The 120956-nt window shown below is 43.5% G+C and overlaps 9 protein-coding genes across 11 annotated transcripts; 4 read left to right on the forward strand and 5 right to left on the reverse strand.

Annotated features, from left to right (window-relative positions):
- The first annotated feature begins 11018 nt into the window (after positions 1 to 11018).
- On the forward strand, positions 11019 to 23476 carry VIL1 (villin 1). Its single transcript, XM_053471051.1, has 20 exons — positions 11019 to 11144; positions 12998 to 13108; positions 13367 to 13441; positions 14569 to 14765; positions 15132 to 15240; positions 15732 to 15842; positions 15994 to 16196; positions 16445 to 16523; positions 16865 to 16963; positions 17563 to 17716; positions 18179 to 18279; positions 18710 to 18847; positions 19197 to 19355; positions 19574 to 19753; positions 20719 to 20864; positions 21047 to 21191; positions 21426 to 21614; positions 21731 to 21799; positions 22054 to 22194; positions 22454 to 23476. The coding sequence occupies exons 2-20, from the start codon at positions 13034 to 13036 to the stop codon at positions 22565 to 22567; spliced, it is 2484 nt and encodes an 827-aa protein (XP_053327026.1). The 5' UTR covers positions 11019 to 11144; positions 12998 to 13033; the 3' UTR covers positions 22568 to 23476.
- Positions 23477 to 26068: 2592 nt separating this feature from the next.
- Positions 26069 to 38066, reverse strand: USP37 (ubiquitin specific peptidase 37). Of its 3 annotated transcripts, XM_053471128.1 has the most exons (24): positions 37952 to 38066; positions 36166 to 36370; positions 35802 to 35967; positions 35491 to 35588; positions 35210 to 35385; positions 34689 to 34766; positions 34042 to 34136; positions 33667 to 33748; positions 32849 to 33010; positions 32440 to 32571; positions 32057 to 32180; positions 31674 to 31876; positions 31442 to 31559; positions 29843 to 29922; positions 29578 to 29742; positions 29088 to 29156; positions 28758 to 28887; positions 28236 to 28485; positions 27871 to 28034; positions 27464 to 27524; positions 27244 to 27359; positions 26823 to 26892; positions 26516 to 26654; positions 26069 to 26422 (listed from the first exon to the last, which is right to left on the reverse strand). In XM_053471128.1, exons 2-24 carry the CDS (start codon positions 36319 to 36321, stop codon positions 26341 to 26343), a joined length of 2916 nt encoding a protein of 971 aa, XP_053327103.1. In that variant the 5' UTR covers positions 36322 to 36370; positions 37952 to 38066; the 3' UTR covers positions 26069 to 26340. The 3 variants fall into 3 exon arrangements, with proteins under 3 accessions (XP_053327103.1, XP_053327104.1, XP_053327105.1); XM_053471129.1 differs by lacking the exon at positions 34689 to 34766; XM_053471130.1 differs by lacking the exons at positions 35491 to 35588; positions 36166 to 36370; positions 37952 to 38066 and having other exon boundaries at positions 35802 to 35897.
- A 208-nt stretch (positions 38067 to 38274) lies between these two features.
- CNOT9 (CCR4-NOT transcription complex subunit 9) lies at positions 38275 to 43798 on the forward strand. The gene is made up of 8 exons (XM_053471181.1): positions 38275 to 38420; positions 39843 to 40022; positions 40679 to 40794; positions 41498 to 41607; positions 42199 to 42308; positions 42696 to 42794; positions 43000 to 43091; positions 43235 to 43798. Exons 1-8 carry the CDS (start codon positions 38397 to 38399, stop codon positions 43401 to 43403), a joined length of 900 nt encoding a protein of 299 aa, XP_053327156.1. The 5' UTR covers positions 38275 to 38396; the 3' UTR covers positions 43404 to 43798.
- A 4839-nt stretch (positions 43799 to 48637) lies between these two features.
- On the forward strand, positions 48638 to 61276 carry PLCD4 (phospholipase C delta 4). Its single transcript, XM_053471353.1, has 16 exons — positions 48638 to 48742; positions 53180 to 53235; positions 53772 to 53930; positions 55361 to 55589; positions 56012 to 56141; positions 56509 to 56740; positions 56992 to 57193; positions 57401 to 57545; positions 58346 to 58498; positions 58718 to 58852; positions 59050 to 59206; positions 59341 to 59457; positions 59717 to 59895; positions 60134 to 60269; positions 60376 to 60525; positions 60754 to 61276. The coding sequence occupies exons 2-16, from the start codon at positions 53214 to 53216 to the stop codon at positions 60861 to 60863; spliced, it is 2256 nt and encodes a 751-aa protein (XP_053327328.1). The 5' UTR covers positions 48638 to 48742; positions 53180 to 53213; the 3' UTR covers positions 60864 to 61276.
- An 811-nt stretch (positions 61277 to 62087) lies between these two features.
- ZNF142 (zinc finger protein 142) lies at positions 62088 to 70253 on the reverse strand. Its single transcript, XM_053472141.1, has 7 exons — positions 69672 to 70253; positions 69209 to 69376; positions 68004 to 68816; positions 67286 to 67463; positions 63393 to 66579; positions 63026 to 63131; positions 62088 to 62659 (listed from the first exon to the last, which is right to left on the reverse strand). Exons 1-7 carry the CDS (start codon positions 69865 to 69867, stop codon positions 62184 to 62186), a joined length of 5124 nt encoding a protein of 1707 aa, XP_053328116.1. The 5' UTR covers positions 69868 to 70253; the 3' UTR covers positions 62088 to 62183.
- A 1127-nt stretch (positions 70254 to 71380) lies between these two features.
- Positions 71381 to 77672, forward strand: LOC128501586 (mitochondrial chaperone BCS1). Its single transcript, XM_053471127.1, has 8 exons — positions 71381 to 71471; positions 72179 to 72550; positions 73186 to 73325; positions 74364 to 74558; positions 75843 to 75906; positions 76218 to 76387; positions 76645 to 76762; positions 77036 to 77672. Exons 2-8 carry the CDS (start codon positions 72231 to 72233, stop codon positions 77286 to 77288), a joined length of 1260 nt encoding a protein of 419 aa, XP_053327102.1. The 5' UTR covers positions 71381 to 71471; positions 72179 to 72230; the 3' UTR covers positions 77289 to 77672.
- LOC128501585 (sterol 26-hydroxylase, mitochondrial-like) lies at positions 77583 to 84001 on the reverse strand. The gene is made up of 9 exons (XM_053471126.1): positions 83646 to 84001; positions 81901 to 82091; positions 81417 to 81616; positions 80490 to 80687; positions 80201 to 80364; positions 79635 to 79801; positions 78946 to 79027; positions 78550 to 78750; positions 77583 to 78429 (listed from the first exon to the last, which is right to left on the reverse strand). The coding sequence occupies exons 1-9, from the start codon at positions 83868 to 83870 to the stop codon at positions 78313 to 78315; spliced, it is 1545 nt and encodes a 514-aa protein (XP_053327101.1). The 5' UTR covers positions 83871 to 84001; the 3' UTR covers positions 77583 to 78312.
- Positions 84002 to 85013: 1012 nt separating this feature from the next.
- On the reverse strand, positions 85014 to 91312 carry LOC128501584 (sterol 26-hydroxylase, mitochondrial-like). The gene is made up of 9 exons (XM_053471125.1): positions 90980 to 91312; positions 88683 to 88873; positions 88233 to 88432; positions 87785 to 87982; positions 87533 to 87696; positions 87229 to 87395; positions 86714 to 86795; positions 85971 to 86171; positions 85014 to 85528 (listed from the first exon to the last, which is right to left on the reverse strand). Exons 1-9 carry the CDS (start codon positions 91280 to 91282, stop codon positions 85391 to 85393), a joined length of 1644 nt encoding a protein of 547 aa, XP_053327100.1. The 5' UTR covers positions 91283 to 91312; the 3' UTR covers positions 85014 to 85390.
- A 2893-nt stretch (positions 91313 to 94205) lies between these two features.
- LOC128501616 (sterol 26-hydroxylase, mitochondrial-like) lies at positions 94206 to 100828 on the reverse strand. Its single transcript, XM_053471166.1, has 9 exons — positions 100536 to 100828; positions 98367 to 98557; positions 97688 to 97887; positions 97372 to 97569; positions 96707 to 96870; positions 96146 to 96312; positions 95207 to 95288; positions 94597 to 94797; positions 94206 to 94380 (listed from the first exon to the last, which is right to left on the reverse strand). Exons 1-9 carry the CDS (start codon positions 100773 to 100775, stop codon positions 94252 to 94254), a joined length of 1572 nt encoding a protein of 523 aa, XP_053327141.1. The 5' UTR covers positions 100776 to 100828; the 3' UTR covers positions 94206 to 94251.
- Between the last annotated feature and the right edge of the window lie 20128 nt (positions 100829 to 120956).

Raw genomic sequence — 120956 nt, forward strand, 5'->3', positions numbered from 1 at the left:
GGAACAACAATTTCTCCCCGTCTAGCGATGCAAAAGCTCTCAACGTCTGTTTTTACTTCCTTTTTCGTTAAATCCCAGAACATTTGAGTCTTTCGTTTTATTTATTTTTTTATATATATATTTTTTTCCTGCCTTACGTATCACCAGAAATGTGACTTTTTTTTTTTTTTTTTTTTTTTTTTTAAGAATATAGCGGCCTCCATGGAGAAAATCCTGGAGGTATAACAGAGAAAGTATTACGACACTTAAGTCTCCCGCTCGTAACACAAAAGTCTGTGTTATAGCGGGGCTTCGTATCCAAGCAGCAGGCTGGCTGCGATTACCACTTTTTAAAAGAAAAAATACTTTTTTTTATTTTAAAAAGATTTTCAGACTTGGAATTTGATCGGCAGAGACTAGAAAGTGCGTGGAAGGCGAGAATGAGCGCGGTAACCCAAAGATCCGTCACGGCGAGGGTGCTAACGGAGTCCGCTTGGGTCGGTGGAGCGGAGAGAGGAACGCTGGAGAGCTAAAGGGTCACTTGGTGTATTTAAGCCCTTGCGCAGGCAGTATATAGATGACACTAAATCTCATTTGGTATCCGGTATTCACCGCTTTGGGGGGGTCTCCGGGGCGAGGTGGCAGGGTCGTGGCGCGGGTATCCGGGGACGGGGGGATTAAAAGGCTGACCCTGCATCTTTTATGCTTTTATTTTTGGCGCGGCACGCCGTGGTGGGTTTCATTCTGCCGGCGGGACCCCCGAGTACAGACCCCCGAGTAATGAGGCATACGGTTAACACCTTTTCCGTATCGATCCGGAACGTTTTAGGGGAAGAGGTTCATCTCCTGGATTAAGACTTGAGTTATTTCCTTATTTATTATCAAACGCGTCCCTCTCTGACCTCTGACCTAAAGCCCCTATAGGTACCTGCTATGGGGGGATATAGGGTCAGCAAGGGAGCGTCGCATCTGTGCCTTTGTCGTCCCCCTCGTTGCTGCATCGCATAGATCCGCGCATACGAACTTGCCTTAAATGATTAACCTTTTAAGTGCTGGCGGGGAGAGCGACACATCGTAAAGATCGCATTGCGCTCTGAGGAACCCGATTCTTGGCGAAGCCGTAATCTTCAGCAGCATTCGGGTTCCGGTCTGGTGATCGATAACCCGACCGGCGCCCTCTTTTCTTTATTCCGCGGTTTAGGCCTCGGCTTTGTTCTTCTGTTTTTTGGGGTTTTTTTTAATAAATAGTTCACCCCCCCCCGAAGTTTGCTGTGATTTGGGTTTGTGGTTAATACCCCCGGTCTCTATGGACGGTTAAGGTTCTTTGTTTTTGGGTCCAGATGCGGAGAAATCAGCCCCAGGGAGTAAAACATGGACCAAATAAAATGTGGATTTTTCGGTGATCCTGTCTGACGTCCTTGCATCATAACGTTGAAATTTATTCGTTTTAACCCAATTCTTCGCTGATCTCCAGGCCTCCCCAACAGTCAAGGCTTTGCAGATCTCCTCTTTCCAGCCGGGGTTTATTGGCTTGCGTCTCGGCCGCTGTCACTTTGTAGGACTACGACTCTCAGCACTCTCATTCCGCGCACGCTGGCTTTCCCGGTCACTGCCCCTTCCCGCCGCACCAACGTATCGCCAAGGCAAAGATCGTATCCCCCTCTTTATTTTTATATAGAAACACAGTTCTAGAAATGTATATCTGTACATAATATATGGAATTTTTACGGAGATTTGAAAAGGTTCACAGCGAGGGGTTAATTCTCGCCGCATTCTTTTGCAAATAATCTCTATAAAAAAAGGTAAATTTATAGGTTTTTTTTAATTCTTGTAGATTTTTTTCTGTTTTATTTTTCTCGTTACATTTTGACATTTAATGGGAGAAATTCCGGGTTTTTAGGAAGTAAATTTGGGGAATCTCTTGCTAACAATTTGCTGAACTCGGAGGCATCGTAGATTCTTCTAACCTTTATTGCTAGTATTTGAGGGGTTTTTTTGTTTGAATGTTGGGCGCCAAACTGATATATTTTGTTTTCTTAGATGACAGCAGCTTGTTTTGTTTTTATTTTTTTTGGTCGGGCAATTAATTTAAATTGAAATTATTCTAATCTCTGGCATTGGGATATTATTAGAATCTCCTTAAACCCGCTAATGATTTCTGTCGATCCGGAAGAGATTTTTGGGTATTTGATATGCAAACTCGCTCGTATCTGCTTCCCCCCCCCCCCCCGGAGAGGGCGCTGTACCCCCCCCCCGGGAGAGGGCGCTGTACCCCCCCCCCGGGAGAGGGCGCTGTACCCCCCCCCCCGGGAGAGGGCGCTGTACCCCCCCCCCGGGAGAGGGCGCTGTACCCCCCCCCGGGAGAGGGCACTGTACCCCCCCGGCAGAGGGCGCTGTTTGTGTTGTTGTTACTGCTTGTGTGTAACACGGTGAGGATGCCAGCAGAGGGCGCCGTCACACCATCACACAGTTGTATTGAATTTAATCGCCATTTCTGGGAGAATCAAGTGTTTTGCGTTATTTGTCGCCAATCCGTAACGATAAAAATACAGCAGAAAATAGAACGTTTCATCCTCTGTGCTACGGAAACGTCTCTACGCAGCTAGATATCGTTTCTATCTCTTTAGAGACCCTGAGGGACCTTTTTAAAGCCAATGACGCAGGATGTCCCCGACTGCTCGTTAAGACGAGTGTAACAGAAAACTGCTTCCCCCCTGGCTTCTGAAAAGAAATGCTGTAAAGTTCCCCCCGGGTGCACGCAGAAAAGTGGATGTTTTTAGCACATGGGCCGCACCTGGGTTTTTCATTAATGTTTGATAATTTGGGGGTATATTTTGGTAAATCTGTATCCAGGGCATGTAGACGTATGCAGAGTCAATGTGCTCCCCTCTATAGGGGTCACGGGGTACATGGTTGGGTGCAGAATGCCCCTGGACCACCTAATGGAGTAGATCACATAAAGGCTGCTGGAAGTACTACACCCAAAATGTCTATTTTTTGCACCATTTTTATTAGTCCACTTATAATGTGTATATACTTTTTTTTTTTTTTTTTTTTTTTTTTTTTTAGACTCATCCTTGTATTGCAAACCTCCTAGAATTTAAAAGGAGTTTATGCAAATTAATTTCTAAACACATTTCTTGCTGTTTGCACACCCCCCCCCCATAACGTTCATACCTGCCAAGATTTGGGTATCAGAAAGGGACTTGTAGAAATACAACAGGATACTTGGCAGGTATGTTAGAAAAAAACCCTTTAGATTTGTAAGGAATAAACTATATGCACCGGACTCGGCGTCCAAAAGGTGCAAGAACAGAATTACGACTCCTTCCTTCCTTCAGACCCCCAGCCTGCGATGGAAGCCCCCGTTAGTCTATCCACCTTTAGCTTTATCTACACGGAAACACTTCTGTCTTGGAATAAGGGCTGCCAATAATCCTAAAGTTATTATTTTTTACTATATATATTATATTTTTATTGTATATCTGTTTCAGAGAGAGAGGAAAAAAATGAGAATTAATACATTTAACTTCTTTGGGGTATAAAAAAAAAAAAAAGGATTTTAAGTGCCTTCTTTTTTGTGTGATTTTAAAAAACCTGTAAAATAATCTTAAATTACAATGAAAAAAAAAAACTAAAGAAAAATTTACAATTCTTGTGTCTTGTGTTTTATTGGAACGATAAATTTCATTTTACTTTGGGAATAAATGGGTTTTCAGCAGGACCCCCTATGTTCTGACATAGATGAGATCGGAGCTTTTAGGGCAGTAGAACCCTGCGATCCCCTCATACCCAGCAAACACCCTGAGCTCCTAGAAAAGAGGGGAGGAGGGGGAGGGGCATGGGATTTGGGGTCCCCTTGTGGGACTGTACCTTCCACTGAAGGACACTTGTTATGTATGGTAAATCCCTGATCCTGAATTACTATGTATTATGAAGTTTTAGCTGCTGTTTTGGGCATCGAAGACCCCGGCACACAGACCTCGGTGACCTCGATATGAACGGCAGACTAAGGACGACGTTTCTGCGGGGTCTTCACGTTCAGACATTGGACTTCCTTCCTATGGAGGGTAACAGTAACTACAATGTATCCTCACTCATTAACTACAATGTATCCTCACTCATATACTTTACGCTCGGACTCTGATCTTATTGTCCCGGATCGTGGATTATCTGCAGACCTGGAGCCGCCGGTGCTGTCAGTCATGTGATATTTTGGGTGACTTTCCCGGCTCAAGCACCGCACTGAGCTGATGCTTTATGGCAATGCTAATGAAGTCCGTTCCTCCATAGACCTTCATTAGTCAGAGAGTCTGACTGGGGGATTAAGACTGAGTCATTCTATTGCTTACCACAGGCAGTATGATAAGGAGTCGGGGTGTTTAGTAGATTGGGGAACAGATAACAGAACGAGAATCATACAAACGGCTGGTATACAGCTGCCTGAAAACTTTATATTACGGGGGGAAAACTATAACTGTGATAAAAAAAAGAAAACTGGCAAAATATTTTTACACTAGGAGCGAATATACCGTAATTGGTGAAGTTCTCACATCATCACCGTCCTGGTTTTCATCATCTTATTGTCCAAAAGATGGGAAAATGAATATTTCTGTCCTTTCATTCCTTCTGTTTCCTTCTCGTTAAGAAACAATGTCCTTTGTGCGGAATTTGTGCTAATGAGGAGACTTCTGTGTCCTGTCCGCATCCAGCTCATTAGTGCGTTTAAAGCACAAGGTGCTCGTCGATGCAGAATAAACGCTCCAGCAGATCCTGGCGCTCGCAGGGGCGTATTCGCTCGGTGCTGTCGTCGCATTCGGACTCCAGGGATAGACGCAGCTCCATCTTTCCTGTTAAACTTTCCTACTCGTTTTCCGTACACAAAACCCAGGACTCAAAGGGCGATGATGTCATCAGCAGCAGGTAAACGCTTTTAAAATCTGCGCGATAGAAAAATATAATTAATTCTTTTTATTAAATACAGATTTATACGCCGGGTTTCAGGGCCGTCTTGGGGCTGAATTCTGTGATCACCTTGAAGGAGTTTGAGACCCCGCTGTAGGTAGGGGGCAAATACAGACTATGGAGGGCACAACTTTTTGTATTTCAGTATTCATTTATTCACTGGCTGATTTTTAATGGAATTTCTTCATAGGCGTACAGAAGCCCTTTATCACTCCCATCACTCCTGTGTTCCAATGGCCCTTTATCACTCCCATCACTCCTGTGTTCCAACGGCCCTTTATCACTCCCATCACTCCTGTGTCCCAATGGCCCTTTATCACTCCCATCACTCCTGTGCTCCAATGGCCCTTTATCACTCCCATCACTCCTGTGTCCCAATGGCCCTTTATCACTCCCATCACTCCTGGGTCCCAATGGCCCTTTATCACTCCCATCACTCCTGTGTTCCAATGGCCCTTTATCACTCCCATCACTCCTGTGTTCCAATGGCCCTTTATCACTCCCATCACTCCTGTGTCCCAATGGCCCTTTATCACTCCCATCACTCCTGTGTTCCAATGGTCCTTTATCACTCCCATCACTCCTGTGTTCCAATAGCCCTTTATCACTCCCATCACTCCTGGGTCCCAATGGCCGGGTCTGATTATTGGATATAAAAAAATAAATAAAGGCTGCTGTGTTGTTTGCAAATTTCTAGTCCATAGGTTGCCGGGTATTTGCATTGTGAGATAAAAGACTCATAAATTGTCAGGGTAATAGGATGCGTTCGGGTTAATATTTGGCCAGATCTGTATCGTTCCATCTCACGTTTATTACCTGGAAAGTTAGGGCTGGGAAAGGGGTTACCGATTCCAACGCGAAGAACCTCCGAGGTCTCAAAGCAGGAAACGTAGAAAAAATACTAAACTTTCTTATATGGCAAATTCCAGAAACAATTTAATGAATCCATTGTAGAACAACGCAGATGGGTAATAATTCCTGCTGGTCTTTCTAAGATGCCCCCCAGGAATCCAATGTGATGCTAATCTGTAGTACTACATGAAAGTGCAGAGTATTTCACACTATAGCAATGTGAAGTGCAATGGGCTCCTCGGGGGTGGGGCTTAATATATTTTAATTAAAGGAACAGGTCCGTGAGCATAGTACTTAGTATGTTGTGTGCATTTTAGACATTAGACAGCACATTTAAGGTAGAAGAGAAACAGAGGACTGATTAAGCTTTGGGTCCTTACAACGGGCAGACTAAATGGGGCAATTAGGGGCAGATTCTGTGTTTCTAAATATCTGAAGCACAATATTTTTAAGCTTGATACCATATTCAAGGTGAAATCTGTATCCTCGGTACAGAAAATCCCGATGCCTGTGACGAACAAACAATACATATTCACCTAAGGGACTGCACAGAACGACCATAGAAGGAATACAGAAAGGATCCAGTCATTGTGAAATCAGTCGTAGAGATATTAAGAATGTGAAGAAAGCACCAAATTACCCAAATTCACCAAATCAGAGAAGCCCAGGGGACGGCTGCTCTATTGCTAACCATCACCTGCCCTTCATACCCCTCTGCCCAACGTGTGCTCTCCTTTAATGGTTTATCCGTCGCACCCACGCACTTAAGAGATTTCTTAATCAATAACACGGAACATTATTAACTCTCGAGTTCATGACAGCTCAGATCCGTACTCGGGTTATCGCGGCGAAGGGAGGTCAAGACTGCCTCTTGGTGGTTGATGATTAACCCTTTGCGTGCCAGAGTGATGGGCAGTGCGCTGCAAATAAATCATTTTCTCACCCTCCTAGCATTTAAAGAGCAGATTTTATGTTTTTTAACCTCCCCGGAGCCGGATGGAATTTATTTATTACGAATGATTCGGTTAAATTTTTCCACCCCAAATGTTCATTTATAAAAAAAAAATAAAAAAAAACCAAGTCCTCACCCCCGAGGTTCGGTTTAAAGAATACGTTGTATATCACATGATCGCCTGGGTTCATTCACACTCCGGTCAAATTGTCTTTTTTTTTTTTTAACCCTTGCATCCAAAGATGACTTAAACAGAGCGCCATTCCCTCCCGTTAACCCCTGATTTGCCTCATCAACAAGGGTGTTGCATATAAAAGTGTCATAAAAGGAGTCGGATGAGCAACAGTAACTCGGATTTAGGTATTAAGAAGGAATTTGCACCTAAAAAGGTTTGGCTCTGGTTTAGTGATCATTTTTAATTCATTCCTCTGCAGACTATGCATACCCTCCAAGTGTCCTGTTTTAAGTGGGGCAGTCCTGATTTTTGGGCACTGTCCAGCCGAACGACCCCACTTTCAAGTATCATCAGCTGGGTGGGGTCGATGATCTGCCCTGACGACCCCACTCAGCGTAGACCTCAGTTCCGGCAGAGAATGGTGATATGACATCACAACAATGACGACACGGACCAGTGCAAAATCTTTGTAAATCAGTGTATGAGGAGAGGCCGTAATGTGGGCATCCCACTGGACTGCAGTGACAGTAGTGATAGTATCGATAGTAGTGATAGTAGCGGTAGTAGCCATGGTAGTAATAGTAGTGATAGTAGTGATAGCAGTGATAGTAGTGGTAGTAGTGATAGCATTGATAGGAGTGATGGTAGTGGTAGTAGTGATGGTTGTGATAGCAGTGATGGTAGTGATAGTAGTGAAAGCAGTAATGTTAGTGGTAGTAGCGATAGTAGTGGTAGTAGCCATGGCAGTGATAGTAGTGATGGCAGTGATAGTAGTGGTAGTAATAGTAGTGATGGTAGTGATGGCAGTGATAGTTGTGGTAGTAGTCATGGCAGTGATAGTAGTGATGGCAGTGATAGTAGTGGTAGTAGTGATGGCAGTGATAGTAATAGTAGTGATGGTAGTGATGGCAGTGATAGTAGTGGTAGTAGCGATGGTAGTAATAGTAGTGATAGTTGTGGTAGTAGTGGTAGTAGTGATGGCAGTGATAGTAATAGTAGTGATGGTAGTGATGGCAGTGATAGTAGTGGTAGTAGTGATAGTCACTGTCAGGGCTGTCCTGTGTTGTAACTCTGCGGGAATGTCAGATACGGGATGTTTATTAAGATAAAGAATGCAGAAAAAGCGATCGCACCCAGATTATTGTACAACGAACGCGGCTCAAAGGTGCTCTCTCGCCCTCGTGGATAATCACTTCTACGCACGCCTGTCACTGGGAACTCTCAGGGTTTTTGCCCCAATCTCAAGGTGAAGGGGCAGATTCTCAGGGTCATGCAGTCTGACGCCTTCCTATTCCCCCTCCTGCTGGGATCAAATATAAGACTCCCAGTTGGTGCTTTTGCTACCAGTATGTTATGGTTGATATCCCTGCTTGAATGCAGGTGCCTCAATTAAGTGCTTCTTGACGACTGGTATTAGAGCCACTTGGGTAACACATTTGGCGAGTCGCTGCCTGGTATCATCACGATGGGCTATTAAAGGGTTAATACATCAAGAATCTCCAAGTCCGCTCACTAAAGGCTCATAGATCCATTTGCATTTGTGTGTAAAGAGTTAATTGGAGCTGAGGGGCGCCGCTGGGCGTCGGATCAGGCAGGGTGACTCAAACACTCTTATCAGCCGTCACTTTATGATGAGTTGAGTTCCCCGATACTTCCCTTTATTTCACTTTCATTTATATCGGGGGTCGCTCCAGGTTTTTTGGGGCCCCAAGAGAAACAAAGATTTAGGGGGCCCCACCATAAATACAAGACTCGAGGAAACGGATTCCTGGACTGGTCCCGCGATGCTGCGCAGGACCGCCTGACCTTCTGAGTCCGCACGCCCCGCTCGCCTCCCTTTATACCGGAATATTTATAGCCGGCGATCCCCACCCCTCCCGAGCTCTGCGCATGCAGGGAACAAACGATGAACTCTGACCTAAGCAGTCCAGAATAACACAGAACCTGCCGGCAGATCGACCCCATTCGGCCCCCGTCTAGTCGCCCGTTTCTCCTGCTGTAAAGACTCAAACCTTAATCAGTCGTTGGTCTCGTCTTAGATTCAGGAGCCGTCTGTCTATCCCATGCATGTTTAATAGCCTCACTGTATTACCCTCTACCACTTCTGCTGGGAGGCTGTTCCACTTATCTACCCTCTCACTAAAATAAAACCTCCTTACACTCAATCCCGTGGGAATGTCACCCCAATTATCGAGGTGTAAATGTGTTTGTTTCCTATCGTTTTGCAAGTAAATGTTGGGTTGTGCATGCGCGGAGCGGTGTTGTCGTCCTCCGCCTCTGATTGTGTTTGATGCAGAAAAAGGTATTAAGGGGTTAACAGAAAATGCCCCCCATAGGATGCTGCGGGCTGTTTGGAAAGGGTTACCAGGCGTCTCAGATGGTTCGTTGTCTCCCAAGGGGCCAAAGGTACACAGAATATTCCGGGAGTGAAAGGGTTACCTGGCTAATTCCTATCCTTATCGGCCCCTGGAGGCCGACACAAAGTTCTTCCGTGGTTGTAAATAATATGGGCGCTATAAACCCCGGCGGCCATCGCTTTTCTGTTTTAAAGCCAGTTCTGCATTTTTCTCCTGATAATTTGAAAAACACTGTATTTTAATCCCAGCATGCACCGGGCCGGCCCGTCCTGATTGGAGGAACGCTCCACGTAACAATAAATAAATGAAATAGATTCATCGTTATGTTCAGGGTCGGCCCGGCAACGATGAGGCAGTTCTGGCACTTTAAGGCCAGCGGCCGCACCCTGCATTTCTATACTCATCTGCTGGAGTGTGAGGGTGTGAGTGCGTAAGTGTATGTGCGTGCGTGCGTGTGTGAATGTGTGAGTGTGTGCGCCTGTGTGTGAATGCGTGTGTGAATGCGTATGTGCGAATGTGTGTGAGTACGTGAGTGTGTGTGAGTGCGTGAATGTGTGAGTGTATGTATGAGTGTGTGAATGCGTGTGTGTGTGCGAATGTGTGTGAGTGCGTGAGTATGTGAGTGTGAGTATGAGTGAGTGTGTGTGAGTGCGTGGTGCTGTCGGCCAGTCCGCGTCGTTGGAAGGCGGAGTGGAATCATCCGACATTAATAATGTTATAAAATATTTCACAAATGATTGCGTTCCGTAAGAAGTTTTCCTCTAGATTGTCAGCCTGCGAGCCGAGTTCCCCTCACTGGTTCTGGTTTTGAACTAGACTGGAAAATGTTGGGGCCATATAAATGTAAGATAATAATATAATAATAATCGCTACTACCACTACTATCACTGTATCACTATAATAATAATAATAATAATAATAGTAATAATAAAAATAGTAATAATAATAATTATAATCAATAATAAAAGTAATAATAATTATAATAATTAATAAAGATGATCATTTGTTTTTTAAACCTTTAAAAACTTATTGTCTTCACTTTGTGAAAAGTTTTAAATATGATTACGGAATCAGTATAGAGAATAGCTCTGTGACGGGGGGGGGGGGGGTCGCATCTGTTCACCGAATTCCTCTTTTCCCAGCCCAGCATGATGAGAGTTGTAGTTTTGCCATTTTATTTTAATCTCTTGACTAAGCAGCCGGTTATCGCTGTTTATTTGCATGCGGAGGACACGGAGGTTCTGCTTTCTGCAGCATGAAATATTATGCTATCTAATGACTTTAAAGCCAACATTATTAACCTCTACTGCTTCTGCTGGGAGGCTGTTCCATTTATCTACTACCATCGCAATAAACTTCCTTCCATTCCATCTAAGCCTCTAGTTTTGGATGACTTTATCTGGTTGATTGACCAAGGATTCTGGTGCAGATCTTGAAACGTGGTCACCATAGAAACTCACGGAATGGACCAATTAGCAGGACCCATCTGTTGGTTACTATGGCGATAAGACCGCTTTTCAGATGTTGCACCAGAATCACTTTTTATGGACCCCCCCCCCCATTGGACCTCCAACCAAAGACAGCGCTGCGGCTGAACGGGAAAGGCGCTGACGTCGTACTTTAAATAAATAGCAATTTATAAAGTGCGTTCAATCATCTTGGGAGGCTCCGGGGAGAGGTCTGTACCTGCCTCCTCTCACCAGCTGAGACGTATGCCCTTATATGGGAAACACAGATGACGGGCCGAGCTGCCGGGGGTTTGGGACAAAGGTCGGTACTCGCAGGCAGGAGACAGTCTGCAGGTATCGGAGCTCCGTGCAGGTCTGCTCTGCTCTCCCGACGGCCGGCCACACCTGACACGCAGGTAAGACCCCCCCTCACCTGTGCGGGGGGCACCTGGGAAACGAAGCCCCTTTTATTCCCTAATATAGGGCGACAAACAGCCAAATCTTTATTACTATAATTGCCCTAAATATACTTTTCCCCGTAACGGAGCCGCCTGGTCGCCCAACCCCAATAGTGACTCTTTTTTTTGTCCATTTTTATACGCGCTTCACCCCAAACCAGTAACCCCACCAACGACCATTAAATCCCACCCAGCGTCTGGTTATTTTAGACGTTTTGGGGTCCCACCGCCCTGCTCTGAATGTCACCTATTATTTTTATATTGGGGGGGGCTATGTATGAAGACACCGATGGCAGAATCAGTGCAATCGCCGTAGCAACCAACATAATGTGGCTTTCGCTCTTTATTTTGGTATCTGCCCTTTGTACTGCTCTGCGGAATATGTGGGCGTTATTAACTATATTCGGAAATAAATGACAGCATGGATAGAAGTTCTTTATATTTCTAGATTGTAAGCTCCTTTGAGCCGGGCCCTCCTCACCTCCTGTCGAATTGTTATGTTATATACTACTTGTGATGTGATGCTTACCCTTTGTACAGCGCTACGGCATATGATGGCGCTATATGAAACAATAAATAATAATTAATAATAATAATAATAGCAGTCGCTTGCAGAATGTGTCGCGGAAGCCGCCGTTCCCTTTGGGGAGGAACCCGGATTTATTTAAACTGCCGCTGGGCGTCGGGGTCGATGATTATTTTTATCGTTTTTTTTTATTCTGTTTTATGGGTTTTATAGACAGAATGTGTGGCAGATTTTAGTAAATTACCAAGATAACCACAAGCCGAGCGCCGCCGCCGGGGTCATCGTACAAAGATATGAAGAGATCCGACTCGCGAGTTACTTTGTATCTTTGTAACGGACGCTGAGGATTGCTAGCAGAGGAGGGACGGCAAAAGGAAACAATTGCCCCCCCCCCCGGGCTGTTCTGATTTAAACATTTTTTGGACCACGATCTGAATTTATTTCTCTATTTTACTTGCAGTTCCACATTTAGCCACTAGGGTAATATGTACACAACTGGATCCTTTCTGTGGTCCTTCTATGAGTTTAGTATAATTCTCCTTGTGTCGTGTGTTTTCCTGGTGTATTACTGAGCCTCACGGCTGGACTTGCCCCCCCCCAGGTTGACCGGTGCCACCCCTTGCCCTGATTGTTATATTGGTTAGGGGGTACGAGGTCCGCGAGGCCCGATCTCTGGCGCTGGGTACAGAACGGATCATTTAGGGAAACGCAGAGCTTGTTGGATGGGATCATTCAGCCCGACCCATAAACGCAGCAGATCAGAACATATTTGGGCTATAATACAAACCCGCCAGAAGGGGGCAGCAGAGAATAGAGATCTCAGAATAGGAGCACAGAAAGGATCCAGACTTAGTGTAAATGCTTATTCCTCATTTCTGTTGAACTTTATCTAGAACCAACGACCGAGGCTCCCGTGACCCGGAATGCTGAGACGCTAGCAAACCCGGGGACGATTATTAGTTAACAGAAAAATAATCGATACCAAAACATTACTTTATCAGCCAATGATTTACTTTATGTCATTTATTAAGTAGAATGCGGTATCTGCGTCAATACGGATAACCGCCGCGCAGGAAGGGCTGAGCCGGCCCCGTATACTGTATAATGTATAATATGCCTATAGGGTCAGCTTTATGCCCCCGCGCAGGAGAAGCTCCTGGGACGGGTTCGTTATGATGCGGAGTGATGATGAAGGATGATTCTCATTCATATAGATTATGGTTGCGCATGTGACGGACACAAGCTTCTGATTGGAGGATAATAACCACATTTTCTCTTTGCACAGGTTTCTAAGTGACGTTTATCCACCTGATATTCCAAGATGCCGGAACTCACGGAAAAAGTCACGAAGTCTCTCAATAAAACCACTCCGGGGCTTCAAATATGGAGGATCGAGGTACGCAAATCTCACTATATCTCCAACAAAGAATAGTATGCAAAGTCTACTGAGAGGGTGCTAGATAAGGGGAACGGCCTCCCAGCAGAAGTGGTAGAGGGTAATACAGTGAGGGGTCCCGCTGTGGGTAGAAGTCCTAAGCATGTAACTAATGGGAGAGATTTAATAATCACGGGGAGTCTAATGGAAACGTAATTCATGCGCAGACAGGTCCGGCTGACTTTTAACGTCCGATGTTTCCGTTTCATTCTCTTGCAGAATATGGAAATGGTTCCCGTGCCGGAAAAAACCTTTGGAAACTTTTACGACGGAGATTGTTATATCCTCCTAATGGTGCGTTTATCATTATCTATGAATGTTTATGTATATATTTACACCGCCGATCAAAAGGGTTTCTAACCATCAATTATACACAGGAGTGATGGGAGTGATAAAAGCCTCTGTAGATCTGGATCTTCGAGAAATCACACAACAGGGGCTAATAAATACTAAATAAAATCATAAAAACTAAAATTTTGCTTTTTAACCCCTATTTAATCTGTATTTTATCATCTACTCATCACAGAGAGAATGTCCCTCGGTCACAATTGCCCCCCCCCCCGGTAGAAGGACATTAACCTATTATCTAAATTCTAAGACTCTGCGGACTTTTCACTCTTGGATTTGAAGATTTTTTATGTTGTCGGTAAAATTGGATGTTTCCCCCCTGATTAGAGAAGATAAATAGGGGGTTTTGGGATGTAAGATTTGAAAAGTCTTTCTACGTCTCCATCACTAAGATGTCGTGGAATCGCTCGTGGAAACCCATGGAGGTTTGCGGTGATCGAATAATTACTCGGGTTGCTATGGTAACAAAGCCACTTTTCAAATAGGTAATAGAATCACGTTTGATACACTCGCTCCGTCGTATGGCAGGTTGAAAGAAAAAAAGATGGCGATCTCCAGAAAATGTTATTATGTAACAGCCCCGGCTACTTATACACGGAATACCCCGCGGGGGCAAAGATCTCCGGGGAGAGAGCGTGTGAGCGGCTCCTGTGGGACCGCTGCCTTTACTGAGATAATTATCGGCATTTATCTTCCTTTCACTGCTTCGTCTTTCGGTGGCGTTCTAGAAACACTTAGTTCTTTTTATTATTATATATATATATATACACTGTGTATATATATATATATTATTCTATACATTATGTTGCTTTTAATATCACAAATAAATGCAAATGTTTAAAAACATTCATTTATCCGTAACTTTTTATTAAAGTGTTTTATACATAAGGCTTTGAAATGTATCCAATGATTAACTGAGAAAAGTAAACATGAATCCAAAGAGGAGCCAAATAACGGAGCCGAAGACACTTTTTGAGGCTTAAAGTAATAATTTTTGCCCAATTTGTGCTGTTTGTCGCTAATACTAGTTATTTTTCCTTTTTTTCCCCCTTTTTTCCTTTTGTTTATTTCAGACACACAAGACCGGGAAGAATTTCACTTATGATATCCATTTCTGGGTTGGGAGAAATTCCTCGACGGACGAACAAGGAGCGGCTGCCATTTATACCATCCAGATGGACGACCACCTCGGAGGGGTGGCTGTGCAGCATCGGGAAGCCCAGGGTTATGAGAGTGACGTCTTTAAGGGTTACTTCAAACAGGGGGTTGTGTAGGTATCGCTCCATGGGGTATTCAGGAGGGGAATAAACGGATTCTCAGGGTTTTTACCCCAATCTCGGGGTGAAGGGGCAGTTTCTCAGGGTCACACAATCTGGAGCCAACTCCTTCATATTCTCCCTTTTCTCCCTTCTATATCACTGCTTGAATCACTGCTTGAACACAGGTGACTTTATTCAGAACATCTCCACCTCCTGACCGGTCACGGTTTCCAGCGAGTTACTGCAATAGAATCTGCGTGACAGGCTATTAATGGGTTAATATTTAAAGTATCCAGGACGGCTAGTTTAGAAAATCCCCGGGTATGGAATAATTATTACGTTTTTGTCTTCATTCTATTCATCTTTTTTCCCGTTAGTTATAAAAACGGGGGAGCAGCCTCCGGGATGAAGCAAGTGGAGACCAATACATATAATGTCAAGCGTCTCCTACACGTCAAAGGGAAGAAGAATGTTCTGGCAGGAGAGGTGAGTCCTTCCTACCCCAAAGATAAAGATGACAGCGCTCCTTGTGCCGTCATAGAGTCTTATATTATATAACACTGTAGTCTATGCGTGAGAAAAAACATCACTTTCAATATTATAATTTATTTTCACCTTTCTTCGTCTTTCTTCATCTTCCTTCTTCTCCCTTTGCCTTCCTTCTTCTCCCTTCTTCTTCCGTCTTCTTCCTTCTTCTGTCTTCTTCCTTCGCCTTCCTTCTTCTCCCTTCTTCTTCCTTCGCCTTCCTTCTTCTCCCTTCTTCTTCTGTCTTCTTCCTTCGCCTTTCTTCTTCCATCTTCTCCCTTCGCCTTCCTTCTTCTCCCTTCTTCTTCTTTTAGAAATATGCTTGTTAAAGAATTCTATATATTTTTAAAAGATATTTATAATCACAAATTTATTGACATTTAAAAAGTATTTGCCTCCATTTTCTGGAAAGGGCCCTTTTAATTAGTGATTTAATTCACGTATAATCGCAGGTACCCATGGAATGGAACAGTTTCAACCGAGGTGATGTTTTCCTGGTGGACCTCGGGAAAGCAATAATCCAGTGGAACGGACCCGATAGCAACAGGACGGAAAGACTGAGGGTACGTTCCGGATTTATCTCAAATTTATGGAATGATTTAAAAAGTGATATTATTTTTATTTGAATCTGGAAATTAAAATAAAATAGTAATAAATAAAATAAATAAATTTTTCTCATTGTTAACTAATGGTTACTGCTTGGATTTGCCCTAGGGTATGAACTTGGCCAAGGATATCCGTGACCGTGAGCGTGGCGGGAGGGCCCAAGTTTTGGTGGTGGAAGGGGACAATGAGGAGGCTTCCCCTCAGCTCATGGAGGTCCTTACCCAGACCTTGGGACAGAGAAAGGAACTGAAACCGGCCATTTCCGACGACGTGGTGGACACCGCTGCGAAAACGTCCATCAAACTGTATCAGTGAGTAGATGAAAAGCTGACATTCCCCTGGATTTGCCCCGTTGATACGTTGTGTTACTGGACGACGAGCTTGAGTCTCACAATTGCACAAATACGCAGATAATGGAGACCCCAAATACTGTCCGGCTGGTGGGAATCATGGGATTTATAGGATTAGCCGGGGCTGGCTGAGTTTCTTGCCACGATGGGGTTTTACCCAAAAATACTAATTTACCCTAATTCCACCCAATCTTCTTCCGTGTCTGCAGGGTATCAGACTCAAGCGGCAACATAATGGTGCAAGAAGTGGCCACCCAGCCTTTGACCCAGGATTTGCTGAGCAACACTGTAAGTCGTCCACGGCTTCAACCCAAGCTAAAGGCACTCGGGATCTCGCTCCATGTTAGAGGGTCTCGGTCTCTCCGAAGGCGCTTTTAGGGAATATATTCGGCGTTAGTCTCCATGCCACATTTTGGACTTTTGTAGGAAACGCTTCATTTGCAACAAAATCGCAGTCACAGAAGAGGGACGCCCCACATTTATAGGATCTGTCCAAGCAAGACTAGCGTCTTAAAGCAGATCCATGGGGCAAAAGGTTTATTTAGTGGGACCCCCTGGGATAATCTGATAACGGTTACCAGTTGGGTTTCTTGATTTGATTTGACTTTTATTGCCATCTGTATGAACAGGATTGCTACATCCTAGACCAAGGAGGCAGTAAGATCTTTGTGTGGAAAGGAAAGAACGCTTCAAAAGAGGAGAGACAACAAGCCATGTCTCGGGCGTTGGTGAGTAACGTCTCGAGCCAGGGGTCTGGGCCAAGTGGTTCCAAAACACGTTCCGTAGGACTAACTCCTAACAAATCGTCTATGTTGGCCAGATCAGCTCCGCATGCATTGGCTCTCCTAGTGCGAGGTTCACCGATAGGCTCTAGAAAGAAGAAAAAAAGGATCTACTACTGGGGGAAACCCTGTAAGAAACACCTCCTGGGGCAATAAGCAGAATTCTATGAATTCTGAAAAGAACATTATGTTTCAGTTACTGACGTTGCTCTGTGTTTCTAGATTCATTTAAAAACAGGGCGACCGCGTTACAAATCGCATCAGCAAAAATCATCGGAATGCCTAAAAACCTAGGAAACCTAGGAAACGCAAATTAATTTTATCTGAAATGGGGTATCAGATTATTAAGTATTTTTGTACCAAGGAATGATATGAAACCACCCAATAAATTCATGGTTAAGAAAATCCTGCTTGCTTGAGACCAGTTTAGTAACCGTGGTTACAGTTTAACATTGTCCAGCGTAAGGGTCCGCATCTGCAGAGCGCAAGGAGCCATGAAGTGCTTTTTTTGATTGATTGTTACGTTTTTCTTGTTTTATCCACAGAATTTTATCAAAGCCAAAAACTATCCTCCCTCCACCAATGTAGAGGTGCAAAACGACGGGTCGGAGTCCGCGGTGTTTAAACAGCTCTTTAAAAAGTGGACTACAAAGGACCAGACCGTGGGGATGGGCAAGACGAGTACCGTAGGGAAAGTGGGTGAGTCCTCAACCCCCCCCCCCAAAATAGCTACGTTCTCCAGGATGAAACATTAAACAAACTGTTTAATGCTTAGCGATTGAGTGAAGAAAACCAGATAACGTCCCTTGTGATGCTTAATTTTGACGGCACAGATATGAAGAACCCCCCCCCCATGGCCAGCTGCCTATGGTGCATTTATGGGAGGGCCGGCCCTGGGCAATGATTGAAAGGAAACTTTTTAACAAGCTGTTCTACTTGCTCTACTGAATACGACATGGTTTTCTATGGCTGGCCCAGAAAAGCACATATAGCCCTTAACCAACGCAATTATATTGTACAGCGCTACGGAATATGATGGCGCTATATATATATAATACAATATATAATAATAAACACAATAATAATTATGGCTACTGGTTGTAGTCCTTTATTATATATAATATATTAATATCATCATATCGTCTTTTTTTCTTTTATCAGCCAAAGTGGAACAAGTGAAATTTGACGCCACCACCTTGCACGCCAACCCTCAGTTAGCCGCTCAGCAGAAGATGGTGGATGATGGAAGCGGAGAGGCAGAGGTGATGATATTCACTGATTTATCTCTCTCTTAAATTTGGGGTAAAGCTCTACATGTATCACTGGTTTCCATGGTGACGCTTCCACCTTTTGAATGTTGCCCTAAAATTATTAGTTTATTAAAATATTGCCCCAGAATTATTATTGTTATTAAAGTAGCCAATATATAGGTCATGGGGGTGCAGTGAACATCGTACAAGCATAACGAGTATGTGTATTTATATAGATTGTTTGGGGTAAAGCGCTATATGTATCACTGGTTTCCATGGTGATGCTTCCACATTTAGTGTTGCCCCTAGAATTATTATTTTTATTATTTTATATCTATTCCGAGCTCAGAAATGTAGGCGTTATGGGAATGGTTTACAAGGCAGCAAACTTTTCAGGGTGTTGATATTTGTATTTTTTCTCCTTTTTTCATTTATTTTTTAGGTCTGGAGAATAGAGAACGTGGAATTGGCTCCAGTAGAGAAGAAATGGATCGGCCATTTCTACGGCGGCGACTGTTACCTGATTCTTTACAAATATCTCATCAACAACAAGAAACACTACATGCTCTACATTTGGCAGGTAAGGACCGCCGAGGGTTATAAACATACCTAAAAGTAAACGTTTTGGGGCAATTTGTTCTTTTCTGACGTCACTATGCAAAACACATTATGACATCATCTTATATAAAGGGTGCGGCCCAATCATATCTGGAGATACTTAGGATCAGGTCTCTTCTCATAGACATACGTGGGTTTTTATCCCAGTCTCGGGGCAAATGGGCATTTTCTCAGGGCTACACAGTCTGGTGCTTGTCCCTGCTTGAATACAGGTGACTTCATTCACAATGTCTTACCATGTAAATAGAGAAGACGGCCGAGTATATACCGGTATATGACCTGCCGTTAATCAATGTCTCCCTTCTGGACAGGGTCGCCATGCGAGTCAGGACGAGATCGCGGCGTCCGCCTATCAGGCGGTGATTCTGGATCAGCAGTACGGCGGGGAACCGGTCCAGGTCCGCGTAGCAATGGGCAAGGAACCGGCCCACCTCATGGCGATCTTCAAGGGCAATATGGTGGTGTACGAGGTGAGGCTCTTCCAGCCATATAAATGTCATGAGTGCGGAGCTTAAAAACACAAAAATAAAAAAAAAAGTAATATTTAACCTTTTTATGGGAAGTCCCTCATCCCTCCTGCCAGGTGCCCATCCCCCATTGGTTGATAAAGTTAGATGATGGTGGAAAGCTATAATGGATACAATTTTAAGAGAATTAGAATTTCTTATTCAGTGTTTTTACTCTTCAGGGTGGTACATCCCGCGCGGACAGCACAGAGCCGGCCCCTGAGGTCCGCTTGTTCCAGGTGCATGGAAGTAACGAGTACAACACTAAAGCCTTCGAGGTACCGGTCAAAGCCTCTTCCCTCAATTCCAATGATGTTTTTGTGCTGAAGACGAAAGGGACCTGCTACTTGTGGTGTGGAAAGGTAAGAATTTTAGATTATGATCTCTTGTTCTCTTGTTTCTACTCATGAATCACGGCAGCTACACTGGACAACAGGACAGTGCTTGAAAATCAGGACTGTCCTGGGAAAACTGGGGCACTTGGGAAGTATGTTATCCCATTCTTGGTTTACTTAGGCCGCGTCATTCATTTGGAAATAAACAAAGGATTTATCTGGGATACAATGTTACGATCCTGAATCAAGCCCAGCCGTTAGTTTTACTGACAAAAGGTGCCAGCGTTGATCTCATTGGAGGGCTACTTAGCTCCGCCCACATCACGTTTTCTTGGTTCTTGGTAATTTAAATACATTCACGAATTTGAATTTAATGTCATTTGGGTAAATGGATTAAATAACCATAATATTTGATGACACAAAATACTATAGGTGTCTATTAGATTTTAGCTGGGTTGATTTAACCCCTTCCGCTGATGAGAGAGCCGATTGCATCACAGCAGTTATCTCACTTTGCTGGTTTAGTATCTGCCAGGGGTCCGCATTTTTTTTGTTATGTTGAGAACAGATTCAAATGAAAACGTTTACAATTTTAAAAACATTTTATTCATCAGAAAACAGCACATTGATAATGGAGGAAAAAAAACAAAATTTGGGGGACAAAAGGAGTCGTCGGTTGTGTAAATAACTCAAGACTCTTTTGAGCTCATGCACTGCTCCAGCTCCAGCCTATTATGGCACGCCCATGCCTTATGATGTAATGTGGGTGTGGCTCTAACAAGCCTTATATGGAAAACCTGCTTATATAACTCCAGCCTATTATGATGCACTGAGCTTTATGAGTTGAAGTGGGCGTGGCTTTAAATAAAAAAAAACAGCATGCCTGTGCTGGTTTAACCCATTGTTGCCCGGGTTAACAACCGATAATTAATGGGACAATATTCTACGTATATGAAATTATTATCGTCACCGTTCTCCCTCCCCCCACACAGGGATGCAGCGGTGATGAACGTCTCATGGCGAAGAACGTGGCCGATATCATCTCCAAGGGTGAGAAGGTTGTAGTTGCTGAAGGACAGGAACCGGCCGAGTTCTGGCTGGCCCTCGGGGGAAAGAGTCAGTACGCCAGTAGCAAGAGGTAAAACGCGTGTCCAGACCACCACATGTGTGTTTCTTTTCCAATGTTCTGTTGCTGACCACTGATGCCCCAAGAAAGGTCTCATGGTGCCTGCTAAAAATGAGACCTAAATTGCTTATAAAATGTCATATTTTACTACAACCTGTAACCGTGGCGATAATACTCATTGATTGTTTTGTCAGACTGCAAGAAGAAACCAGCGACATCACCCCTCGTCTCTTTGAATGCTCTAATCAGACTGGGACCTTTAGGGCCACCGAGATCGCAGACTTCACCCAAGACGACCTGGAAGACGATGACGTGTTCTTACTAGACGCTTGGGACCAGGTAAACAGGAAAGAACTCTATAAGGCCAGGGACAAGATCACTATGGATATTGGTGAACTAAAATTCCCATAATCCTCAGCTTTATGTGAACTCGAAACACATCCCCACATTATGATTGACCTCAATATTAATATGATGAGAGATACAGACATGTTATCATTGGGACGTAGGTGGGGAGGAGGGGACTCATTGCTTTATAGTGATTGGTTGACATCTCTAAATTAATTTTTATAGGTATTCCTATGGATTGGAAAACATGCTAACGAGACCGAAAAGACAGAAGCAGCCTTTACAGCTCAGGAGTATCTGAAGACCCATCCTGGCGGCCGTGACATTAACACTCCGATCGTTATAGTGAAGCAAGGATACGAGCCCCCCACCTTCACAGGGTGGTTCCTGGCCTGGGATCCCTTTAAGTGGGAGGTAAATAATCAATATCCACGTTTCCGGCGACAGCCTGTCCTACCGCTTCTTTACTCATCCTTCGTGACCATACTTAGATTCTATCGCGTTCTATAAACACAATGTTACCGTTTCAGAACAGGAAATCTTACGAAGACATGAAGGCTGAGTTGGGGGATGATAATGTTATCGAGCAGATCACATTGGTAAGTAGTTTGTACAAATCACGTTTTCCCCAGATAAAGATTTAAAAGCCCTGCGCCCCATTAACGATGTTCCTAATATTGCATTTTACCTTTAGGCGTTAAATTAAGCGGGTAGATGATCGCTGTCAGAGCGAGAATCCTACGCTCAAAATATCTTGTGAAAATCTTTACTATACAACAATTCTCTGCCGCAAGCTTCCATGTGACTTCAGAGGTTCAGGCATTTACGAGACGTTTTACTGCATTCCCTTTAGGAAATTAACGGCACAGAACTGGGATCCTTCACGGCTCAAACGAAGTTTACGGCCCCCGGGATGAAGGTTTATCCCGCAGAAGCCCTGTTGAACAAAACAACAGAGGACCTTCCGGCTGATGTGGATCCCAGCAGAAAAGAGGTAAAAGAAGCAAAATAGTTGGTATAATTTACCAAACATGGCCAAATTATTCTGGTTACATTAAGCTTCCAGCATTCTTTTTAGATACACAGTTGCAATTTAAACAATTATTGATCAGATTATACTAGATAGGCTCAAATGATCCCCTTTATTTTACCAATAACGTTCATATTGGGCAGAATATTAGTGCCAAAAAACAGCAGATTAGTATACCGTATCATGCAGTAGTAATATTGCTCTTTAATCCTTTCCCCCCTAGGATTACCTGTCCAGCCAGGAATTTCAGTCCATATTTCAGATGTCCCCCGGAGAATTCCAGGCTTTGCCAGAATGGAAGAAGCAGAATCTCAAAAAAGCAAAAGGACTCTTCTGATTTATTAGTCTTTTTTTGTGCTCCTTTGTTTATAATGGTTCCTATGCAACCCATTTCCCAGCAGAAACCCACCAGAGTAGGCTAAAGAGTGCAAAAATAAGCAAATTAACTCTCCACAACTCACTGTGCCGTGTCAAGGGCCACATCAGACCCTTTTAGGTCCTGTTACTATTCCAAGGGGTGCGAGTATGGAAGACAATGGGGTTTAGGCACTAAAGGTGAAAGGAGTTATGGTTTTAACTCCCTCACTTCACCATTCATTATAAAGAAGCTTCATAAGGTATAGTGAAGTCAAAGAGCTGCAACGCTGCTCTGCCTTTAGTGAATAAAGCCCATTGTCGTATGTCCCTTCTGAAAAGAGTTGATTTGGCCCTCGATAATGTATAGGCAAGAACAAAAATGGATTTACCCTTCCGCGGCGTCTTCCCTGCATTAAAAGGCGTATTATTTCCCGCGGCTCCATGTCTTAAAGGCACAGCTTCCATAGTGCAAATGGGCCTAGGCCAGGAAAGGTCACTGGAATAAACCTGAATGATCCATGGCAGACAGGAGTGGGCCCTCTAGCTGCTCTTGATTGCAACTCTCATAACACACAGGCAGCAGTGAGTGATAGAACGCGGGAAACTGCCTAGGAAAGCCGAGGAACATCTTTAGACACCAGATAGAAGCACAACCTTCAAACTGTAAAATAAAAAGTATCACAACATCAGTATAAGTCTTTAGGTTTGTTTTTTTTTTGTTTTTTTTTTTTAGAATTTGACCAATCAAGTGTCAAAACGTGATACAAGAAATGTAAAAATTTCTAATATTGCAAAGTAGAGCGGAAAAGATGAATGTGAATTATCAACATTTTGTGAACTTTGCCAAACGGCAGGAACCACCTTTTCAATAAACAGAACAAAACAAAAATTGTTGGTGGGGTGACGTAGGGGATTTAAACAGCCTGGAGAATGGATTTGATTGGCGGTCTGACATTGAACCATTCCGTATTAAAGATCGTGTTATGTTGCAGAATCCACATTTCCCATCAAAATAAAAATAAAGCTCTGCTATTGGAGAAATAATTCTATATGACCGAGCCAGAACCCAATACTCGTAATATTAAACTCAGTCCCTTATGGATTCAAGCAACAAGTGCAAACTGTCAGGACTTATCAGATTTTACTACTTCCAGCTATATCTATATTTTAATGCTGATTCTAAAACATTAATAAATCGCCTGGATTTATTTTATAAAGTACATGGCAAAGATTTTTTTTTTTTACCCCCCCACCCCATATTCCACCTCCATCATTGCGCATTAGCAGAGCGTCTGTCAAGCTTCTTCATCGAATATCCTTTTTGAGGTTTACATACATTTGCACCAGAGCGCCATGTGGTTATTTAGAAATATATCTTTGTAGTAAAGCTGGCACACAGTAAACAATTGAGACCCGACTATGATGGTAGATTTTATTACAGGATGTAGATTACTGTCCAAAAGTTTGGGGCCACTAAGAAACTTCCTTGTTTTTGAAAGAAAATCAAATTTCATCCATGAGAAAAACATAAAATGGATCAGAAATCCAGCACAGACGGGGTTAATGTTGTAAATGACTATTGTAGCTGGAAATGGCTGATTTTTAATGGAATCTCTTCATAGGCTTACAGAGGCTCTTTATCACTCCCATCACTCCTGGGTTCCAACGGCACCTTGTGGTCGCTGATCCAAGTTTAAGTGTAAAGGGCTAATCGATCCTTAGAAAAGCCTTCTAATGATTTCCTTGTTTTCCATGAATAAGCTAAGTGACCCCAAATGTGCTACATAAACTACACCATTCTGTACCGCATTGCTGGAACAAATTCACTTCCTTCTGTCAACGAATAGGTTAACTTGTCAGTACTAAAGTGTACCTAGACTTCTCTGCGTAGGCCTAGTGTTAGTTTTTACTACGCGTCCAGTTTGGAATGGCTTTTTTTGATAGCTTCTAGTCAATGAAACTTGTGCTATACTTTTCTACACAAAAACTCTTTAACTGCAGGGTTGGTCTATAAAACGTAGGCTGTTTCCTGAAGTTCAGGCACCCCAGCCATCATCATGAAGACTTCAGCCCTAAAGCCTCCTCTGAAAATGAGAAGAAGAAAAAAAGGCAAAGTCTGCTGAGCACAGCCTCCAATCTCCCATGAGAATGATGAAGTTATTTGGAGAATTGTAGTTTCACTGTTCTTAAATATTTTAGGGAAAATATATGTATCCTGACTTAATACCAACCTACCCAGCGATAAAATCAGTTTGAAAAAATAAATTGCATACAAACTAATATGAAAGAGGGAATCAGACCAGATACAGAAAGATTTGTCATTGTAAATCAGCTAAATAACTAAATCATAGTTATCAGTAAACTCTGTACTATTTATTCAATGAAAAGTCAGACTTCTAGTTCAGTGCAAGTACTGAGTACTGTGCATTACCCCCACAATAGGCTCCTTACAAACAAAATAGGAACACAATAGGAAATATCCAGGGTTTCTAGAGATGCCTCAATCTAGCTTATTTTTGAGTTTTGTGTTATTTGTTAATAATGTAAAAAAAAAAAAAAAATCTAGTCTGAGCAGCAAGAAATAAAACCATATCATTATATATAACACAGGAGGACTCCAAGACCATTGGTTATCCATTTGAGAACCTGACAAGATACTTCAGCTTGTCGCTAAAACAAAATAAACATTTATTCAACCTCTTTATAGATCTTGTATTACAGAAAATGGACAACATAAAACAGCTTAAAATAGTTAAATAGAATATGTACATCTGAAACAAATAAACGCCTTGTTACCTCTTGTAGAAATCGCATTTCAAATCACAGCAAGACGTCCCTCGTCCCCAGGCAGAACTTCTCGGTCATTCACCCACTATCAGCTAACTCAAAATAAACCACTCTATGCTCATGTACAAATAAAAATACACAAATAAGATGAGACCCACAAAAAAAGACAAATACCCAAATTCCAGAGAGAGAAATACAAATATACAACATAAAATGAAACGAGTACAGGCGTTTAAAAACATTGTTAGGTCGACTCGGGTAGTGATTGTCTAAACACGTCAGGCTTCCATGTGGCTGGCATGTAAAAGTAGGCTATAAAAATCTCTATGGTAGCTGCCAGCAGAGAGACCGCTCTGTTATTGCCTTTATTCAGCACGTGGGGGGAGATTTGTGGTCGTTACAGCAACAGCCCCCTTAAAAAGTAAAAAAAAACAAAAGCAGGTAAATGCATTTTCCAAAAACAAAAAGCAGAAGGCCGTTGATCATTAGACTGCAGCTTTATCGATTCATTTGACAGCACCAATACCAAAAAAAAAAAAAACAACCCACAAACATATATACAAGAGTTCAATACAAACAAAAAGCAGTCTTCAGCTGCAATGCTGTAGTGGCAAAGCTGCCTATAGGTGGCAAGTGTTCAATGCCCTGGTAATTTTTTATTGCTGTAAAAAAGGGGCATATTAAAATGCCCAAGTCCAAGAAGAGCACTCAGCTTTAATTAAATGTCCAAATGAAGATGCAACCTCAGCTGAACACGTCACAAGGAACCGTTGAAAATACATTGCATTGGTAAACGCAAAAGGTTAAGAAAGTGAAGTGTTATCAACTTTCAGGAGAGGCCGGCACTCTGTGCCATTAGTTCCAGCCACGACTCAGAAGTCAGATGGAAATAGATCACACTCTGCTGCCGAAAAGGCAACAATCAACGACCCACGCAAATAAAAGGGATTCAAGTGCATGTGCTTGTCACAGAGCCGGCCGGGAAGGTCTGTCGCCGGATGAAAGCTGTGATCGCTTCTCCTCTTCTACAAGGTCATCGAATATATCTCTGTTGAAAAAAGAAAGATTTTCGGTAAAGAGCAGACAGACATTGGAACCGTATGGTTCATGATATAAGAAATATTGGAGAGTAAAAACATACTTGTGCATATAAAAGAAAATGTAGCCACTTCTGTCTCTGTCATTCTGCACAGTAGTTTCGAGTGTTCTGGATACAGTGAGGTCGTTGTACGTAAACCAAGCTTGTTTCTTGATATCGTAGACATCGCTGATGTAATGGCCTAAACACAAAACGTGAACCAGAATAATTATTCTTCCGCTGAGAATTCTCTCTGTAAGATTGAGGCTTCAAGATCAGATAGAAGAGCCACTAGAAACATCTATTTTTAATACCTTGGAATTTGTTGCACTAACTAAAAAGTTGAGAATGGAAACCGTGAAATACCCACCAGACGAAGAGGAGCTCCCAATGTGGCTGACCACACTGATAAGGCGGTATGAATGGGGAAGCTCTCCAGCCTGAAAAAAATATAAACAGCTGTGGGATTGCCAGAAAAAAACATGAAATGGAAAGAGATGCCTGGAATAATACATTTTAATTATATAACACCAACACTTTGCTATTCTGCAAAATGAATTATACAGATAATGTTATGAAACAAAGGTTTTTGGTTGTTATACCTTAGAAACTAATATCTAAAAACATGTAAACGTCAATTCACATAAATGTACACTAATGGTGTACAAAAAAAATCTGGTTTTAAAAACACCCTTATTACTAAAGCAATCTACTAAATGGACTATTCCATTTGTTGATACACGATACATTGCACCAGGGCACTTTATACATAACTTCCTGTAACTACCCACCTCTGCATTTTTCTTGAGTTCCTCTGCTTCTGCCTCGGTGTACTCCATATCGAGAACATCTTCATTTCCAGAATCCTCATCAGACACCATGCCATCAAGAATGGAGCTGTTGAACTCTACAACCAGATTTTGCTTATATTAAAATAAGTGAAATACAAAACAAATATAAATACAAAACAGAACCACTTCTGTAAGTGTTGGATAAAAAGTTAATGCTCACCTTGTAGGCTTAGTTCAGTAGCTCTTTTCAGTTCATCATCTTCCTTTAATTCCCAGGCTTCCTATATATAGTTTTTATTATTAGAATATGTGACGCATTGAAAAAAATATATATTTTACAGAAACTGGTGTTGTGCTATAATATGTGTTGCCAGACTGGTCCAACATATCACACAAGAATAGCCGCATGAGGTTTCTGGACCCCAGATGCTTTTCTTGGAATTTAGAGAACGAAGAAGAGACTTCTAAGGTCCTGAACGCTTATGGGACTATGTAGGCCCAATAAAATTGCATTACCTTGCACTAAAGACTCTGAAAATAAACACAAACTTAAGCTGTGTAATGTAGATGTCATAAAAGACAATTAGCAGAACACAAGGATAAAACTAAGGTTGGTAATATTCTTACTTGCTCCTGAAGAGACTGAGCCAGTGCCTGCTGCAGTTCCTGTTCCTCTCGCTCCCTCTCCAGATCATACTGAAGCCAGTCAATGTCATTTTGGGGGCCTTCTGGGGTTTTATTCTCCTTATTCTCATCAAAGTCCTTAGACATTTCACTGAATTGAACTACACCTGGTAGCAAAAGCATATACAAGGAGTTTAGGGAGGGAAAGATCCCAAAATGTGTGGTTATGTATAATGGGCAATTCTGTTAAGTGGTGAAGTCTCCATAGCAATACACAAAGTAAAGGTGTGAATCCTAAATACAGGAAGACTTAACCTTTCCATGTACTTTCCAGGAACTCCCAAAAATTAAAAGTGTATTATGAATACCTGAGTCTTTTACAGCCTTTGTTTTGTCTTCCACAAGTGGCTCAGGGTTATCAGTTTCTTGGACATCATCATCTCCCCCAAAACCAGTATCTGGGCTGCTTGTGATCTTCCCATCATCCGCAGGACTCTCACACAGAGAGGTTTCTTTTTTGCTCAATTCCAAGACAGCAGCCACCAATTCCTCATCGTTCAGACCATCGAAGCATGTCTCAAGAAGCTCTGAACTCCTACTGCTGTCCACTGAAGTTTTCTAGAATCAAGAAAATATATGTAAAAGGATTTAAAGAAACTTGAGACTTGTCACTTCAAACAAAAGCAGGGATACACTATACATTATTATTATTATTTTTTACAGGCTGTAAATAAATATTGCTCCATTCACATCAACTGAATTACCAACTAAACAGTGCCCATTAGTCAAGCCATGATTTGAATTATTCAGGCTAAAAATAAGTAATATTTTATTACCGTTCCTGTGAAAACAGTTAAACAAGGTTATGGTATTTTGGAACGAGGGTATACCTTGTCCTGGCTTTCCGACAGAAGGTCACAAACCCTTTGGCTTTGAGAAACGCATCGCTTGACTTGCTCATCCTCACTTTCCGAATCCAGGCAAATGGTTAGGCCATTAGTAGTTTTAAATGTTTGCTTCCTATGCACAAGGAAAAAAAAAATATTAAAATCATAATAGTTTACATTAGGTTACAGAGCAAACAAAAGTTCTGGCTGTTCTCTCATATCTCTCTCTGAATATTTTAACTCCTTTACTTAAAATATTCAATATTTCATGGTTCCAAGAAACCAAATAGAACATCAGCTAAAAGGGACAAGAATATGTTCCTAGGCTCTTACCTGAGAGGGGTTGAGGTGCTCACTGCACCAGAATTTACCATTTGTGAAGTCTTTAATGGTCTGGAGTTCCTTGAAAAGACCAAGTAAGAGTCAATCGCAGGATGGAGTGAAAATTGCAACAAAGCAAAATATCCATCTGAACACACACGAAGAACAGATGTATTAAAGTACTATTTTTACTGACCATCTGCCTAGTCCCTTATTACAATATTACCAACTGAACACAGTGGAACAGAAGGTACATGGTGCTCTGTGGGTAATCCTTTATGCTTACAGGCATTTATGGTACACACGTACCCTTGTTTAAAGATGCCTGCACAAGTTACAAAGACTTCAAATGCATAAAAAGCCAATCAGGAACATGGGCTATTCAATAATGAATTTATTAAAATTCCAACAACTATTGCACGCTTTGTAAAAATGTTACTATTTTCTGATCACAAGAAATGTGATTTTTTTTGGAAACCAGAAGCTTGTGAAGTGTACGTACATCGCAGCTTGCACGTTCCAACCTAGTGATAAAGGAGGGTGCGTGCTCTCTGTGCAGTGTGATGACAATGTCAGATATCTTGGGATGATAACTTGCTGGCCAACTTTGTTATTCAGAGACAGAACTACATTGAAGCTGTATCGTTTCAGATGAAGGATAAGAATTCTAATGAGAGGGAGAGAAGTTTAAAGACAACGTCATTAACTGAAATTACATATAAGAATATTTACAAAACCCCTCCCTAACCTATATGCAAGACACATACCTGGGTAGCCTGCTAAATTTGTGTGTCACTGTTGCGGATTTTCCATTACACTTTTCACAAGAATATTCAAGATCCTCCATCTTGAGGGAGAGAGAAAAGAAATGGTGAAGTAGCTAATTATGAATGTAAAGTAAATACCGTATTTGCTCGATTATAAGACGAGGTTTTTTTCAGAGCAAATGCTCTGAAAAATACCCCTCGTCTTATAATCGGGGTCGTCTTCTAATCAGACCTCAAATAGAGGTCTGATTAGGAGACTAAGATCCAGATCCCCCGCACCGCTGCAGGGGACCTGGATCCTCCTGTCGTCGCCCCCCCCCACACACACTTACCGGTGCTTCCGGAGGTGAAGTTGGCAGCGGGGGTTTGTATGCGTCCGTCGCAAATACCTTCCCCGACTGTCAGAGACCAGAGTTCCAGAGTTCCTGATCTCTGACAGCCGGGGAAGGTATTTGCGACGGACGCATACAAACCCCCGCTGTCAACTCCACCTCCTTCCGGCTGCCGCGGAATGAGACGTCAACCCGCTGCCCCGGCAATACAGCAGGAAATTGGAAGCACCGGTAAGTAAGTAAGTGTGTGTGTGTGTGTGTGTGTGTGTGTGTGTGTGTGTGTGTGTGTGTGTGTGTGTGTGTGTAGGGCATTTCTGGAATGCCTTACACCCCTATATGCCACTCTGGCACTTAGGGGGTTAAAAGGCATATTATGGGGCAGAGTGGCATATAGGGAGGTATAAGGCATTTCAGGAGGCAGAGTGGCGTTAAGGGGGCATTTAATAGTGCACTCTGCCTCCTGAAATTCCTTATACCTCTCTATATGCCACTCTGCCCCATAATATGCCTTTTAACCCCCTAAATGCCAGAGTGGCATATAGGGGTATAAGGCATTTCTGGAGGCAGAGTGCTCTATATAATGCCTTTTAACTCCCTTAATGCCACTCTGCCTCCTGGAATGCCTTATACCTCCCTATATGCCACTCTGCCCCATAATATGCATTTTAACCCCCTAAATGCCAGAATGGGATATAGGGGTATAAGGCATTTCTGGAGGCAGAGTGGCACATAGGGGGTCAAAAGGCATACCATGGGGCACAGTGGCATATAGAGGGTTAAAAGGCATATCATGGGCCACAGTGCCATATTGGTGTGGCAAGCCTGGGGGCAGATGTGCGTAACTGGGGGACAGGTTGGAAAATACAAGAAATAAAAACAAAAAAAAATATTTTTCTCAATCATAGCTTTTATTAAAAAAAATAGTTTACATGAATTAACATTTACTGGTAAAACTTTTTTCCTTTAGGGTCGTCTTATATTCAGGCTTTTTCTTTTTTTCCTAAGTTAATATTCAGATTTTGGGGGGTCGTCTTATAATCAGGGTCGTCTTATAATCGAGCAAATACGGTAATAACTCCATTTGTATGCAGCAAGCAAATACAAATATTCAAAAAGGCAGACAGGGAATATGTTCAGCTCTTGACCATAACTTATATTAAAATTTTGCTTTTGTAAATACAATTTTAAAGTATGTCTTTTGGCCCAACAAGAGTTTTAGGAGTAACTAAAGAAAGTCACAAGGTAAAAAATATGTTTGATTACTTACTCTGAAAAAGAGGTCTAAGGAATCCTGAATGGATCTGCAAGGCAACAATTTCTTTCTTCGTGGAAGATCAATGGAAAGGTCATTAAACTGCTCACATTTAGTTACCGTTTCGCCGCACCTTTGTGGGGGGGAGTGAGAACACCAAAAAGATCAGAGGAAAAGAAGTTGATCTACGGTAAACTGGATAAGTTACCAGTTACCAAACAAAAATATTCCATGCATTTATTCTTACATTGTGCATGTGATTGAATGCTGCACCTCAAACTCAAAATTGCAGACCACTGGGCAGGTGTATATACGGGTAGCAGCGATATCATCACTTGGCTTTCCACCTGAAATATCTTCTGATGATGGTTCAGTCTTCCATGTTTTATTTAGCTTCCCCATGTCTTCCTTCAGCTGGTCAAGGCATTGGCTCAAGAACTCATGGGCATCCTGAAAATAATTGTATTTAGTGTGAAATCTCAAAACCAACGGACTACACAGGAGGAATGACGATTAACTTTTGCTGGACAATAATAAAAACTACTTTATGAGCAATAAGGGACTTTGGTTATTGCATTATTTACTACAACAATTACACACTGGAGTTGTAGAAATTGGTAAAAGACGTACATTCTGCACATAACCGGAAAATCTCTCTGCCGTGGCTGAAATGGCATTCTTGACTTTTTTAAGCAATTCTTTCTTCATCTCTGGGCTGCAAACGTCCTTCTTGGCGAGCAAGAGAGCAAACCGTCTGAATAAATAAAGAAAAAATAAATCTCAAGGCAAAGTTTAGGGGAACCCCAAATAAAATTATATAACTACAAAGTAATCTCACTTCCATGTCCAGTTAAACTAAGGATTTAAATAAAGTGGTTTTATTTATAAAAATGTCAAACCATACTGAGAAATCATGCGGTGAGAATTACCTATTTGAGGTGTAACTTGGGCAGCAGACACTTTGTCTAAAATAGACTGCTTTTTTCACAAAAAAGAAGGATGGTTCACTCTACCTTATTAATGCATTTAATGGGATTTTCTTGTAGGGAATTCCTTGCCGTAGTAAATCATTGGCAAATGGTTGAAGGGAAAACAGGGACTGCAGTATCGCATTCATATAGCAGGTATTACCTAGATTGGAAAATCTGAAAATACAACCAGAGATTTACAGTGTGACAAAGTGGAGCAGTATGAAAGAAAAAAAAAAAAAGGCAGAGACATTTAAATCACAAATTCAATATTCAATCACAATAAGCTCCTATAGAGTTCTAGCAGCTTATTCCTTTATATCCCATAAAGAAGTTTAAATCTTTACACGCCCTTTGAAAAAAAACCATAAGGGCTTATCGGATAGGGTTTATAAATATTTCTTGCCAAGAACTAGTGCACTAAGGAAAATGATGGCACCTAAAGTATACTTACCCCTGAAGCTGCTGCGGTTGTGGCTGTGTTGAGAGAACTCTTGGCTTGTTCCATCCAGTGTAGTCCTGACTAGGCCTCAGTTTTTTTACAGACAGAGGGCTGGGTTGAGATGGGAGGATTAAACTTCTCTTGGCAGATGGTGGTTGAGTCGACACAGACGACCTGGTTGAAATTAGAATGGAAAGCAGAATTCCTACAGATTAGCTTTCTTGCATTGGTAAGTAATAGCAGAAGTTACAAACTCATCAAAAAAAAAGTTTACCTGTTGTACTGACCACTGAGTGTCATTGACCCTACAGAAGCGAGAGGGACTGATATTTTCCATGCATAGCAACAAAAAGTAGAGCTTGCACACCCAAGTGAAAACACATCTGAGGCCTGCAGAGTTGAAATGGTACTTCTGCCAGGCAAAGCAATTGCTTTGCCGGAAAGAGTGACGATAAATGTATGTCTTTGACGATTATTTGCGATAGCTCCAGTTTAATCCTTCCCATGGGACTAAAGTATTACGTATTGATTTATATGGTGCAACCATATTCTGTGCAACTTCAATATAAAAATATATATATAAAAGATACCTAAATCATTATTTCTATATTATCTTAATTTGAAATACAGATAGTATAATACTGTCCCAAGCTAGTTGGCCCACACATTTTAGTTCAGTGTATATTTTCAGAATGCGCCTGTCTATGCAGTAGAGTCTACTGTTGTGCCCTCTAGACAAGGTTTTAATATTTATGCACATATTACCCGATATATATATATATTTGCTCTGTTATATTAACACAAAAACTCAAAAAGAAATGCAATACTACCTGTCTGTGTTCATATTCCCTGCAGACTCCTTTGGTGTTAACCTGCTACTATAAAAGGAAGAGGACTGCAATGGCATTGGTCCTAAAAAGTAAATGAATAGCACAAAATAAATATGCAGCACAATTTAACAAAATCAACTAAAAGATAACTTCAATATCTAAACATAGCACTATTCCTCAATGCATAAAGCATGTTGAGAAATTCGTACATTATGTCATCCTGTGGAGTTTATACAATCTTGGACAGAAAGAAGTAAATTACAAGTTAAAGGACTTTGATATTATTTAAAACACAGCAGAATGCTAATTTACTCAACACACAAGTGGAACCGCACATTTAGCATATCTGCAATACAATATTAAAGTTGACCTGACCTTGCCTGGCTTCCTCAGTCTGCTTCAGATTCAACTGCTTCTCACGGCTGCTATTCAAAAATTTGCGCGCTGGGTCTGTCAATGCTTTATTAGTACTAGAGAGATTGAAACAAAAAATTAAGAAAAAAAAAATCCAAATTGTGCCTAGAAAAAAAACCTCTTAGAATAGAAGCCACTCACACATCATTTTAAGGCAAAATGCGCAGTATGAGCAGAGCACTTCTGAATAATGAACAAAAATGTTACAGCTACCTGTCTATCTATCCAGATAGAGAAGTGCCCTGCACTCTGTGTTCTAAAAGAAGCATTGTCACATTGAATAGAAACTAAGACTACTACGGCATGCTCTTTAATAAATGCTTTGTTTGCATCACATCAGTATAGGCAGATCAATGAAATGACACCGATACATGTTTATATGTCTGTGGACACCTGCAACTCATGCAATATGACAAGCGGGAAGTTGAGAATGTTATTAAGGATGATTAATGTCTGAAACACGATGTGGCGAAATCAATTACCCCCCCCCCCACCAGACAATTATGCACGCTGTATGGTTTCATCATGAACCATTAAGCTGAGCAAACCAAAGCCAAAACTCCAAGCAACCCTTGACCCAACTGATGAAGATTTTGAGCAAAACCTACGTAGATGAATCATTCTCTTTAGGGTAATCTTCGCCTATTTCGGGGCTTGGAGTCGGCATTCGTTTCCGTTTTTCACTCCTGTGAGTGAAAAACATAATTCAAGTTGACCGAAGTCAGTCCCAAGTCTCTCACAGACACTATTGTGAGGAAAGATGTCAACCTGAACAGAGTAGCAGTAACACTACGCCAAGAATGGGGGGGGGGGGTTGTTTGCGTGATGTAGAAGATTTTTTAAAATGGGGCACAATAAAAAATAAATAAGTCTCTGCATCTGTTTTGCTTTATAAAGTGTAATTAAAAAAGAAGCACCCATGATTTGCAAACCCTGTGTTTAAGCGGGCCTGACGGTTCCCCTTTTTTTTTTTTTTTTTTTTTGCACTTATCGTGTTGCACTGAAACCCCCCGTAGCAAGTGACTTAAGGGTTTAATGGTTATTTAATTGTGCTCAATGAACCTCATTGAGCAGATTTCTATATACTTTTTCAAACAGAAAATGCCTTATAATGTCTATTTCTCAATACCTCTTTTCCAGAAGACCAGCTCTTTGGGGAGTAGACATTACAGAGGAAGCGCTAATTCGACTTGGAGTGATGCTGCCTGGGGAGGTTTTAAGCGGCGTCCTTACGACACCTGTTGGTGTCTTTTTCACAGGCGTTTCATCTTTATTATTATCAAAGTTTACTCTCTTAGGAGGCGTCTAAGGAAAAAAATAAATAAATTAAATCTCAATAGTAGTAATGAGTAATTCTGAAACAGGAAAAAAAAAAAAAAAAAACACCAAAACATTAATCTTTGCACAAACCTGGCTTTTGATGTTTGACAGAGGCTTGTTAACCTCCTTGTGGGCGCTTCTATTCCCCAAAATGCCACCAAAGCTTCCAGACCCTTGTCCAGGTTTCACTGCAGGTAAAATATGATGGGCAAGGAACGGTTACTTTGTTTTTAGTTTTAGGGTGGGCCAAAAGACATTTTCCAGGCCAAAAGTACAAAATATATTCCAATCACATGTATCATACATGTACAGGTTATTTTCCCCAATATGAACTGTGGCATCTTTTGATGCAGCAAAAATATTAAAGTTTACAGGTAATTCAGCAAAAATATCCTTTTTACCTGATTGAGTCTTATCAACAGTATCAAGGAAACGCTTTAATTCCTCTGCATCTTTGCATGGGACTTTATCTATAGTAAGAGAGCTGGCATCTTTCAAGGTTAGCATCAGGCGACTCTGCTTCATCCCAACAGGCCGCAGAACAACATTTTTGATGTTGTGATTTAGCTAAAATAGGAAGGATTTTGTATAAAATTACAATTCAGGCAAACCAATTTTCCGGCAACACGAGACAACTTTCAGAACACCAAGGCACAATAAATATTAGGTTACAAAAAAAAAGAATCTAAATATACCGATTTCTATAACAGATCTTTAAAAACAAATATCATCAAAACTGAGAAAAACGATATTATACTTTCTCACCTGAAATTTTGCCGGTGCGCCTCCTGCATTAAAGTTTACAACCAAACTTAATTTATTGTCTTTCTCTACGACTTCACAGCTGCCCTCTTTCCACTTCGATGTTCCCATATTGAGACAGTGTATCCGGATCGGACCGCGCAGGCAGAGCGAAACCATTGTTATATTACAATTACCAAAAAAAAAAAAAAAAGATTCAATGCTGTTCCTGAAATGAAAAGAATAGAAAACATTAACACATTCTTTCTGTTGGTTAAAAAAAATGCTTTAATAAATTGTATTTACATTGGGAACAACTTTAGTGTTCCAAGTTAAATACAAAGAAAAAAGTTACATAATCCGGCCCTACAAAACATACTTCATTTGTACGCAAAAAAAGTTATATAAATTGGCAAATTAGCCTCCCCTATTTTTTCCCCCCCAACGCAATGTGGGAATGTGTCACACTTAAAACAAAAGCCACAGAGCTGTATCCACAATGACAGAGTTACCCTCTGATAAAAGTATTAAATCTGAAATGAATACTATAATCTACAAACCGAACTCAAAAACGTTTCTGCAATTTTAGCCTCAGGGTACAGAGCAGTAAAACAAAAATCATTAAAAAAATAAATACAGCGTGATTGGCTGCCAGGCTTTTGCTAAGGTGGCTCCAGACAGATCATAAAGGGTGCTGTTTATGCCAAAAATGACTGCCCAGAAGCCTCGAAACACCCAGAGTAACGGGGCAGCCGGGCGCAGTCTGTAAATATCGGGTATCCTGAGAAGGATGAGTTTTTAAATCAAAACTCATTTAACCAGAGAGGCCATCAGGAGCAGCCCAAGGAATACCCTGAGAACTTTCTAAAGCGACTGACTGAGGAGCTTGAAATATTAACCCTTTGACAGCCCATTGTCATAATTTTATGTAACAACTCGCCAAATGTGTTACCCGAATGGATCTAATACCGGTCCCCATGGAAACCGTGACTTTAAAGATACGCTTAATTGAGTTACCTGCAAACAAGCAGGGATATCAACCATAACATACTGGGGGCAAAAGCACCAATTTATATATGATCATAGTGGGGGGGGGTAGGAAGGGGTCAGTTCCAGACTGTGTGTGACCCGGAGAATCTGCCCCTTCACCCTGAGATTGGGGAAAAGCCTTGAGACTCCAGGGCAAACAGTAAAGGTCCAAGGTAAAGAAATAGCGCCATTTAGTTAACATCTGCGTTAAAAAAAAGAAATACTAACAAAAATGATATTAGATCGCAAATAGAAAGCAAGGAACCACATCCAACTTTTGATGTCATTTTACACCAGAAAGAAAACAAGTCTACAGATTTTATTTTTATCATTCTATTTCTCATAGTTTAGTGTCCACTCCCCTCCCCCACTGAGACAGGAGGCCAACATATTGTGATTATATTATGTTTACACACAAAAAATACTTTTATTTATTTTGTTGTGATAGACGGACTTAGCAGTCCCCAGCTTACAGCACGATTAATGCTAGTTACAAATAAGAGCTGCTGTATAAATGATGTAATGTTTTAGATAGCGCCATCATATTCTGCAGCGCTGTACAATAAACAGAAACGCAACAAGTTGCTCTTCACGTACCATAAGTAAGAAAGACCCTGGTCACAGGAGCTTACAATCTAGAAGTATATAAAGTACCGACATTACAAACGGGGCGCTAGGCAGCTATCCATTGGAAAAGACGGCGGATGTCCCATAGAGCTTACATTGTAAGCTGAGTGTGAGTGGATGTCCCCCTCGCTTCTCCCGGGGTCAGAAGACTCACCTTCTCGGGGCGCCTCTCGCCCGTTCCCCGCTCACACAGTTCCCAAGTCCTGGCTCCTGTCACAGCTGAGAAAAATTGGCGGGAAAATCCCAATCTTCCTCACACTAGAAAGAGCGCCACAGCCTGAAGGGAGCATAGGCAGAAAGACGTCAGTGCGCCGCGCATGCCGATGACGTCACGATCTGTGCCTTCGCGATCTCTCAGCGATTTTTTTACTAATTTTAGTGCAGATATTTTATTTTAGAAAGACTTCAAATAATAATAATGTGGATAAATAATCAAAATGATATCTCTATTGAGAGTGCCCACGGGTCAAGGGTCACAGGTCGCGATGACGTGATTGTAGGGCGGTGCTACGGTTGTTGTGGTGACTGAGAGAAGGGGGGTCAGAGGTCGCCCGCGCGGGAGCAGGAAGCGGTACAGAGCCTGGGTTCGGGCTCCGAACATGCACAGCCTGGCCACAGCGGCGGTGAGGAGAGGGGCAGGCCCGGGAGGGAGTTGGGGTGGGAACGATAGGCTATGCACGGTGGTTCGAGTGACGAGGAGGCCAGGCAGGGAGGCCTAGGAAAGAAGCCGGCTTGGGCCTACCCTGGGGGAGAGGGCCTGATCTCTGCCGTGTATACTGTAACCCGGTCTTCTCATACCAACTGCGGCTGGAGGCCTAGTATAGCCTGTTGGGGGAAGGTCCACAATTTTAACCGATGGTTTTACAATTTTGTAACGGTTAATCGCACTCAGCCTATACTTATATCTGAGGCACAGAGTGGCTCTCAGGGGGTTAAAAGGGTACTTTTATTTGCCCCAGAGCATTCTGTTATGACGCTAGTGGGGTGCAAAGAAAGTAGTGTGGAGGTGGCATCAATGATGGAGAATGGGGTGATACGGTATTATTGCTAAGAGCGGAAACATCTGGCAACGATACCGGGAGCGCCTCATACATGAGAACCGCTTGATACGTGTAATTAACTACACGGCACATTAACTCGCCCCGTTAGGCTTAATGTACTCCGCGTTACCAGGAACAGGTTTTTTATACTTATTAATTTATTAATATAACGAAAATTTATTTTTATTTATGGTACGTTTGTAGCTCGCTTTGTTACGGCGGTGGAACTGTTGCTTTGGAACATGTTTTGTGTAAAAACTTTAGCATTCGAAACTTAGCCGAGACGGAGACCGCTGTGTTTTCTGTCTGCCCCCGAACTTCAGAAGATTTAGAAGCCTCTCGGTTACGTAGTTGCCTGTTGGCTAATTGGGTGATTAATAAGAAGGGACGTAATAGAGTTTTTTTTAATGTTGTTGTTTGGATAAAGAAACAATGTAGCAGAAGGAAGTGTTACTTTACTGAGAGGGTGGTAGACAAGTGGAACAGCCTCCCAGCAGAAGTCATAGAGGCTAAAACAGTAAGGGGATTTAAACACGCGTGGGATATGGCTCCTGAATCCAAGAACGGGGGCCGAATGGGGCCAATCTGCAGGCAGGTTCTATGTTTCTATTTAACATATTAGGCTTTAACATCAGAATTCTGGTTGTGAGTAATTTGGAATAATAATTAGGCGGATTTATCTTTTGTTTTCAGACTTACAGCTGTATTCCGTACAGGGAAAAGCTAAGCTTATCCCCAATGCTTAAAGAAGTTATCCTGACGCATTTAATATTTATTTATAATATGACTATTAACTTCTGCACATGTTTGTGGAACTTAAGTTTTAACAAGGTGCCCGAAATCCCAAAAAATAAATCTTTCCATGAATTTTAGTGCCGCGTTTCCTAACTTCCGGGGTACTCCGGGCAGAAAGATCAGACGGCTTTTCCCTTAATTTTTAACGTTGCGTTTGGGGTGTTTGCTTGAATCTCTGCCGGGTTTCAGTCATTCCTCTCGTCTCTTTAGCCTGTGCCGACCGCACTAGCCCAGGTGGACAGAGAGAAGATTTACCAATGGATCAATGAGCTGTCGAGTCCCGATACCCGTGAGAATGCCTTACTGGAGCTCAGCAAGAAGCGGGAGTCCGTCCCAGACCTCGCACCCATGCTGTGGCACTCGTTCGGCACCATTGCTGCACTTTTACAGGTATGTTCAGATTTCTGCAAACGGCCGTATTATGCCTGATTGCTGTATTGTCCCGATTATAGGTCACACACACACAAAAAAAATTAAATAAGGGGTGCAACCTATAATCGGGTTTAGGTATTCAGGATCCAGACTGAGCCTGATAAAAGGGAGCACTTCCAGTAGCAAGGACCATTAGTAATGCGGTCCCCTGGCAACACGCGCCAATAAAATTAGTTCCGCTCATTCAGTGCTTCCCGCTCCCGTTTGCCGCATCTGCGCAGCTGACAAGGAGCCTCCAAACTTAAATAAAAGCAAAACACACACAATCCGTGTTTTTGGAAAGGCAAGTTCTAATCACAAAAGGCTTGTTTTTCTATGTGCTCCCAAAACTTGAAGCCCCTCTAAGGTCTCCATGTTAATTCATAACGATTCCTTGAAGGTTGCATCGTGAAGCCTAAAAAAAACTATATAGAATTTCCTCCTGCTGCATGCTTTCTGTTTGTTCTGTTAAAATATTATAGCGTTTCCTCCATTGTGAAATTAATATACTCACTGCAGTAAATATTGCGTGTTTTTTATAGAATTGACAGTATTTGGCTTTTCTTGGACATTTAATGTGAAAATTCTGCCATCGGATTGAATCCAATTGTACGTTTTGTGTTTCTTTGTCATAGGAAATTGTAAATATATATCCATCAATAAACCCACCCACGCTGACAGCTCATCAGTCTAACAGAGTCTGCAATGCCCTTGCACTACTGCAGTGTGTCGCCTCACACCCTGAAACCAGGTATGGTATTGTCTCATAAGACGGGGAGAAAAGGCATGATTAAAACCATTTTGCTTCCAAAGAATGGACTGTTTTTAATCCATATTTCAAACCACAAGTTTTGGTCACAGTACTTGATCCACGTAGATAATGGATTAAATAAAAATTTGCCACAAGTTTGCAAGTTCCCCATGTTTAGAGAAAGCATCTTTACATACACTTTATATGTCCCTGCTGAGTTCTGTGACCCAATCCAACGTCGGTGATTAGCAATGCGTCACTTCTGTAGCGTGTGGACTATCTTGTCCCTTGGCTCTATATATAGCTTATAAGCGGCGCAGGGCTATATTACGGTGCACCTGCTTTCTGGATGACCTTCAAAGTTCAGATATTTCTATATCGCTTTTTTGACGTAGTGAAACCCACCATAAATATGTGCAAAAGCTGCTTTTCCAAAGACCAATTCACCTCAAAAATGCAAACGAAAAAACAGCTCCTTCTATGCTGTCAGCTGCATCACGTGTATCTCCCGTAGCTGAAATGTTGAATTTTTGTCTGTCGCTAAACTTAAGTCTTTACGTGGATTCTTTTGTATAATACTTTAATTCGCATAATTTAATCGCCCAAAATCTTTTTGTCTGATGTGGTTGGCAGAGAAAGCGTTAATAATGTTCTGCCACAGTTGACCTGTTTCCCTCCGACTGATTTCGGCTGTCTGTTTCAGGTCTGCGTTTCTCGCAGCCCACATCCCTCTGTTCCTCTACCCTTTCCTGCACACCGTAAGTAAGACTCGCCCGTTTGAATATCTGCGACTTACCAGCCTTGGAGTCATTGGTAAGAAATGAGCGATGGCAACTACAAAGTTAATGAGCTGCTGTGCGATATCTCGTGTGGTATTAACGGATTAGCTTTAATGTTCTGTACAAAACTATTAGTCTGGTGTTTTGTTTAAAGGGATCCTTTGTATTTTCTTCAAAAAACGACTTTGTTTCCCAGCTTTTATTTATTTTTTATACAATTTGTGCCAGACACTGATTTCTGGAAGCTTACGGACGCTTCTCCGGTCTAGGTATATGGATAATATAGCTGAACGGCACAAAGACACGAAAGGATTTGCTTACTATGGCCATTACCAGGCTGTGGATTATCCGTATAATCTCATAGACCAAATAGAATTTTAACCGTTCTCTCTCTGGAAGATTTTTAGAGCTTGTTGCGTGCCAATTTGTAAATCTCTTCTGTATAACTTGTAAAATGTATTTTCTTTCTTAGTCGTGGTTCTTAAATCTGTGAGATGCGCATATAGATATATTTTCTCTTGTAACAATAATAATTTTGTCTGATGGAACATCCTCAAGTGCACTAGGATTTCACCAAAGATGGTATTTTATGATTTTTTCATTTCTGTTTTGTTATCTGTACCAGGAGCACTTGTGAAGACAGATGAACAAGAAGTTATAAACTTCCTCCTGACCACAGAGATAATCCCACTGTGCCTGCGTATTATGGAGTCTGGAAGCGAGCTCTCCAAAACGGTACAGTTTCCCCATTTGCTCTTAATTGTTACTTTCCACTAATTAGCCGATTCTACTTTTATTTCTTCCTATCTCCACCACTTTGCAGTTTCCTGTCTCCTTCCTGGCTAGTGTAGAATTTCTTAATATCAAATTGTACCACGGCTTATCAGGATGGCGTCTGATTACACCGTACCGTTTGCCAGGCCCCCTAAAGCATGTCTTGTTTTTTTGTTTTTTTCCTCCTAATTTCTGTAAACCCGTCATTTGCATATTTGTCGATGATGGTAATTAAAATGTTTTCTTTTTCTAAATGAAACTGGACAAGCTATTTTATTAGTCAAATTCTTCTGTTGCTTTATCCCTTTATTGCTTTTTAACCAACCCCTTTACGTTTTTTCTTTTAAGGTTGCAACGTTTATCCTTCAGAAGATTCTGCTGGACGATACAGGCCTCGCTTACATCTGCCAGACATATGAGAGATTTTCTCATGTTGCTATGATTTTGGTAAGGCTGTTTCCATAATGTTGGCGCACTTTTATTTTGTGTAAGATACACAAGCTTTATCCCTTGTATTACTTTTATGAAGGATAACGTAGTGTTTTTGCCATTCACGCTTTGCGCCCTCTGACTTTTCTGAGTTCAGTTGGAATCTGTCTGAATGTATTTTGTGTGTTCGTGTCGCCCTCAATAAGCCTCTGTTTACTTTTAGGGTAAAATGGTGCTGCAGCTTTCAAAAGAGCCATCGGCCAGGCTGCTGAAACACGTCGTCCGTTGCTATCTTCGCCTGTCTGACAACCCAAGGTAAATTCCAAAGTAATTTCGATGTAAATATCTCTGTTTGTGTATATTGCTCGGAATATATTTGTGATATTCCAGTTTCATGATGTTTTTGCCTCATCTACAACTGGCTCAGGGCTTAACATATATATATTTACCTGTTGCAGAGCACGAGAGGCATTGAGACAGTGCCTTCCTGACCAATTAAAAGACACCACTTTTGCCCAAGTACTGAAGGATGACACCACAACCAAACGCTGGCTGGCACAGTTGGTTAAGAACCTGCAAGAAGGTCAAGTAACTGACCCCAGAGGAATACCTCTCCCTCCTCAATAATCACTCCCATCAAGCGAGGAGGAATGTGGTGCGGCCGTTACACATACGCAGAGCAAGTCCAATGATAAAAGTGAAGATTATGGAAGATTTTTTAAGACATGGGTTGTAATCTTGCCTGCTTCTTGGCTGCGGTGTGCCTGCATGACATCGAAAAGTAACATAACTGTAATCCTGAAGAAGGATAAAGGCTTCTACACCAGCAAAAATACAGGACTACAGCTGCATTACATGGACTGTAAGATTATAGTTTTCTTGTTGACCAAGACATGACTGCTTCAGTGTTTTGTATTTCCTTTTGAGAAAAAAAACTTGAGGGAGAAGGTGGGGTTGATCTCTGTCCTGTGAGTATCTTCTGACTTCCAAAGTTTACAATAAAATAAACCGTAATGCAGTCAGCAGGTCTCCCCTGGAACTGTTTTGTAGCTGAAATTCAGTGCGTCTCCCGCCGCCTGCTTTTCCTCCGCGTTCTCTCTCATGCTTGCAACTGTCTGAATATTTGGGAATAAAAATATTTTATATTTTTTGGAATATGATACAGGTTAAAAGTACATTAAATTTTTTTAGACTGCACGTTCTGAAAGCGACCATTCATTCAGTGCCAGTGCGGTCTTAAACCAAACAAAAGGGGTTTAATAAATGCAGCTGTTTCCAAGGCATTGTGCAGTTATATGTTTTTATTTTTTTTGTTCAGTCTAAATTATCCATCACGTATAGACTGGTCATATACAGAGGTGGCCCTTCTGTGCTGATGTGAGGAGACCCTTAAGAGACCAGAGTTTCGAACACTCTACATTAATATTGTGTGGGATCTTGCTGATTTAACTATGCATTATTCAGGGTACACGTGGCTCTCCCAAAGCAGTGAAAGTAGGTTTAGTGAATACACTCCAACATTACAACTTTTTGATGTCCCTTTTATTAATTGGAAATGGGCAATTTGGATGACGGCCGTGTCATAACAGAGCTGTTTTCTGTAAATGGATTTCATATTGGCTTCCAATAATTCACTCAACGTTTACTATCTGCATACAGAATTATTCTCAGAGCACAGATCAATCTGTAAATCAGGAGGGATTTTTGTATTTTGGATATTAAACATTTGAATGCTGCCTATAAATATACGTTTTAGTGTCTGTGATACAAACAAAAGAAAATGTTCAGTGACGGCAGGGATTGTTTGCTCGCGAATTCATACCCGGAATGACCTAATGTAGGTTGATTTAAAGGGCGCAGCACCCAAGTAGTACAGCATGGTGCCCGCTGGCAAAATAACAGCCCCCGTGGCCTTAATTGGAACCGGTGCCACACGTCTCTGCATTCGGCTTTCATGGTGGGTAACTATATTAATAATTACTCACCTGGGTCTGGATACACCTTTAAGTATATTTTATGATAAGCTGGTATAAATGTATAGACCTCTAAACTGCAACTGATGCCTAAAGCCTAAAGAAATATGTTTGCAAGAATAAGCAGGCTTTTTATTTAATACAATATTTAAAGCAGTTCCTACTAAAATATCGCTGAATGACTGGCACGGAATAACACGCGGACGGGGATCGTCGGGAACATCTTTAGAATTCTATTTTATTGTCCCGATAAAACCAGATGTCTCTTTAGAATGTGTTCCGCTGTGTGTAGATTTGCAGGCTGAGCATAATGAGAGTTTGGCTGGACTCCAAGATGTTATATCTGAGTGTTTGACACAGCCGTGCCCTCGCTCCTTCCAAATGCTTTTTACCTCGAATAGCCTTTAAGACGGACGTCACTACGGCAGGAGGGAGACGTTACCACCGCGTGCCTTTACTGCGTCTGTTCGGAAGACCTTCATTCTATCAAAGTATAAGAAAAAAAAGATTCAGGTCTTTAATAGTTAACTCTTAAGTCTTTAATAAGGTTTTTCAAACATGTTTTAGGCTATTGATGTCTCCCTTTCAACTCTGTTTTTTTCCCACTCTGTAAAGTAATTGATTATGGATGGTTTTCAAGAAAAAAATGTGACTGAATTGATCGGCTCACAAAGTGGTTACAAAGTATCCCAACAGAAGACATTCTGATACATCGTTGACATACCTACTACCCTCACCACCAAGTTTAAAGGGGCCGTTCCACCGACTCTGCCGAATTTAATACCTTTTTAAGCTAAATGCAGCATTAGATGCATCACTCCCAGTGCTGCTGAATTTCCAAAACATTCCCAAAAATAAATTAGAAGGCATTAATAGAGGTTTCTTTTAATAATAAAAATAGGTTTCCTATAATACTGATAGTGTTCTTACACCCACAATCTAATGTTTTAATCAATTTTGTTAGAGCTTGTATACTTCATTATTTAAATGGAATAATGGCACTTTTGACATTTTACACTTCTGTGGAACTGCCTCCCAGCAGAGGCGGTAGAGGTTAATACAGAGGGAGTGTAAACATGCATGGGATAGACAGACGGCTCCCGAATCTAAGACGAGACCAACGACTGATTAAGATTTGAGTCTTTATGGCAGGAGAAGCATTTTAGATGGGGCCGATCTGACTGCAGATTCTATCCTAAGTGCGACAAGGTTTAGGAATTTCCTGCTCCAAATACAACTCCAAGAATAGTTAATTTTGGTCGTATTTGGAATATTGCAAGGTCTTGACATAATTTGCCAAACTATATTTCGTCCCACGAGGACAGATTTCTCTTCTCCCGCTTTTATTATCGTCCTACCCGGACCTTTTTTTTTTCTTATGTATCGATTCCAGACAATTAACTTTCTGTCCTCGTGTTTCACTTTGTGTTCCTATCGGGTTCCATATTGTGAGAAGTCCCGCTATATCTCAGCCTAACGTAACAGCCCCCCTCTCCGATTACCCAGCCCCCCTCTCCGATTACCGCCTATTTCTTATACATGAGAATGCGGCGCCCCAACAGTGAGATCGGAAGCCGGCGGCTGGCCTAAAGCCACAGGAGTCCGCAGAGGACAGAAGCTCCTTGACCTCGATATCCGTCCGATGTCCATCAGGCTCTGTGACTTCCATGTTCCCCACCGGCTCGTACAAGCGCCCCCCGCCGGATCGGCTTTCCGAGCCTCGTTAATATTTTAAAGAAACAACGTTCATGATGGACGTCTGAGCTTCTGTTTCCAAAGAGAGAGAATGTTGTGATCGGCGTCCTGTACAGACGACACGCAGACCGCTCCATTGTCACCGCTTTCCACGTGACGCTCGTCTGCATCCGTGAACACCGCCAAGTCTCAACGCCGCGCCGGCAGAGAGAGCGCCAACGTTGCGGCCAAAATAGTGAAAAGAGTCTAAAAACAATGAAAAAGAGCAATTTTAGGTAGAGACTTTAGACTTAGGGTTTGGAAATAACGCTTTCGGGGTGATCTGCGAAGATGAGACAGATAAAAAAAAAAGCAGGAACAAAAAAAATTAGGATTGCGGCAACAAAATCGAGAGAACATTTTTCTGGAATTGGACACTCGAGAGATTATGTGATAAAAAGCGGAGCGTCCTATGTGTAAAGATTGGTATTTTGGACCAAAAAAAAATATTGTGTTCAGAACAAACGTAACAAAAAAAAAAAGGTAATTCCATTCATACAAATATTTGCTGACAGAGTAGTAGGGGGGAAAGATTAACTAAATACAGCGATGAATGGGCTGCTCATCTGGTACCCGTGGCAAATGTGTGGGGCCACCAGCTGCGTGTGCCCCGCTGCACCCCGAGTGAGTATAAAAACATAACTTCCACTTACGTCACATGGCGGCCGGCGGCCTTAGAGTGCCAAAACCGCCTCGCATCCCCAGTCCGGCCCCTGGTTTATTACATTAAATATATCAATAAATTATTATTTATTTTTTTTATTATTAAAAAAGTGATATTTCCCTTTTACCAAAACCCAGGGGCGACCCGGTCGTAAAAAAAATGGAAATCAGCTTCTCGTGACCCAATCCCTCTCACGATGTTAAAAGCCGCTTTTCACGGAATAAACCTCCGCACGGAACTTATCACTCCGTTTATTCCATTAATAGCGGTTTTGGTTCATTCCCTCCCGGCATCAACTAATCTGCAAAAACCAACCTTTTAATTTAATGAAATAAAAATGCATTCTTCTGATCCGAAATCCAGCAAGAAAATGACCTGAAAAATCATTAACCCTTTCTAAGGAATTGTTTAGTTTCATGAGATTTCATGTTCTGAGCCTGATTTATACAATCGCTCCAGTATCCACCGCCTTCTATCTCTCTATCCATTATCTATCTATCTATTATCTATCCGTCTATCTCTCTATCTATCTATCTATCTATCCGTCTATCTATCTATCTCTATCTATCTATCCATTATCTATCTATCTATCTATCTATCTATCTATCTATCTATCTATCTATCTATCTATCTATCTATCTATCTATCTGTCTATCTATCTATCTATCTATCTATCTATCTACTATATCTATCTATCTATCTCTATCTATCTATCTATCTATCTATCTATCTATCTATCTATCTATCTATCTATCTATCTATCTCTATCTATCCGTCTATCTCTCTATCTATCTATTATCTCTCTATCTATCTATCATCTATCTATCTATCTATCTATCTATCTATCTATCTATCTATCTATCTATCTATCTATCTATCTATCTATCTATCTATCTATCTATCTATCATCACTCTCTCTTATCATATTCTCCTATATCACAGCTGGAATCCCTGCTTGAATACAGGTGACTTCATTCTGAATATCTGCTGACAGATCACGGTTTTCATAAGGACCGCTTTGACCATTTTCACTGCCACCATCAGAGAGCCAATAGGATTTGTGTGATGGTCTATGAAATGGTTAATATGTGAGGATTTGGAAAGCCCCTAGGTGGGACACCGTGGGTGAGTGACAGCCAGGACTCCATTGGAGTGGGGGAGTGACACTCAGGACTCCGTGGGAGTGGGGGAGTGATACTCAGGACTCTGTAGGAGTGGGGGAATGACACTCAGGACTCTGTAGGAGTGGGGGAGTGATACTCAGGACTCTTTAGGAGTGACACTCAGGACTCCGTGGGAGTGCGGGAGTGACACTCAGGACTCCGTGGGAGTGGGGGAGTGACACTCAGGGCTCCGTGGGAGTGGGGAGTGACACTCAGGGCTCCGTGGGAGTGGGGAGTGGGTCTTTAAGAGCGGAGGGAGATGAGTCCAGGAATGGGCAGGGCTGGATAATAATAGTCCGGGAGCTCGTCCTGAGCTCAGTCACACGGCGCACACAGCAAGGAGCACAGGCTGCGGAGCAGGGGCCACAGGGGAGCCCAGGGACCCCCGAAACACAGAGACACCTGTCTGCAGGAGGGATGCTTCACACCCAGGTACAGTACCCCAGGGATGCTGCGTGTAAAGGTGTGTATACTGCGTGTAGCGTGTGTGCTGCTGCGTGTAGCGTGTGTGCTGCTATGTATATGTATATGTATATATATGTCGTGTTCTGTGGATGCCCCTAGGTGTATGTTCCGCCTATACATTTCCTACACTTTCCCCCCAAATAATATCCTTCCCTGGGAACTCTCTGGGTTTTTGCCCCAATCTTAGGGTCTCGGGGGGAAGGGGCAGATTCTCGGGGGGTCGGACTCCTTCCTATTCTACCCGCCGTGATCATGCGTGGGAATCCCAGTTGGTGCTTTTGCTCCCAGTGTGTTGCAGTTGATAGACCTGCTTGAATGCAGGTGACTTAATTAAGGGTATCTGTAAAAAAATGACACGTCAAAGTTTCCATGACGACCGGTATTAGAGTAACACATTTGGAGAGGGTCTGCTAGTTTAGACTGATACCCCCCGTAACCCCCCCCCTGGTCCCTGCTTGCCCCGTCTCTTGTATTTGGCATCTGGGGCTTTTTTCCCGAATTCCTCGATTCATTTATTTGAGATTTGGGGAAGAGCCCCGGCGGTCTCTGAGTCATGTGACTTTCTGGGTCAGTAAGAGATCAGAGGGAGACCCCAATCTTGGAGGAAAAAGTCTCTAAGCTTTTAAAGGCTTTGTCAGAATAGTCTGTGTGTGCGTGTGTTTGTGCGTGTGTTTGTATGTGTGTGTGCGTGCGTGTTTGTGTGTGTGTTTGTGAGTGTTTGTGTGTGTGTGTGCGTGCGTGTTTGCGTGTGTGTTTGTGTGTGTTTGTGTGTGTGTGTGCGTGCGTGTTTGTGTGTGTGTATGTGTGCGTGCGTGTGTTTGCGTGTGCCTGGGGTAGACATACGGCTCCTGAATCTAAGACGAGACCAACGACTGGTGAAGGTGTGAGCGTTGTATGTTGTGTGTTGTATGTTGTGTGTTTTGTGTTGTATGTTGTGTGTTGTATGTTGTGTGGTGTGTGTTGTGTTTTGTATGTTGTGTGGTGTGTGTTGTATGTTGTATGTTGCGTGTTTTGTGTTATATGTTGCATGTTATATGTTGTGTGTTGTATGCTGTGTGTTTTGTGTTATATGTTGTATGTTGTATGTTATATGTTGTGTGTTGCATGCGTGGGGTATTTACGCACTGGGAGTGTCAGTATGAATCGTGGGTTTCTGCTGCTCATTTAATGCCCAACATCCCGTTTTATTATCGGTAAATAACGCTGATATTGCGCCGGTCGTCTCTCTTGTTAATGCATTAGGGCATGGGGGGGAGGGGGGGTCTTTGCAAAGTGCCATGGCTGCGCACGCCTGTGGCTCTCGAAGGGTTAACGGATTCCGTGCATGGCGTGTAAGGCCGGGCACGCAGGGAATCTCATTGCAGGACGCGGTGTAATCACTCCTATCACTCTTCACCGTCACGGTGATTGTAAGTCATCAGATGATGTCATCGTGGCGGGGCGTGGCCGGCCGGATAGACGCTCTATGCGGAGAATCAGCGGTTTTGGCCCTAAAAGCGTTAACCCTTTATTCTCTTATGGTGATTTGCGTGTTACATTTATACATTACAGCACCCCATACATTACTGCTAATTATTTATTCGTCTATATAGCGCCGTCATATTCCGCAGCGCTGTACAAGGAGGAGGCGCGATGTAACAAGTCAATTAAATATCTGGATTTACAGAAATTAACGGCGAGGGGGGCCTTGCTCAAAGGAGCTTACAATCTACAATGCGTGTAATTACGGCGGATAATGTATGATGCGGATGGCTGGGGACTTAAATGAGCCGAAATATTAACCCTTTAACAGCCCACCGTGAAGATTCTATGTAGTGACTCATCAAATGGCTCTAAAACCGGGATTTAATTGAGTTACCTGCATTCAAGCAGGAATAACGGATAACCTCTGTGAGTTTATACCCCCCACGTCCTGCAGGGAGCAGCACTTTACACGCGCTGGTCAGCAACGTGGGAAATGTGACCACTTTCGGGGCAAATCCCTGCGATATCCGATAGAAAGAACGGATTTAGGGGATTCTCAGGATTTAGGGGCAAATGGGCAGATTTTATTACCTCACATTGTAACAGCGCTACGGAATCTGCTGGCGCTATATAAATAAAGGTAATGCGAATCCCTGCTTGGATACAGGTGGAGGGTACCGCTGATAAGTTCATACTTGGGAACATTGTGCCTCCGCTCTCCCCATCACGTGGTGGCCGCGTCAGATCACCTTGATGGGGGGGGGCTATTGGTTAAAAGGTCCAGTTTATCCAATAAAGGGGCCCCTGAGGAACAGAACACAGTAAACGGGGCAACAATAACGTCTGGGATTGAATAAAAGCACCCAGCTTCCTGTTACGCAGAGCTTACAATCTAAATCGAAATGAAGAGGTGCCGAAACCTCCAGCGAAAACAATATCGGGTTACTCTCGATTACTGGCGGAAAGGAAAGTTACACTGGGGGGGGATGCAATATTTATAGGGGCCGGGGTTTAACACTTTGGTGTCCAAAAGGACTAGCGAACTAGGGAAATAGTAAGACTCGCGGATCCTCCCCGTCTGCGAACGCCGCGGTGTTACGGCCACCTGCTGTACGATGACACCGCGGGGTGGAATATCATCCCTCCGCGTAAATCCTTTAACCCTTTCATCGGACGTTCCTGCCAAACGCACCAGTGCTGCTCTACAGAAAATGTTGTGGATACCTAGAACGGTATTCCAGCAGAGCTGGTAGCGTAGCCTAAGCAGGCCAGCTGCCACAAACCCATGCAGCTGTAGAGCGGATGGACGTCTCAGCGGCAGATTAATATCCTGCAGCGTTATTTAATTCTGGCTGTTTTATCCGCAGCGAGTTTATCAGCCAGCGATTGGACGATTCTGCAAATCACAGAACGCAGCATGCTTCATAAATGTTGGTTTCTGCCGGCAGGTCGGCCCCATCCGGCCCCCGTCTAGTCGCCCATTTCTCCCGCTGTAAAGACTCAAACCTTAATCAGTCGTTGGTCTCGTCTTAGATTCAGGAGCCGTATGTCTATCCCATGCATGTTTAATACCCTCACTGTATTACCCTCTACCACCTCTGCTGGGAGGCTGTTCCACTTATCTTTGAAATGCTTGATGCATACACTGCGGAATAAGGTAGGATGCGAGCTCCGAATATACTCGCTGCTACTCTGCCCGGCGCGCTGCGTTGCGGCTGGCCCTGTTCTGTGGCCCCGGGACTGGATGTATCCTAATTAAGTGACACAAAAGCGGAGGTGATGCAGAAAGCTCATGAAAGGGCTTGGTTACCTAAGTGGGCGAAATGTGATCCAGGAGGAATCCTCGGGGTTGGGAGGGAGCCAGATCCGTCTATCAGCCGCGGGTCAGACCCAGGCGAAGGGCTTCCAGAAAGTAAAGGCTTGGAGACAGAACCCGAGAGCCGACCCGATCGACCCGACCCGGGCCGGGGGTTCCGCAGGAGACTCCCCCACTTTTGTGTTTAACCCTCATTCTGGCACCGAGATGATTATTAAAGGTAATTATTACAGTCAAGTAGGTTCCATTGTACAGCGCTGTGTAATATGACGGCGATATATCCAACAATAAATAATAATGATGTCACTGGACTGCTGGACGTGAGCCTCACCGGAGAGCCGAGTTATCATTCAGGGACCAAATCTACACAAATCTGCAATAATCATTAGAAAACAACCATAACGATCCGTCCGGTTTATTTTATAATGATAAAGAATTAGATAAATATCCTAAAATGTTTAAAAAGCACTCATTATACGGGCATTTTTCTGTCTGTCTGCTGAATGTGAGTCCCCCCCCCCCCCCGTATTGCTGTTTGATGATGTCAGAACCGGAGAGGAAAAGGATGATCAGGAATATTGCGTAATATTTAAGTTTAAAAATATTTAAAAACATTGTAGCAAAAAATAAACAAACAATCAGGCGTTCCGGATACATTTGTTGCAGGCAGAATAGTTTTGTATAAACAAAGAATAATCACCATGGCAACCATTGGAATGTTCCTGCTGATTGCTCCACTTCTAGCATTATTTTATCTATTATTATTATCATTATTATTGATCACTAATTTATATAGCGCCATCATATTCCGCAGCGCTGTACAATCTCTCTCTTCAATATCCGCTTTCTTCCTGATTCTTGATTTATAGACTCTGTGATAGATTCAGGAGCCGTATGTCTATCCCATGCATGTTTAATCCCCTCACTGTATTACCCTCTACCACCTCTGCTGGGAGGCTGTTCCACTTATCTACCACCCTCTCAGTAAAGTAAAACCTTACATTACCGTAACATGTTGGAATAAAGGAGAACATGGAGAATGGGTCTGGGAAGGTATTGTTGAACAATGGGCTGTTAACCCAAATGTTGCTGAACTTGTTGTATTGAAGTTATTTTTCCCGCAGATGCTGGGAGACCTGAGATCGTAAGCTTCCTGTCATGGCGTCTCCGTGCAGCGCCCGTAAGTATCTGCTGCAATGGGGCGACCTAAAAACGGAGTATCGGATCTATTTACTAAAGTAACAAACCAGACTATAGTTGAAGTCGTCTTGACCCAAGTCAACTCGCAGCGAGGGCCGGACTGGCAATGACGAGGTGGCCCTGGCACTTTAAGGCACGATGCCCACAGCTACTTATATTATATTTTATATTTTATATATTATATATTTATGCTCACGAGTCCAGGTGGCCAGTCTGGGCCTAGAAGTCATTTATGATACATGTTGACCTGGAAGCGGCCATTTTGTGCCGTCATGTGACATATGTGTGCCCCCCCCCAATGCGCAAACCTCTCCTTGCTGTTTGCTTTATGGCAGAGATCCCTCCGTGTTTTCCCTTTAGGTTTTTTTGGCGGGACTGTATGATTTACCGTAATGATTTGGATATTTAACCTGATGGCCTCGTGTTCTCACCCTCCCGCCCCGGAGAGCGAACCCCCGGCAGCAGTGTTAGTTGCGCCCCCCCCCCCCACTGACGTGTCTCAGTTTGCCCTGGCAGGACTGCAGCTGGACGAGAAGTTGCAGCAGATGCAGACCGGGTCGCTCATGCGCAAAGTGAAATCCCGCAGCTGGAAGAAGCAGAGATATTTCAAACTGCAGGAGGACTGCATGACCATCTGGTACAAGTCCAAGAAGACGGGGAACACCAAGTCCACATGTGAGCGTCTGCTGCGTGTCACGAAGCACCTCGTTCCTGCCAGCTACACACCCCAAAAGCCAGTTTTGTGTCAATAAATAACATTTATGGCAATTATTTCTAACCTTTCAGGTTTTTAAATTAGACGTGTACCTGCTAGAGTTAGACCCCTGACGTACAAAACCCGAAAGCAGGCACTCGAAAACTCCAGCTGCTCTAAGCATGATGGGAGTTGAAGTCCCCAGCATCTGAAATGCCAGGGGGGGGGCACCTGTCTGTTATCCTCCAGCCCCCGATATTCATCACTGAGTCAGGGGCATGTTTGAAGCTTATCGATTCTTTTAATGTTCTTTTTGAACGCTTTCCATGCAGTAGTCACTTAGTCATTATTATCGCCCTCATCCTGGGCATTAGCCAAAAAACTTTTTTTGGGGGGGTTGTATAAAGGAGATCCCTGCGGCCCTGCGGTATCAGAGGGGAAAAGCCGAGATCAGCAAAGAACAAGAGAAAAACCACCATGAAATGAAGTCGAGTATCAGGCCAGAGCCAGATAAGATTTCCCGTAAAGCGCGAGCTGCTGCCCGCCGGACCTCTCTGCTCGCGTCAGAATTATTGTGGGCAGTAAGGTCACACAAGGTCAGCACTTAATGCAGGGAGTCTGTTGTGGGGGTCGGGCCGCTGAGACGAAATGCAGACATCTGTATGATTTATTGCTGAGCGATCGGCATCGTTATTAAGCCGGCGTTTATAGTCAGAACATGCGCAGAATTACGGTAAATCAGATCTTTACTTCCAAACGCAAACACTTTTAAGGGTCTGTTTCCGACAATTATTTCAATAAATCAAGTCTGTTTATCTGAGTGTGGAACTCGTGTCCTGCACTTTCATTACTTTCTACTTCTCCTTTGCTTTCCTGTTTCTCATTCTTTCCTTTCTCCTTTGTCTCCCTTTTTTCTTCTTTTCCTTCCCTTCTCTTCTTTTCTCTCCTCTCCTTTCTTTCCTATCCTTTCCCACATTCCTTTCTTCATTATGTTTCTTGCCTTTCATTTCCTATCGTTTCCTTATTCTTTTAATTTCAATTCATTTCATTCCCTCGTCTTCCTCGATTCCCTTTCTCATTCATATCCTTTTCTTTTCTCCTTTCTTCATTTTCCTTTACATTCCTGCCCTCTCCTTTCCATTCCTTTCCTTTGATTCCATTTTTTTCTGTCTCCCCTTGTTTTTTCCTCTCCTATTATCTCCTTTTTTCCCTCTTTTTCTCCATCATCTTCTTTTCTTCCCTCTCTTTTCCTCCATCATTTCCTTCCCTTTCCACAGAGCTCATTCTTACGCCTCTCATTCCTTCTCCTCCTCTCCTTGTCTCAGGCCTTCTGTGTTATACTCTCCCTTCTCACCACGATTCCCCTTCATTCTCTGCCCCATCCCAGTTAAATGCGTCTTTCTCTTGCCAGTTTCCATTAGCGACATTGAGACCGTGCGGGAGGGACACCAGTCTGAAATCTTGCAGAGCCTCGCAGATGAGTTCCCGTCTGAACTCTGCTTCACCATCGTCTTCCACGGCCGGAGAGGAAACCTGGACTTGATAGCAAACACCCCGGAGGAGGCGCAGTGCTGGATCCAGGGCCTGGAAAAGCTGATAGATACTGTTACGAAGATGGACCAAAAGGAGATATTGGATCAGTATCCTTTCAATCGTTCTCTAGGAAAGGATCTCATCTATAATAAAAGCGAAGGGGTTGCAGGTAGATGACTGATCCCTTGGCAAGTGTGAGTTTCTTGTCTTGTGTATCTGTTGTCAGCAGCACACACACTCACACTCATACACACACACATTCATGCGCACACACACTCACATGCACACGCATTCACACAGGTCCTGGTCCTCTTAAAAGAGCTCTTTTGATTAACTAGTTTCCATTGTGTTCATCTGCAAACTAAAGAAAAAGAAAGTACAGGTACAATGTATCTTGTCGTCGAAGTAGTTGAAGTATGTGAGTTCTGGGGAAGTAAAGGAAGGTCACTGGAAAGGTCGCCGTGGCTTCAGCAGGACCTCTTTCTCCGGTTAAAGACGCCGTTAGGTTTTTCCTTAAGGCGATGCTCAGATGGATCTGTGACTGGTTCCAGAAGGCCGACAAAAACAAGGACGGACGGATGAATTTTAAGGAAGTCCAAGACCTGCTGAAGATGATGAACGTGGATATGAACGAGCACCATGCTTACCGGCTCTTTCTGGTACGGCCCGCGGTAACGTTGACACATTGTAGCTAGAAATGAAAACCAGTCCATTCCAAAGAGGTTTAGATGTTTCCTGGAATGGAACGTCTGCCTTTGGTTAGAATCTAACCTTTGTTTAGTTGTTTCAACTTCAGCTGGTGGTGAATTCAACAACTTAACTGCCCTTCCTGCCTCATCTGGTATGATGAAGACTGGAATATCGTTCCCTGCCAGACATATACAGCCGATATTTTTATAACATCAGATTATTTGAATTATGTAGTATTACGGCGTCAAAAACTTTACAGATGAAGAAGAGGATCATAGATATTTCTGACCCCAATTAGGGCATAAAGTCCTCCTGGTTTCTTCCCATCTCTTGCAGATGGCGGATAAATCGGAGTCGGGGACCCTGGAAAGAGAAGAGTTTGTGCTGTTTTACAAAGCTTTGACCCAACGTGATGAAGTCTTGAAGATCTTCCAGGACTTCTCCAAAGATGGCAAGAAACTCACCCTCTTGGAGTTTGTGGATTTTCTCCGCCAGGAACAGCTGGAAGGAGAAAACGTGGAGGAATTTGCGATGGACCTCATTGCTCGATACGAGCCCTCGGAAACCGGTGAGACATTGTGCTGGCACTAACTTGGATGGAGATCTCAGGGCTAAAAAAGTTATTTTGTATTAATAATGTTTAAAAAAATATTGTATAAAAGCACAATACTTTATGATTGGTTGAGGTGTAGCTCCGGTCCATTCGTTGATGAGTTTCCATCACAATCAACCACCATGAGCAGAACCCGGGGGGAACGGATTCATCTTTAAATATGAAATCTCGATTCATTCGATTGTAAACTTTGTATCCATCTTTAGCGCAGAAACTCCACGCCTTGAGTATCGATGGGTTCCTAAACTACTTGTGCTCTTCCGAGGGATCTGTCTTCGACGTGGCGCATGAACAGATTTTCCACGACATGACGCAGCCCCTCTGTCACTACTTCATCTCGTCTTCTCACAATACGTACTTAATGGAGGATCAGCTGCGGGGTCAGAGCAGTGTGGAGGGGTACATCAGGTGAGACGTTCAAGGGTTCAATGTATCATCGTTATAAGTTCTGATCTTCTTTAAAGGGCCAGTGACTCGATTCTATGCTCTGGAGCATTTAGACGCCCAAATAATGGGACAATTAAAGGGACGGTAATGTCCCTTTAATATCACCCTAACTGCTGTATGTTACCTCTTCAGCTAAACCACCAGGGGCTAATATCTTTATCCCCCCAGGGCACTTAAGCGAGGTTGCCGGTGCGTGGAGGTCGACACCTGGGACGGACCGAATGGGGAGCCCATTGTGTATCACGGGCACACGTTTACCTCCAAGATCCTGTTCAAAGATGTGATTTCAGCCATCAATAAGTACGCTTTCAGGGTGTGTAACTCAACCATGAAGGGGTTCATTAAAATCTGCGTCTGCTGTTAATGCAATCACTTGTATGAGGCACGGAGGGTAAGTCCCAGGGTACCCATAGGCGCTCGAAGCACTACGGCCTGGGTTTGTACCCCTGATCTCAGCAATGTACCCTCTTAGCAAGCAATTATGTTTTGCGTCAAACTTATTGGGACCGAAAGTTATCGCTAACTACTAGACAAAACTTGAGGATAGATAGCCATTTTCCTGACCGCAGAGCTTTCTCTACAGCTCAATTAGCAAAAGGGAAATCTTAGAGCAACAAAGTAACAGTAATTGGTTTTTGTTGGGAATTTAATATTATATAATATTTATTATTATAGAATTCATATGATCAAATTATTTGTACCACTGGGGGAGGTTCGAGGTTAGGTAGAGAGTTCCGCGGGTGGAACAATAATATTCCTCTGTCATGAAAAATATATGAGCGCCTGGACAAGGACATTAAAAGCAGCCTGGAAGGACAATGAACGGGTTTATGCTGCGTATTTAGATTTATACGGCGATTTATACCCCTGCTGTAAAGACTCAAACCTTAATCAGTCGTTGGTCTCGTCTTAGATTCAGGAGCCGTATGGATATCCCTTATGGGATTACAACTCCCATTACGCGCAGGCTGTGGGTGTTCAACAACAGCCACAGGACACAACTGAGAATAAGAGCTCCAGGGTTCTATCCTTTAATCGTTGAACGAATGGCTTGATTATCCCCGGCTCGTTTAATCATCCAGCCCGATGTCTTTGATCTGTCTTCTACTGTAGGCGTCAGAGTACCCGGTGATCCTGTCCCTGGAGAACCATTGCTCGGTGGAGCAGCAGGACGTCATGGCTCAGCACCTGAAAAGCATTTTGGGGGAGACCTTGGTCACCAAGACCTTAGATGGAAAGGTGCCCACGCAGTTACCCTCTGTAGAGGTAGGTAGGTGTTATGGGGCAAATTTATTAATATCACAAAATTGAGTTTTGAAGATATAAATTACTCTCCTTCCCAGAGGTGATAGCAGCCGACCTTTTCGTGGCCAAAATATTAATGAGTCAGATAAGCCGAGAGTTATGAAGAAGTCCAAGCAGACGCCATTTCATTGACCTTTTTCCCCGGTTTACTTTCTCTGGAATTCTTTGTGTTCTCTCCAGGAACTCCGGCGAAGGATACTTTTAAAAGGCAAGAAGATTGGGGGGTTGGAAGATCAAACGGACGAGTCCCAGGAAGACGTGAACATGGGGGACATGTCCGAGGAGGAGGACAGCGCCGAGATGGAAAGGTCAAAGGCAGGTGCCCAACGGACTTGTAAATGTCTTAAACTTCTTGAAAAACACCCGCACGATCTCGAGTAACCAAGAACATCCCGGAATCTTACGGGTTACATTGTAATCACTGCGATTTAACGGCGCCCTGAAGCTGGAGAGATCTTTTCATAGAACCGTCAAGTTTGTGAGCGTTTTTATTTTCCCCCCTTTTTCTTTAGAAGGGCAAAGATCGCCTCTCCCAGGAACTGTCTGACTGCATCATTTACTGCAAGAGCGTTCCCTTCGAGAGCTTCAAGCATTCGAGAGCCAAGTACCGGATCTACGAGATGTCTTCCTTCACCGAGTACAAAGCCAGGAAACTCGTCCGAGAACCAGGTGAACTTAGTGTATGAAACGCCATACAACCTACCCCCCCCGCCGTGAAAATCGCTTCATTTTCTTAGTAGGGGGCCCCCAATTCATTTTCTGCATTGGGCCCCTTTTATCTCACAATTAGTGTCTCTGTCCAGGTAACGAGTTTGTCCGTCACAACGCGTGGCAGCTGACCCGAATCTATCCCACGGGACTCAGGACGGACTCTTCAAACTATAACCCGCAGGAGATGTGGAACGTCGGCTGCCAAATGGGTACGTTCTCCAAACACAGAACCGCGGTACTCGTCAAAACACCCCGTATCACGGGAAATATAGTCAAATAACGGTTTATTTATTCTGTGCATCGACTGTTCTCCATATTATGCGTCCCTTGTTGGTTTTGAGTGTTTCATAGTAAAAGATGGAACACTGGAACAAGCCCTTTACAATGTCTCCAATTTGTCACTTTTGAGCCCCCATTTATCCCCGGGACCCCGATCCACCAGCCCTTCTGTCGTATTTTTCCACCCAGTGGCGCTGAATTTCCAGACAGCCGGAGTGGAGATGGATTTAAACGATGGACTCTTCCAGCAGAACGGACGTTGCGGCTACGTTCTGAAGCCTCGGTTCATGAGACGCGTGGAGACCACCTTTAATCCTGACCAACCTCAGGACACCGAGGGATACTCCGTCGTCAACCTTGCGATACAGGTGACATTTTTTCACTGCGTGTTTTTTTTTTTGGGGGGGGAAGTGGGTAATTATAAACTTGGTATTACAAAAAAAAAAGTTTGGATGAGTTCTGGGTCAAAATCTAAAAGAGTGTAGAGAAACAGACCCCAGGGCGGATAGGTGGGGCAGAAACCTGGGTGATGAGAATATTACATTGTATCAGAGATTGAATGTCCTTTTGCGACAAACTGAACTCCTTTCCGTGTGAATCATGAAGGTCATCAGCGCCCAGCAGCTGCCTAAGGTGGAAAATAGCAAAGAGGGGTCGATCGTGGACCCTCTGGTGAGAGTCGAAATATTTGGCGTTTCTATGGACCAAGCCAAGCAGGAGACAAAATATATAGAAAATAACGGTGAGTGACCCAGCTGTCTGGAACCCATGCGCGCTCTCGTTCTAGTGCTCGATGTCGGCTCTTCTGGGTAACTCATCATAATATATGTTGTGCCTTCTCCCCGTAGGGTTTAACCCTATGTGGTATGAGACCCTGCAGTTCAAAATCCACGTCCCGGAACTGGCGCTCGTAAGGTTCGTCGTGGAAGATTACGATAAAACCACAAGGAATGACTTCATCGGACAGTACACCTTGCCCTTCAAAAGCGTCAAATCTGGTGAGATACTTGGTGTTACAGAAACATTGTATCCGCTCCACCGCACTTCTACACAACAGACCGGCTCTATGACACGGCTGGAATAATGCTGCGCAAAAAACATTTAGGGGCTTATCCACTAAATGGCAACTTCTCCCCAGCAGGACACCATAATTCATACATGGCTCAGTAGGTCAATCACACCATGTCGTACTTAACCACGCGTTGTTTTTGTTTTGATTGCTCCAGGCTATCGTCATATTCACCTTCTCTCTAAGGACGGCACCCGGATTCCGCCCGCCACTTTATTTGTTCACATCCGAATCGCGGAGGCGAGTTCTCCTCCTGCGGACACGTAGACGCCGCCGCCGCCGCGACTACCATCGTCTCCTACAGCTTCCAGACCTACGCCTCTGCTGTGCACGGCTCCAGTGCCACTACTCCATGACCTCGTATTTAATGCTCAGTGTTGCTATATTTTGCACGCCTGTAACAGAACACTATTATTGTACATAGATATATATATATTTAAATTATTTTGTACATAATGTATATTGTAAAAGAAGTATATCCTGGTGCTATTGCGGTCCAGAAGCTGATTGCTTCGTTCAAGAAGGCCAAGCCACACATGGAAGAGCAATCGCTCCCCGCTGCAACGACAGTGTTATTTATCCTGCAAGACACGGCCTACGAACGATCTGAATGTCCCCAAATGTTTATTGCTAACTAATCCGTTATACTTACCAAGCATTAAATTATACCTTTTAAACTACAGACTCCTCCGAATCTTCGCTATAGGTTTGATCGAGTTTCCCGGCCCCCGGCTCCTTTGATTGGCTGGGTATATGTTCAGCTACAATGCGTTATCTGCTAAGTAGCGCACATGCGCAAGTACTCGCCTCCAGCGATCTCCGCTTCTAGCTTACAGTACCCCTCCTCTGCCATCCGTAAGTGTTACATAATACTTACTAAATTATTTAACATGTAAATAAGACAACCTTCCCAAAAAAGCCAGATCTCACCCCGAAAACCCAAAGGTGATTTCTCCCGTAACGCATCACGGAGCTCCCCGATCAAAACAGAAGGAGGACAGAACCTAAACACTTAAAAGAACAGTCATGTTAGTTTGTATTTAAGGTTTCGTTGCACCCGCTCTGCTTATTTTAACCCTTTAATAACCAACAAAAGAATCCTTGTAATGCCGAATATCGATAACCGGTCTCTTTAACAAGGTTACCAGGACGCTGAAGTCATACCCAGAAGTAAAACTCAACCCATAAACCCGACCCATTCTGAAATTGTTTTACATACTAGAGAGACTTAAAAAAAATGGCGAGCCGGCCTGCAACATCACCAAACCCCTCAAACCATAAATCATTTATTCTTCATAATCACACAGAGGCTGCGATGATTGAATTCTGGAAGCGAACGCGATTCAGGCGTATTTTAATGCAGATGTCCGTCAGCAATCATCTTTACCAAACCTCCTTTACCGACGGTCAATCATTGCCGTTTACATAAAGTAGACCGATTCTCTCATACGATTTAATAGTTTGGGGGGGGGGATGGGAAAATATTAATAATCTTGATACATTTAGGTCTTTCTTGAAAATATATTTTAAAAAAAATCTAATATTTTAAAATGTCCTTATTTATCGCATCCAACCACAGCCATGATGCTAAGTCTGGGTAACCTCTGCAGATAAGGCTTCACCTTCACACGCGGTCGTCGGCCGGAGATTATCGAGACCCTGGGGGTGGATTGCGGATAAATAAATCTCTTTCCCGACACCTTTCGAGACGTCTGGGTAATCCGGATGATGCCTTTGCAGGTGCTTAACCACCTGGAACTTTTGTTTGGCTCTGTAAGAGCAGTACTGACAGAAGAAGGGTTGCTGGTTGGTGTGGGTGAGGTAGTGGTGGCGTAGGCCGGCCGGCCAGCGGAAGCCGCTCTGGCAGATGTTGCAAACGTATGGCTTCTCCTCGCTGTGCTTCTTCAGGTGCGTTTTGAGCAGGAACCTTGTCTTGAAGGCCTTGCCGCATTGTTCGCAGATGAAGGACCTGACATCGCGGTGACGCGTCTCCCGGTGAATGCGGAGAGCATCCGCTCGGTTGGTGCGGTAGTCGCACTCCTCGCATTGGTATGGCTTCACACCTGAAGGGGAGGTCGGTCTGTTAATGTTTTATCGAAAAAGGGAAAGCCCGAGATACTCGGTCATCAGCGGAACTTTAAATACTTTCCTGAACTCGCTCCTCCTACAAAGGCTGTCTGAACCAATCGGCATCCACTGAAGGGGAGGAGCAACCTAACGTGGTCGGATAATTATTCGTATCTTGTGGACATGGCTCCTCCCACAGTACACAAAAGGCGGGACTCTAATAGATGGATATTATTTACCTTAAATCATTAAAGACCATTCCATAGATTCGCTTTGAGAACTGAGAATGTAGATTTTTTTTTTTATAGCGAATTCCCTTTTTGGCTATTAAGGTAAAATTTTACAAACAAAAAGCACATTACCTGTGTGTTTGGTCATGTGATATTTCAGCTGATTGATCCATTTGCATTTGTATCCACATTCTGGACACAAGTACTTCTTCTCATCCTTGTGGATGCGCATGTGGTACTGAACAGGAGAGAAGAAAACCGGCTCCCGTTAAACACACAATCGGGGTCTGTAACCCATTTATCTTTATTTACAACCCCCCGGCGCAACCGCAATACCAAAAATAATACTTTTTGCGATAACAGGAGAAGAAAATACAAACTCCCAGCGGGACCCACGGAGAACGGCAGACAGCGCTACGGAATTTAATGGCGTTATATAAAACAATAAATAACAATAATAATAATAGACATAGTAAAACAAAACAAGCCGATTGGTTACCTTTAGACGCGATGGGTCTGCGCAGGCGTAGCTGCAGAGATGGCACTTGTACGGCTTCTCGCCGGTGTGAATGCGGCTGTGCCAGGTGATCTTTTGCTTGTTCCTGGTGGTGTACTCGCAATCCACGCACTTGTAGAGCTTGGTACCCCCGTGGCCCTTAACATGATGATCATAAACCAGCTGGTGGTGACAGGAGAAGGGGCAGAAAGGACACCTCAGGGGCCCCTCTTGTCCCTCGGTGGCCGGCGGCGCAGACTTCTCGTGCTCCTCGGAGTAATGGCGGACCAGCTGCTGCCGGTCTTTGGCTGCGTATCGGCACTCCTGGCAGCGGTGGCTGAAGTGAGATCTGCGATGCTCTTCCAGATCCAGCCTGCGAGAGAACGACTGCTTGCAGACGCCGCATTCTAACTGGAGGTGCTGCTTCTGCAGGTGACATCGAAGGGTGGCCGGGCTGTGGCAGGTAAAAGGGCACCTTGGGCACGCGTGGGTAGCCTTTTCTTGGTGCCTCCTCAGACTATGCTGCTTCAGCGCCGCCTCCGAGCTGAAACTCGCTTGACACACGGGGCACGGAAAGGCAGGCTTGCCGCTGTGGCAGCTCCCCACGTGGCGGGCGATATCGTTCTGGCTGTAGCCGCTGTAGTCACAAAGACCGCAGAAGTGGGTGGGCTTCTTCTCGTGGACCCGTCTTTGGTGCAGTCGCAGTTTGGAGTTGGTTCCGAACGTGCGGTTGCAGGCGTCGCAGGAAATGCGACCGACGCCGGTGTGCAGGGACTCGTGTGCATCCAGGCGGTAGCGCCTGGTGGTGCTGAAGTCGCAGTACCGGCAGCTGTGAGGTTTGACGCCTTCGTGGCGGATTCGGACGTGCTGCTTCATGCAGCGAGGCTGTTTGCAGACGAAGTCGCATTGCTTGCACTGCAGCTGCGCTCTGTTCCGCGTATACTTCTGGTGCAAGTCTCTGTGCCGTTTCAGGGCTGCAGTTGACATGCATCGAAAAGAACACATTGGGCACTGGAGCTCTCCTTGTTTTAAGCAACCCTTTTTCTTGTGCGTCTTCATGGCCCGTTCTTGGGAACACGTGAAGGGACAGGTGGGACAGGAAAGCCTAGCGCCATGTTGTGTTTCCATATCTGGATCCACAACGGCATCACCCACATTTTCCTCTCTCTCTTCATCTTCCTCCATACTTTGGCTCCCATCATCAGCTGAGCTCTCCGACCCCGGGTCCTTTTCTTGGCACAGGTCCTGCTCTCGGCGGTTCTCCTGCTCACGCTTTCCTAAGGCGCCTTCTGAAAGTGGTTCTTTTGGACACCGGACGTGCGCAGACTTTCTCAAACCTCTGCAGTTCTCTTTGACGTGGCAACTAATGGTACATTCCCTGGAGCACGAAAAGGAACAAAGCAGACAGCGGAACCTTCCGTTATCGTATCTGTATTTTCCATTTTCCTGGAACCCAGAGGGAAATGACGAGATATCTCCGTGCTCTATTTGGGGGTCGGGGGAGGTTACGGCCGCAGTTTCTTCTTGATCTAAGATTAGTTTTTTAGGAGTCGTTTCTTTAAAATGATTGTTAACTAGGGTTTGAGAAGGTGTTAGCGTATCCATTTCTTCTAAGCAGTGTTCTGACATGTGAGACCATTGAGACCCCTGCGCAGTAACCACCTGTACTCGGTCATCTCCTCGCCTGCTTCCAGGCGTTTGGGTAATGCTGGACTCCGGACACCGGTCTGGTTCCTCACTGCTAGGAGCTGCCTGGACAGCTTTCTTCTTTTTGAGCGCGACGGGGCACTTCTTCAGGACGTGAGTGTTCAAGCCTCTCTGCTGTTTGAAGCTAGCGCCACACTCTTTGCACACTAGGGACGTTTTGCGCACGTGGCAGCCAATTTTGGAGTGCTGGAGCATACTCCCTTCCTTCTTAGTGATGTAAGAACACTTCTCGCATTTGTAAACCTGAGAGCTGGACTGGACTACCAACATCTGGACTCTTCCTTCCAACACCAGGGTCTCTGCTTGCTCCTTGTCCTGCTTCCTCAGAACCTCGAGAACGGACTCTGGCCCGGAGCATTCTTGTGCCTCTACCGGGGAATTGGCCGAGTTCTCAGTTTCAGGAACGTCGCTGTGAACCAGACCCTCGGACTCGCATACGATGGTTAATTCCACTCCGTCCTTGACAACATCAGCCCACGACTCCTGCACTTCCACCGGTATGTCTCCGGGCTGGAGGTCCAGAGTAGCCACATGAACGGGAAGCTCTTCACATTTACCGTTAAGGTCACACAGAACGGTCTCTTGGTTGTACTGGACAGTCGTCGGACACATCACTTTCTCGTTTTGGTCCTGACCGGCCGACCGAGGATCCGTCTCTTCCTCAAACTCCTGATTGCCCCCAACGGCCAAGGTTTCAGAAAAGCAAAGCATTTCCTCCCTGGTGGGAAGAGAGTTTTCACAAGTAACCAGCGTCTCCTCTGCAGATCCTTTGGATAAGAGTTCCGCGGGTGCAGACAGCTCGAGTTGTACGGGAAAATCATTCATTACCATGCCGCACGTTTCAACTGGTTCCAGGGTCACCGTGGCCATCAGAGCCTCATCTCCCACAGTAATGGTGGCCTCCTCACCTGGCTCGCTAACTTCACCGACCTGTAAGCCGTCAGATAGCTGCTGATTGACTTGTTCCTGGTCCTCCAACGCCGCCGTTTCACACTTCTGAGTCTGATGGACAACGTGGACAGTTTTATTCGTATCTGGCATCCCAGAAGCTTCTGTATTGTACGGGAAGAGAAGTCCAGCCTGGTTAACCTCTTGCTGCTTGCTGGCGTATTTCTCCAGCCAGTCCTTGTCTCCGGGGATGTAGCCGTGCGACTTGCGCTTATGGAAGAAAAGGCTGGTGTTGCTGAAGGTGCGGTACGGACAAAGCGCGCAGCGGAACTCCCTGTGTTTTGTGTGCTTGCAGTTTTCGTGGTTCAGGAGCGCTTGCTTGTACTTGGTCTGGTAGCTGCAGTGTTGGCATTGGTACACGGGCAGCTGGGATGACTGGGAATGTTTGATTTGCATGTGTTTTTGGAGCTCGTATTTCCGCTTGCAGCCGAATCCGCAGACCTCACAGATGAGATTCTTGCCCTGGTGGCGCAGCTTGTGGCTGCTCAGCTGGTCTGCGCGATGACAGCGGTAGGAACACTGATTGCATTGATACCTAATGAGAGAAAAAAAAAAAGAGGTTTTAATCACTGAAAATGATTTTTAAAGTCCCGGATTAAGCAGAAACAAGAGACCCCGGATGTCCCACCTCTCCCTGGAGTAGAGTAATCGAAAACCTAAACTATTGTAAAAACCTTCCCAGAAATAATTAATTTTGCCTAATTCATCATTTCTTCGCTGCCAATGAAAAAGCTTTATTTTAAAGGATTCTGCATCGTTTTAATGTAAATAAACCTTCAGATGAAATAATAAAATGACAGATCTGCTATGTTTTATTTTCTATGTTTAGTGCTGGTGGAACAGGATTATTAACCCGATATACTCATCAATATTTATAACAAACGCTCGCATCTTGGTTGATGGTGAATTGATTTTCTCTGCAATTTACTAATCAGTGATCCGTTACGGCGGAAGAGAGAAGTCCTGGACATTCTGTACTGATTCTTCTGATTCGATTTGATGTTATATGATGTCATTATATTTAGAAAGAGCCTCGCTATAGCAGAGAGCAGTCTGGTTGGGAAACGCTAAGAACAGCAGGTGCACCTGGAATAAGACATCAATAAAAGGATACTCGCTGTATATTCACCCCGTAAACTTAGCGGTGGTTATTAAAGGGCAAGTACCTCCATCACTTGAAGTGGCTACTTAACCGCTGCCCTTAAATGCCACCATGTCCTGAGGAGTTCAGTGGCGCTCACCTAAGGTCCCCGCTGTGCTTGCGCATATGCACATTCAGATAATGCTTCCACTTGGTGATGTAGCCACACTCGGTGCACATGTAGTTCTTCTCGCTGGAGTGGGTCAGCATGTGCTTGGAGAGGTAACTGATGTCCCTGCACGTGAAGTCACACAAGTTGCACTTATGAGGTTTCTCCCCTGCGGATGATAGAAAAAGACATAAACCAATTCCTCCGATTAGTACAGTCATTCGGCAAAGTAGATTTATGCTACGGAAGCTGGATCTTTCCAAAGACGGAGGAAACGATTCACTTAAAGTGAGATTTTGCTAGAGACATGCAGTTTAAAGTTCATGAATGAACAAGGTCAACCCTAGTGAGCTTCTGCTACAAGAAAACCTTGGTTGGCACAATGTATAGGTAATCCAGCGAGACTTCTGGAAAGTCACCAGTTTTACGTATTATGCAGGAAAAATTGACAGCGTTCTCCCTTTATAATTCATAATGAAGCTGAGGAACTTTCCAGTAAATTCCCACTTCTGTAAATAGATATACTGGAAAAATGGAGACTTCTTTACCCCAGATTTCAATGCTAACAGCACCCAATTTTTTTTTGTATATTTACTTTTTCTACATTTTTTCCAGCAAAAAAGTGATCTCTTTTAATCTAAGCAGGGGCACTCATGTCATGTTTGAACCTAAATGTCAGAAGTAACGGCAGTTAAAGACTTCTTCCTACCTGTGTGCAGTAACATGTGCCGTATCAGGACCCTTTTGTGAGCGGTGGCAAAGCTACAGTCCCCGCAGCGGTGGATTTTCTCATTAGCGTGCATCTTGCCCACGTGGTCAGCGTACTCCACGGGATTGAAGCTCTTGTAAGGGCAGAAGAGGCAGGACAGCTCCTCTTTGCCAGGGTGCCCGTTCTTCTTGTGTTTTCGGAAGGCGTGCTTGTTGGAACAAGCAAAGTCGCACTCCTGACAGTGAAAGGCGTAGTGTTTCTTTCGGTGCTCCTCCATCTCCTCGCGGCTCTTAAAGAGAAGGGAGCAGGCATGGTAAGTGCACTCCACGCCGCGGATCCCGTGAGACTCCTTAAGGTGGCGAAGGAACTCTTTGCGATCGGAGAGCGCGTGGTCACAACCTTCTTGGAAGCACAGCAGCATATTCTGCTCGGATTTGTGTCCCTTCATGTGGTCTTTCAGAGCCTGGCTAAGTTTAAAGGTCTCCTGGCACACAGGGCACGAGTAGGTATCGGAGTAGAAGTTGGACACTTCTTCGTGGATGCTTGCCATGTGGCGGTTGAGGGCATTGCTCTCCACCGAGCAGTAGTCACAGAGGGGGCAGCGGTGAGTCTTCTCGCCCGATTCCCTCATCATGTGGATCTTCAGTTTACTTCGACTGGTAAAGAACTTGTGGCAGTTTGGGCATTGCAGGTTGGGGTCCGGGAAGTGGAGGTGAAGGTGCTCGGCAAGGTGGGTCCGCTTCTTAAAGCAGCGCTTACACTCCGGACACATGTGGGTCTTAAAAAGGTGCTCGTTCCCTTTATCTACATCACCTGCCAGAAAAAGGAAAGGAGAATAACAAAAGGCACCATAATAATGAGACAAATACATACAGTCTCCCTGCAGTCCAATAATAATAATAATAATATCTTCCAATATGACGAAGCCGGACATGTTTCGTTCAGTTGCGTTCTCAGTCATAGTCTTGCCCAGATGTCGTGCCACAAACTGCCATTAACTAGGAAACCCGCACCAGCAACAAGAATCAAGCTGACACAGAATGTCTCACTGAAAGCAGACATTTAAAGACCCGGGGCCACATAAGCACATGCGCTGCGCAACCACGGCACATGATGCATTAACCCATTAATGGGTATTAAACTTGGGTTCCCGTAATCCAGGAACAATTTTATGAGTCTTCCTGCTGTATGGATGAGGACCCTACCTTTACATGCCTTGGCTTTGGCATTATGGGACGTTTTCAGTTTCCCGGGTTTTTTCTTTCTGGGCGTACATTCTCCATCCTCATCTTCACCTTTCCTATTCAGAGCTCCAGAGTTCGTTCGCTTCCCGGGTCTCGCGGTCGGCAGAAAAACACAGCTGGCTTCCTCATCTAAAAAATACAAATACTCATCCGTATTGTAGCTTATAGCACAAACCATGTGCTTCACCTGCCAATCTCCAGGTCAAACCCGGAAAATTCCCAGGTATGGTACAAACATACCATAACCATCTCATTTTACTGGAATGTGTCTGATTATCCTTCCACGATACCACAGGAAAGGAAAAAAAAAGTTCTGCATTTTCAAAAAAAAAGTGGTTGAAAACGGGAAAACATTATTATTGTTATTTTTTTATACGGGTATTAATGTAATCTCCTTTTTTCTTATCTCTTCTGCTGTACTTACTGGTCTGACGCATATCGTGGGTCACGGCTCTTACTGAAGCCTCCTTTCCGGGATCGAGCATAGACTCTACACCTGAGTGGGTTTCCTCTCCCGGAGGATGCTTTTTATTGTGCTGGGTGAACAGCTTTACATTGGAGCTGACAAAGTCGCACGAGTTACAATGAAAGGGGAAATGGTTCCGAAAATGCAGGGACATCTCCTCTCGGCTGGAGAAAAGCAACTTGCAGGTGCGTTGGGAGCAAGGTACCGGGGTCACCTGATGCTCCTGGTGCAGGTGAGCCAGAAAGTTCTTGCGGTCTTGCGTGGTAAAAAAACAGCCCCCCTCCCAGCAGGTGAAATCAGTATTGGTATAAGCGTGGCTCTTAAAATGCTCCTTGAGCTCACTGGGTGAATAATATTCATTTTGACAAATGGGGCAAGAAAGAAGGCCCCTTTTCTGGTGGTTTCCGTCTTCCTTTTGGGTTCTTAGGGACACAGAGTTGGTGATTATTGTTGGAGACTCCTCTGTCTTGCTGTAAGAAGTGTTCGGAAGCTCCAGCGTGATGGTGTCTGCAAGCGGAGAACATAACCCGTGAGACAACAGACTGGAATCTGGAAAAAATGGAATAAAATGAAATTACAAATGTAAAAAAACTAAATTACGGAAATAAGGTTCAGCAAAGCAAATATAAAATGGAGTCTGGATAGAGGGTCCCGGCTAGTCAGAACTAGTAGCCTCCGAATGGGCTGCAGAGTGGCGTATCCATGGAGACTGTTACTATAGAAACCTGTCGTTCTCTCTATACCTTGCGACTCTGCCTATGCATTGTGCTGGAGACATCGCCACGTATTACCTGCGGGTTCGCAGCATTCCCTCTCTGGAGCTCCTTCATAGAACTCTTGTACGGCTGAATCTAGAGACAAGTCTTTAACCTGGGAGGACAGCTCCACATCCAGGCAGCTGGCGAGATGCAGAGGTCCATCCCGATCAAGGGCGTTTTCCTGGGCTGAATCTTCTAGATGGTACCTGCAGTCAGGTGTGGGCTGGAGAAGAAGAAGCTGATCACAGGGCTTGTTTGTCCAACCGCAAGACCCTTCAAGTTCTTCTTCTGCCATTTCCCGGAGGCCGTTCCTTTCACGCTTTATGATTAATCCATAACTTGCTGCATCATTTCTACAACCAAAACACAAACAGAATGGATTATCCCAGCTGGAGCTGACCGGAGGTGAGTAGATCAGGTGCAGGACTACATGTCCATCCACCTGGCTGTCTTCAGAGGAGGGAAAGGCAGCAATAGGCCTCTGGTACCGTGGGGGAGGGACAGACAATAGTCCTCCAGGACCTTGGGGGAGGGACAGGGAGCATGTGACTTCCTCCCCTCTTATAATTCCCTCTTTGTTACCTGGGTAACCAGCAGCACCTTGCACAGGAGCCCGATTCGTATGTCTGAGGATGCAGAGATAATATGAAATGGGAAACGGGTCATAGGCTCAAGCCCAGCAACGGGAAATGTCGCCTGGTCAGCCGTAGCAGAGCACAGAAGGAAGCGATGTACACAGACACCCGCGAGCTACTCTTGGAACGCAACCGGAAGTTCTACGTGGAACGCACAGCGAACATACCCTACACGATCACATTCTCAGAGCTGTCCGTGTGAAGATGAGGCGTGAAACGCAAGCTTTGCCACTGCGCGACGGGAACATGGAACTCAAGAATTTCCGGTGTCAAGCTGAGTCGTGGAACGCACAGGAAGTTGTGCACTGAAACCTGCTGGAGACATGCGGGGTTGGTTAGCGGGCGGACCGTCCTCTGCCGTGGAGGTAATAAGCCGGGATATGTGTGTAGTTTGTCACCTCTGGCTTCCAGCATGGATCGTATCGCGGTGCTCATTGTTTTTGTATCGTCATTTATTTGGTTTGTTACACCGTCTGATTCTAGACATCCACCTTCCGCTGTTACCATGCCTCCCAAAGTGTCACAGATAGGACTGGGTGAATACACTGGTGTAAATGGTTAATCAGCATATTCACAGTACATTATATATATATATATATATATATATATATATATATATATATATATATATATATATAATCTCACACAGTGCAGCACTTGGGGTTAAAACAAAGGAAAGAGTCATTATGGTTTCATGATACATCCAACTGGCACATAAAAGTCCCTATATTAGTCACCTTAGAGGGACACTCCAGCCACCTGTGCAGGTGTGGACAGAGCTCCTACTTATTTTAATGCATTCAAGCAGCCAATCAGTGGCAAGACGTGTTGGGTCCACAGAGAGCTTTATATTCATTCATTGTTTAAGGAACTCCCTGTGACACCAGAGTGTCCCGTAAATGGTAACGATGTTAATAGATTTATTCTTAATTTTACGCCTTACACAATAAAAATACATTTTGCAGCGTCCCTGATTGTGAAGCCCAAGAGTATGTATTTAATTGAACAAAACTATGAAACAAGTCCAATTTTATGTTTAAAAAGTAATTTCTCTATCCTTCTCTTGTTCCAGCATGAAGAGTTGGAATAAGCATTAGCCGCCTTCATCTCCATCAGCCGCCGAAATGCCGTTTGGTGATTTTCTAGCGGCCCTGAAGGACAATCCTTACTTCGGTGCCGGGTTCGGCCTGGTCGGGGTGGGCACGGCATTGGCTTTGGCTCGTAAAAGTGCCCAGATCGGCATGGTGGCCTTCAGGAGACACTACATGATAACGCTGGAAGTGCCCAGCAGAGACAAGAGCTACCAGTGGCTTCTGAACTGGATCTCTCACTATGCCAAGAACACGCAGCATCTCAGCGTGGAAACCTCGTACCTGCAGCACGAGAGCGGACGGATCAGCACCAAATTCGACTTCGTTCCAAGTCCTGGAAACCACTTCATTTGGTATGTGAACAATAAAGCTGTGTGATACAATTTCCACCATTATTTAGATTTTTTCTATTATTATTCTAGTCTTTAAGGACTTTCTATTATGGCGACGCATTTAAGGCTATTTAGAAATAGTGGTCCTTGTGCAGAGGTTATGTGGTCTTATCACCATGGCAACCATATTAAGACAACATCGCTTTTCGTATACACCGCACTTTGTATAAGAGTTAATTTAGCCTATACGCTATACCAGCTTTTTTTTCTACGCAGTGTATAAATAAAAGGGTCGTTGAGTGGTTCCTCATTACAGAATGCAACGCTCGTGAGCTTTGGTCCATTCAGCGGCACGTGAAATAACTTTAATTATCTCGGGATTTAAACCTTTGGCTGTAAGCGTCAGGGTTTTAAGCTTTGCCGCAATGTCATCATACTTTGTATACTGCACGCCGTGATGTCACACTTTGCCTTTACCTTCCAGAGTTGTGTATTTCTCTCGTGTGATGAGTTCTTGAACATTTTCTTGCACAAATAAACCATTTGGCGGATGAAGAGTTAAAATATTGCGTTGATCTTTTGTTTTTCCTCTGTCTAGCGGATGTCGTGTCGTTGACCACCTAGTTATAGTGCAAGCCTTGCTCTTCCGTCCGCAGGTATCGAAGAAAATGGATCCGCATTGAGAGGAATCGCGAGAAGCAGATGCTTGACCTGAACACGGGGATCCCCTGGGAGTCCGTCACCTTCACTGCCTTCGGGACCAATCGGAATATTTTCTTTAACATTCTGCAGGAAGGTAAACTGGGGGTTATCTGTAACGTGCGAAAGGTCGCCTGCGACATGTGAATAAACCGTGACTTATTGTGGTGAATGTATAAAACAGAGAGGAGTTAAGGCTGTATGTGTTTCACTGATCCATCTACCAGTCCAATGCTACACCATTGTTCAAAAGTTTGGGGTCACTTAGAAATGAACTTGTTTTTTGAAAGAAGCGCAAATGTTGTCCATTAAATTAACATGAAATGGATCAGAAATCCAGCACAGAAGGGGTTAATGCTGTAAATGACTATTGTAGCTGGAAACGGCTGATTTTTAATGGAATCTCTACATAGGCATACAGAGGCCCTTTATCACTCCCATCACTCCCATCACTCCTGTGTTCCAAGGACCCTTTATCACTCCCATCACTCCTGTGTTCCAATGGCCCTTTATCACTCCCATCACTCCTGTGTTCCAATGGCCCTTTATCACTCCCATCACTCCTGTGTTCCAATGGCCCTTTATCACTCCCATCACTCCTGTGTTCCAATGGCCCTTTATCACTCCCATCACTCCTGTGTTCCAATGGCCCTTTATCACTCCCATCACTGCTGTGTTCCAATGGCCCTTTATCACTCCCATCACTCCTGTGTTCCAATGGCCCTTTATCACTCCCATCACTCCTGTGTTCCAATGGCCCTTTATCACTCCCATCACTCCTGTGTTCCAATGGCCCTTTATCACTCCCATCACTCCTGTGTTCCAATGGCACGTTGAGTTTGCTGATCCAAGTTTATGTTTAAAAGGCTAATTGATGGTTAGAAACCCTTTTGTTATTATGTTACAGCCAGAAATGTCCTTATTTTCCATGAAAACAGTGAAGTGAACCCAAACTTTTGAACGCTATGTGTGCGTTGCGTATATCGCTCCACATGTGCACACGGTGCTGTCCGCTCTGTGCTTTGTTGTTGGGTAGGAATGAGGGGATTTAAAAGTTCAGAAACAAAATAGAAACATTAAACAGAGATCCCTCATAGCTGTTCCTATTGAGACAATTCTTTTACTTTTTATGCAGCCAGGGAGCTGGCTTTGCATGAACAGGAAGGTAAAACCATAATGTACGCAGCAATGGGGGCGGAATGGCGGCAGTTCGGCTTCCCTCGGCGCAGGCGTCCGTTGACCTCGGTAGTTCTGGAAGAAGGAGTTGCAGAGAAGATTATCCAAGACGTGAAAGGATTTATTGATAACCCCAAGTGGTACAGCGATCGAGGTAAGAAGGATGTCTGGTTTATCCATCACATCCCTGACGCACGCGAGGGATTGTGTTTTTATCTGAAGACGCGTATCGATCTTTCTGTAGAGCGAGGTTTGACATTGGGGGCTCCTATGTTGCTTTAAAATGAGAACTACCGTATTTGCTCGATTATAAGACGAGGTTTTTTCCAGAGCAAATGCTCTGAAAAATACCCCTCGTCTTATAATCGGGGTCGTCTTCTAATCAGACCCCAAATAAATGCTGGCGCCATGCTGCTTACCGGTCGCGAGCAGCGTCTCTTCTGTTAGAAGCAGGGCAGGAAGCTTGCAGCGTCCTCACAGAACTCTATCTCCCCCCTCCCTCCTCTGAGGGCGGGGCCAGAGAAGTTGCTACAGCCGGTCCCCTGCAGAAGTCTGCGAGTGGGAGATCTGCAGTTCAGGTGAGGGGGTGGGGGAGGGTTTTTGAGTATGTGTGAAGTGTGTGTGATTAAGGGAATGAATGAGTATTTAAATGTTTGTGAATGAGTGTGAGTGTGTGTGTGATAGCATGGATGTGTAAGGGGGGTGGGGGTTGTAGCATGGCATATGGAGGCTGTAATCCCACTGCTATCATCCCCAGGTTCCAGCATGTACTGGCTGCCTTGGCTTGATAGGAGTGTGATTGCTGTTAGCAGTTTGATATATATATATATATCAAACTGCTAACAGCAATCACACTCCTATCAAGCCAAGGCAGCCAGTACATGCTGGGTTAAAAGGCATATCATGGGGCTGAGTGGCATATAGGGGGTTAAAATGCATTTCTGGACCTCCAGAAATGCATTTTAACCCCCTATATGCCACTCAGCCCCATGATATGCCTATATACCTCCAGAAATGCTTTATACCCCCCTATATGCCACTCAGCCCTATGATATGCCTTTTAACCCCCTATATGCCAGAGTGGCATACAGGGGTATAAGGCATATCATGGGGCAGAGTGGCAAATAGGGGGGTATAAAGCATTTCTGGGGGCAGAGTGGCATAACTGGGGGGGGGCAGGTTGGCAAATAAAAGGAAATTTAAAAAATATATTTTTCTCAATCATAGCTTTTATTAAACATGAAAATAATTTACATTAATTAATATTTACTGGTAAAACTTTTTCCCTATAGGGTAGTCTTATATTCAGGCTTTTTGTTTTTTTCCTAAATTAATATTTTGATTTTGGGGGGTCGTCTTATAATCGGGGTCGTCTTATAATCGAGCAAATACGGTAATTAGATCTTTAATCTCATGAATGAATTTAATCTTTCCTCAGGGATCCCTTATAGAAGAGGTTACCTGCTCTACGGACCTCCAGGGTGCGGAAAAAGCAGTTTTATGTGAGTAGAAACATTAGTCTTAAATGAAGACGTTAGAAGAGGGGCTATTGTTTTAAAAGATGATTTATTAGCATAAAAGAAAATGCTGTTGACTTTGAAGACCACGATCTTCTGGCCTTATCTTAAAGTTTTGCTGAGAGTCATGGGTGTTGTAGTTAAGCTACAACTGGAGAGGTGCGTATCGGGATAATTAATAAGAGGACCCGTTATGGCTTTTTAGGACAATTGGGGTGGGAATTTCTGAGAAAACCCGTATTTAGCGTTTTATGTCTCGCCCGGTTATAATGAATCCCTTCTCCATCTGCCCTCAGCACGGCCCTCGCCGGAGACCTGGAGTACAGTATCTGTCTGATGAGTCTCAGTGACAGCAGCCTCTCCGATGACCGCTTGAACCACCTGCTGAGTGTGGCCCCGCAGCAGAGCATTATCCTTTTAGAAGACGTGGACGCTGCGTTTGTCAGTCGAGATCTGGGCAAGCAAAGTCAGTAGCGCGCATCACGCAAAGTCCCCCGACTCCATGCTTCAAACCATCCGATTTAAATAATTCCTCGATAGAAAAGTCAACGTATTAACCCTTTCAGCTCTTTTAAAGTATTGATGAGTAACATGCTTGATTTTGGTAAATGGATTTACTTGCATTTCTTGATGTATCCGTTATATCCCTTCGGCATTTTATTTAAGGTGCTGTTGCACTTAGGCAGATGAAGACACACTTTTGATTTTTTTTTTTTTTTGCAGATCCAATTGCTTATCAGGGCATGGGGCGTCTGACCTTCAGCGGCCTGCTAAACGCATTGGATGGCGTGGCTTCCACAGAAGCTCGAATAGTGTTCATGACAACCAATCATATTGACAGGTAAGCAGTTAAATAACATATACGTTAAACCGCAGTTAAATGTATGTAATTATTCACATATGCACTGGAATATAGGCTGCACCCTTATATTTTTTTGGTTTACAGAAAGTAAATTCCCAATTATAAGGCTTGAGTTACTTTAATAATTGCTAAAGTACATTAGACATTGTGTTGCATTGTGTTACACGCCGGAGTGTGTCGTTCGAGGCTGTTCATATCCGCAGCATAGGAGAGAGATCTGACGCTTCTGTATGTTCCTATATGTGATTGCAGATTAGACCCGGCGCTGATCCGGCCGGGCCGCGTGGACGTGAAGCAGTACGTGGGGCATTGCACGCGCTGGCAGCTGTCCCAGATGTTCCTTCGTTTCTACCCGGATCAAACGCCCTCGTCAGCCGAGGAATTCGCAAAAGCAGCTTTACTGTCCACAGATAAGATAAGTGCGGCCCAAGTGCAAGGACACTTCATGATGTATAAAACTGATCCCGAAGCCGCCATAGCAAATGCTAACTCTTTGATTGTGTGAAGTCCGCTTAATATGTTCCTGCGTTCCCGGGGTCTACTAGGCATCCGGCGCCGTGTTCCGCTGGGAGATTCTGGATTGTACGAGGGTTCATACTTTCTCTGGTGCCTCATAATGAGGTTTAAGATAGGGCTATATATTTATATATATATATGGTTTTAAAATGAACACTGGTGTGCCCGGTCTGGTGAGTTCAACCGTATTCTGTGAGAATGCTGCGCTGGCTTCCCTGTTTTATAATCCACACTGTGTTATATTTAAAAAAAAAATGACCTCATAAATCAGGATAATGTCTACTATAATATGAAAACACATGTTTATAAAGATGACTTTTATTGTCCTGTAAAAATAAGACAATGAAACAGTAAAACAGAAATTAAAAAAATAATAATTCTTTAGCAGCGAGTGATATTAAACAATGCCAAACCGGCTCGTGTACCAAGGAAGGATTCCGTTTCTATGCTAAAATTCTATGTAGGGTTTCTTTTCAGGAGGGCTTTGATTTTTTTTTTTTGTAACACAATATTACCGGTAATTATAACTAAAATATGTTTAAGAATGTGGGAGAAAATGGTAAAAAAAAAACCCAAATAACTACTGGGGAGGGACCCTTAAAAGTCAAGACCGCCTGATTTCTTGTACATCAGCAGGTAATGAATGGGCGGCTATTGAAAGAAGTAACGTTACATGCCCAGTCTTTAAAGTGTTAAATGTAAGGGACTATTTTGCCACAAGGGGTGTCAAAAAGCAGCATAATTGATAATTTCCAGTTCTTTTCCACGTTTTATAGCATTGTAAGTTCTTGAGAAAATCCTGCCCACATTTAAACTTAAATAGGTTGAATGCAAATGTCTAAAATAAGTTACTCCATCTTTATTATAAAGTCCTTAGCGTTATCCTCCAAGTTGTTGACCATTTTCGTTTGTTTTTTCCCCATTTTTTTTTTTTTCATTTTATTCCAGAGAGGTAATTCATCCAGTTGCGTAACGTTCATTGAAACGATTCACGATAGCGTCAGGGCTTTCTGTTACTGTCGTTCGATAAGTTTCAGGTTGATCGGCTTAGTGGGTACCAAAACCACGCGGTTTTTAGCTTTTATTTCACCCGCTTCTGGGTCCGGGTGGACCTCGAACGTCTTTATCATCTAATTGTGGGGGGGAAGAAAAATAATTATTAATTATAGAATTAAAATGTAAAACACGTGTCTCGGAGGTTAATTTACAACACGGAAGAGCGATCTGCTCCGTATACGTAAAGCTTTTACCCTCGCTAATGCCAGGTGCATCTCCAGCTCCGCGATACGCCGCCCCAGGCACGATCGGACGCCGTATCCAAAGGGGATAGAGGCAAAGGCATGGTGCTTCATCCCCGAGCCCCGCAGCCACCTCTGGGGGAGAAACTTCTCAGGCTCAGGGAAGCTTTTCTCATCTCGTGAGATCACATAGTGGCAAAGGATAAAAAACGTCTGAAAAACCACAAAAAAGAAAGCTTCCTGTAAGAGTATCTTGGCCCGTTCTTACTTGATGGGGCAAAAATACACCACAAGCATTATTCCATCAGTAGGGCCAAAGTCCTCCTTGTGTGCAGCTAGCTCCACCCCCTTTCATGAAGCCACACCCACCTACTATGAATACAATGTAACATTGTAACCAAACCGTACATTTTTGGGGAAAAAATAATCCTGTATAACAACATCGTTCTCTACAGCAACTCTTCCGTTTTGAGGAACCACGGGATACAAGCTGGAAAAAAAATGTATAATAAAAGAAAACAAGTTTAAATTAGTATATTATTGAATTCATCTTTTGTATCATTTTTTTTGGTTGTTGTGATTACTTTTCCCTCCCTTGTAAGCCGGTAATTAGTATTATAAATAATGTTTTTTCTATCCTACATTTTTTGCTAGAATAAATAACCCAGTAAAATTGCTTCATGGAAACAACACAGGAGATGTTTTATATTTGTCCTGCGTTGTTTTCTGTTTTTTGCCCCATAATGTTTTCACACAGCTTCATATTAGCCTTTTTTTAGTGGTTTTTGCTCTGTTATCTGAGCCCCAATCTACTAGACAAACACCCTGACTCCTTATCATACTGCCTGTGGGAAACTATAGAATGGCTCGGCCTTAATCGTCAAGTCTGACACTCTGACTAATGAAAGTCTATGGAGGGACGGACTTCATTAGCATCGCCATAAAGCATCAGCACAGTGTGGTGTTTGAACCGAGAAAGTCACCCAAAATATCACATGACTGACAGCAATGGCGGCTCCGGGTCTGCAGATAAAGGGAGTTATTACTGTATACAGCGCTGGGGGTCGCATAAAAAATTAAAAGTCCAACATGCTTACCGTAGGGTTTCTTTGATCACAGCCCTGAGCAGTGGCATTTTTGAAATGTCGTCAGCGCAGGGAATGGCCTCTCCTGGGATAACCCGCGACACCTCCTCGTACAAGGACTTCTGGGTCTCTTGGTGTCTGGCCAACAGGTACAGAGCCCAGGACAATGTGTTGGACGTCTGGACGAGGCAGAGAGTTAACATTTAAATGGAGTGTTAGCAAGCACTCCAAAATCCACAGCGTACGGAGGTATTACAGGGTTCTACAGCCCTAAAAGCCCTGATAATGTGCTTTATAAATTAAACAGGGTAAATAAAATGCATTATTTCTCTATATTATTATAATTAATTAGCTATCAATAGGTCACATAGAAAGTCTTGGTTAAGCCCCACCCCAGCCGCACCTCTAACCACACCCCCTAAAACAAACATTTCCTCCTCTGTCCATTTAAATGTTGAGCGTATGCTACGGGGTTAACTTTGATCACTGGTACCCTTTAAAGCACTAAGTGAAATGCCCATCTCCAAGCTTACTGCCATCTGTTCCATGGCTAACTGCCCCGTGCCACGTGTACGCACCGTGTCCACCCCGGCCTGGAGCAGCTCCGGCATGCTCCCGCACACCTCCTTCAAGCTCAGCTTCCCAGTGGACAGCAGATACGTAAGATAGTCGCCCTCCACGCTTTCCCCCCTCTCCAAACTTTTTTTAATGTCTTCCATCTTCCTGTCAATCAAGTGATTTGCTGAGAACATCAGAAAGAGACAACAGAAGTCAACAAGTTGTTTGCTGGGTATGAGGGGATCGCAGGGTTCTACTGCCCTAAAAGCCCCGATAATGCGTATTGGTGATACCCTCCACGACACTCACAGTACGTAAAGATGGTGTCCCATGCGGCTAAGTACTGGTACCAGTGCGGAAGTAGCTTCCAGGACCATCGCGGCATGTGCTCCAACACCAGCTGGTTTTTCAGCATTATTCCAATGGAATTGATAAATTTCTCTGTCTGTGGAGCGATGTCGTTTCTCAAGCAGCCGATTCTCGTCTCAAATAAAAACGTGCAGACGCCTGAAGACAAAGTTGTGAGAAACTGTTTTAGGTTCGGCAGCCACCTCCGCAGAGGATCAACGTCGGCCTTCAGCCATATCTACACAACTGGCATAATTTCCTAAATTTATGACGCTCTTCTGAGCTACAGATTTACAATCCTCATAAAAATAAAAATAACATAAAAATGATCTAATAAGGAAAAAGAGACAGAGAGAAGAAAAAAAGAAAGAAGGAAAGGAGAGAAGAGAGAGAGAGAAGAGACTGTAAGTAAAGAGGGAGAGAGAAAGAGGGAAAAAGAAATGGAAGAGAGGGTGAGAAGAGATAAAAAGAAAGAGAAGAGAGAGAGTGAGAGAAGAAAGAAAAATAAATTAGAGACGAGAGAGATAAAGAGAGGCAGTAAGTAAAGAGAGAGAGAGAGAAAGAGAGGGAACATGAAATGGAAGAGAGGGTGAGAAGAGATAAAAAGGAAGACAGAAGAAATAGAAGAGAGAGTGAAAAGAAAGAAAAAGACGAGAGAGAAGAAAGAGAGAAGGGAAACAGCAGAGGGAGAACATTGAGAGGAGAGCAGAAAATTAAAGAAAATGTAAGGGAGGAGAAAGAGGGAGTAAAAATAAATACAAGGATGCTAAAGTGCACATCATTAAAATATTAAATATTCGTGTTATTTTCTGTTAATCTACCTTTTTTTGGGTATTTTATGTTAATCTGGGTCGTGTGCTTGCAGAGGAATCATTTTTTTACACTTACTTTCAAACGCAAATCTGTACATTAAATCATTGATGTTGTTCAGCATGACTCCGCTCGGACTCTCGGCCCTGATTTCCTTAATCTTGGCCAGCAGATCGGAGATGACCTCGTTGAAGGCCATCTCGTTGCGCATGGCCTCCTTCGGTTTCAGCATCCTTGGGTTCAGCACTGAGCGGAGGGCTTGCCACTGGTGGCCTTCTCTGTGGGCAGCAATGGGTGAGGATCAGTGGACATTGGTAAATCTCCTTAGCGCTTAACGGAACAGGAGTCACAATGCTGGCAAGCAATGGCTCGGCCTACTCTACGTTCAAGACGTCTGGGGCTCACCCAAAGTCAAGCAAACCTGATACCAACGCTTTCGAAAAGTATCAAGACGTCAGTTGATTAGAAATCTGATTTTATGCTTTTAGGGCCAAAAAGGTGTAGACCTATCGCCCAAGGTAAAGATGGCTGACGACTTGTTTGGGGTGCAGCTCCTACTCACTCAGACAGCGGGCCGTATGTGTGGTCCCTGAGTTCCCGGTGGACCCTCCAGATGTACATGTCCGCCCTCATTGGGTACTTTCCTTCTTGTCTCAACAGGGTCTCCAGAATTTCGGGGCTCCCTACACTCACCATGGCGTCATTTCCAATAACCGTTTTCCAAATTGGGCCGTATTTCTTTTTCTCCGTGAGCTGAAACGAACGTTAAGAGGGAATTACAGCGGGCGCGACGTGCTGCAGGGCATTAGAATATGGGTAAGCACCCTCGGCTCGGCCCATTTAGTGTTCCTGATAACGTTATCGGCCCCCCGACCCCAAATAGGGCATGGGGCAAAAACTATGAAGAGGGAACGGCTCCTGTCTGTCCGCGAGAACGTTATTATGCTACAGGAGCGAAGTAATCCTAAACGCTCTTTATTGCCCCTGTCTCCGGGACTCCCACTCCCACTCCCACTCAGGTCTCGTATTTCAATCTAATCCGATAATAATAAGAAGGAAAACATTTGGCTGATCCGAGAGGGGAATCCGATGACGTCAATCTCACCGGGTATCGTGAGAATACAAACGCTTCTTTTAAAATCTCATCCCCCTGGCAACCAGTGGAACGATCCAGCTGATTGAGCGATCCCATTGGTTACTATGGCGACAGCACCACTTTACAGATTGTTTGTAGTCATTCAGTTCACCTTAAAAGTTTTATTTATAGCCAAACAGCAATATGGCGGCTTCCGCAGAAAGCACAAAAAAGGGAATTTTACTTTTGAAAATTAAAAAATAAATAAAATGATGAATATGTTTAACGAAGGAGAGGAATTCGGGGATAATCTGATAATAATGAGTTTGGAAAAGGTTTAGCGGCCAAATATCAGGAAGAACGAAGCTATGGATTATACCGGTTCAGGGGCCGGGAAACGGAGACGTCCGTGTCCTTTCTCTTGCGTAATAATCCCGGCCGCGATTTGCATAAACAGAGTCGCTAAAACCCTGAACAAAGTTCAATATTAACTCTTACACTCAGCCGACCTCGGGGCAGCAGGGACTCCGAACCCCCGGCTCGGTGACGACTCATAAAGACGCAGAGGATTCCGGCAAAACCCAGAACTCCGTTTATCGGTTCCGCGTGACCCTCCCCGATATTAATTTATTTATTTTAGAAACAATTAAGTGTTTTTTTTTTTTATATACACAAGGACAGCGAGTCTTAATTAAAAACCCACCTTATAGGTATCTTAACTTCCTCAGTATCTGCTTGATTATTCCTCCCCATTAAGTTATCCCTCCCCTGGTGTTAAGTTGCTGATTATTGTTGATTGGTTGAGCAGAAGAAGGGAGAGCTCTGCAGATTATAATAATAATAATAACTATTATAATAATAACAATAGAATAATAATAATAATAAAATAATAATAATAACACTTCGACCAATGCTTCGGTGGCAGCAGTTGAATACCCGATAGATTCTCTGTCCGGATCTGATCCTTCATTTTAAATCAGCAACCCGATTAGGGTCCCCCCATTTATACTCACAGAAACCTAGAACCTGCCGGCAGATCGGCCCCATTCGGCCCCGTCTAGTTTGCTGTAAAGACTCAAATTTTAATCAGTCGTTGGTCTCGTCTTAGATTCAGGAGCCGTATGTCTATCCCATGCATGTTTAATCCCCTCACTGTATTACCCTCTACCACTTCTGCTGGGAGACTGTTCTATTTATCCACCACCTTCTCAGTAAAGTAAAACGAGTCTTACCCCTAACTCGTGCATATGGAAAAGGTTTCCTCTAAGAAATATCCAGTACAGAGCGCTCCACTTGCTGGGGCCGGGAAGGTCTTTCATTGTCTTCAGAGTCTTCTCCTTGTCCAGTTGGGCCCCGAGGGCCCCGGAAGTCGTTTTGGATCTCGCTGGTGCGGCGCAGGTCCGGCATGTTTGCTGCAGCCGGGCAGTTTTCGCTGTTATCAGCCGCCCCGTTAACATGGTTTTTTTCTGATGGTTTAGGACTCGCGTGTAACAGACCTTTATAATACCGGCAGTTCCGAGAACACGCCAGATTCCCTCCCTACAGCAGGAGAGGCCAGACACGCCTGTTACATGCGAGGCCACAGTAAGGAAAACTGTCTGAACCGGTAGGGTGCAAATCCCTCACCTGAGCCGGCCCTGCAATGGTTAACACACAAAAAAAACCCATATGGTGCCAAAAACATTTTTTTTTCTTAAAAGTTAATGTAAGGATGTTTTACTTAGAGGGTGGTGGATAAGTGGAACAGCCTCCCAGCAGAAGTTGTAGATGTTAATACAGTTAGGGAAAGAAGATCGCCGGGGCATTATCCAGGCGGCTTTTGGTTTTTAATACCCCCCCCCACTTGCCCAATGTGTGCCCTGTGACTAAAAACATGCCAAGGACCTCATGACGGTGCCTAATATCTTAAAGGTACACACCACGTTTAATGCAGGCTCTGGAGGTTGTATCAGATCAGCACATAGGGCCACTTACCGCTCGCACCATGTCTACAACCCCCATGATGCACAGCCAGCCACGAACAAACGCCTTTGCCTTTCGGATGCCGTCTGAACGTCACATATCTCCAAGTGCATCCCCCCCCCCAGCAGTATATACTCACCTCTTTCCATGAAAGGAACAATCGCTATACTCACAGCCGGCCAACTCCAACGCTGGGCTTCCAAGGCCTGTGCGAACAACTATCCCATTGCTCTCAGTAATGTGTATTCATTGGTTGAGCTGCATGTGGGCACCGGGGTGTCCCTTTAATTCAGGGGAGCGCTAGGGCAGGTGCGGTGGGAGCTTATGTGTATGAATGAGTAAGTGTATAGTGTTAGAGTGAGTGTGTGTGGTGCTCCACCTAGTGGCAGGCTTTGGTGTTTACAGCTCTTCATGTACATCGATTATGTTACTTTTATAACCGTTCTCGTTCCCCTTGTAGTCTGAATTAGGCCTCCATTTCGTCATATGACACGAGAAGAGCATGATCATAGATGGACATTCCTTGTTGCCATAGCAGCATAACATTTTTTATCGGCTACCAAAAATATCTAGCATTACCTTCAATAGATGACATCACTAACTCAGGAGAACAAAAATAATCGAGAAGAGAGTTTTGTGTAAATATCATTCAATTTTATTGCAAATAATCCGATTTATTAACTCTTATATTCACAGCAAAAATAATAACTTCTATCAGAATTTCTTTATACATTAAAACCAGTGTGTGTGTAAACATAATGTGAATAGGGGTCTAAATAGGTTGTGAGTGATGTAATCGACACTCTGCGCATGCACACGCTGTGAGGTCATGGCCACGAAGCGCTCACATGCCCTAGGTCCTAGATTTTGAGTCTCACGTTGATAAAGCTGGCACATACTAGGTTACTAGGTTACGAGGAGCTACGTATGAGTGGGTCCTGGGGGCCGAACATTGAATATTTTGTCTGTGTGCAAAGATCTGCGTTTCTGTGATGAGCGGGGTGGGGAGCGGCGATCAGACAGACCGGGGGGACAGCGGCTTCCTCTCCACAAATCGCAGGTTTATGAGTTTGTGAGGAGTCAAGACGAGCCGGGCCACGATTTTAATCTCCCCGCCTTGCGGTTCTGGTTTAAGTAAATACTTCTTCATCAGCTGGAGGTCAAAGAAAAAAACAATTAAACACAAAAACCAAAACAACGCAGACTATTACCAGACCTGGCCAAAAATACAGAGGCAAACCAAGTAAAACTGGGAATAGATCTCTCTCCCCCCTACAACAAGTGGTTTGCTCCATGTGGGCTTCCTGTCAGCAGCATGAGCAGGGAGTGCTTCCCCTGACAGGGAGTTTGTCTCTCTCACAGACTCTATAGGGGCTGTCTATACATAAGGGCAATATAGTGAGTGAGGACAGTATACTCTGCTCTGATTGCCGCTATTACTAGGACGATGGTTATCATTCCTTATTCTATTCATAGAGGCAAAGTGGTATTTCTAAATGCCCCCCTATCTTTATTGTTGAGAGCAACTTTTTTATGCGATTTCCAGTTTCTTACATCACCCCCCTGTGATAATGAAACTCACGGCCCGCACTTACCCGCGCTATCAGCAGGTGCATTTCCAGCTCCGCGATCCGCCGCCCAGCGCAGGCACGAACGCCGTGCCCAAAGGGGATGGAGCTGTAAGGGTTATTCTTTACCCTCTGTTCTCGAAACCAGCGCTGGGGAATGAACTTGTTTGGCTCGGGGAAATTGGCCTCCTCGCGAGATATGAGGTAATGGCTCAGAGCGAAGAGGGTCTGCAGAGAGAAGCCGGGAGATCGCAATGGGTGAGTTTGTGACATAATAATTCGATTCAACCCTACCTATTTCTAAATACGTCGAGAATCCTGAAGTATTAACCCTTCCGTGAAGACTTGCCAAATGTGTTGCCCAAATGGCTCTAATACCGGTCCTCATTGAAACCTTGACTTGTCATCATTTAAATTAATTCGGTCACCTGCATTCAAGCAGGGATATCAACCAACACATACCAGGAGCAAAAGCACCGACTCGGATGCTCATATGCGATTATAGTGGAGCGGAATAGGAAGGAGTCAGATCCAGACCATGTGACCCGGTCCCTAGCTCTCTATTGGAAAACTGATAAAACCAGAATTTAAGGTTTCATTTCTTTGTCATCCTCCAAATGGTTGAGAACAGGTGTAGGTTTTCCGATAACAGAGTCTAATTATTTTTGGCTTCCAAACAACACCCCATTAATGCATCAAACTTGCCCATTGACCCTCAATGTCGGCTGACCGTTCTTGTGCTGAAGGCAGGGATGATATTTGCGACTTACATCTTTCGGGAAGGAATAATCTCCGATTATAATAGGTTTCTCAACAACAATTCTGGAGTTGGTTGGTACGGCGGGATACATCCTAAAACACGGGAGGAGAACGAGTTTATCACAGTTGGAAATATTGAACACCGCCAGGAGACAACCAACAGCTCTTATAACACTTAATTCCTGGTGATGGGTAGACTCTGTCAATGTACGGCGCATGTGAGAATGCAGCAACCCTTATACTATTCCAAAGGTCGTTATACCCAGACACAGACCTCGTTAGTCTTGGCAAACAGATGAGAAGATCCAACCCCATCGTCGGATGCGTAAAACGTTCAAGCGCCCATAAATAATAAAGAACCCGGTGGCGTGGCAGGAGGACCAGCTCTGGTTGGCACCCAAGCCCTTCTGGCAAGCCGAGCCAAGTCATGGTTTGGCCCCAACGCAACACGACCAGCTCTGTTATATCGTCTGTATTAGAACGTCCTACAGATGGACGCTGCGCTCAATGAGAGAACCGGATTTACCGCAACGTTTCTTTGATCACAGCCTTCAGCAGGGGCATTTTGGAGATGTCCTCGGCGGTGGGTATCGCATCTCCGGGAGCGACCCTTTCCACCTCCTCATACAGCGCGTCCTGAATATCGAGGTTACGCGACAGTTCATACAGGGCCCAGGATAAAGTGTTGGAGGTCTGTGGACAAAGGAGGACAAAATGTCGCACTTCATTTTAATGTTCTTATCTTTATCGGCCGTTATTCTTCTAGATACGACCTGCTTTTTGAGGAAATAAAAGAGAAATAAATAAAAAGAAGCTTCTGTTTTACAAACCGTGTCAATGCCGGCCAAAAGAAGTTCCACCACGCTGCCGTAGACCTCTTTATCTGTTAGCTGGCCGTTGGACAGCAAGTACGTCAGATACTCTCCTTGCACCTCCTCGCCCTTATCCAAACGTTCCTGGATCTTCTCCATCTTTTGGTCAACGAGCTTCTTCCCTAAAAAGTACATTTTGACCACTAAACAAGAGATGTTTTTTTTAAAAAGAAATAATCACCGAGGTTATTTCACAGTGAAAGCACTCACCAAAGTAAAAGATTTTGTCCCAGCTGCCGATATAGCGTTTCCAGTAGGGCAATATATTGTTGGTCCATTGCGGCAAAATATGCACATAGACGGAATTCTTCAACATGGAACCAATAGAATCGATGAATTCCTGAGTCTCGGCGGGGATCTGCCTCTCCAAACAACCGATCCGCGTCTCAAAAAGTATGTGTGAAATACCTAAAAAAATATACAAAAAAGGGGCAAAATGTACTGGAATGAATGGCGGAGGTAAATACGCAGCCCTTCCAGCCACCTGGCCATTGGGAACGTGTCCGACGGGCCGTGGGGCCAGTCTAGGCTTGTTAAGAAGTCTTGGCTTCTTTGGGCGGAGCTTAATAATACATCATGATACATTATGATACATTGTATACGTTGTTATTCATGGCTATACGTTGTTATTCATGGCTATACATTGTTACATTATTACCTTCGAAAGAATATCTATACAGGGCGTTTGCTACATTATTCACCATATCCCCAGACGGTGAGTCTTTTCTCATTTCGTCCAGCTGCGCCAGGAAGTCCGTCACCACCTCGTTAGTCGTCTCGGCGTAGTGAACCACCTCAGCTGGGCGCAGCATCTTCTTGTTCAGCACGGAGCGCAGCGAGCGCCAACGCTGGCCCTCCCTGAAAGAAGAATTCACTGTCCATAAAGCAGTGCTTTCCACCTAAAGAAACCCTCGTGGGAAGAAACCCCTGGCCCCCAAGCTGTTTGATGTATACGCCACGCGACAAGTAGTGACATCATGATCAACGCAATGTTTTTTACAAAGTGACGTTGGTGATGCGACGTGACTGTTATTGTTGGAGCTACACAAGACACAAACGGCAGGACCGCGTAGTCATCCCTACTCCAGCCCGGACGCTACGTACTCACTCTGTAAACGGACCGTTGGCGTAATCCCTCAGCCGCCGGTGGACTTTCCATAACTCCATGTCGCTCCTTACCGGATATTTCCCCTCCTGCCGCAGGACGCTCTCCAGCAGATCCACGTCACCAATATGTACAATCTTATAATGTCCCAGAGAGGTTTTCCATATAGGTCCATACTTCTTCTTGAAAATAAACTGAAACGCACCGGTAGAACAATAAACGGAACGCGAGGGACTTCTCAGTAACACAATATCTTAAAGCGAACGCATCGCTAAAAATGACAACGGGCAGGGGGGAACATTTTCCGTTTTCCCTGCGGATGGTGGCAGCAAATGTCAGTTGGAGGGACCCCTGTAATAAGGGGGGAATATATAGAAACAATATAAGACATAGGACTTATTCTTGACAGTAAAAGGGTTAATGTTAACCGTGTATCTGTTCTCAAGCTGCGTCTCCTTACCCTTATATCTCCGGAGCAGAGGTCGGCCAGCCGCTGAGCCCCAGATCTCTTGGACTTTTTGCCCCCTCTCCTATCCCACGATGATAATACGATAACACCGGAGTCTTATCTTTACACAACGATTATAGAGCTCAAGGTTAGCGAGCATTAATGTACATTACAGGTGTAACGCGGGACAATATGGGGTCTCCGCGCCCCCCGGCTATCTGAATCATCTCAGATATCAGAATAAACTGAAGTCCTTTAACCTATTGTATTTATTTATTGTATTAATACTTCCTTCCCAATTAATTCCTGATTAAATATTTGAATGCGTCGCTACATCTTTTTATTTATTATTCCATGTTTTAATTATTCTTCCATCTTTGAGGTGGCTTGGAGGTCTGGTGATTAAATGTCCCATTCCATCAATCCAAGGTTGGTGGGTGATCAGCGAGGTCGCAGCTAGAAGGGAGGCGCCAAACTGATCATGGGTGTGCGGGGATATGGCTGAGAGTGATGTGTGCGGCTAATATTTGTGTTGTGATTATTGGAGTGTGTGTGGCTGAGAGTGATGTGTGCGGCTAAGATGCGTGTTGTGATTATTGGAGTGTGTGTGGCTGAGAGTGGTGTGTGCGGCTAATATGTGTGTTGTGATTATTGGAGTGTGTGTGGCTGAGAGTGGTGTGTGTGGCTAAGATGTGTGTTGTGAATATTGGAGTGTGTGTGGCTGAGAGTGGTGTGTGTGGCTAATATGTGCGTTGTGATTATTGGAGTGTGTGTGGCTGAGAGTGATGTGTGCGGCTAATGTGTGTGTTGTGAATATTGGAGTGTGTGTGGCTGAGAGTGATGTGTGCGGCTAATATGTGCGTTGTGATTATTGGAGTGTGTGTGGCTGAGAGTGATGTGTGCGGCTAAGATGCGTGTTGTGATTATTGGAGTGTGTGTGGCTGAGAGTGATGTGTGCGGCTAATATGTGCGTTGTGAATATTGGAGTGTGTGTGGCTGAGAGTGATGTGTGCGGCTAAGATGCGTGTTGTGATTATTGGAGTGTGTGTGGCTGAGAGTGGTGTGTGTGGTCATTATGTGCGTTGTGATTATTGGAGTGTGTGTGGCTGAGAGTGGTGTGTGTGGCTAAGATGTGTGTTGTGAATATTGGAGTGTGTGTGGCTGAGAGTGGTGTGTGTGGCTAATATGTGTGTTGTGATTATTGGAGTGTGTGTGGCTGAGAGTGGTCGGTATGGATGGAAGGAGTCCAAAAAGGGAATTCTCTCCCAGAAATGATATTGAATTTCAGTTTTCTATTGCGCTGCTTTGATGGAAAGATCTTAGGGCATCCGACTTCTAATATTACTTTCTAATAAATAAACAAGTGTTTATATACATATATATTTACACACTGACTGGATCCTTTTCATTAGAACTACTGTGGGTAGCGAAGCGTCCATTCTTGTGGATTCCCTGCCAGATTTGTATTTTGGTTGAGGGCATTTAATGCAGTTTAATGTAAATTATAATAAACTGTATTTCTTATAATATATAAACATAAATATTTTGCTCTCTCTCTTATTAGATTAGGGGAGGGCTTAATAAAAAAGGCACACCCATCTATGGGGCTAATAAGACACCAGTGACCCTAGGCATATTCCCTCAATACATAATGAGACTGTTGTGTGCTCCTCAGGCCCTAGGGGACCTTTGATATATTGAGGGAACTGAGCATGCATTGTGACAGCCCCAAAACAGGGTGACCTGGTAGCTTTCGGGAACCCTGATCCCCCGCAGGATAAAACTTGTATTGCATTTTGCCAATCCCCCCTCCCCCAACCCAAGTCTCTGGAATCAGATGAGTTAAACTTACTTGCAGCTCATGGGAGTACAGCAGGTATCCTCTCAGGAACACCCAGTACATGTTGGTGAGCAGAGACGGTCCAGGGAGATCCTGAAAGCTCCTCATCCTCTTCTCTCCTTGGACCACCCCAGCTGCAGCCCCTGTGATTGTCCTCCCCTGGGTCACAGCCCCCCTGCATGCCTGCAGCAGCAAGAAGCCCCTTCCCCTGCTCAGAGGGGACAGGCAGCTCAGGGATGCAGGGGTTAACATGGCAGGAGAGGGGCTGTTTAAGGCCAGCCTCAGGGTGCTAAGGGCAGACAGGAGCCTGGCCATGGTTATGGGAGGCAAGCGTTGGTTGTTCTGTCTGTTATACAATAAATACAGCGACAATGCAAGCAACTCCTACTTGTAGAGTCCCTGCTATGCCACACATGTCACACACATGTCACACACATGTCACACACATGTCACACCTCCCACAGGGACTGTACCAGACACACAGTATCCATCCCGCAATAAACTCCTCCATATGATCCATGGACCTGGTATCTCTATCGGTCCTATAGATAAACAGCCTTGGAGGTTACTGGAAGTCAATCGTCTCGCTCTTTCAACCAGAATCACCTCGGAAAAAAACATAATACAAAAATAAAAGTGAGTAAAGAGATCAGGACGTGGAGCATCAAACACCCCAAAATCATTCATCAGAGACTGTTTAATCTACTGACAATATATTTCATGTTTTATTAGCTCATTTTGTTTAAAGTTATATTTTTGTGTGTATTGTATAATAAAGAGGAACAGAGATGATGACCCAGTTGTTTTTTATTTTTATCTAGGTACAGATAAAGCGCCGTGCTAGTAACAGATGTAATAAAAGTATCTTGTTTTGTGTTCTGTATCTTTAAATATATGATGATGTCATTCATTACTATTTGGCAATTGTTACAATGTATCAAATAAACAGAAACAGAGAATACTGGTTCTATTTTGTTTTTCACTACCGTATTATAGCAAAATAGCAGTTAATGTGTAAAAAATATACGACTGGACCAAAAGCAAACTGCGTAACTGTTCACTTTACCATGTGACTACTGCTACTTACTCTAACCAATCAGAATAAAGACAAATCACTGTTTCTATACACATTATCGGGGCTTTTAGGGCTGTAGAACCCTGCGATCCCCTCATACCCAGCAAACATTCTGACCTGCTAGAAAAGAGGGGCATCAGGGGAGGGGAGAGGGACTGTCCCTCTTAGAAAAAGACACTTGGGAGGTATGTACAGTTTCTTTTGTATACTGATGCCGTTGAAAAGTGTCATTATATTACACCTGTCACCTGAAAAAGTATGTACAAAGCACCTTAAAATAAAGCCGGAACGTGCGCTGCTCCAACGCAGGGTTTAATAAACAGTAAATATCCACAGTTTAGACGACAGGTTCCCTTTAAATACAAAGTTACTGCATATTTACTTTGCAAACTAATGTTATTATTCTCCGTACAAAGTGCAATTTTTTCCTCGTAACCAAGGCGAGGTTGTTATGGGCCAATAGTCCCTGCCCTAGAAAATAGAGCAAATGGCATTAAAGTTCAAAAACATTGATTGTGAGAGGAGATCGGAGCCCAGCAGCTTATTATGTAGAACTTTTTAGGTAGATAGTGGGCAAAGTGCTGGGCAGATGGTCAGCCGGGATTGGAACATCTGCTCAGTGCGCATTAGAGGATGACCGCCATGGAGGCAAGCGCTGGTAAATGGCTCGGGTCATAGACAGCGGCAACTTATCATCCATGAATGATACAACTCTTAGGAGAAACAAACCGATACATGCCCCCCAAGACTGCTTCCCGCCTTCAAGACTTTACCCAAAGTGCATCGTAAAATTCCTAATCAATAACAGCCAATAAATTAAAGTATTCACTATCTGTCACAGATACCGTTCACCGGCTCAAGGCTACGTTTGACCTTTTTTGTGTTTCATACAGAAGACAGACTCTGCTGTAGAAACTGTAACCAGAAACTTGCCCTGGGTACTTGACTTTACCAAGCAACACTTCCTGCAGTGCCACCCCAAACAGCTTATGAGTGCCACCTTAGCCCTCAAAAAGCTTGTCTGTCCCACCTTTGTCCCCAAACAGCTTGTCTGTGCCACATGGGTCCCCAAACATCTTCTCAGTGCCCCCCAAACAGCTTGCCTGTGCCATCTTTGCCATCAAACAGCTTGTCAGTGCCCTAGAACTGCCTGCCCGCACAGTCTCTCTGTGCTCCGTGGATGTGTTGTCGCTTCACTCTTCGTGCCACTAGTTGTTGGTTACCCACACCAGGCAGCTTTCAAGGAACGGACAAGTGGGACAAGTGGTCCATGATTTTTACGATCCTTTAGAAGTTTTAACCTTTAACGCATACATGAAAAATACTAAACAAATCGATATTTTGAAGGTGCTGTTCTGCCTGAACATTACACTTCTATAGCTTCACAAATGTATGTTTGGAAATATCATTCCTATAGTTCCTAAAAGCCCCAAATACACATTGAAATAATTCTACAGGCAGGTGAATGATCGTCATGTGACACCAAGGCAGCGGCTTCCTGTGAAGGCTGAAAAACCAGAAATGGGTATTTTATTTGTGTGATTACATTTTCCACCAGAATTGCTACACTTTTCTTTTTGTGAAATTTGGTCCACGTTTTCCTAAATCTTCAATCCAATTACCACGACAAATGAATATTGTTTACACTTTTTTTATTATTGTTTATTATTTCTTTAATTGCTTATTTTTTATTGTTTTATTATGTGTATGTATTGCACTGTATACAGTGTGTATGGCATAGATAACAATTCAAAGAGAGTTACTGTTTTCATCAAAAATATTAGGAAATTGATAGTTACGTTAACATGGAGAGATTTATATCCTTTCCGTAAAAAACTAAATATACAATATTGTAAGGGCTCATTATCAAAAACCCATGTCTTCCACCAAAGGATCAGATATATATACTTATATATATACATATATATATATATATATATATATATATATATATATATGTGTGTATATAGCTATATATATATATAAGTGTGTATATAGCTATATATATATATAAGTGTGTATATAGCTATATATATATATATATATATATATATGTATATCTATAAACTGTTGTATCTACAGAATTAAAGTAGTGCTTTGGCTTTCAGAAGATGAGTTTTTTCTGACGATTGTGATGTATCCCAGCGTTTCCGACGTAAGCAGTTCGGCAGGAAGAAAATAAATATTTTTATTCGTTGTCAGATGTAGTCTAGACACTGCTAGGCTTTCTCTCCAAGAACTGTAAGTTAATCGGCTTGCTAGGGGTTAAAACAATGCGTGCAATGGATTTGATGTCACCCCCTTTAGGGTCTCGTCTGACCTCAAACGTCCTGATTATCTGAAGAATCAAACAGGAACGAGAAGGGTTAATAGTGTTTAGGTTTAACAAAAAATGTAGCAAAATGTTGTTAAATTTGAACATTTTTTTAAAAAACATTTTTTTTAAAAAAACTTTTAGTTATAAATAATTTTCCTCATTTAATAAACATATTAAAGCTAATAATATTTCCAATTTAAAATATCTGATTAAATTCATTGGACGTTTAGAACTTACTCGAGATAAAGCCAGATGCATCTCCAGCTCAGCAATCCGCCGGCCCACGCATGCGCGCACCCCGTAGCCGAAGGGAATGGAGCTGAACGGATGGTGTTTCATCCCTCCGTCTCGCAGCCACCGCTGGGGCAGATACGAATCGGGTTCGGGGAAATTTGCCTCATCTCTGGCTATTGCGTAATGAGCCAACACAAAAAGAGACTGCGAGCAAAGAAATACATTGTAATCATGCCCTTTACTCATTAATTAATATCAATTAATAATTAATATCTGAAGGATAGCATCACAGTCCCATCGCTGTCTGTGAACGAAGCATGAAAGCTTTTTAAAAGTGATTTTATACATTTAAAGGATTTTGCGTAAAACGAGAAAAAGGGCTCGGCTTAAAATTTACATGGAAAAAAGGATTATCACATCTGAAATCTGAAAACCTTTTCTCCTTTAATTTCATTCCCGTTTAGCCACCTAATAGATTGTAAGATCACGAGAACGATGCCCTCCTCTGCACCAATGTGTCTTTACGTAACAATGTAAAATACTGTTCTTCTGTGACAGCGCTACGGAATCTGCAGGCGCCATATGATCAATGTAAGGTTATTAGTCACCTGACCTTTTTAGGAAACAGATAATCCCCAATCACCACTTCCTTCTCGCTCGCAAGCCTGGCGTTGGTTGGCACCACAGGATAAAGCCTATCGGGAAAGAGAATTATTTAGAACGTGATAGAACCTCATCGTGAAGATAAAAGCGTCTCTGCAGCCATGTCGACGTGGGTCGGATCGGCTATTAAATGGGAAAAAAAATAGCATTAAAGTAGCGCCGGCCGGCGGCATCAACACCCAGCGGCCGTATGCGATGGCTGCCTAGTGATGGGAGCAGCGTGAGGGGTGAAAGCTCCGCCCCCTCGCACTCACCTTTCACCCCTCACGCTGCTCCCGTCACTATGCGGCCATCAGATTGCTGGAAAGTGAATCTAAACGGCCGCTGGGTGCTGATGCTGCCGGCCGGCGCTACTTTAATACTTTTTTTTATTTATTTTTAATATGGCGAGCCGATCCGGCGTATTAAATAAATAAAAAAAAGGATTAAAGGAGCGCCGGCCGGTGGCATCAGCACCCAGCGGCCGTTTAGATCGGTTTTCCAGCAGTCTGATGGCCGCATAGTGATGGGAGCAGCGTGAGGGGTGAAAGGTGAGTGTGAGGGGGCGGAGCCACTTCCCTTGACTCGCCCCCCAGGCCTTAGGCTGCCAGCCCTCCCCTGTCCACTTTCACCTTAATATCTGAGGATTACCTGGGCACAGGAACCCACCCCATTCCAAAAACTGGAATGGGTCCAAGATGAGGACTTTCACAGGCTTCTGCTGATTGGACGATTCTGTTGCTTGATACATTTATAAAGCCAATTTTCCCAGTTGTCCCCATTCAGAAAATATAACCAGGTTCAGCACTGACCCCATTTCACCCCGTTTAGTCTTACAGATCTTTTAGCTTTGTGCCCGACACCTTAAACCAGCTATGGTCACGATATTGCCCCTGACCCCCTGACCTACCGCAAAGTCTCCTTAATGACGGCCCTTAGCAGGGGCATGTTGGTGATGTCCTCAGCTGTTGGGTTGCGATCCATGGGAACTGCGTTAATGACTTCTTCGTACAGGGTCTGCTGAAGCTCTGGATCCCGTGCCAAGTGATACAACGCCCAGGACAAAGTGTTGGAAGTCTGAAAAAAGTGTGATAAAATACAAAAAAAAATAAAAAAAAATATATATATATATATATAAAAATCATACAAAACCCAACTATCCATGAACAAGTTGTAGGTCTCGATACCACCTTGTCATAATGGGGTCTGTTCCTTGACTCCCCTGTTAGTAAACTGGGTCTTAGTCAAAAATGATAACTTTTATTGGTCCAACATGAAAAAATATGTAAAAAAAACCCAAGACTTTGAGAAACCATGAAAAAGAGTTGCATTAAGGACCTCTTCAGGTCGAATGGCCCGCCAATGTTGCCAATGTTTTGTTTGTGGCAGCGTTCCTTGAAATGTCTTGCCCTCTTACGCTAACCCTTTACCGCGTTACAAAGTATCAGAGACATACGCGTTACCGCCTTACCGTGTCCACCCCGGCTAGGAGCAGCTCACACACGCTGCCGTACACCTCATCGCTGGTGAGTTTGCCGCTGGAAAGCAGGTAGGTCAGATACTCTCCTTCTATCTCTTCCCCCTTCTCAAGCCTGGACTGTATCTCACCCATCTTCTTGTCTACTAACTTTCTTCCTGAAGTGGAACGATCAAGCAGTGAGTTATTATTTTCTAAACACACATATTATATTTATAGAAGAAATATTACACGGAACCGCCATCCCGCTGGGTACTGGATGAGGGGTATGGGGTACCAAGCTTGTCTTCATTATATTTAAGCTCAAAAGGAGATATTAATAGGCGTTGTACGCCCCCCCCCATTATAATTAAGCCACATCCTATTACTTGGATTATCTGGATGCCAAATGGCTAGAGGTCCAAGGGCCAATCTGGTATAAGAACGCGTGCCGGAAGAAGTACAATTTATATCACCATTGGCATCACGTCAGGTCAAACAAGCAGGACTGGCCATGGGAATGGCTCATTCTTAGAGCCAATACTTGAAAATAGGTAGGGCTTGGAAGAAAGCAGGTGAAGAACATCGTTCTTCTTAAGCCCCTAGAAGGTGTTCTAGACATGGAGTCACACGTGAAGGTTGAAGGACAGTAAGGAGAAGGCGACACAATCGGCACTCACCGAACTCAAAAATGTTATCCCAGCCTTCGATGTACCGTTTCCAGTACGGCAGAAGTTTCCACGACCACCTCGGGGTATACGTGACAAACACGGAATTCCGGAACATCAAGCTGATGGAGTCGATGAACTTCTGGGTCTCGGGGGGGATCTGTTCGTCCAGGCACCCAATTCGGGTCTCGAATACTACGTACGCCACCCCTAGGAGCGAAGAACAAACACGCGCGAGCCGATCGGTCAACCAGACAATGGGCGTGAATGCGATTTTTCTTGGGTTGGCCCCCAGGGGTAATTATTATTTTTCGGGGTTTTTGGTTACCTTCGAAAGCGAACCTGTACATTTCGTTGGCGATGTCGTTCACCATGTCACCGGAAGGACTCTCCCTGCGTCTCGCCTGCAGACGCTCCACAAAATCCGTCACGATGTCATTGATGCTCCCGGCGTAGCTCATCGCTTCCGCCGGCTTTAACATCCTCTTGTTCAGAACAGTACGGAGCGTGTGCCACTTATGCCCAATCCTGGGGAGGAAAAATATTTCTGGGATTCTACTCTTCTAAGTAAATCCTATCAGATTTCTGAGCTAAAGGGGCTTTTGAGTAGAATAATTAATAATTATTGCTGTCGATATGAAGACTTAACTTGCGCCAAACCTTTTAATGTTACCATTACATAAGGGGTAACATTATTCAAACACTGCGGGGGGGGGGCAGAATAGACATCCTCTCCTCGTTTTCTGATGTTCGTATGAAATAACGAATTAAGCAAAATTTGTAAAACATTTAAATGTGTACGAATCCGAATGCACAAGTCTAGCTGACACAAAAGAGGACGGCAGCATTATGGGGAGGAATAACTGTATGGCACTGAGTAATCGACAACACTGTATCACTGCTAATATATTGTGGACCACGCTGCGCATGACTTTGTACACAATCCACTCCAGCGTGATAACATGGGGGAAAAAAGGGGTTAACAGTTCCAGGTGCCTTTAACTTACTCTGTAAATGGTCCGTAAGGAAGATTCCTGCTGTCCCGGTGAAGCCTCCAGATATCGATCTCCGTTCTCATGGGGTATTTGCCCTCTTGCCTCAGCATGGCCTGCAGGATCTCGGGGTCGGCTATGTTCACCATTTTAAACGGCCCAAGAGCTGTTTTGTAGAGCGGTCCGTAGCGCTTCTTGTATATTAACTGATAGAAGAAGATACCGTGTTACTTTAAACCCGTCAAGCACTGAGCCTTATATATATATATATATATAGAGAGAGAGAGAGAGAGAGAGAGAGAGTATATATATATATATATATATATATATGTTTAGTGTAGTTGCTTTAACAACCATCTCCAAACACATGCAGTTTCACAATAAACACCAAACATATTCTATATATTTCACACTTTAAATTCTTCATTCTTATAAATGTCTCAATGAATAAATTAAGTTACATTTTCTTTTATTTATAGAGATCCCGAAGCGCTGTAACAAACTACCAGCTAAAGTGGACAAAATCAGCAGTAAGATTGACACGTGATAAAGCAGACTTCAGAGGGCCTTGCGCTGCTGAGCTTACAATCTATTCGTAGGCTGAAGGGGATATTTGGATAAATCATCTTGTTAGATTGTGAGCCGGGTCCTCCTCGTCTGTTGTTTCTGTAAGTCGTATGGTTATGTTATACACTACTTTATATGTCCTGTCTACCCTTTGTACAGCGCTACGGAATATGATGGTGCTATGTTAACCAATAAATAATAACTAAGCCCTGATCCTAAGTAACACCTCCGAAAAAAATGTATCCTTCTTTGGGTATTCAGAATGTTGGCAAAACTCAGGAATTATCTTAACTCTTAACATGCTGGTTTATGTAAACTCTTGCAACATTAGATATTTAAAACTTTAAGGAGGGGGCTCTGGAATCGTCGGGGGTTAAAATAAGAACGCTGTCCATAGGAAACCCGCATGTTCTAAGAAGCTATAATGCCTTCGATGCTGTGGAGGGTGTGCCGGTGCAGGAATTTCCTGATGTTTGCTGCATGAGCAGAAGGTTAGACAGATAACAGTCTATGAGACAGGTCACTGACTCTATGAGGTAGGATTAGCCGTAGTCACGTGTCTATTAGAAAGGTGGGCACCTAAGAGTTATTGCAGGGTCCGGTATGTCATAGAATATATGCTAAGCCAGATTTAAATGATGTCTTTAACTCCCTCTAGATTGTAAGCTCCTTTGAGCCGGGCCCTCCTCACCTGTTGTTTCTGTAAGTCAAATTCTTATGTTATATACTACTTGTTATGTGCTGTCTACCCATTGTACAGCGCTACGGAATTTGTTGGCTCTATATAAAACAATAAATAATATTAATACAGTTCATATTAAGGGACACCTCAGAGTCACAGGGAGCCACCTTAACAATGCATATGAAAGTACATTGTAAATACTTTATTGTTGTATTATATATTTATTGTAGTATTGTCCCAAGTTTCCCACCACTGATTGGCTGCAGACAATTAACGGCAGAAAAGAGCTCCCATTGAAATAAACGGGAGCACTTTGCGCATGCGCACACGGGGAGCTCATTAGCCCGCCGTCTGGAGCACTCGCTGATTCCGAGCTGGAATGGAGATGTCTTCCGTGGGGGCTTTTGTTGGCTGCAACTCCCACCATCCTCAGTCAATCAAACTATGGCTACATATGTCCAATCAGAAGCAAGCCAAAGAATACACACATTCTTTCTGAGATACAAAATACAGTTTGCCAGGAATATCATACCAATGCTTAATATAGAACTACATTTTCAGGAGAAAAAGGTGAATGTATTTATTTGTGTTTGTATCCTGTCACGATTTTATTTGTAAACATTGTGGTGAGAGATAATCCACCAGTGCCATGTAGCAGCATTCTCAATATATATATCTTCTTTTTTGAGTTGAATGTCCTTCTTTTGAACCAAATGTTTAAATAGAGAGCAATAATATAGAAATCAACAAAAATCTTTTTCTAATAAGTTTTAACATTTTGCAAGTCTGATTAGTGAGCAGAAAAGAGACTAATGAGCCATCAGATATATAATAATTGTATTTCTATATGTATGTAAATCAGCTGTAATGTTAGCAGTGTGAGTGCGATGTCTGCATCATGAAACAGCAGCAGGACTTGTAACAAAGTTTCTTACTTGTAACTGGTGACTGTGCAGAATGTATCCTCTCACGAAGTACCAGTACATGTTGGTGAGAAGGGAAGGTCCAGGGAGATCTTCAAAGGTCTTCATCTTCTTCTCTCCTTGGACCTCCTCAGCTGCTGCCCCTGTGATTGTCCTCCCCTGGGTCACAGCCCCCCTGCATGCCTGCAGCAGCCAGAAGCCCCTTCCCCTGCCCAGAGGGGGCAAGCAGCTCCTAGATGCAGGAGTCAACATGGCTGAGGCCAGCAGTGTTTTGTTTTAGTCTATAAAAAAGACAAGGAACTGGAACCTCCTCCTGCTTACTGGGGGGGAATAAGCTGCTCCTGGACCCAGGGCAGGATGGGCTGATCTAAACTAACAGACAAAGTCCAGCAGTCTCTGAACACATTTTGCAATAAATGTTATATTTACTCAGTCAGCTCATCCAATGCACCTAGAATGAAATTAACACTTTTTCAGTAGTTTTGCAAAGTGAAAATAAAGTGTGGGGAATGCATATTATTATTATTATTATTATCTTTTATTTACACAGACGCTGCTATAATGTAAGAAAATGCTTCTTCTGGGTAAGGCTCCCATTCCTCAGAGGGAAGAGAGAGGCATGTCATGATACGTCTGTCCCATGGTGATTTAGGGTGAAAAAAGACACAAATCCATCAATATAAAAATGTATTATCTTTTATTTATATAGCGCCAACAATTTCCGCAGCACTTCTTACAGTCCCTACATTCAAAGGGTCTGACAGACTAAGAAGAACTAATACATAAATAAATAAATAAATAATAATAATAATATATATTATTATTATTAATTACGGCATTAAAACTTGCAAATATATATTGCATTTTTTGAAGAGTATTTTTTTTATATAATTATAATTATTATACTGTGTCATCCAGACCTGTTACTTGCTACCAACAGTCCTGAAATTGTCAGGACTTGTTCCTGATTTTGTCCTTATCAATGCAAAAGTCAGCAGGTAGGGAGATAATAATAATAAATAGGGAACTTCTGTGATGTCAAAATTACTCTGGAAAGACCCCAAGATTATTTTTAATCATGGTGCACACATGAGTCAGTGCGATGCCCATCAGAAGTAACCTCTGGCCTAGACCACACTTGAAAAGTATTAAAAAAATGGAAAAAAAAATCCCATAACACCTTTAAAAATAACAATAAAAAATAATGGAAGAAATCCATAGCAAATGGGAAAATTGTATGCAGAAAAAGGTCAAATTTTAAAAAGAAATACAGCTTAGGAAAAAAATGATACGCACCTTTTAATATTTGATTTGTTTGTTCATTTGTGTTAACTACGGTATATACAATTTATGATGGGTAAAAATCTAAAAAAATGTGGGTATTTTTCCCACTTTTATATAAATGAGTCATAATAAAGATTTTGTGAATGATTAAGTACCAAAATAGGTGGAGAGATTAATTTTCTGTACATTAATTTAACCATCTGGTTCCCAATCACGTGGGGTTTGTACAGGGCTACGGGATATATTTGAAGCAAATATTTGCACAGGACTCATCTGTGCAAGGCCATCAGCGCTGGAAATAATAAGTAATCCGCTATGACCTCATTATTAAGTATTCAACCTGCCAGCACACATCAGAACCGGTGTATTTTCTACATCGGCTTAAAGTTGATAACCACTTTTTCCTATAAAAAGTAAAAAAAAAAAATTCATAAAATATTATGTTTATTTTTGTAAATATAAATTCTCCAATAGTTTCTTATAAACAATACAAAGGTAAAGTCAGTTGGAATTTCTATCTATCTATCTATCTATCTATCTATCTATCTATCTATCTATCTATCATCTATCTATCATCTATCTATCTATCTATCTATCTATATCTATCTATCCATCTATCTATCTATCTATCTATCTATCTATCTATCCATTATCTATCTATCTATCTATCTATCTATCTATCTATCTATCTATCTATCTATCTATCTATCTATCATCTATCTATCTATCTATCTATCTATCTATCTATCTATCTATCTATCTATCTATCATCTATCTATCTATCTATCTATCTATCTATCTATCTATCCATTATCTATCTATCTATCTATCTATCTATCTATCTATCTATACATATATACTTTTTTCATAAAAAAAATAAAATGTAAACATCGAGCCCCTAATTTTATCTCTCGTAGCCTTGGACTTTATCTCAAGGCCACTGTAACTATCCCTCTGTAACCATCAAGGCCACGCATTAGCAGGTTTACCTGTATAGTGCAAATCCTACCGTAGACCTTTGATCCATTGTATAGACCAATAACTGACATCGGCAGATTCATGGCTCTTTGGACCCGCTCTAGAAATGATTGCGGTGACAGTTATCCGAAAGCCGGAGAAGAGGATGCAGCCGCCATTAAATAGGAATAATTAAGAAGTTCTTGATAATTGTGTTATTTAGACTGTCTGTGTGCAAAGCTCCTTACCAGCTATTGTATTTTTCTGGATTTTGTATTTATTTGCTTTTTACCATTTGTAATTCAGTAAAACATGTTATTTGCTATACATTCCCCCCAACTGTCTCACCTTAGGGAGGCCAGTCCTGCTTTGGGACCCAAATCCCTGATGCCCCTCTTATAGAGATGCTCAGAGTGTTTGCTGGGTATGAGGGGATCGCAGGGTTCTACAGCCTTAAAAGCCCCGATAATGTGTATAGAAACAGCATGATATTGGACTATAAATTAAACTGTTCACATAGAATGCATTATTTTTCTTTTAAACACCGAATTCACCTTTTTCCCATATTTATATATACTTTTTCCTAAACCCACGTCTACTGCCCCTGCTGTCATGTGTGTGTCCGGGGCTGTTTGTGGTCACAAAGTTTGCTTGCTGGAATGCACTTTTTAAATGTATATTTGCTCCAGGCTTTTAGGCCAGGTATCCGGTGTATACATTAACTTTTTTTTTTTTGTATCACGCCAGCCTAAAGGGCTGCAGCTTCCATGGGGTAGACAATTAAACACAAATTGCCCTGTTTTTGTGTTGCTCACATGTTTTTTTATGTGTGCGAAAAACGATCTGTACGACACGGAGAGCACAGAACTTGACATGACACCGAAAATAGCACGATGGAGCCGGGTCCCCAACAGGACCGGTTTTCTGGTGAGGGGGGCCCCCAAAATAAATCAAGAAGGGACCTAGTGTGCGCTATAGCATTTTGGCACGAATGGCACCGAGCAGCTTTTTGTTTTTTTCACCGAGAAGCCACTGACCTCCGGGTTTAAAAATAAAATGTTAGTGTTAGCGTGTAAACATAGCCTTCATAAAGGGGGCTCACAAATACTCTCTGCTGCTACCCCCCGAAACATTCTGACGCCCCGATTTATGTTGTTCTGTAAAAAGATGGGTCGTCATTTCTACTGTACTTTCCTCCATATAAATAGAAGATTTCCAGATCCGCGCGCAGACAGAAGGAGAATAAACGTGACGTGAAGTGTTTGTTCTTTACTCTGTACTTTGAGCCGACATCAATGTCAATATGTTTAAGAGATTATTTAGGGATTGAGGTGTGAAAGGGCTCATTAGCACAACCGTTTGTTAAATGATAATATAATACTTATTCCTCCCCACCCCCAGGCATCAGACATCATCTTAAATAAACCATTGAAACAGGGGGTAGCTGGCAGGCAGCTGACCTACAACTCCTATGACTCTTAGTCACACATTGACTAGTCTTTATTCCTAGTTAAATAATATTTTTTTTACAATTGCATTTATTATATCAAATCCTATAGAATTTTGGTTGTTTTGCCCATTATTGTATAATAAACAATTATATGCATTACATTTTTTAGATATACGCAGGAGAAAAGGTTCATCCTTCCGGGGGGGAGGGGGGATCTAAAAGTGGATCTTTTGGGATTTTTTCTTGAATCCTCTGTTTTACAGAATGAACCGGTTTAATCAAAACCAGCAATATAAGTGTATTGGAATCCCACCATATGTGTATACTATGTCATCATATCTAGAAACTTGCCAGGGTGGGCCACCCAGAGCTCTCCTTCTTTTGGGGGGCTGGTTCGGGTGGGGTCTCGGATTGGGGCAGGGGTACATGTGCACATGGCCATTCTAGCCCCAGGCTGCCTTAAGAGGGGTGAGTATAGAAGGGAGTTGGAGTGGGCACAACCAAACGACTCAACATTGCCTGGAGAAAGAGGAAAGTGACCCGGAGACCCAGGGAGCAGAGCTTCACCTGGAGACTCCGGGTCAAGTTCCCAGGTATATGACTACGGAACCCTGAGAAACAATATGTTTTGTTGTAACATTCTATATCATTCATAGACTTTACCTCTAGAGCTTGGCCTGAGCCCATCCATTGTCCCCCTGATGGTAGCCCTGATCCTTATTACAGGAGCCTCGCAGCACAAAATGATTTCATTCGCTTCGAGGAGTGAGGTCATTGTTGGCAACATTGGCCAATCAAGAAAATGGCGCATCATCAATCACAGCCTGTTAACGGGCACAGAAAAGCAGCTAATGATGGGCCAGGGAGCATTGCAGCGGGTTGGCGTGATTGGTGTCTATATTAAGGATTAATGGTGAGTAATAAAGGACTCGCGTCTCAGCCAAATATTTTGGGGCCACAGAGAGCAAGTGGAAAAAAAACCACATACTCAACAAAATGACAAATGTAACCCTTTGTGGGAAGTACAAAATAATTCACCCAGCCTCGTGTGCTACACCGCAACCTCAACAGATCCACTTGCAATGACTTTCCAAATAGTTTCCAACAGTCCTGCGTTTTCCAGGACTGTATGAAGAATCAGCCATATGTACCATATGCATTGGGACAGCTGGTAGCACTTACATGCACATCGTCTGCACTGTGCATGTGAATAGGTGGGAACTGCGTTCACCTGTGTTCAAGTATTTGACTGATTAAAGTTTGTTAGGATGCATGCACGCATTTTTGCAGAGCAATCCTCTCCTTGAACAGTGAGCTTACTATGTTTGTTATTTATTGTTTCATATAGCACCATCATACTCCGCAGCGCTGTACAATGGGTAAAGAGGAAATGACAAGTGGTATATAACACAACAATTAGACTTACAGAAGACCCTGCTCAAATGAACTTACAATCTTGCACTTAAATTGTAAATTCTATGGGCCAGGGTACCTTCTTCACACCCTTTCCTACATACTGCGTTTTTGTACTTCCCCTTCAGTGAACTTTAACCACTAAGAACATATATTAAAAAAATATATATGTACAAATCTCTAATTCCTGTCCCTACATGACATGCAAAACGGTGTCACACATAAAATAATCTTAATTGATCTTGAGTGTGGCAAAGACTGGCATGTTATATAATGTTATATAGTGTTATATAATGTTATATAGTGTTATATAATGTTATGTAGTGTTACTTATCTAAAGGAACATTGTAACAAATCTGTGCCAGCTGTACTCCAAATGGGCACCAGGGGGCAGTGCAAGCTGCGAAATGAAACCATACATTTCATGGTGTGATTGCCAGCGTAAAAGATCTATAGCCCAAAACTCTGAAGCCATCTCTTGGGATTAGAAGGCTAAACACTAACCGATCATTATTACAAATAATAATATATGTGATAAACCAACGCCTGGGTAAATACAGAGAGATAGCCCGGGGTCTGAAGGGATACGGGTGATCCAAGAGAGCAGGGCTGGCTTCACAAGCCATAGGTACCAGATCACACAGATTTCTGGCCATCACTCAGATTGTATGGTCAGCTCCCCCACTTGCTCATTAAGGACGGATACACACAGGAGTCTCTAGTTGGGTTGCTGGGAAATCCACCGATACCATGAACTGCAACCCTTGCCAGGATTCTCTGACAATAACCAGATTTTCAGGCTGGTGCAATTCTGATGACAATCTGCCCTGCAGGACACATTGGCCTTTCTTTTGGGGGAGACATATAAATTTCACATGTTATTGGCCAGAACATGGACAGTGCTGCCCCCTGGAGTATGCGGGATGTATAACCGAGTGTCTGATGAGTTTATCCATCCCACTTACTACAGGGGGCAGCGCTTTCTACGCACTGCTACCTGTCTAAAGGGAACCACTTCTCCATCCTAGATTGGAAATTCCTATTAGGAATTTGAGACCGTTAGTCAGGCATATGATGCACGAGGGGTTAAACCCACAAGCGACAGTGGACGGCTCTATCTTTAGATGCTGCGGCTGGGATCTATCATACCATGGACTGGATAACAATTTTGGTTTATCGCCCTCTCACAGTGCAAGCTTAGAGAGATTAGCAGGGGCTGGGTAATGTCTTTTAATGAAAAAGTTCCTGTCCGTCTTATCTTTAACCCTTCGGTTACAGAGGGCGAGACAGTGATATACATTGTGATGCCACGTCCCCCTGGGCATAAAAGGGGTTAACTTCCTGCAGGCTGAAGCCACCGACTACTCACTGGTCTTAAATGATTAAACCAGGATTAGCGCAATCCTCTAATCTCTTTACAAAGGTACAAATTGTAACAGCGCGCTCCGTGTATCAGGACGGAAGCCACGTTTCCGCGTGTGACACGGTGTGAGCCGCCCGCCGTCCTCAACCTGTTCAAGGAAAAGTTATAGATTCCAAAAAAATAATAAATAATACCATTACCTGCAACCTCCCCGCGCCCTGCAGAGCGTTTCCACTTGAAATATTCTGCAGAGCTGCTTGGGCCCGATAGGAGCTCTAATGGCATGGACTTGACATCCATTCATAGAAACATATAATTAGCTGGCAGATCGGCCCCGTTCGGCCCCTTCTAGTCGCCAGTTTCTTGTCTTAGATTCAGGAACCACGTGCCTATTCCATGCATGGTTATATTTGCGGACTGTAGTAGCCTCTACAACCTCTGCTGGGAGGCTGTTCTACTCGTCTACCACCCTCTCAGTAAAGTAAAACTTCCTTACATTCCTTTAGATAGACATACAACATCTGTAATTGCTGAACCCATACATAACATTTATTTATATGGCGCCAGCAGACTCCGTAGCGCTGTTTTGTTCTAATCCCGGGTTATAATATTCATATGCAGTGTGCAAGGCCCAAAAACTGCAGGAAAACGTTACTTAAAAGCTGTACTTTTCTGTACACAAAAACATGAAACCTGGGAGTTTTGTACGTTGATATTTTACAGCAAATACTAGCAATGTTTTGATAAAGCTCCCCCATATACTGCAGCGCTGTACAAATATTCCGGTCCGGCCACTAAGGGGTTACGAGCGTATTTTCACGTTTGCCTATTGTGATCTCAGCATGGAAGGCCATGGGAACCCCTCCTGTCCTCACCTCCTTCACCTAAACCCTCTCCTTCCCTCCGCGAGCTGCAAGGTCACCCAGATACGCCTCGGACCGCGGCCGAGAGAAACGATCCGGACTCAAACGATCTCTCTGTGACGGGGAAGCCTCGCTCAGGAAAAACACGGGCGCGGACCCCCAGCGTGAGACCGGTTGGGAAAACATAGCAAAGCGAGGGAACGTCGCTCAGCCCGTTCCCATGGTCCGCAGAGAAATATTTCCACGCTGAGAACAGCTTTTCGAGACCCAAAATAAGTGTTATCTCAAACGTTCCCTGTCGTGACGACGTGAAGCATAAGTCAAGGTGCAGTCGCTTGGCACGGAGACGCGGTCCTTGCAGTGACCAAATATGTAACCACGTGCATTGAGGGCTCTGGCACTTAAATGGTTAATATAGCCAGTGGCCTTATCCTGGCCCAGGGTGGCCGGTCTTGGAGGCTTCAGCTCTTTTACCCCATAGGCACCTCCTTTGGGCGACCGACTCCCTGCTCAATGGGTTAAACGGGAATCAATGATCCCCCCAACCAGCCAATAGCCTCCATAGATTCATTAGCGCCCCCCTTCTTTAAAAGGCAGCGTGCTGGGATATGATGTCATTCAGCATTAAAGACAGCGACGTGGAGTTTCAATATATATTTTTACATTTTTCTGACTTTTCCCTCCAAAATAGAGTAATCCACGTAAAAAGTTTTTCGGAGCTGGAGCACCTTTTTTTTTTTTTTTTTTTTGGGGGGTTTCTAAGAGGAAACACTCGAGTGGGGACTCCGGGTGAGACGCCGCTTCTCCGGGTCTCCGGGTTTTCAGTGAGAAACTCGGGGTTGCAGGAGGGGCGTTGCGACACGTCCCACTCCTCGCCCTATTCACCGCCCCACACCCCACCCACTCCCAGCCCTCTCCCTCCCACTCCTAGACCACTCCCCGCCCCACTCCCCGCCCCCTGCAACCGCGCCAGTTTTCTTGCAACGTCAGCGGAACGCCGGCTGACGCCAGTGGGACCGACGTTTAAAAGCACTCAGATTTCCCAGGGGATACATTGTATGTGTTAATGGTGTTTATGGATTTGTATATCATCCTCCTGTTCTCAGGATATAAATTATTATTCCTCCCCATTAGGTTATATCTGTTCTGTTACTTTAACACTTACTATATCCAAAACAAAATGACATTGATTGACAACCCAATGAAACCCTTGCAAGCTTTGGCTACGTTTAATAAATGAGCCACGGAGGTTATAAGTTACCGTGTAAGTATGCGAAGTCCTTGTAAAAAAGGGCAATAAAATTCTCAGGTATCGCGTTCCGAGGCAGGTACAAAAATACCTTAAATACAGCCCAAACATTTAACCAAACCGCCATTTATTAACCTGTAATGTGATTAACGCGGCTTTGCTGTGTGTCGAGGGCCACGTTTCGGGGTACGGTCTCCGTGGCAAACACTCCTTGGAATTCTATGTTCTTAAGGTTGGCAAACGCTGCTTTATTATTATTATGCAAATGTTAGATTGCAAGCTCTTTGAGCAAGGCCCTCCTTTTTATTTCTTTCCAAACTGTTATGTGATGCACTACTTGTTGTGTCTTGTTTTCCCATTGTACAGCGCTGCGGAATAGGACGGCGCTATATAAATCAATAGCCAATAGGAATGGAGCTTTGGTCCCCACACTTTGCTTCCCGTGGGACGGTGAAGCCTCGGAGATTAGAGCCTGAGAAACGATAAGGGTCCCGGCTTTGCAGGAGATGCCACTAGTGGGTAATAAGTGCTGATAAAACCCCCCGGTGGAAAGCCGGACGGCGGATGTGAGAAGGCTCATCGGAAAAGATCTCGCTCTGTTCCCACCGTCACACCTCCCGCGCGGAGATATGCAGTAAAACGGGGGCTCTTCTGGTTTATTATATTCTATGTGAATTCCGGTGCAGAACAGATAAAGATGGGGTAAAAAAATAGTGATAATGTTTTGGAGATGCCCCTAAAGCCCAGATTCTGAGCTAAAATCTGCTCTGTACCCCCTGAGACCCCTGTGCCTGGCGCTCCCGCAGAACCAGGGAATTATTGGTCTTCATCTAAGAAAGATTAGTAGCACTCGAGGAGCTGATTATACTGCCCCCCGCTGGAGGGTAAGGGTATCAGCCCTGAGATCGGTGGCCCTCGTGAGACCTGCAGAATATCATTTTCTGCCTTTTCACGGGTCAATGAAATGAAGGTAATAAAGGCGCAGGTTCATCCAGACGTGGAGCTGATTATTATTCTATACATTGCGAGAACGTAAATGTAAAGGAAACGGGCTGCCAACCCAGCTTATAACGGGTTAACGTTCTGGCAGGCTGAGTACCCCTGGCACAAATTGCATGGGGTGAGTGGAGGTTATCAGGAGCCCAGGGAGCACTCTCTGGAGGACGGGTGTTGGGCGAGTGTCAGACTGTGAGCAGGAAGAGAAAGTCACCCATCGACCTTCACGAGAGACCCACAAACTATCGCATACACCGCTCTGTGAGTGCTTAGATACGCGATACGCCTCGGATAGGAATATATATATATAATATAGCTGGCACGGCTACTGGGGAGAGAGGTGCCGGGACAAATGGCGTGCCAATGGCTATCAACAAATTTCCCATCAGGAAAAGTAAGAGGATAGGGAGCCTCTGACCAGGTGGATCGGCTCTAATAACCTTTGGGGAATGTGGGTTGCAGGAATATATATGGTATATATATAAATTAACACCATTATATGATTTATTTCATGTACTGAACCGGGGCCTGACTGGTGATGATGGGGCGGCTCTGTCACTTTAAGGCCAGCAGCCGTCTGATCCGGCCAGTCCGGACTCGTACTCAACTTCAGAATGTAAGGTTTGGGGAAAATAACAGTGAGGGCGTATAAATTGTAAGATCACAAGACCGAGCCCTTCCTCTCCTTCTGCCCCAGAACGTTTTAACGTGTGTTAATATTGCTGTGATTTTAGATTGTCTTTGGTACATATTTTCACCGTCCCCAGCGCTACGGAATCTGCTGGCGCTATATAAATAAACGTAAGGTATAACCTTTTGTTAGTAGGGAGCACCAAGTCTGCAGCAGGTAAAACGAAATCCAGGGGCATTTTTAATGGCTAATTTAGACAAAGTGAACAAAAGCGGGTGACATTCCGAGCCGAGCCCTCTTTACCTAATGTATCAGTTAGCCTATCGGTTCTAGTTTTGTCAGAACCATTGAATATATGGACTGTAAGAAGCGCTGCGGAACTTGTTGGCGCTATATAATAGAAAGATAAGAATAATAGTTTTAAGGGGGGGTGACAATTTTTTTGTGTCCGAAGGCTAGCACCGAACTCCCATCGCTGTACTAAATCCCACCACTAGGTGTCACTGTCTGCAATGCAATTCTCCCAGACCCTATTCTACTGCCAGAATTCTGCTGTCACAAATATATTAGTTATTGTTGCCCTAGGGGTGGGTTTAGACGTTCAGACAGGAGCCAGTAAGCCCCAGTCCATCAGAGTTACAATGTTAACTGTCTTCAGTGGAGGTCCAAGACAGACAATACTCAGCTTTTGCTTTTATTACATTTCCATTGCTTTATTTTCTAATCCCAACCCTGCCATCCAAACAGGAATAATTCTAGTGAGAAAAAAGAAAGTCTTTCTCATTCCCCCCAGAACTTTCTCTCATTTGTTTAAAGAATGTGTTTATCATTATTGCAACAATGTTTCATAAACAAGCAGTTCAAACACAATAATAATAATAATAATAATATGAGGTTGAGCAAATTAGAAGGGTGTTTTTTGGGTGTTAAGTGTTGAGTTGCAAATTGGTCTAAAATGCATACATGAAAACCAACAATTTACCATTTAGTAATTCCACCAAACCTCGTCTCACCATACCTCACCTGTAATCAAATAATCAACAGGTAAAACTTAGCTTTAAAACTGGTTCCTGCTACTGTGAATGCTGACGTTTACGCTAGGAAAGAAAATTATGTTTTTGGGAAAGTTTATAATTGAATTTGCAGATAATCTTTATTCAGATTATTTGTTCAGATCTGAGTTGAATTATCGATGGTTATACTGTAACAGCTTGAGTTTGTGAGCTAATGAAGAAGAGTGAAAATCAATATATTCTTTCAGTGTCCATTTTTTTAAATCTAGTATCATAAATAGTGCTCTTTTTCCTTTTTCAAACCAGTTTGTAGTTTTTGCCCCATAATATAATGTTTTCAGGCAGCTGTTTATTAACCATTTGTATGAGCTCTCGTTCTGTTATCTCACCCCAATCTGCTAGAAAAACAACCCGATTCCTTATCAATTTGCCTGTGGGGATATAGAATGGCTCAGTCTTAATCACCCAACTGGACACTCTGACTAAGGAAGTCTAGGGAGGAACGGACTTCATTAGCATTGCCATAAAGCATCAGCTCAGTGTGGTGTAGAGCTGTACGCCCTCCATCTTTTCAGCTCCCTCCTAATTAATTTCACTCTTATCTATATCTCCTTTCATTAAACAAACCTCTTATCAGAACTACCGTTACTCTTTTCATGGCTTATATTTCGGATAGGGCTCCTTTACATCTTTTTCACTTAATTCCCCTTAAACCTGTAAGCCCCCCCCATGCCTATTTTATCTGGCTGACCTGGCCGTTCTTTAACGGGGAACACTTGCAAATAATAGATCACGAAGGCAGCAGTTATTCCAGGGTCTTTGTAGGTTAGAGGAGACATCAGGTCCCATTAGTCTAATGGCTAATATTTCCAAGATGATAGAAGAATATATCTTCATTGTCTCCTCCAGATAAGACGGGGCAGAAACCCTTGACTCGCTCAGCTCTAGGTTAGCGCCTCTGGAAAGGTCAGCCCCGAGCTCCTGCAATGCCCTTCTCCTGATAACGAAGCTGGTGGGATCTTGGGAATTTTAAGGATGAGCAGCGCTTTGTCTGCCTTCCGGGGGCTGAACATCAAAAGACCTTGCATCTCCCGATAACGTTCCAGGTCTGGAGGCCTCAAGGTGATTGCACACAATTGTCTGCTATGGAAAAGGAATCCTGCAGCTGTGCTATGATTCGACACATAGGATCGCGCAGCGGCTTGGCAGGAATTTGCTGGGCTCGAGACAGGTGTTCCAAAAAGAAAAAAAAAAACTATTATTGCGAAACCTTTAACCCTTTTTGTGTGTGCGAAGGCATTCAAGGGTTAATTCAATCAATAGCCGTCTATGGACCCAAAGAAGTCACTTTGACTTTAGTATTTTTAGCCAACAAGAGAATAATCCATTGTGAAGATCTAACCATTTTGTAAATCTCATTTGACCGACGTTCACTTTTTATATAAAATTCTATTTTTTTAAATATTTTTTATGACCAAGAAGGTAGAGGGTAATACGAATAATTTAAACATTCATGGGATAGACATACGGCTCCTGAATCTAAGACGAGACCAACGACTGATTAAGGTTTGAGTCTTTACAGCAGGAGAAACGGGCAGACTAGACGGGGGCCGAATGGGGCGATCTGCCGGCAGATTCTAGCTTCTGCGTTTATTGAGTTGTAATAAAACAATAAGGTTCAACTTGCTGGACTGGAGCCCTTTTTAGGGACAGAACCCGCCACCCACAAAGCTGCTTCAATGTTCTCATTGAAATGAGATGCAGGCTGTGATGTCATGCTGTGACCTAAATGCTTGTCTGCAGGGCGCAGGTGGTTGGAAACTACTACTCCGCAGCCTAGGACTTTCCACCTCTCCTCACGGCTCTTGAAATGAAACCCCCCGAATCCCAGACTCACATTTTTTCATATTCGCGGTTCAGAGAGATTCCACCATTTTTAAAAATCTCACTTAAAAGAATAATAAAGTTCCAGTGCCTCGGGGGTTAAAAAAAAAGGCGCGCCATCTCCCCCCAAAGAGGTACAAGTGTTAATTATTCCAAGGGGTCGGCGGGTCAGTTCATTTCGAAGGTTCCCAGGTATCGTAATCAGATACAGAAGGGACAGAAAATGAAGAAAGTCAAGACGGAAAATAAATGATTCGTAATTTCAGGGATGGGCAGGGGGGCTCTGACCCCCCCCCGAAGTCGAATCTTTAAATTAAAGTCGGGGAGAGTTTTCTTATCAGTGTTTTCCAACAGTTGTGCTGCGGGGCTTGGCAGGGGGACCCTCTCGCTCACCCAGCAGTCTCAAAAAATAAATACATTAAAATTCTTGTGCAGGGCTAAAGAATGCAGCGAGGCAGGAAATAATGGATTTATAATTTATAATAACATCGTAACAAAGAGAGGAGCACAAAGTCAGGTTATGGAAGCAAAAAAAGAACCACAGACCCGCTCTCCGGAGGGATCATTGCAGAATGGATGTCCTCATGTCAATTAATAAAAATAAAAAAATAAAAAAATAATAAAAATAAAAAATAAATAAATAAAAAAAAAACATGGCTGGATTTGTTAAAGACACAGAAGTGAAATAACAGTAAAAAAAACCCCAAAACACAAAAATTTGTCTGGATCTGCTAAAGACACAGAAGGGAAATACCAGTAAGAAAATAAAATAAAAAATATAAAAAATATAAATAAATACTAATAGGAAATCAAGAAATGGAATAAAAATTAATAAAAAAATTGAAATTGTTAAAAATTTGATTTAATTCGCCAATTAATTCATTATCTGAGACTGTTCCACCGTAGCCACGAGCACTTCGCAAAATATTAAATTTAAATTCTGTTTTAGTTTAAAATAAGATCTCATTACTAATTTCCATGCAAATAACACGCTGCTTTATTTTAACCCTTTAACATATTGAGAAATAATTCAGAATTATGTTCTGAATCTCCGTTTTTTTAAGGCAACATGGGATACTAAAAGTTATAAAAAAAAGATATTTTTGTTTTTTATTATTAAAATGGATTTGAGTTTTGGGATATCGGGTCATGGTCGGGGATTTGTAGAACTGGAAGGTGCCAATGAAAAAATACAGAGTATTATGATCTGGAAAGTTACATTTTTAGAAGTTGGGATAACCAAGAAGGAAGCGAGTAAATCCAGCTGGCCGTCCCAATGAAAAATGGAATTTATTTTTTGGGCACCCCTTAGATTATTGGAAAATCCGAAAAGAAATTGTATAGTTTGCTAAATAACAAATATCCAGAACAACAAACCTGATGAGGGACCTCGAGGGACTCGTACATAATGAGATAACGTTCAGTCCATTATTAGTCAAAGAATAAAAAAAAAACATTTTAAGAACTCCCCACTATTGGTTACTATAAAACCAAATATGGTAAAATTAAAAAAAAAGTATTTTTAATAAAAAATTGAATTATGAGTGGGAAACCCCTGCACGACAGGTTCACCGCTTGTGTGCCTAGTGTTTCGCTGGAATGGAAGGGGTTAAATCTTATACGCCATGCTTAAACACCCTTCGCTCTCTTCCACGGGGGCCGCGCAGCACCGAGGAATACGGAGCTGGAAGAGAATATCGGAGACCCTTGTTCATACCCCCAGCAGGACGGGTGGCAGGAATGATATGACTTTAGCAGCGCCGCATGTGTTGGAAGGAATTGGCAGGCGCCGCTGTTTTCTCTGCTCTGTTTAGTTTGGACAATTTGATTTTCTTCAAGTTACTGATATTAATAGATGCATCCTAATTAACCCATTGTTCAGTTTAACCTCAATTTTAAAGGAATAGTCGTGCCAATTTTGTTTTGATTATCTGAAAAAATCTAAAAACTCCCCATCCCCCGGCCTTTACCTTGTTGTTTTATGTTTAGTTAAATTTTTCAGAGCAGGTTACAGGGCCTTTGGGTCACTCGAGATCACCCCACCCACTCCCACCAAGGCCACACCCACTCCCTGCCCCGATCATGCATTTTTCAGTTCTCTCGGGGGCTATTTCTCTCCCTATGCATGGCAAGTCTAGCCGGGCTCTTACCATCCACCATTCCTGCCGTCTATAAAGAGCAGGAGAGGGAGACCCCAATAAAAAGGAAGCGATAACTTAAGGGGGAGGAATAATCATGCAGATTCTACATCAGTATCACAATCGGTACCGAGTAACCGACACAGGAAGCAAACATTCATTAAACCGCTAGATATAAAATAGCAGACCGGTGGAACTGTGGTTGGTAAAATGAAACGGCTCCTATATATGTATACGCTAGATTGTAAGCTTGCGAGCCGAGTCCTCATTCTGTAATGCATCAGACTCTCTAGATATATGGACTGTATGAAGCGCTCTGGGGACTGTTGGCACCATGTATATATAAAAGATAAAAATAATAATAAATAAATAATATATATAAAAGGTAATGATAATAATATATATATATATAAATGGTCATAATAATAATAATAATAACAGGTAATAATAAATATATACAAGATAATAAATATAAATATATAAAAGGTAATAATATACAAAAGATAATTATAATATATATATATAAAAGATACAAAGATACAAATAATAATAAATAAAAAAAATATATATATATAAGTTAATAATAAATATATAAAAGGTAATATATATATATTATATATGTAGATATAGTTTGAGCGCTGCTTGTCGGCCCCTGCTCCCCGTGACATCTGTTTCCCATCAGTTTCCATCCCTCCTCACTTGTCTCTTTGCTTAATGCTGATTTCTTAGTCGGGATATTAGAAAAGTCGCAGGGGTAAGCGAGGTTTCCTGTAATTAGTATCAGATACAACGTGACGTCCGCATCGCTCGAAGACATGGGAGGAACGTTACCCAAAAGGATTCGCTGGCAGCTGTCTGATCCGAAAACAAATGATTCATGACCCGAGTCTCAGGCCGCCGGTAGCCCTCGCGCTCTCGCCATAGGCAGGGCCGAAATCTAACGGAGGTTTATTCACTAAACCGGAGAGATCCAGGTGTAATAAACGCTCAGTACGGGCCGGGTTATTCTGCAGAATGTATCGTTCCGTGAGCTCTCACTGATTTAACTATACATTATACAGGGCCAGCCCTGCCCTTCTGCCGGAGAAGCCACTGAGGTCGACTCTTTTCATTTATTTAATTTGATTTGAATTCATCATTCACCGGACGGCTTTTATCATCCTTCACATCTCTCTCCCACCCCGAAACTGTCGCTTGGTTTGAATAACGTATAAAAACAACATTTCTCCCTGACTCAAACAGGAGTCTCCCGGGGAATGTATATTTAATAGCTATTTACTAACGTTAAAACGATAATTCATTATGTTCAGGAGAAGCTGCAGCTCCAGAGTTGCAGTATAACACCACCTTTATGATGGGATGTTTCACACCATTAAAAGCCAATTCATACGGATAGGGGCTAATACATATCGGGGGGATCTGCTGAATCCCCCCCAATACATTTGACAGGGAGACATTTGACGCTCAGGCATCATACGCATTAGAGTGCCAGAGAGAGCTGGAGCGTCTCTTTAATCGCTCTTAACGTCGAGACAGGGAAGATACGTTTTTTTCATGGATGGGACGATCAATAAAGAGAATTTACAGAGCGTGGAAACCAGGCGGTAACACTTACCCCTCCATCTACCTCACGGTTCACTCCCATCACTCTGCCCCAATAAACAGAAAATAAGTTAATAAAAGTTAAATTAACTCTTAAAGGGACCGCATTCCTTATAACAACGCGCTGTTCTACCCATCAATCTGTCCTTTATACCGCACGTAACCCACCGCGGAGAAGACGCTGTCCATGATGATGGGTGTTATCTTCACGGCCATTATGAAGCCACCCAAGGTGCACCTGCCATTATCTTCTAAGCAGTGCGCCGACCCCCCCTCCCCGAAAACCCCCTGCATGCAAACTCAAAGAGATTATTTCATGTTCTCCCGCTCCTCTTCTGTAGATCTGATAAGGGTTAAACACCTGTCCCCCCCCCCATGCCGCTCGCTGGAAGGGAGCCCCGCCAGATCCAGGGATTTCAGCACTCCCAGCCTTCAGCCCATTATGGGGTTATCTGACAGCCGAGGAAAGATGGCTTCTCAGGTGCACAAAGATGATTCGGCAGGAAGAAAAGGGGCCGCAGCCCACCCGTACCCTTCAGTCATACTCTGTCTGGGGAAAAAAGTGCTGAAAATGGTTAAAAACACCTTGACGTTAAATATGAATATCCGATAGCCGGAGGATTTTATTTAAGGGAATTACTAAAACGTATTCTCTATATGAAGAATTTCTGCAAACTTTTGTTAAAATACCATGTTTTTGCCCCATTTTGCGGAAGCTAATTATATGTTGGAGGTTTTGCGGCTGGATGACGGCCGACAGGAAGTGCCAGGTGTAACAGGAAATGCCTTCCCCCATGACACGCGCCGTTTTAAATGTCTTAGAGGGACAATAACACATGCAGAAAAGAAAAGGCTGTTCCCTGGGCAGTGGCGGCGTGGTCAATGATAAGCAGACAGTTCGTGGAGAAGACCCTTGGCCTCGGTTGAGGGTCCTGTCCTGGTTACGGTGAGCAGACAGGAAACCCATGCGCAGCTTATCTTGGGCGCTGTGTTGCCAAAACACGGAGACCAATAACCCTGCGAGGAATTTCCCTTCAACTTACCGCAGGTGACCACAAGCAACGTCCCAAAAACACAGGAATTTCGTTACCCGCCAATCACTCACGCCTTCAAGGCGAAAAAAAGACGGAATGCCGAATTATGCAACCTCCGGGAAAATAATCAGCATGATGAGAGCATGAGCTTGGGACTGGCACAGTGATTAATGTCAGTTGTCATGTACTGGCACAACTAACCTCTATACTGACTTTGTCCTTTTTTAAATAAATTTCAAACATTTAGAACTTTATAATTTGAGATTAAGAGCCATGCAGTCTGTAAGATCTCAAATACTAAGTCCTTACAATCGAGAAATCTTTCTGCTTCTACCATCTCTGCGGGAAGGCTGTTCCACTTATCTACCACTCTCCCGGCGAGGAAATATATTGTAACATCACATCTAAGATTCTAAGACCGTGTAACAGTTTTAAAAACGATAGCAAACAATAAATAGACATTGAAAATTCTATTTGTGTCCAATGGGAGCTGCCATCTAAACGTCCTGTAAGATAAAAAAAAACCCATAAGAAATGATACAGAGCTGATTGCAAGCTCTTTGGTCAAGTGACTTCTGGGATTGTTAGAAGAAATCTTGAATAAAAGGCCACTTAGCGGTTAAACCCAGGAATCATAAAACACGCGCTGAGCGGAGACGCGGGCAAACGGCGTAAACAATTTATATGAATATTTCGTAAAGTCCAGGCGCGGGACATAAATCGCGAGGCGGAGAAAGATGGCGGCCGGCGGCAGGAGTTTAATCGTCTCCGTGGCGATGCGGGGCTGTGTTTGTGTTACGGAGACGGCGAGTAAAAGTTTTCTAAACGGATTGAGTGGAATCTCCGATCGTTGCGTGGCGAGAAGCTACGATGTATCGACGCGATTCCGTCTGATGTGTTTCATGTATACGTTCTACAGCGTTCTACCCAACGGGGGTGGGGTCTCTCCACCCAGTTACCCCATAGATGAGGGGCAGCTGCCCCAGGAACTGCCAGGCGAGGGTCAAACATGAGCCACCAAAGGGCGATGCCCCTGCCCCATCCCAGCGTGAAGTCAGCAGGGGGCAGAAACACCGAACCTGCCCCGGGCACCAAGAGTTATGGCTCTGGAATAGAGATTCGGGAGACGGGGAGGAGGGGGGAAGCTGGAGAACCAAAAACTCCTCCACTTTAGTTTTTGGGTCCTCTGGGCATGCGCGAGGACCAGAACTTGTGGGCTACAGCTACCCGGGGCCTACCCTTGCGGGACGCAGCCAAGACTGGCATTCCCATCAGTGGGCGTTCCAATCAACATCAGTGGGCGTTCCCACTGACATCGCGGGAATCACCCCCATTTAAGGGGAAATGGGCGGGAAGTGGGATGTGTCAAGACACCGCTACCCGGAAGATACGGGTGTTGGCATGGAGATCCAGCGCTTCTCCCAGAATTCTCCAGGCCAAACCCGGAGAGTTTCCTGTTACGGGGGGGACCCAACATATCGGCCAGCAAACACCTCAAGCATTCCACTAAGGGAATTTGGCATCTTAACCGGCTGGGTATACTGGGAGTCATAGTCTAAACTTTTTATTTATTTTGTGCCCTCGTTAATTACACGGCGTCCTGGACCTCAATCAGCCGCTGAGAGATCCGGGGGAACTTTGCCTTAAGCCTCGCAAGATGTTTTTATTTTGGCTACCGTGTGAGTGTACGCTAAACAAAGAAAATAGTGCCGGGTATCTTCATACCTGCCAACTCATCTTCATTTCTACAAACAGTCCCTATATCTCCCCCCTCCCCCGTTCCCAAACCCTGCAGTTCATATATCGACTCCCAAAACATAAAAATTTGCATAAATTATTTAAATTTTGAATTCTGATTTGAGCTGCTTGAGTGTTCTAGTTACTAATGGGTTAACAGGGGGGGATCTTCGCTCCTTTTCATGGTCTATGAATTAATAATATAGTGTTTTGTTTTGAAGCTATACATTCTACGGGGTTCTACATAGGAATGTCTGAACCTATGGCATGTATGGTATGGATTTAATAACTAAGCGCCAATATCCCTTTCTCGAAAATATCCATTTATATCATAAAACCGAAATTCTCTGCGCACCTGTCTTTCATTTCCTATAATCTCCCAATGCCTTAGAATGATTTTAAATAAAATAAATTCCACTTTACTTCTGTTTTTCCTTTTTTCCCCCCAAAAAAATATTATCAGTTACCTTAAGATAACGTTATTAAAAACAATAAATACATAATCCTTCAATGGCAGACACTGGAAAAGGTAACCCCTCGCCTGCCAGCTACACTGAGCCGCAGTGACCATCGTGTTCAACAAGCCTGATGGGAGTGGTAGTCCAAGCTGCATCTTTTCTATTGAGAGCGGACCCTGAGATTCTGGAAAAAATAACCCATTAATAGCCCATTGTGAACTCGCCATATGTGTTAACCAAATGGGTCTAATGCCGGCCCTCATGGAAACCACGACTTCATTGGGTCACCTGTATGCAAGCAGGGATATCAACCAATAACATACTGGGGGCAAAAGTACCAATTGGGAGTCTTATAAATGAT

Source organism: Spea bombifrons, chromosome 7 (assembly GCF_027358695.1).
Source record: "Spea bombifrons isolate aSpeBom1 chromosome 7, aSpeBom1.2.pri, whole genome shotgun sequence".
NCBI lineage: Eukaryota > Metazoa > Chordata > Amphibia > Anura > Pelobatidae > Spea > Spea bombifrons.

Excerpts from the sequence above, each read along its gene's own strand:
- VIL1 (XM_053471051.1), top strand. The coding sequence starts at position 13,034 with ATGCCGGAACTCACGGAAAAAGTCACGAAGTCTCTCAATAAAACCACT. Across the intron at positions 16,197-16,444 it reads ACGTCCATCAAACTGTATCA|GGTATCAGACTCAAGCGGCA; the intron begins GTGAGTAGATGA and ends CCGTGTCTGCAG. Across the intron at positions 20,865-21,046 it reads CAGTACGCCAGTAGCAAGAG|ACTGCAAGAAGAAACCAGCG; the intron begins GTAAAACGCGTG and ends TTGTTTTGTCAG.
- USP37 (XM_053471128.1), bottom strand. The coding sequence starts at position 36,321 with ATGGTTTCGCTCTGCCTGCGCGGTCCGATCCGGATACACTGTCTCAAT. Across the intron at positions 31,560-31,673 it reads CATTCAATCACATGCACAAT|GTGCGGCGAAACGGTAACTA; the intron begins GTAAGAATAAAT and ends CCCCCCACAAAG. Across the intron at positions 26,655-26,822 it reads TGGGAGCTCCTCTTCGTCTG|GCCATTACATCAGCGATGTC; the intron begins GTGGGTATTTCA and ends TTTTGTGTTTAG.
- CNOT9 (XM_053471181.1), top strand. The coding sequence starts at position 38,397 with ATGCACAGCCTGGCCACAGCGGCG. Across the intron at positions 41,608-42,198 it reads TACCAGCCTTGGAGTCATTG|GAGCACTTGTGAAGACAGAT; the intron begins GTAAGAAATGAG and ends TATCTGTACCAG. Across the intron at positions 42,309-42,695 it reads GAAGCGAGCTCTCCAAAACG|GTTGCAACGTTTATCCTTCA; the intron begins GTACAGTTTCCC and ends TTTTCTTTTAAG.
- PLCD4 (XM_053471353.1), top strand. The coding sequence starts at position 53,214 with ATGGCGTCTCCGTGCAGCGCCC. Across the intron at positions 53,236-53,771 it reads GGCGTCTCCGTGCAGCGCCC|GACTGCAGCTGGACGAGAAG; the intron begins GTAAGTATCTGC and ends TTGCCCTGGCAG. Across the intron at positions 53,931-55,360 it reads GGGGAACACCAAGTCCACAT|TTTCCATTAGCGACATTGAG; the intron begins GTGAGCGTCTGC and ends TTCTCTTGCCAG.
- ZNF142 (XM_053472141.1), bottom strand. The coding sequence starts at position 69,867 with ATGTCCCTGCATTTTCGGAACCATTTCCCCTTTCATTGTAACTCGTGC. Across the intron at positions 66,580-67,285 it reads AAGCACAGCGGGGACCTTAG|GTATCAATGCAATCAGTGTT; the intron begins GTGAGCGCCACT and ends TTCTCTCATTAG. Across the intron at positions 62,660-63,025 it reads TCACATGACCAAACACACAG|GTGTGAAGCCATACCAATGC; the intron begins GTAATGTGCTTT and ends CCTCCCCTTCAG.
- LOC128501586 (XM_053471127.1), top strand. The coding sequence starts at position 72,231 with ATGCCGTTTGGTGATTTTCTAGCGGCCCTGAAGGACAATCCTTACTTC. Across the intron at positions 73,326-74,363 it reads CTTTAACATTCTGCAGGAAG|CCAGGGAGCTGGCTTTGCAT; the intron begins GTAAACTGGGGG and ends CTTTTTATGCAG. Across the intron at positions 74,559-75,842 it reads CAAGTGGTACAGCGATCGAG|GGATCCCTTATAGAAGAGGT; the intron begins GTAAGAAGGATG and ends ATCTTTCCTCAG.
- LOC128501585 (XM_053471126.1), bottom strand. The coding sequence starts at position 83,870 with ATGTTAACGGGGCGGCTGATAACAGCGAAAACTGCCCGGCTGCAGCAA. Across the intron at positions 78,751-78,945 it reads ATTATTTTTTCCCCAAAAAT|ACGTTTTTTATCCTTTGCCA; the intron begins GTACGGTTTGGT and ends GTGGTTTTTCAG. Across the intron at positions 78,430-78,549 it reads TGCACCTGGCATTAGCGAGG|ATGATAAAGACGTTCGAGGT; the intron begins GTAAAAGCTTTA and ends CCCCACAATTAG.
- LOC128501584 (XM_053471125.1), bottom strand. The coding sequence starts at position 91,282 with ATGGCCAGGCTCCTGTCTGCCCTTAGCACCCTGAGGCTGGCCTTAAAC. Across the intron at positions 87,697-87,784 it reads GGACAAAATCTTTTACTTTG|GGAAGAAGCTCGTTGACCAA; the intron begins GTGAGTGCTTTC and ends TGTACTTTTTAG. Across the intron at positions 86,796-87,228 it reads GTGATCAAAGAAACGTTGCG|GATGTATCCCGCCGTACCAA; the intron begins GTAAATCCGGTT and ends CCCGTGTTTTAG.
- LOC128501616 (XM_053471166.1), bottom strand. The coding sequence starts at position 100,775 with ATGTTGACTCCTGCATCTAGGAGCTGCTTGCCCCCTCTGGGCAGGGGA. Across the intron at positions 98,558-100,535 it reads TGCACAGTCACCAGTTACAA|TTAATATACAAGAAGCGCTA; the intron begins GTAAGAAACTTT and ends TTCTTCTATCAG. Across the intron at positions 97,888-98,366 it reads CCTTACGGACCATTTACAGA|GATTGGGCATAAGTGGCACA; the intron begins GTAAGTTAAAGG and ends TTTCCTCCCCAG.